The sequence below is a fragment of the Narcine bancroftii genome, chromosome 6 (genome assembly GCF_036971445.1).
Source record: "Narcine bancroftii isolate sNarBan1 chromosome 6, sNarBan1.hap1, whole genome shotgun sequence".
NCBI classification, from domain to species: Eukaryota; Metazoa; Chordata; class Chondrichthyes; order Torpediniformes; family Narcinidae; genus Narcine; species Narcine bancroftii.
The window spans coordinates 4,691,638-4,823,296 of NC_091474.1; the positions used below are offsets into that span (position 1 = coordinate 4,691,638).

The window sequence follows — 131,659 nt, forward strand, 5'->3', positions numbered from 1 at the left end:
GAAGAACAAGTCTGCACACTTTCCATCACACATCTGTAAAAGTTTGCCGAGGTTTCTGATGTCATGCCGAACCTCCACAAACTCCTGAGGAAGTAGAGGCACTGACATGCTTTCTACATGATGATATTCATGTGTTGAGTCCGGGAAAGTTCCTCTGAAATAGTATCTCCCAGGAATTTAAATTTGCTCGCCTCTGACCCCCCAATGATCACTGAATCGTACATCTCCGGTTTTCTCCTCCTGAAGTCCACAATGAGCTCCTTGGTTTTGGTGACATTGAGTTCAAGTTTTTTTTGTTGGTACACCATTCAGTCTAGTTTTCAATCTCCTTCCTGCATGCTGACTCATCACCCCTTTTATACAACCCACTACCATAGTATCATCTGCAAATTTGAGATGGTATTAGAGTCACACTGAGCCACACGGTCATAAATGTAAAGTGAGTAGAGCAGGGGGCTAAGAACACAGCTCTGTGGTGCTCCAGCACAGATGGAGACTGAGGAGGAGAAGTTCTTACCAATCCTCACTGATTGTGGTGTACGTAAAGAAATCCAGGATCCAGTTACACAATGGGGTATTGAGATCCAAGTTTTAGAGTTTGCTGATAACTTTTGAGGAGATGATGGTGTTGAATGCCAAACTATAGCCAAAAAAGAGCATCCTGATTCTGTCCAGGTGTTCCAGAGCTTTGTGTAGAGCGAGTGAGATGACATCTGCAATAGGCAAATTGGAACCGATTCATGTCGCCACTAGATAGGAGTTGACATGCTTCAACACCATGCATTCCACAATATACATGTAGCAGTTTTCATTTATGTCATGGAAGTCCAAAATGGAACATGTTTTGAGCCTATTATCTCATTCCATCTTTCTGATAATTATTTTAAACAATTTGGCTCATTAATGCATGTACAAAAGAAATTCAGTACATGCCTTGAAACTTTCTCACTGACTGGCAATGCATGCTCTCTGATGAAGTGGCTCTTTGATTGGGGTTGACGTAATTTTATAAGACTGCTGTACTTTCCTGGGTCTTCAGGGAGCATTGGTCTGAGTGTCCACTTCATAGTGGAGACAAATAGACAAGATTCTGAATGAATTCAGAAACTTCACTGGCAAAATCTGCAAATAAACTTCTGTTACAGGTTATATTATGTTACATATAAATATGTCTTTAAAAGAAATAGATTGTGGGGATCACTTCACAAACAGAGTAACCCTTCACAAGAGGCATCTCATTTAAAATGCAAGAGCTTTGCTGAATCTAGATATTCAGGCTCAAGACAATGGAACCGCTTTGGAAAGAATTTCAAAAGCAATGCAAATGAAAAGTCCAGACTCAAGTGCTGGTAAAAATCTTTCAAGAATTGGGTTTGGAGCCTTGGGAGGAGGTTTCATTTTCACAAGGAGAGAGAGAGAGAGGGAGAGAGGGAGAGAGGGAGAGAGGGAGAGAGGGAGAGAGGGAGAGAGGAAGAAGTCAGTTCTGCACTAGCTTTTGAGGTTGCAACATGGCAAGTTGGCAGCTTGTTGAAAATCCCATTTTGAAGGTGGGTTGTGAGTTCAGTCTGTTCAAAACCCTTGTAGTCCTTACAAGAGGAAATGGTTGGCTAGAGTGTTTCTCCTGAAATAAGGGAAACAAGAGGAACTCAGTGGTGACCTGAAAGAAAAGGTTATCATTTGGAAAACCCATGATGGGGCAAGTTTCTTCGGTAAGATACTGAAGTGACTGATCGGAGAGAATCAGTTTGTGTGTGTTTCCAACGAGCAATGAATCTCTCTCTGAAACCAACAAGAACCTTCCTGAGTGGTAACCATTTACCTTTAAGCACCAGAGCCTGGTGAAAATTCATAAATGTTAAATTCTATGCACAGTATAAGAATTGCTTGATACCGGTGAACTTGGAGAAGTGAATGATTGGACCGTGAAACAAAGAACTTTCCTGAACACATACACATTACGTACATGTGCACTTAGAATTAGAAGGGGGTTAAATTAGGTTAAGTTAAGTTAAAGTTTGATCTTGTTTTTATGTTTAAAGAAAATTAAAAGCAACTTTTGTTTACTTGGTGAATTTCTATTGCTGCTGGGTTTTGGAGTTCACTGGGCTTGTAACAATTCTAAAGATATAAGAATTACAGTGAGACACCCAATGCAATGAAACTTCAAGTATCTGCCATGCACAGGTCTTTGGTGGTACTAACATAACTCGAATGCCATCTGCAAACTTGCCGATGTGCCCACGGTTATCGGCAGAATCATAGATGACAATGACAGAGTGTACAGGAGGGAGATACTATAAATCAGATAGTTGAGTGGTTCCACTACAACACTCGAAGTTAGAAAAACCAATGAACTGGTTGTAGACTTCAGGAAGGGGAAATCAGGAGTACATCAACCAGTACATCAAGCGGTCAGCAGTGGAAATGGTTAAGAGCTTCAAGTTCCTGGGTGTCAAAAATTCTGAAGATTTGCCCTGGGGCCTCCCTGTTGATGCAATCACAAAGAAGGCTTCACCAGTGGCTATACTTCGTGAGGAGTTTGAGGAGATTCAGTATGTTACCAAAGTCTTGCAAATTTCTACAGGAGTTCCATGGAGAGCTTAGAAGGAATGAAGGAAACGGATCCCCATTAATGAAAGGGAGCATGGGATCCAGGACTCCAGTGTGTGGAAAGAGAGCGCTGTAAACATCACCTGGTAAGCCGGATGCGCAAGCATTCTCTGAACGGACTGAAAATGAATTATTGGATATTGCTGCGCAACGTCCATTGCTGCAAAAGCAGAATTGCAGTTCAGTGTATAATTTCTTTCAGAGGATATGGTCCAAACTTTAGCAGAAATTCAAGTGAAATTCTGAATTAAAGCACAATAACGCAACTTTTATTGAGCAAATTGGTTCTCTATTCATCTGGATGTTACAGGTGATGGATGAAGAGTTGGGCTGTCTGTTTCAGGAGGCTGGTACGGTTCGCATGGCCATTAGCACAATGCTATTGCAGTGCCACCGACCAGGTTTTGAATCTGTCACTGTCCATAAGGAGTTTGTACGTTCTCCTTATGCCTGCATGAGTTTCCTCCCACACTTCAAAATATACTGGGGTTGTAGATCAATTGGGTGTAATTGGGCAGAAGGGCTGGTTACTGTGCAGTATGTCTAAAATTATAAATATTTATAAGAGCTGCAAGTTCTTGGGAATCTGAAAAATAGGAAGAGTGAAGATAAAGGGCCATGCTTAAACACTCTGAAGAGTGCAGGTGAGAGGATGCATGAGGTCAGGTGAAATATGGGCAAGTTCATTCCTATCGGCACTATTGTACATTGGCTCTGTGGCAGGGCCAGCTATCCCAAGGAATGCAGCGCTCCTGCAGACTACTGATTTTCAGCACCCATTTGTGACCTGCAACATTGCATTTTTGCTGATGAGGGTGTCTGGTGCCACCTTCTGCAAGTGCATGGTCATGTAATGTCCTTGAAACAATGCATATCTGGCAAAGTGTGTCAGTTGTAAGATGTGTTTGGAAACAATGCCTAAAGGGTGATAGGAGATGGAAGATTATGGTTGAGGAAAAAGCTGGAGAAGCAGCAGATCAAACAGTGCGCTTTAGATATATATCAGAGATACATAACCAACGTTTTGGGCTTGAGCCCTTCAACAAGGTGGAGCAAAAAGCAGGCAACCATCTTGGTAAAATGGTGGGGGGAGGGAATGGGGAAGAGCGCCAGCCCAAAGGCAGGAGGTCATAGGTGGATATGGGTGGGAGGGCAGAAAAGTGGGAAGTGATGGTGGGGGGGGGGGGGGGGGTGTGGAATAGCTCTGAATGATGAGGGACGGGATTGGGGAGTTGGAGGAAAGGAGAGCAAGAGACAGGAGATTAGAGATTCATGTTTTCATTTATTTAGCAACAAGCAACTTTAATCTTTGCAAGATGCAAACTTAAATTTACTATTCTGTCTGTTTTTTTTTCTATTTTGTTGTTGCAATTGGCTCTTACAAGACAGAAATACATCCTGATGGTGGATTTCAAAAACATTGAGAAACTGAATTGTGGTTGAGTAATGAGAACATGCCTATAACTGTATGTAATTTGGTTCTTTTAATATTGTTTTGTTGTTGGTGATATCAGAGGAACATACAAACTGAAAGGTCATTCCACAAGAGCTTTATGTGGAATTATGTAATTGAGGAAAACATTGAAAACATGAGGAAAACATTGGCAATGCTGGGATAGTATCACCAGAAATGGTGAAATTATGGATTGATCAATGGGATGCAATCAGGGCGTCTCAGGTGGACACTATTATTTATTCTTTGACAGCCCTAACAACCAGAATTACCATTTTCCATAACCTTTTAAGCTCAGTTGGAGGAGCTGGGTGGTTAAGGCTTGGAGAAAGTTATGAAGGATGAGGTCAGGGAAACATTCATCCACACAGAAGAAGAGAAATAATGTTGGCACTTCACATTAGCGTGTAAGTAAATGATAAAACTTTGGAAAACTATAATTAAAGACAAAATTTAATGTCACCTTGGAAAATATGCATCACACCAACTCTCATCTTCACCAATCTCCTGCAGAAGTCGTGGAAAATTAATGGTAATACTTATGTCAGATGCAAATTATTTAGTATTCTCGATTCATTTCACCACTTTTCTTGCAGAAAGAAGAATTTAATTATCACTGTTCTTCTATCTTGCAATAACAACAGTGATGTTTATATAGGATATTTGAGGTAGCAGAACATCTCTCGATCTTGAACAGGATGTAATCAAATGAAAATTAGTGCCAAGACAAGTGATAAAAGCAACAGTCACTGTCTCTGACCATGGACTCTGCAGTATGTTTCTCTGTTCAACCACCCCACTACTTGGTGTCAGACCACATTGTTAACATTGCACCAGATCTATATGCCATTTGACTTTGCATAGTATATAATCCACTCTACAAATGCCAGAAAGTTAATATTCAGTCGTGGTGTGAAATGCCCATATACAGCTTTTTTGTGCCATCGAAACATTCAATTCTCTATGGAGCTCATGGCTTCAGCAGAGCAGGTACCTGCCGCTCAGGTTCATCTCTGAAGATTGAAGTGCCTCTGGTCCTGAGATTTGTCTATTGAAGCCAATGGAAACCTTACAGTGGATTACTCCATCCATACCTGAGCAGGCATGATTTGGACCAATGGAACACAAGGCAATATGCAGGTTACCAATTGAGTGAGGCAGTGGTGAGAAGGGCCTAAAAACATTATTCTTATGGTTTTCCCACACTTCCTGCTACCAGTGAGCTGTATTACACTGTCGCATAGGTCATTAGTTCAACTTTAAGTTTATTATCATCTGATTGTAGATGAGCAACCCAATGAAACAGCGTTCTCCAGCCCTCAGTGTAAAAGCACACACGCACATCCAGACAAACAATGCACATGCAGATACATGTATTTCTGCTATATATGTATGTAAATATATAAAATATATAAATAATGTTTAATAAATTGTCGAGTCTCAGAGGGTTTGCATGAACAGTTTATTTCAGTCTTTCAGCATTCTCACTACCCGGAGGAAGATGTTTCTCAGCCAGGTGGTGCTAGCTCTAATATTCTCTGTATCTCTTTCCCAACAGGAGTAGCTGAAAGATGCTGAGTGCAGGGTGGAAGGGATCCTCCACAATTTTGTGAGCCCTCTTCAATCAACGATCCTGGTAGATTACTTCAGTGCGGGGGAGGGAGATTCTAGTTATCCTCTCTACCGCTCTTATGGTCCTGTGGATTGACCTCCGATCCAGTGCTCCAGTCTGTGATGCAGCTGGCCAGGGCGCTCTTGATAGAGCTCCTGTAGAAATTTGATAGGATGGTGGCCAGTAGCCTTGCCTGCCTTAGTCTTTTCAGGACGTGCAGTCACTGTTGCACCTTCCTGGCAAGTAAGATGATGTTGTGTGACCAGGATAGGTCACTTCTTTAAGTGGACTCCAAGGAACGACGCACTCCACTCTTTCCGCTACTGATGTTTAGTGGAGAGTGGTCATCCCTGGCCCTCCTGAAGTCCACAATGATCTCCTTCATCTTGTCCACTTTGAGACTCCGGTTGTTATTCCCACAGCATTTCACGAGATTTTTCACCTCTTCCCTGTCATGTGACTTATCATTGCTGACTGTTATTGAGTTATCTGCAAACTTGATGGCTCTGTTAGAGCTGGATCTAGCAATGCAGTCATTGGTCAGTAGCATGAACAGGACTGGAATGAGCTCACGGCCCTGAGGTGCACCACTGCTCAGCATAACGGTACTTGATGTTCTGCTGCCTATCCGGACGGGCTGTGGTCTTCTGTTAGGATGTACAGAATCCAATTACTGAGAGGAATGACAGCGAGGGCAGCTTCTCCACCAGCCTCTGGGGAATTATCATATTGAACACTGAGCTGAAGTCGATGAACAGCAGCCTGGCATATGAGGCGTATTTCTCCAGGTGGGTCAGGATGGAGTGGAGGGACAAGGCTGTAGCATTATCAGTGGAATGGTTCCGTCTGTAGGCAAATTGAAATGGGACCAGTATCCCCGGAAGGTGCACTTCAATACATTTCCATCACCAGACCCTCAAAGCATTTCATAATAGTGAAGTCAGTGCCACTGGGTGGGCGTCAATGGGACCTGGTACTACTGCCCTCTTTGGTACCCAGATGATGGTGGCTGTCTTGAAGCCCATGGACTGCTGTAGTGACATGTTGAAAATATCCACAAGGACCTCTGTCAGTTGGTCTGCACAGTCCATCAGTATTCATCAAGGTACATTGTCTGGTTCAATTGTCTTATGTGGGTTCACCTTGGATAGGGTTCTCCTCACCTCAGCTGCACCTGTACAGGGGACCCGTTCATTCAGCATCACCCTGTTCTTCTCATCAAACTGTGAGCAATTAGAATAATGAACAGCCAAGGTTAGGATGTTTAAAATTGTGATGACATTCATTGCATCGGTTGATAGGTACACTGGCATACTAGAGATGGCAAATTCTGGCTGGGCATTAATACTTTTCTTTCTTCTTAACCATATTTTTTTAAACCTTGGTTGTAATTAACATATCACGCCCTATGATGGCTCAGTGAAACAAAAGCTGTCAAGAATATAAGGAATAAATAGATGCCATGTGTAAGACAATGAATTGGATAAAGAAAGCACATTGAATAGGAGGATAATGTTACATTTCCAAAACATTTTATAGGCACAAAATGTAAAATACTGCTGTGCTATTGTCAGTTTGGGTCATAGGTGAGAGCAGATTGAGGTGTTACTGATAGATGTCAAGGGCCCTTGATGCTAGATAATTACAGACAAAAAGATTATGGTCCTTGATTAGACATAAACTTCTTGTCTGTAATCTAGCATCAAGATTAGAGGATTCAAAGATTAAACCAATCTCTATGGAAACAGATGGAATTGTTGAGGCATTCAAATAGCTTTAAATGGAAATGAATAACAGGTAAGTCAAGCCTTCAAGAGTAAACCCCAGTCTCACTGAATCGGTTTCTTCAACAGATTGAAACTACCAATTTCTCTATATATTAGATCAACGCTACAGCTTCTCCTTTTAAATATGCCCATTATGATGGCTTTTTACATTTAATGTGTTTGTCTTCTCAATTGGTGTTTGATGTTATACTTTTACTTCACAATCACTAGTTATCTTGATCACCAAATGTTCTACATTCACTGATATCCTGGTAATTCAGTGGAGAGGGTCATTATTATGATGCACCATCAATAATTCACAAAAGGCTGAAACAATCAGGCTTTTAATGGCTAAAGACTGGACACTATCAAACAACTATCCACCTCCTTGACTGATCAGAAAAAAAGTAAAGGCTGGCCTGCAGGGGGCTATGGGTAGGATCAGTCATGGGAGCCATGTCCAGTCGAGAGCAGCCTTTGTGGTTACACAATAGACAAAGAGGCACTTTGCGTGGAGAACCTTGTTTTAAGAGTGCTGCAAATGCTGGTTTGGACATCTGAAGTTGAAAGGCTTTTTGATATTATAAGTCCTATTCTGCCCCTCATATGTGGTCCAAAACAGCTGGCATGTTCATGGGAAGATGGTTTTAGGGATTATTTTGTGCAATATTGAGCTAGGGCTTTTCTCTTTGGAGTGAAGAAGGATGAGAGGTGACTTAATAGAGGTCAACAAGATTCTGAAGTATAGATCAGGTGGACTGCCAGTGCCTTTTTTTTAATCAGGGTGGGAATAGCAAACACCAGAGGACATCTGTACAAATTAAAGTAGGAAAGTTTAAGGGAAACATCAGGGGTAAGTTTTTTTTATACAGAGTTGAAGGTGTCTGGATTACCAGGGGTGGTGGTGGAGGTTGGAACATTGGGGACATTTAAGAGACTCTTAGACAGGCACATGGATGAAAGAAAAATAGAGGGTTTTGGGTTTTTTTTGGTAGGAATATGTAGGTCAGCACAACATTGCGGGCCAAAGGGCCAGAGTTCTATGTTCTAACATTAGAAAAGGCCTGTAATGAATTGGATCTAGAACCTGATTTAGTAAAAGGTTTCCTCTCCAGCTGATTGTGAAAGTCAGACTGGGAAATTCCTGCATCTGTTTCATTGTGGATCCAACTATATCCAATAAATATTTTGCATCATTGTGTTTGATGGTGGATAGTCCAGTTTAAATGTAATCCATATGGCAGACTTGAAGTTTGTTGAAAGTTTTGGAAAGTGCTGTTGAGAAATGTGGACTATGTTGGTTCACATTTAGTCTCCATCAGCAGACTTCCATTTGAAGTGTAGGAGCAAAAAAGGAATATAATCAGACCCAACCAATAAATGTGACCACTGGTTGCCTCCTGATTTAGTGTAAACCTTAAAATCATTAATATAAAACATTAACTATTTCTATCTCCACAGATATTATCTGACTTGTTGAATGCATTAAGTGCTTCTGTTTTAAAGAGCCATTTTCACTTTGCATTTTGTTGGTAAAAATCAATTTGAAATAGAAGCTGAATTTCTTTTGATTAAAAAAAAAACTGAGACTTTTTGCAAGTACATAATAATATTTGGGAATCACGGGCTGGAATTTAAATAGAGATTTTCAGATTCTGATAGTGGGAGGAAAGAAGCGTGGTTGCTGGAGACTAGCTCATGGCGATTAGGTGTCGGAGCTGGGAATCAAGAGGGAGCTGAAAGCAAGGAGGGTTCTCACAGGGCCTTGGGTGCGATTGTATTGGAGGTTGGGAACTGGAGCTCAGGTGTCTAATGGTTTGAACAGGAGTCTGTGTGGCTGCCAGAGGCAAAGCCACAGACAATCAGCGTCTCCGAGACTCCGAAGTGACCCTTTTCCTTTCGCTCTTCTTTCTCTTGTTAGAGGTGCCATGGCAATGCCCATGACAACTGTTTATTTGCCTTAAGGCAGGCAAAAGTTGGGGTTTTTTTGTATTTTTACATGACAATAAAAGGAAACATGAATCTTGAATTCTTTTTGTCCCAATGATGTTGCTCGACCTGTTGAGTTCTTCCAGCATCTGCAGTCTCGTGTGTGTCTCTGAAATTACTCTCTTTTACATAAGAACAGGAGACCTATTGAGCCTGTTCTGCCACTCAATGGCCAGTCTGGCCGTGGACTGCTCTCCACCTACCTGCCCTTTCTCCCTATAACCCTTAATTATTGCAGACGATGAGCTGAATAGGCTACTTATTTTCCTATATCTTATGGTTCTAATTCTCCTATTGTACAAAATATATCCAAATGTGCCTCAAATGTATGGATTGAGTCAGCTTCTTTAGATAGAGAATTCCACAGATTCATTACTCTCAGGGAAAAACAGTTCTCCTCATCTCCATCCTGAATCTTGAGGTTGTGTCCCAGAGATCTATTGTCAGAGGAAATAACTTTCCTGTCTCTATCTTAGCTATTTCTTTTGCAATTGTGTCAAGGTCCTCACCTCCCATCACATCCCTATTACCCGTCTTTGTCACATTAGGTATGTTTTCCATCGTGAAGACAGACACAAAGTAGTCGATCAAGGCCTCTAACATTATTGCGCCACCCAATATTAATTCCCGGGAGTCTGGTGGAGGGGTAGGTGTTCCTGAACTTAGTGTTGTGAATCTTATGGTACATATTCCTAATGGCAAAAGTGAGAACAGAGTGTGTTCTTGTGCTGTGGATCCTTGATGATTGCTGATGGTCTTCGACGGCAGCATTCCCTGTAGATTTTCTCAATGGTGGGGAAGGTTTTGCCTGTGATGCCCTGGGCTATGTCCACTAGCTTTTGCAGTTCTTTCGACTCAGATGTATTGGTGTCCCCATACCAAGCACTGATGAGGTCAGTCAGCACACTTTCCATTACACATCTGTAGAAGTTTGACAAGGTTTTGTATGTCATAGCAAACCTCCACAAATTCCTGAGAAAGTAGAGGCGCTGACATGAAGAGGCAAATTATTCCTTTGCAGTTTTTACCTGACATCCTTGCCTCCGATTATGTAGCTTGGGCTTTGGCAGATGGTCCATCAAACATTCATCCATTAAAAAATCCTACAATGAGAAGACATTTACAATAAATGTCTCCAGAGCCGATGAGAAGTACTGAAGTGTTACGGCAAACAGACTTTTAGAAATGACACAATTATTATCCCTGCAGCGGGAGTAGGTGGATCAGAAGATTGATGAATTCTTTTCACTGGAAGAATTTTCTTCCAACTGTTACTTTAATTATGACAATCCTGTTGATTAGTACAAAATTAGTTTTGTTTTTTAAAAAAAACTTTTCTGAATGAAAACAGACCCATTCCGCACACAGCAGTGCACTCCCGATTGGTCCCATTATCTAACTCGATTCTCCCCCAACCCGCCAATCATCCTATCCCTCTCCCACTGATTTCCACAATTTAGCACACATTTCTGATTTCTCTTCTGAGCAACAAGACAATTTCTAACCAACCCATTACACTTGCCCTCCCACAGAGCCTCAATCCTACAATCAGACTGATCCTGATCAAATTCCGAACAACTGAGATTCTCTCTCCCTGGCCAAGACTCAATAGCCCAGGTGTCTTATTTTCTTATTGCACAAAGTAAAGTGTGCAATGACAGTTCGTGGTACCAAGTGTCTTGGGCATTAGATTCCATTTGGCTGCTAATGGCTGATGGCCGCAGCATGCATGAGTTTCTACTTTCTTGTTAATATGTATTTGCGTAATTTTAAATTCTAATGTTGTGTCTATGACGTGCAGAACCAAAATGCAGCTGTACACAGTGGAGACTCGTCGGTGTTGATGATATAATTAATAGTCACTGAAAGGAACACATGTTTCCCTTTAATCTAAAAGCAGATTAAATATTACCTCAATGCTATTTGTAACCTGCCAATTTAATTTGTGAAGCTGGGATGGGCAGTTCAGCACCTGCATCACATCTGCAGCCAAATTTGTCAGCACTTCCCAAACAGCTGTTCATCAAATAAAGTGAAGCAAATGAATAAACCAGCTGCATCCTAAAAACTGGGGCATTTAATTCTAGCTGAAGGGACAACATGTTATCAACTTAGGCAGATTAGGAGGAATGGCAGAATATGCAGAAACTTGAACTAAATTCAGGTAAGACTGTTATTATAAAAATAGCAGTTTAAGACTTAAGCAGTTAAAAAAGTCGTGGCTAAAAATATTTTGTCAAAAATGTCCTCCACTGCATAACAAACTGTTTGCATGAATATATAAAACAAGGTAATACAAACTAAAACTGAAGTAATTAGTAGAACATATAACAGTGCCACACAACCTTCAACCCACAATGTCTACATTGACCATGATGCCAACTTAAACTCCACATCTGCCTGCATGTGGTCTACGTCCATCCATGTTAATGTACGTGTCTACATGTCTCTGAAACCTTCCTCCTGTACTCTCTCCCCCTGGTAGCACATTGCAGACACCTACCACTATCTTGGTTAAAAATAAGCTCGTTTCCTAAATCTCCTTTTTATACTTTGCCCCTCTCATTTTTATCCAATGCTCTTTTGACATTTCTGCTTTAAGAAAGAGATTCTGACCATCTCATAATTTAAATGTACTTCTGTTCACCCCCTTAATCTCCGATGCTTCAGAGAAAACAATGCAAATTTGTCCAAACTTGCCTTCCAACTAATATCCTTTAATTCAGTCAATGTTTTTCTGCACCCTTTCTAAGATTAGAATTACACACAATATGTGGCCTAAGAAAATTTTTAAGCAGCTACAATATGCTGCCTTGTCTTTTGTACTCAATACCCTGACTGATGAAGGCAAGAGAGCAGTATGCCTTTTGTTTTAACCACCTTATTTTCTTGAGTTTTTATTTTCAGGGAGTTATAACCTTGCATCCCAAGATACATTAGTATATGAATGCCCTTCAGGGTCCTGCCATTTACTGCCTACTTTCCTCTTACAGTTGATCTCCAAAAATACACCATCTCACACTTGTCCAGGTGAAACACCATTTGCCACTTCTCTGACCATTTTTCCAACTTGACCAACCTCCTCACTATTGTAAGGTAAAACATCATGAGATGGGAATGTGTAAGGAGTTACCCTGTACAGGGCTGTAACAAGATGTGAATGCATCCTTGTACTTACAAGATAAGAGAGACATTGATGGATTGAGAGGCAGGAAGCTAGCAGGGAAAGGATAGCAACAGTTTTAGTCATTGGACAAGTAATGATATGATGATGTTCTAAGAATGTATCCAAGGGTATAAAAAATCACCATTTTGCTGATAACGGCAGAATGCATTCTCCGACTAACATGGTTAGTTGCAAGTGTTACAATCCGGTAATAAAGAACAAAGAACCCTGATTTCGACTCAGCCTGGTGTTTGTCTCACTCATTCATGAACAAAGCAGACCTAACACTATTCACAACCATTTTTTTAAATTATTTCATTTAAAATTTCTGACCATACATGCAGTCAATTACAAAATTAAAAATAAAAGTACAAAGGTAAATCCAGTGTTTGCTCCATGATAGTTAGACCCCAACTCCCCAACCCCCACCCACCCAAGAAAGACCCCAAAGAAAAGAAAAAGATTGGAAAGAAAAGCAAGAAAAAGAAAAGAAAGGAAGTAGAAAAGTAAGATGGAGTGCTGAAAGGAGCCGCACACTCCACAGATCAAATTCATATTCAATTAGTTTTCTTTGGAGAAGATCAATGCAGGTTTCGAGGATTAGGATGAATATAATTAAAGATTTACACCAGAGATTTGTAAATATTGACCAAACTTGTAAAAATTTCATAATTATTTCTTAACTTATAGGTAACTTTCTAGAGGAGAAAACAACTATGTATTTCTGCATTCCAAAGTGCCATACCCAGATGTGAATCAGACTTAACAGTAACCATTGTATATTTACCAGTAACGGCTATACATTTACCAGCTATTGCCAATACAAATTTAACAAATTCTGTTCGATATTTGGATAGTTTCAGTTTAGATTTTATCCCTGTAATATTACCCAGTGAAAATAATTCTGGGTTTTGTGAAAATTTAATTCCTGTGATCTGCTCCAGGAAATTTCCTAGATCGACACAAAAAGGCCTTACTTTAGAACATAACCAAGATGACTGTTTTAAAAAAAAAAAAAAGTTCTTACCCCCTCACCACATCTAAAACATCAGTCTGATAGGTCTGAATGTAATTTGTTTAATTTCTATGGTGTGAGATATAACTGATGCAAAAATTATATTGTACTAATCTACATCTTACATTTATCATGTTAGTCATACTGTCCCGACATAGTTCAGACCAGGTTTGCTCGTCGCTTCTTACATTTAAGTCTGATTCCCATCTCTGTCTGTATTTATGAACCTCCTATTTGGGGGTTCCCATTTGAAGTATGAGATACATTGCTGAAGTAAATTTATTTGTACTTCCCTTTTGAATCAAAGTCTCCACATTACTACATTTTGGTAAAAACATCGTTGGGCCAATTTATGTATTTGAAAATAGCAGAAGATTGTGGTGTTAGGACTTTCGTACTTTTTTTTTAATGTTAAAATGACATTAATTTTCCATGCTCAACAATCTTCAATATATCTGATTCCTTTACGAGACCAGATTTAAAAAATGTAGTTACCCATAACCATGCCAATTTTAGTGACGTCTTCAAAGTTACCTCACCCAGCAACGTTCATTAGCTGGACTGCAACAGTTCAAGGTGTTAGCTTTCCACCATCTTCTCAACAAAAATGAGGATAAGGTCATAAATGCGTGGAACAAATACGGTGATTTCAATTGGAAATAACTATTTTTGCAGTTATTAGTTGCACAAAATTAGTGATGAAACTATCTCATTGTGGCAGAATTTTAAAATCAAAATATTGCAGCGGATGAAGAGAATGTAAAATGAAAACAGAAATGCTGGAGATACTCAGGATATCAGTCGCCATGTGTGGAGAGAGAAGCAAGAGTTAGAATTTTCACTCATGGAAGTCAGAAATAGATTTAGGCATGGAAAGATGGCACGCACAATTCGTGGTTGTAGACCATTAGAGAAGATTATTATAATCTCCAGATAAATATCATGGTTTTTGGAAAGTATGGACCACATATTTACAAAATTTTGCTTTGCATGTATGATTTGACTCTCTGAAGATCTTGGTAATTTCCAATAGATTTTACTGTATAAATGTTTCATTTTCTTGGCATTCAAAGGTTTTTTTTTAGGGTTGGGGAAATGGGATGATATATAGCAGATCTATGTTTTTTTTAATAATTTACAATTGAATGTGTAATGTAATTATTATCATGGTTAAAACATTTATAAAGTAATCAAAAAAAGTTAGATTTTCAATTTATTTACATTTACAATCCCCTCTCAATCTGCTAATTCTAATTGTCTTGATCCATCGTATTGATTTGTCTAGGAAAGGTCAATTTCTCTTATTGATGAGCTCTGATGAATGATCATCAACCAAAAGCACTTTTTTTTTCCTCCATGGATGTTGCTGGATTTGCTTAGTTTTTTCAGTGATCAATGTTTTGATTTTCAAGGGAGCAGGAGAGCATTTCTTATTTTAACTTGCAGTGTCTTTCATGTAGGATGGTCCAGCATTTGAACCAGATCTTTTGCCACTTGAAGGTAACAAGAATGAAGCTACATTTCGCCAATGTGAGTGTAAATCGGTGTGATAACTGAATGCCACCAGAGATCCAACCAAAAGGCTGAAATACAAGATATTTTCTGGGAGGTAAATACAGTTTAAAAAAAAAACCCTTGTAACCACCCCTTCTTGGGATTGGTGGATGCGGATAAGTATATTTTCTGGTTGCTTGAGACTTATTCTTACAATACCTAACTGCATTCAGAATAAACAATTTAAAAGACAAAAGTACTATGATGTTCTTGCCATCACAATTAGATCTTAAGTAAGCTGCACTGCTGTTTAATATGTAAACTATGTATATTCCCTCCATACATTTTCCCTGTCAGTGGCATCCTTCCAAATGTTGGCCCTGATGGAGCCACAGGGGAAAGTGCCGAGAGTGCGATAGGTGGGGAAGGGTAAGTGCACGAGGGAATCACGGAGGGACCAGTCCCTGCAGAAGGCCGAGAAGGGAGGAGTGGGGAAAAACATGTCTGGTGGACGGCTCCTGTAGTAAGTGCCAGAAATTTCAGCGGATGATATGTTGGATGCAGAGGCTGGTGGGGTGGTAGGTGAGGATGAGGGAGATTCTATGTTTGTTGCATCTGGGTGCGGGGGACGGGGGGGCCAGGGCAGATGAGCGAGAAATGGAGGAGATGCGGGTGAGGGCTAAGTCGATGGTGGTGGAAGGGAAGCCACATTGTGGAAGTAGGGACATATTTCAGAAGCTGTGGACTGGATAACCTCATCTTGGGAACATCTTGTAGAGCATCAGAGGGCTGTTGTATCACAGTATGCATTGATTAATTTTGCAGTGAAGACAGGGGATTATCAATCTTGTAAAATTTTATTTCACATATTTAGTGTCACTCCATCATGAACTGCATTTTTTATTTTTGTGAAAACATTACTGTAATTAACAAAGGATTCTTGTCACTCAATTCTAGAAGCCTTGCAGTAAAGAAACTTAGTCAACATTGAACTTTTAACAATTTACATGTAGATGAAATTCTGTCCATTATACTGAACAGCAGGGTGTGTAATTATGAACTCGCACCCATTACGGTCCAGCACTGTCTTTTGGACACAATCCTGCTGAGGAAATCATGAGCCAGATTATGGATTCCTATAGTGAAGAAGGAATGAAACTAAATGAATTGTATCAGAAATTTCTTGTGTAATTCCTAAGAATTATTTAGAGGATCGCATTGCAAAATAGGACTGTCTGAAAACAATGCACTTAATTTAGAAATGAAATGTAGAAAAACCTAAAGGAATCAAAGTAATGCAAAATGTATAAATCAAATGCAGTCATACTCTATCATTTTATAGAGAGAAGCCTTGTTTAAAAACAAATACATATTTTACAACCTGTGCCAAGTGTATTTAACATTACAAAGCATTTTAAATTGCTTTGAGATTGATCATTGGAACATTTATTGTAACTAATATTCAGTTATCAGTTTTCCTATTAATCTTGGAAAAAACCCTTTCTATATTCAAAAAGGGTCATTTTGGGTGCTTTAAACATGATAAACTCAAGGAGGCATTATGTATCAAAAAACAAAACACACTCAGCAATAGATCATCTGTTCCTTGCATTTGGGGTTGATTTCATTCTTTTTTTTTCTAACCTTTTCTCTTCATCTAATGTTATAGATTATTTTCAAGATAGGAAGTTCAAGCAGAGCTGAGATGGGTAAAAATATTTCAATGTGTACAGACTGAAAACGTGTTTTCCAGGGAGGGTGAAGATCTATGTGAAGTGGTATGTTTTGTTGTTCACATAGTGAATTGGTGCTTTTGTCTTTAGGATCATGACGTCACGCCATGCTGAGTTAACTAGCGCATTATTCTCTACACGTCTAATTGTAAACTCGTATGAACTATCGGGCAGCAAATTTCCAATCTCAATACTGCTTGATTCCACTGAAATCACTCCAAACTGATTCTTTTCAGCGCAATAACTGGGCTCCTGAAGTTTATAGTGAAGTTCATAAAGATCATGATGTTCCTCTTCCCCAAGGACCAACCACCTTAACTCCACAGAATCGTGATAAGCCATTGATTCTTTTCGATCAAATAGTACAGGCATCTTGGTTCTCAGAACCAACCTGAGTTGCGGTATTTTGTTTGATTTTGCATCACTCATTAAATGGTGCTTCTCATAAAGTTTGCCAGGTACAAGAATTGATATGAGATTCATTAATGTATTGAAGAGCTGCCCAAGTCTAGCACAAATAGTGTTCCAATGTAAAAGGAACATTGTCACATCTGATATGTTAGCAATGACTTTCATCTCTTCCCATCCATATTTCAACTCACTGAGGTATTCCTTGAGGAGTAAAAGCTGGATTTTGACCTGAGTAATTCCTATTTTCTTCATTCGCAGGAATTTGCACGGATCAATCAACTGACAGAGTACATTGGGCTGAAGTACATTCTGGTCTCCAGGAGCCAAGTGTTTTGGTAATACATCTATGTAATAAGAACATTTTTTTAAAAGTTCCAGTCTTGTTTCATAGTGTTTCAAGATATCTGTGCTTAAATTGTTTCCAAGGAACTGCAGAATTAGATTTTTTCTGTCAACATACTTTCTCCAGGCATCATCAAAGATTCCACATTCATTTATTCTCACCGGCTCCTTCCTTGGGGTGGATCGATCACTTTGCAAAGCCATCACCCTTCTCTTCTACATTATTGAATAGTCAGAAAAATCAACATTAGTACCCAAAATACAACCAAGATCACATTTATTTTAATAAAAGCAGTTCCAATTAATATTTAGTCTTCTACATCCCAGTGATTAATGGTGATTTATTGTGTATTTGTATGGGATCCTACAAATTACTTCCCAATTATCACATTCCCTGAAAACCACAAAGATCAGTAAATCTCAATAATTTGCCCTGGAATTGCAGTATCTGGTTTTTATAAGAATTCAAGAATTTTAGGGGGGCCAGGCAGAGGACCTAATCAGATGTGGGTTAGAAAACCTCTCCGTGAAGAGTGTTTAAAATGATGATTCAAAACCATCAAATGAAAGATTTTACATGCCACAAGTTTTTTTTTTAATATGACAGGTAAGAAAAATAAGACCCAAAACAATGAAAAATGAAGAAGCCCAAAAGTCACCAAGGTGGTTGACAGTCAGTCCACGAGGGAGACATGATGTTGGGGACAGATAATTTACTTTAAAAAAGGAATACATGGCTGAGGTCGGTGATCTAGAGAAAGAAATAACACAGCTAGAAAAAGAATACCAAAGAACGGGAGAGAAAAATTATATGCAAGCATATAAAATAGAAAAAAAACTTTTAAAATCAAAACAGAAATATTATAAATTGGAAGATGGAGCCACATAAAATTCTATACTGGAAATTAAAGGCGAAGGAGTCATCAAGAAGGATTAATGGAATCTAAACAGCCTGATAATTAACATGTAATCAGAAAGAAATTAATGACACTTTTAAACAATATTATACAAACTGAATAAATTAGAATTGCCAGGGGATGCTAGTGAGATAGATCAATTTCTCTGAGTTTGAATTGCCAAAATTGGAAAATAGAGATTAGATGGAATTGGATGGCCCTTTTACTAGAAAAGGGGTTTAAAAAGTCTTGAATACATTATAAGCAAATAAATCACTGTGGGAAGATGGTTTCCCATCTGAGTTTTACAGACAATTTAAAAACATTTTGATGTGTTATGGACATGCTAAACCAGGTGGCAGAAACCCAGACCCTCCCAGAATCCTACTCAGCAGTTATTATCACGGTGCTACCGAAAACGAACAGAGATCCACTAAAACCATCCTCATGTAGGCCTATTTTCCTTGTTAAATGCAGGTTACAAGATTTTGGCTAAAGCTCTAGCTAATAGAAAAAGGTAATATTTAACATATCTTTCTTTTCTTTCTTTGGCTTGGCTTCGCGGACGAAGATTTATGGAGGGGGTAAAAAGTCCACGTCAGCTGCAGGCTCGTTTGTGGCTGACCAGTCCGATGCGGGACAGGCAGACACGATTGCAGCGGTTGCAAGGGAAAATTGGTTGGTTGGGGTTGGGTGTTGGGTTTTTCCTCCTTTGCCTTTTGTCAGTGAGGTGGGCTCTGCGGTCTTCTTCAAAGGAGGCTGCTGCCCGCCAAACTGTGAGGCGCCAAGATGCACGGTTTGAGGCGTTATCAGCCCACTGGCGGTGGTCAATGTGGCAGGCACCAAGAGATTTCTTTAGGCAGTCCTTGTACCTTTTCTTTGGTGCACCTCTGTCAAGGTGGCCAGTGGAGAGCTCGCCATATAATACGATCTTGGGAAGGCGATGGTCCTCCATACTGGAGAGGTGACCCATCCAGCGCAGCTGGATCTTCAGCAGCGTGGACTCGATGCTGTCGACCTCTGCCCTCTCGAGTACCTCGACGTTAGGGGTGTGAGCGCTCCAATGGATGTTGAGGATGGAGCGGAGACAACGCTGGTGGAAGCGTTCTAGGAGCCGTAGGTGGTGCCGGTAGAGGACCCATGATTCGGAGCCTAACAGGAGTGTGGATATGACAACAGCTCTGTATACGCTTATCTTTAACATATAACCACTTAACATAAAACATAAACATAACAATTTACAGCACGGAAACAGGCCATTAGGCCCTTCTAGTCCGCACCGAACCAAACACCCCTCTCTAGTCCCACCTCCCTGCACAATGCCCATAACCCTCCATCTTCTTCTCATCCATATACCTGTCCAACCTTTTCTTAAATAATACAATTGACTCCGCCGCCACTATTTCTCCCGGAAGCTCATTCCACATGTCTACCACTCTCTGAGTAAAGAAGTTCCCCCTCATGTTACCTCTAAACCTCTGCCCCTTAATTCTTAACTCGTGTCCTCTTGTTTTAATCTTTCCTCCTCTTAACGGAAATAGTCTATCCACATCCACTCTGTCTATCCCTTTCATAATCTTAAATACTTCTATCAAATCCCCTCTCAACCTTCTACGCTCCAAAGAATAAAGACCTAATCTGTCCAATCTCTCCCTATACTCTAGATGCTTAAACCCAGGTAACATTCTGGTAAACCTTCTCTGCACTCTCTCCACTCTGTTTATATCCTTCCTATAATTAGGCGACCAGAACTGCACACAGAACTCCAAATTAGGCCGCACCAACGTCTTATACAGTCTCAACATCACCTCCCAACTCCTATATTCCATGCAATGATTGATAAAGGCCAGCATACTAAAAGCCTTCTTCACCACCCTATTCACACGAGTTTCTACCTTCAGGGAACGATGTACCGTTACTCCTAAATCTTTCTGCTCTTCTGTATTCATCAATGCTCTCCCATTTACCATGTATGTCCTGTTCTGATTCTTCTTACCAAAATGAAGCACCTCACACTTATCAGCATTAAATTCCATCTGCCATTTTTCAGCCCACTTTTCTAAGCAGCCCAAATCCCTCTGCAATCCTTGAAAACCTTCTTCATTATCCACTATTCCACCTATCTTAGTATCGTCTGCATATTTACTAATCCAATTTACCACCCCATCATCTAGATCATTAATGTATATAACGAACAACAATGGGCCCAATACAGATCCTTGAGGCACACCACTGGTCACCGGCCTCCAACCTGACAGACAATTATCCACTACCACTCTCTGGCCTCTCCCTTTCAGCTAATGTTCAATCCATTTGACTATCTCAAAATTTATACCTAAAGACTGCACCTTCTTAACTAACCTTCCATGTGGTACCTTATCGAAGGCCTTACTGAAGTCCATATAGACAACATCCACTGCGCTACCCTCATCCACATTCCTAGTCACCTCTTCAAAAAATTGAATCAGATTGGTCAAACATGACCTTCCTCCCACAAATCCATGTTGAGTGCTCCTGATCAGACCCTGTCTATCCAGATGTTTATAAGTACTATCTCTAAGAATTTTCTCCATTAATTTACCTACCACAGACGTCAAACTTACAGGCCGATAGTTGCCAGGCTTCCTCCTTGAACCCTTTTTAAATAACGGAACCACATGCGCAATGCGCCAATCCTCCGGCACTATCCCCATATCTAATGACATTTGGAAAATTACCGCCAGAGCCTCTGCTATTTCCTCCTTCACTTCTCTCAATGTCCTGGGGAAGATCCTGTCTGGTCCCGGAGACTTATCCACCTTTATATTCTTCAAAAGCCCTAAAACTACATCTTTTGTAATCTCTATATTCCCCATATTTACCCAATTTGCTTTTTTTATCTCACATCTCCCAATATCCTTCTCCTTAGTGAATACTGAAGAAAAGAAACTGTTCAATATCTCCCCCATTTCTCTAGGCTCCACACACAGTTTTCCGCTCTGATTCTCTAAGAGACCAATTTTGTCTCTAGCTTTCCTTTTACCATTAACATATTTGTAGAACTCTTTTGGATTAGTTTTCACCCTGCTTGCCATAGTTTCCTCGTACCTTCTTTTAGCTTTCTCTTAAGATTCCTCTTACATTCAATGTATCTTTCAAACATCCCCTTAACTCCATGCTTCTTATATCTAATGTATGCCTCCCTTTTTCTTCGAACCAAGTTTCCAATATTCCTTGAAAACAACGGCTCTCTCAAACCTTTTGCCCCTCCTTTTAACCTGACAGGAACATAAAGTTTTTGCACTCTCAAAATCTGATCTTTAAAAGACTTCCATCTCTCTACTACACCCTGCCCATAAAACAAATTATCCCAATCCACACCCTGCAAGTCCTTTCGCATCTCCTCAAATCTAGCTTTTCCCCAATCAAAAACCTCAACCCTTGGCCCTGACTTCTCTCTTTCCATAATGACATTGAAGCTGATGGCATTATGATCACTGGACCCGAAGTGCTCGCCAACACTAACCTCCGTCACTTTACCCATCCCATTTGCCAACAGTAGATCTAACACTGCTCCTTCTCTGGTTGGCACCTCTACATATTGTAAAAAACTATCTTGCACACATTTCACAAACTCTAACCCATCCAGTCCTTTCACAGAATGTGTTTAACAATATATATGTGGAAAATTAAAATCTCCCATAATTACAACCCTGTGCTTATCACAAATATCTACTATCTCCCTACAGATTTGCTCCTCTAGGTCTCGGTCCCCTCCGGGTGGTCTAAAATACACCCCTATAAGTGTAACCTCTCCTTTCCTACTCCTCAGTTCCACCCAAATAGCCTCCGTGGATGTGCCCTCTAATCTATCCTTCCTAGGCACCGCTGTAATATTTTCCCTGACAAGCAATGCAACCCCACCTCCTCTTGCCCCTCCGACTCTATCACACCTAAAACAACGAAACCCAGGGATATTCAGCTGCCAATCACATCCCTCCTGCAACCATGTCTCACTAATCGCTACCACATCATACTTCCAAGTATCAATCCACACCTTCAGCTCATCCACCTTTCTTACAGCACAGAACAGGCCAGTTCGGCCCTACTAATCCATGCCGTAACAAATCCCCACCCTCCTAGTCCCACTGACCAGCACCCGGTCCATACCCCTCCAGTCCTCTCCTATCCATGTAACTATCCAGTCTTTCCTTAAATGTAACCAATGATCCCGCCTCGACCACGACTGTCGGAAGCTCATTCCACATCCCTACCACCCTTTGCGTAAAGAAATTTCCCCTCATGTTCCCCTTATAATTTTCCCCCTTCAATCTTGAACCATGCCCTCTAGTTTGAATCTCCCCCACTCTTAATTGAAAAAGCCTATCCACGTTTACTCTGTCTGTCCCTTTTAAAATCTTAAACACCTCTATCAAGTCCCCCCTCAATCTTCTACGCTCCAGAGAAAAAAGCCCCAGTCTGCACAACCTTTCCCTGTAACTCAAACCTTGAAATCCTGTCAACATTCTCATGAACCTTCTCTGCACTCTCTCTATTTTGTTTATATCTTTCCTATAATTTGGTGACCAAAACTGTACACAGTACTCCAAATTTGGCCTCACCAATGCCTTGTACAATTTCATCATAACCTCCCAACTCTTGAATTCAATACTCCGATTTATGAAGGCCAACATTCCAAATGCCTTCTTCACCACACCATCTACCTGAGTATCAGCCTTGAGGGTACTATTTACCATCACTCCTAAATCCCTTTGTTGCTCTGCACATCTCAATAGCCTACCATTTAATGCATATGACCTATTTAGATTTGCCTTTCCAAAATGTAACACCTCACACTTATCTGTATTAAATTCCATCAGCCATTTCTCAGCCCACACCTCCAGCCTTCCTAAATCACCTTTTAATCTACGGTAATCTTCCTCACTGTCCACAACACCACCAATCTTTGTATCATCTGCAAACTTGCTTATCCAATTCTCCACCCCTACTTCCAGATCGTTAATATATATAATAAACAATAGTGGACCCAGGACCGATCCCTGAGGAACTCCACTAGTCACCGGTCTCCAATTGGACAAACAATTTTCTACCACTACTCTCTGACTCCTCCCACCCAACCATTGCTGAATCCATTTCACTACCTCCTTATTTATACCTAATGCTTCCACCTTTTTTCCTAACCTCCTGTGGGGAACTTTGTCAAAAGCTTTACTAAAGTCTAAATAGACAACATCCACAGCTTTCCCTTCATCAACCTTTTTTTGTAACCCCCTCGAAAAACTCAGAGGTTTGTCAAGCATGATCTACCCCTGACAAAACCATGCTGATTACTCCCTAGCAATCCCTGTACCGCCAAATATTTGTAAATACCATCCCTCAGAACACTTTCCATCAACTTGCCCACCACAGACGTCAGACTCACAGGCCAATAACTCCCAGCTTTACATTTAGACCCTTTCTTAAACAACGGAACCACATGCGCCACCCTCCAATCCTTTGGCATTACCCTCGTGGCCAGTGACATCCTAAATATCTCTGTTAATGGCCCCACTATCTGTCCACTAGCCTCCCTGAGTGTCCTTGGGAATATTTTGTCCTGTCCCGGAGATTTATCCACCTTTAACTTTTTCAACACGGCCATCTCTACCTCCTCAGTTATCCTTGTATGCTTCATGACCTCCCCACTATTTTTCTTTACCTCAACTGATTCAATATTTTTTTTCCTAGTGAATACCGAGGCAAAGAAATCATTCAAAATTTCCCCCATTTCCTCTGACTTCTCACTCAGCCTACCCTCACTATCTACAAGGAGTCCAATTTTATCCCTCATTAATCTTTTACTTTTAATGTACTTATAAAAACCCTTTGGATTTATTTTTACTCTGTCTGCCAAAGCCTCTTCGTGCCTTTTTTTTGGCCTTTCTAATTTCTTACTTAAGATTCCTTCTACACTCCTTGTCCTCCTTCAAATTGTCAGCTCTCTGTTCTTTATACCTCTTGTACACCTCCCTTTTTCTCCTAACCAAATTTCCAATATTCCTCGAAAACCAAGCCTCCCTATGACTTCCAGCCTTTCCTTTGATCCTCATTGGGACATAACTACTCTGTACCCTCAAAATTTCTTTTTTGAATATCCTCCATTTTTCATTTACACCCTCACCTGAAAATATCCTGTCCCACTCAATACTCCCCATATCCCTTCTTATTCCTTCGAAATTTTCTCTTCTCCAATCCAGAACCTCAACTTTAGGCCCCTCCTTGCTCTTCCCTAAAACTACCTTAAAGCTAACAGAATTATGATCACTAGACCCAATTGGATCTCCAACATTAATGTCTAATACCTGACCTAGCTTGTTCCCTAACAGGAGATCCAGTATTACACTGTCCCGAGTCAGTTCTTCTACTAATTGATTCAGAAAACAATCTTGAACACATTTAACGAACTCTAGCCCATCCAGCCCTCTAACTGTATGGGTATCCCAATTTACCTAAATAGATAAATCCTGATCAGGTTTGTTAAAAAAGACACTCTGTGGATAATTTGGGCAGATTATTCAGTATAATTCATCTGGTTAAATCTAGAGATAACCCGAGTATAGCTGTACCTTTGGGTGCAGAAAAAGCATTTGATCAGTTGGAGTGGCCACTTCTACTTAAAGCATTAGAAAAGTTTAGAATGGGCTGAATATTTATTGATTTGATAAAAACCCTCTATCATAAACCACGGGCAAAATTTATAACTAATGTTCAGATATCGTTGATGTTTCCTTTGAGTAGATCCAGCAGACAGTGGTGCTCACTGTCTCCAGGTCTTTTTGTTTTAGTGATTAAACCATTAGCAGCAGCTATAAGGAGGGATCTAGACACAAAGAGATTCAGAGTTGACTAGGAAGAGTAAAATCTCTTTGAAGATGATGTGTTGCTGTATTTATCAGATCCTGATGAATCTTTGGCCAAACCACAGACCACACTTGAGAAATATGCAAGAGTTTCTGGTTATAAAATTAATATGGAAAAAATCAAAATTATGCCACTAACAAATTTTGATTACGAAAGATACCAAAAAGGAAGTTGGTTTAAATAGAAACTGGAAGGAATTAAATATTTAGGAATAAGGCTAGAAAATAACAAACATTTTGAACAGACAATTGTCTCCCTTTGCTTGGAAAGATAGAAGAGGTTTACAAAGATGAAAGAACCTGCCTATTACTTTAGCCGGGAGAGTTAACTGTGTGAAAATGGAAGTGATGCCAAGTCTGCGATTACTACTTCCCGTCATTGCCCTATTCCTTTACCTCAGAATTTTTTTAAGAAACTCAATGAACATATAGGAGCTGGGAGGTGATGTTGAGACTGTTCAAGACATTGGTGAGGCCACGTTTGAAACATTGTGTGCAGTTCTGGTCTCCAAATTATAGGAAGGTTATCAATAAGGTAGAGAGGGTACCGAGAAGATCTACTAAAATGTTGCCTGGATTGCAGTATCTAGAATACAGAGAAAGATTGAGTAAACTGGGTCTTCATTCATTGGAGCGTAGAAGGTTGAGGGGGGATTTGATAGAGGTATTTAAAATTATAGACAGAGTAGATGTGAATAGGCTCTTCCCCTTGAAGGTAGGAGAGATTGGAATGAGGGCTCATAAGTTGACAGTTAGGTGGCAAAACTTTAGAAGTAACATGAGAGGAAGCTTCTTCACTCAGAGAGTGGTGGCTGAGTGGAATGACCTTCCAGAAGAGGTGGTTGCAGCAGGGTCAATTTTGTCATTTAAGAGAAGGTTGGATGAGTGCATGGATGTGAGAGGGTTGGAGGGTTATGGGCAGGGAGCAGGTCGGTGGGACTAGTGGAGTTCACTTAAATCGATGTGGGCTAGACGGGCCGAGATGGCCTGTTCTGTTCTGTAATTGTTATATGGTTATATAAGACAGTTTCTTTGGAATAATAAAGTGCCTATGATTGCCATGGAGAAACTGGTGTGGGAATATAAATTGGGGGGGATTGAGATTACCAGATTTTTTTAAAATAATATCTCGCAGCCCCAGCCAGGTTCCTTTCATCCTTTGAAGAAGAAAGCTTCCCCCTCATGGATCCAAATGGGATTGCATACAGTGAGGGAGGGGGTGGCAAAGGATTTTATTTACAAATGGAATGTCAAATTAATAACAAAAAAGATAACCCCATTGAAATGCATATGATTAAAATTTGATATGAAATTAATGAATGTATAAGAAAAAAAGTGGGGATATCACCAAAGGCACCACTGTGCCAGAATGAACTATTGCCCATGAATTTGGGTAATAGAATTCTGAACATTTGGTATGAGAAAGGAATTCGACATATTGAAGGTTGTTACATCATTTGAACAATTAAAACAGAAATATGATTTGTCGAATGGAATCCTTTCACTGTTTCCTTCAATTAAAGTCCTTCTTGTGAGAAAGTTGTGGTCTCACAATGGCCCCGCCCTCAAGTGACGAGGTGGAAGGGTTGCTTCAGCAGGGAAATGCACCTAAATTTATAAGTAGGATGTATTTTGTTCTCCAAGGCAAAAGTGATAAGCTGGGCCTACAAAGTTCGAGAGAAAGGTGAGAGTCAGATCTAGGTGTTGATCTGACTGTTGTTTGGACAGTATGCCATTATTGATCAATACAAGTTATAGATCGGTTCAATACAGTTTTCTACATCAATTATATCTCATGCCACAAAAGTTACCTGAATCGAAATCTGAAATGTGCTTTAGATGTGTTGCTCTACCTGGTCATGTGCAAAGGTAAGACCATTCTGGTTTGATATTGCTGAAACAACAACAGGCATGACCTTTCCATGCGACCCAGAGCTGTACCTTCTGGGTAACCTTGTGGACGTGAGCTACAAACTGACTAAATTTCAAATTTGCTTTGTTAAAATAGCTGTGTACCCATGGAAAAAATTACTTACAACTTAAAGAATAAATATGATGCATTCATTAAGATATGGCAACTGTACTTGGATCATGTTGGGGTCCAATTATGAATTTGACCCTTCAATGCAAGAAATGACGTGATATCCCCGAAAAAGAATTTTGAAAAATGAGAGCTCTGATGGTATGTGAAGTTATATTTTTGTATTTGTGGGAGGGAGGGAGGAGGGAAGAAGTGGGGGGGGGGGGGATGTTTTGTAAACATTTAATATCTATAAAGGTTTAAAGATAGTGTGAATATATTTTTGTAAAATAGACAATAGAAGCTGGAGTAGGCCCTTCGGCCCGTCGAGCCAGCACCGCCATTTTACAGATCATGGCTGATCACTACCATCAGTAATGAAAAATAAAATAGTTTTAAAAAAAAGTTTTGAGAATTTTTTTCCTCTTCTCCATTACTAATACAGAAAGAATAAATCACCTCAAGTTTGTACATTTGATATTAATTCCAAAAGTCTGCACTGTGCTCAAGACAGAAAATGATGTGTCTGAGTAGACACAACATGGAGAATTACAGTGGCAGACAAGATCAGGGTCACTCATACGGATCGAGTGCAGGTCCTCTGCAATCAATCTGCAAGCCAAGCTCTCTTGTTTAGCCGCAGTTGCACTTGCCAAAAAGATTCAAAAACTATTAAAATCTACAGTTATTTTTTAAAATAGTAAAAAAAATAATTAAAAGCAATTAAAAATTCTGATTGAACTAAAAATATATTTTCATCAACCACTGATCCTCTGCAGTAAAACCAATTGAAAAGCAGCTTCTGTGACAGTCTTAACCTACTGCAGGTTGTTTGTGTAAATTCGTTATTGCAACAGGGAGGAAACTGTTGCAACTTTGAACCATTGTTTCAGCATTGCAATGCATTATTTTTAAATGCCAATAGCACGTTAATTCAGAAGCCTGCTGACATTCAAATTAGGAAAATGTCAGCAAACGCACATGCAAATCTGCAAAATCATCCTCATTGAATTAATAAATGCATAGAGAAGAACTTATTTTTGATGGCATAAAAATAGAAAGCACGTTAGGGACTATCTATGGAGAGCGAAAGCGATTTAACATTTTAACTCATTTACCATTGATTTTGGTATTGTTTGAGAGTCAGGCATTGACCAAGACACCAAAAGAAGCACTTGCACTTTAAATTTTTATTTTAGACATACAGCCGGTAACAGGCCATTACAGCCCAAGAGTCCGTGGCACCCAATTAGCCTACACCTCTGGTACATTTCGAAGAGTGGGAAAAAACTGGAGTCCCTGGGGGAAAACCCATGCAGAACGTACAAACTCCTTACAGACAGCATGGGATTCAAACCCCAGTCCCGATTGCTGGCGCTGTGAGGGCTTTACCCTAATCGCTACACCAACCGTGCTTCCCAATATTTGAATCTTTGGCTTCTTAGTTGCAATAAGTCCATTGAGTTTGATTTCTTATTTAAAAAGTGACATATTCGATAATGCAGCCATGTTTCTTACTCAACTTGGGTATTAGCCTATGTTATTCACTACATTAGGACACAAACTCACAACATTTAACTCCGAACTGAAAATGCTATCAGCTGAGACAAATTGGAAATGGGGAAGGAACAAATGCAGCTTGTTGAAGGAGTAGGGAAAGAAAATAAAAGAGATACTGAAGTAAAAGGCAAGAATGATAAAGTAGCTTAGAATAAGGGAAATAAAACACAAATTATGGCTCTTAAGGCAAGGTGTTACATCCAAAAAGAAAATCAGAGTTTTTGGAAGATCTAGTGTCAAAAAGGGTAAGTTGACTTTAGATTTAGTGGAAACACAATTTAAAAATTGCTTGTATTTCCATAGCTGATTCCATGTCATCAAGATATCCCAAAGACAACCATAGTCAATGCAATAATTTGGGTAATAGAATCTTGGCTACCTGGTACCAACATGGTATCAGGTGCATTGAAGATTGTTATGATCAATAGAGACAGTTTATGTATTTTGAAGAACTTAAAAATGAATATAATTTACCTAACAACATATTCTTTTGCAGTCTCCAATGGTCTTTTTTTTTTGTGGTAAAAGTGGGGACCATTAATGGTCCTACCAATGTGCTCAGACATGGAAATTCTAATTTGAAAGGGGAATGAAACCAAATTTATCGCTAATATATATTCTCTGAGCATCAAAGCCCAGAATCTGGACTACATAGATAGATCGAGGGAGAGATGGGAATGGGATTTGGGCATTGTAATCGATCCACAATGCTGGTCAAATCTATGTGTAGATTAGGGGGTCTCTAAAGTGGTTGATATCAGCTGCCATGGGGACAATGGGACTGAGGGGAGGAGGGTCAATTTTAAATAGCATCTCTCATGGACCCCCCCCTCCAGCCCAGCACAGCAGTTGCCACCCCCACCCCCATGAGGCTTTCCTGCCATGAACCTTTGTGCACTGCTGTCATGCTTCCCCCTCATGACCACGCACCAGCCAGCCACGCGTGGCCTGTGGACCCTGGGATGCTGCATTTAACAGGTAAGTGTCCTCCCTTCCCCTTAATTTGTAGCCCCTACAGACCCAAATGGAGGACAAATTAACATACGGCTGGAGATGGCACCAGTCTGTCTGGCCTAAAACTGGACGTCTGCAACACCCCCCCCCCTGTCCAGGCCTGCCCCACCTCCACCCTGCGCCAGGATTCCATGACTGGGGGTCAATGAGGAACCACATAGATCCTGAAGGGGTCAATGGTTTAAAAAGTTTTGAAACCACTAGTGTAGATCGTGCAACTACATTTATATAGACAGATTCATTATAATTTTCTGCACCAATTATATTTCACGCCTCAAAAGATACATAAAAATAAACCAGAATTTTCTGATCGGTGTTTTAGGTGTGGTATAGATGTTGGTACCTTTTTGCATTCTGCCTGGGTTTGCACAAAATTAAGACCCCTTTTGGATCGAATTGGGGGAAATGTTGACAAAAGTTTTGGGGGTGAACCTCCCTCTAGACATGGAATTGTTTCTTCTGGGGAATTTGGCAGTTATAAAAGTTAACCGCTAGAAGTAAATCTAAAGTTATTAAAATTGTGTTGTCAATAGCCAGAAAATATCATGGTAACATGGAAATCCGATTCCCCACTTCACATTGATTATGGCAACATTGAAGTGCAAAGTTTTATTCCCCTTGAGAAGATTACTTACAGTCTTAGGAATAGATAACATTTGTCGAAATTTGGCAACCTTGTTTAGATGACTGAAATGCCCAGAATGTATAATTTGATATTTGTTGATTAGTATACTCCTTAGTAGAAACTTAGAACTTTTAAATGACTCTCAGATGTCAAACCTTGCTCGTGTTTCTTTTTCTTTTCTACTTTCTTTCTTTTACTTTTTTTCTTTTTTTTTTTGCAGTATTTTTAAAAATAAAACCACTGTTGATTCCATTTACAGGCTGTTTAAACCCTGTACGGAGTCGACAGCAGTCAGGCAGGCGACTGGAACCCACAGGAGCACTGTGACTTTGCTTCCCCTCTCCCCAGGTCCGCACAGCTGCAGAGCTCCCATTACCAGCAGCTTCGGCAGCACCAGCACTTTTCATAACTTTATTGATTGAATCACCTGAAGTAACTCGCTTTCACCCTCATAATAATGCCATGGACCTCAATTTTCTTCAGGCTGACTTCCAGGCCAAACATTTTGGCAGTTTCCGCAAAACAGGACGTCAAGCGCTGAAGAGCTGGCTCTGAATGGGCAACTAAAGCGGCATCGTCTGCAAAAAGTAGTTCACGGACAAGTTGCTCTTGTGTCTTGGTCCTCCATCAGCCAGCTCCCCACCATGACTACCAGCCCCCCCACATCTCCATCGGTAACACATAACTCAAAACGGTCAACCAGTTTACCTATCTCAGCTGCACTATTTCATCGGATGCAAGAATCGACAATGAGATAAACAACAGACTCGCCAAGGCAAATAGCGCCTTTGGAAGACTACACAAAAGAGTCTGGAAAAACAACCAACTGAAAAACCTCACAAAGATTAGCGTATACAGAGCCGTTGTCATACCCACACTCCTGTTCGACTCCGAATCATGGGTCCTCTACCAGCATCACCTATGGCTCCTAGAACGCTTCCACCAGCGTTGTCTCCGCTCCATCCTCAACATTCATTGGAGCGATTTCATCCCTAACATCGAAGTACTCGAGATGGCAGAGGCCGACAGCATCGAATCCACGCTGCTGAAGATCCAACTGTGCTGGGTAGGTCACGTCTCCAGAATGGAGGACCATCGCCTTCCCAAGATTGTGTTATATGGCCACTGGCCACCGTGACAGAGGTGCACCAAAGAAGAGGTACAAAGACTGCCTAAAGAAATCTCTTGGTGCCTGCCACATTGACCACCGCCAGTGGGCTGATATCGCCTCAAACCGTGCATCTTGGCGCCTCACAGTTCGGCGGGCAGCAACCTCCTTTGAAGAAGACTGCAGAGCCCACCTCACTGACAAAAGACAAAGGAGGAAAAACCCAACACCCAACCCCAACCCACCAATTTTCCCTTTCAACCGCTGCAACCGTGTCTTCCTGTCCCGCATCGGACTTGTCAGCCACAAAGGAGCCCGCAGCTGATGTGGACATTACCCCTCCATAAATCTTCGTCCGCGAAGCCAAGCCAAAGAAAGAATGCCATGGAGAGCAGACAGAATTTTGGTTTCATTGAAAGACAGGACTTCCTAAAGTAACAATTCCTTCACACAACATTGGACAGTCAGACTAAATGTTGTGAGCTCAAGCTCCAAGAATAGGATTTGTACCCATAACTTCTGGCCCAAAGTCAAGACTAGTAATCAGTATTACACCTCACAGATGAGGAATTGCAAAGCAGTAGCATATCGATTTCAGAATTTGCACAAGTTCCCTTCAATGGCAATATCCATCAAAACATAATTCATTTAACTTACTTCAAACCACTTTTGTGTGATTTCCACCCATTTGAAAACCTGCTCTATATTTTGAGCTTTTTATATGAAGTACTGCCCTGGTAACCATTGTGAATCAAACAATAAGTATTCCAATCTCTGTGAGGTAGCATACACAAGGGCAGCAACCTAGATGTTCAACGAGCAAATCTGCACTCCAAGACATAGGAAGAGGTAAACGTATTTAATAGAAATTAAATACTTGTTTTTGCTCTCTTTGCAGTATTTTTATTTCCCTTCCTTTGAGTCCACCTCATCTTTTTGGCTATCATTTTACCCAACTCTCTCTCTCTCCATTTCTCGTGTTTGCCCCTCAACTTTGTTGTGTTGGGGTCAATGTGGGCTGGTGCACACTTCGGATATTTGTGCTCTTCCGTGAGATCGCAGTTTCAGTATGATGGCCGAGGAATCACTGTTTCTCATTGTTCTCTGTTGTAAATATCGCTCTGATAGAGCGTCAGCACTTGAAATATTAACTCAACCTCTCTCTTTGCAGAATATTTTCCACATTCTTTGCTTCTGCATCTTATGGATTTTTTAAAAATTTTGGATTGCAGAACCTCAGTTAATCAACTGTCATTTGTCATGCAAACAGCTGTGCAGAAGAAAATAGTTGTGGCACCAGATGCATTTCCCTCAAATATTTTCTCCTGGGATTATGAGAAATTAACAGTTCTGACTTTCTTTCCTAATGTACTGATAACATCTTCATTGAGGTTAACTATAATTACGAATGTACAAACTACCCCATGTCCATAGTGAATAACTGCATTTAAATGTGTAGCAGGATAATTATAGAGGTGACCCAGTATGGGGCTCGAGAAAACGGTGGAAAAGTGTGCATTCAAAAGCTCACTTGATGAGTGAATACTGAGTGAGCCAAACTAGATTTCCATCTCATTAAATGTTAAGATTTTCTTGGAAGTTTGTCTACTATTTAGCTGTTATGTCCATGATTATGTCAATTCAAATCTGAAATTAGAAATCACAGTCTTTGACCATCTAATATCTGTGGTACACAAAAAGAATGAGATAAAACTTATTTCTAATTACCTTAAGGTAGAGAAAGAATACAAATTCTTTTTAAATTAAAGATGTGAGCTGACTTAGCATTATCTAGAGTTAAGGGACAGTCTTCTCTGTGACTTTTCCCTGAATCTGTCTTCCTTATTTAGGGTCAACAAACCATCAGCAATGTTTATTATAATTCACGTTGCACTAGCACAGGCTTTTTAGAATTCCATGCAAACCTGAGATATGACCACAATGGGATCAAGGAGTGTAGTCGTTAGCACAAGGCTATTACGGTGCCAGCGACCTAGGTTCGAATTCAACAATGTGTAAGGAGTTTGTATGTTTTCCCCATGCCTGCATGAGTTTCCTCTGGATGCTCAGGTTACCTCCCACGTTTCGAAATCATGTGGGGTTAATGGGCTATTGGTCACATGAGTGTATTTGGGCAGTGCAAGCTTGTGGGCCAGAAGGGCCTGTTACCATGCTGTATCTCTAAATTAAATCAAATCAATGTACCAGATGTAACTACGTGCTTCCTAATTTCTCCAGTATATCGTTACTGCCAATGTGAAGCTGGCTGAACTAGAATCACAAACCTTGTTCTTTTCCCCTTTTCTGATCAGGCATGTAACATTTGCGATCTTCTAATGGTAAATGAGTGGACTGACTACAAGTTGTACATTGATACCATTCTGTATCTAAGAAAGAATTGGATGCTTGGAGTTATTCAATGTTTTTCATCTAGAATAATTACGTCAAAATGAACCAATTTCAGCCTCCTAAAATCTATTCTAAATTTGATTCTTCATAATGAATTTTAATGTTGTTTTTAAATTTAAGCATACAGCACATTTGTAGGCCATGTTGGCCCACAAGTCTGTGTGGCCCATTTTACACCCAATTAAGCTACGCTTTGAATGGTGGGTGTGATAGTACAGATTCTATCACCAATGTGTATATGTACAGATTGTAGTGTAGGATGACTGTGATTGGCTGAGAGTGTAGCCACACCTACTGGCAGGTCTTAAAGGATTGCTCCTAGCCAGACCAGATCATTCTGGACTGGTTGACCTACTTGTGATATGCTCCCGTCTTTTAGTTAATAAAAGCCTTGGTTTGGATCAACAAATCTTTGGTTCTTTCGACACACACTACAATGGGAAGAAACTGGAGCTCCTGGGGAAATCCCACGCAGACACGGCGAGAACGTACCAACTCCTTACTGACAGTGTGGGATTTGAACCCCGGTTCTGATTACTGGCACTGTAAAGGCGTTACAGTAACCACTAGGCCAATTGTGCCCCCCCCCCCCACCCTTTCATTTATTATAGATTTAGGGAGGTCAAATTTCTAGTTAAGCTTATGACAACATATTACTTCAACCTCTGAGGTTAGATCTTTACTTTCAACTCTAATCATTCCCACCAATCCTTTGACAAACATTTTGCTGTGAACATGTTGATAAAATCTTTTGATTTTTTTTATAATATATATATTTGGATATACTTTCATATAAGCCACATAATATTGCATTGGCTTAATATTTGCAAAGTACTTTTAAGGAGGAAGGGTTAATGCAACATGATTGCAATGCCAGCAAAACGGATTTGAATCCTACGCTGTCTGAAAAGAGTTTTTACGTTCTCCCCATGATCACATGGGTTTCCAGTGGGTGCTCTGGTTTCCTCCCTCAATGCAGTGATGTACAGAGTTACTAGGCTTATTGGTCACAGGGTGGATTTGGCAGGCACTGGCTTGTATGGTAGAAGGGCCTGTCACCGTGCTGTATCTCTCAATTAAAAACAAAATATATACATGCCTTTCAATGTTTAACTCTTAATATTTTCAAAATCGCACTTTCAGAAGTTAAATTTTTGAAGAAATGATATCAAAATCTCATCTAACAATATAAAAACATAATTAATTAACAATATGGAGCTGCGTATTTAACAATAATTAACTGTTTTAGCTCAGTGCCACCAATGTGACTGATTTTATTTTTACATGTGGCATAGTTAAAAGATGCTGGTCACATCTTATATCAATCGAAGATTCTAGAAGTTTGTATTCCTAAGCATCCATCTCTACTCAGTTTACTGGCACTGAGGCCAGAGAACATGAACCAACAGAGGTGGATGAAGCAGAATAGTTTTTGTCTGTTGCTTTCTTGTTAATAGAATAGCAAGTAATCAATTTTTGTGCCTCAGATGTCAGCCTGTCAGATTTATTAGGCGGGCTGCTTTGTTTTCAGTCAAATCCTGCTGTCAAGATTTTTGAGGTTTGAAAATGTTCACATGATTGCAATACAATTTGGATGGAGTTTTCACAAAATGAAGAAAACTTATTCTTTAGAGCTTTTAATGTTTATAGAGACTTGATGCTCCACATTACGATATTTTCCAAGTACCAGTTATGTTCTACAGTGCCTGGTTGTTCACTCAATGTTATATGTTAGTTTAAAAAGAACATGCCAGTTATTTGCTTATTTAAAGATGCACATTAAAACTTGAAAAATATTTAGTGCCAAACAAGACAAAGGTCCAATATTCATTGCTCTGTTAATATGTTAATTAGGTTTTGGGCAGATTATCAGAATATTTTTTTCAGTTTCTCTGGATTTCCAAATCTCCTTCTATACCCGCTTTGAGAAGGAGAACCCAACAATACCAACTAGAATTCCACAAAGGCTGAGGAACCTGTGACATCGGTCTCTGAGGGGGACATCAGAACTTCATTCACAAAGCGTCAGGCCCTGATGGCGGACCTGGCAGGGTACTGAAAATCTGTGCCAACCAACTAGCTGGAGTGCTCACAGACATTTTTAATCTCTCATTGCTGCAGCTGGAAGTTCCCATCTGCTTCAAAAGGGTATCAATCATCCCCATGTCCAAGAAAAGTAGAGGGGGCTGACTCAACAACTACGCCCCCAGTTGCACTAACATCTATTGTGATTGTACTACCAATCAACCACAGTTGGACAGAGAATCAGGATTAATAGGCTTTAATCACCTTGAAGTGTCAGAACAGCTTTCATGTTGCTGGCCCGATTCCAAGGCAGGTACTGAGGGAGGAGTTTTGGCGTAACAGCCTTTATGGGGCTATCTGGGAGGGAGGAGTCACAGGTTCAGGGGGCAGGCCAGCCCATACAATACATACATACATACGTATATATACATAGTGGCAACACCACAGTGATAAAATGCTTTGAGGTAGGTAAAATTAACATATAACAAAGCAAAGAACTGTACCCACTGAAAATCACCTATCCTCACAATCACTCCACAGCAGACACAATATCACTGGCTCACTACGCAGCAATGGATCACTGGCTCACTACGCAGCAATGGATCACTGGCTCACTACGCAGCAATGGATCACTGGCTCACTGCTCAGCAATGGATCACTGGCTCACTGCTCAGCAATGGATCACTGGCTCACTGCTCAGCAATGGATCACTGGCTCACTACTCAGCAATTGATCACTAGACAACAACAATTCATACATACGGCTGCTCTTCATTGACTACAGCTCAACCTTCAACACCATTATTCCCTCAGTGCTGGTCCACAAGCTCCAAACCCTGGGCTTCTGCACCCCCCTCTGCAACTGGATCCTTGACATCCTCAATGGAAGACCACAGTCAATACAAATTGGAAACAACATCTCCTCTTCTCTGACAATCAACACACCTCAAAGATACGTGCTTAGTCCTTTGCTCTACTCACTATAGAGGCCAGGCACAATTCCAATGCTATCTACAAATTTTCCGAAGATACCACAGTTGTCGGCAGAATCACAAATGGCAATGAGGAACCATACAGGAGGGAGATAGATCAGCTCGTTGAATGGTGTAACAATAATAACCTTGCCCTCAATGTTAGTATAGCCAAGAAGATGATTGTGGACTTCAGGAAGAAATCAGGAGAATTTGAACCTGTCCTCATCGAGGGCTCAGAAGTGGAGAGGTCAAGAACTAAAATTCCTGGGTGACAACTTCTCCGGAGGATCTGTCCTGGAGCCTCCATGTTGATGCAATCATAAAGAAGGCCCGCCAGTATCATTCGTAACCTCGTGTTTATTGTATTTCTCATAGTTCCGGAGCATAGCTTTTCCCATGTTTCATTCTTTATCTTTATGTTTAGATTTTGTTCCCATTTTTGTTTGGGTTTACAGCTTGTTTCCTCATTCTCTTTTGCAGTTTGATGTACATGTTTTTATAAATCTTTTAATTATCATTGTGTCTGTAATCACATATTCAAAATTGCTTCCTTCTGGTAATCTCAGCCTGCTTCCCAATTTGTCCTTCAAGTAGGTTTTCAGTTGGTGGTATGCAAACATTGTACCGTAAGTTATACCATATTTGTACTTCATTTGTTCAAAAGATAATTTATTTCCCGAAAAACAATTTTCTATTCTTTTGATCCCTTTTCTCTCCCATTCTCTAAAGGAAAGGTTATCTATTGTGAAAGGGGTTAGTTGATTTTGCGTCAATATTAATTTTGGTAGTTGATCATTTGTTTTATTCCTTTCTACATGAATCTTCTTCCAAATGTTGAGCAGATGGTGCAGTACTGGTGAATTCCGATGTTGCACCAGCTTTTCATCCCACTTGTATAGTATATGTTCAGGTACCTTCTCCCCTATTTTATCTAGCTCTAATCTGGTCCAATCTGGATTTTCCCTTGTTTGATAAAAATCTGATAGGTATCTTAATTGTGCTGCTCTATAATAATAATTGGTTACACAGGCTATACACCACGCCCCAAAAGTTAAATAAATGGGATCCAACAGTATCAGACAGATGTTTTTGCTGTAAGAAGGAAACGGGAACAACAGTTCATGCAATTTGGGCATGTGAGAAAGTGGAAAAGTTTTGGGAAGATCTAAATCAGGTATTAAATAAAATCACAAAAAGCAACAGACCAAAAAATCCAGAGATCTTTCTTCTAAGTAATATAAGAAGTAAAGAACTTGGACTCGATTTGAATGGAACACAAAAAAGATTTATTATGATAGCCTTAGCTGTAGCAAAAAAATGTATTATGTCAACCTGGAAATTAGAAGATGGCCTGAGAGTACAGCAATGGTACCTAGAAATGAGTAAATGTATTCCATTGGAAAAAATAACATATAATTTAAGAAATAACGTCACAGTATTCAAACAAATTTGGGAACCGTACATGGAACATAACAGGGAAGTCCTACCGCGGACCTCCACCCCCTAAAATGACAGAAGGAGAAGAATATGAAATGAACTGGCCCAGTATGTAAAAGTAGATGACACAAATTTCTTGTTTATTTTCATTGTGGGATGACATTATTTAATGGGTTTAATGTATCATATGTGTTGAACGTTGAGTGGGTGGGGAGGGGGTGAAGGAGGGAGGGAAGGGAGGGGGAAAAGGGGAGAAAATGACACTGTGTATATTCAAGAGGGAAATATTTGTGTGTATTTTGGTCAGTATGGTTCATAGTGTGAAAAATTTTAAAAATTTTTAAGAAGGCCCGCCAGTGACTATACATCATGAGCCATCCAGGCCATGCCCTCTTCACTCTGCTACCATCGGGAAAAAAGACACAGGAGCCTGAAGATGAGCACCCAGCGGCATAAGGATGGCTTCTTCCCCCGCTGCTATCAGATTCCTGAATGATCAATGAACCACAGACACTGCCTCACTTTGACTTTTTCTTGCACTATTTTTATTTATTTTATAAGGAAGTTTATATAAATGTTTGCACTGTGACGTTGTTGCAAAACAACAAATTTTGTGATTCCTTTCCTTCCATGAGGCACAAAAGAAGACCGATCTTTATAATTCTCCGCAGCACCTCAAAATAGTTCTTTTCTAAAGAATGACTTGAAAGAAGTAATTTCAAAAGAGTTATAAAATAACTGATCGGCTTGTGAGATTTTGGTGACAATCTGAGACAAATGTGTTGGCAGGATACAAGAAGATGCTAGTCTTCTTCAAATGGCACCTTTTAACATTCATCAGAACAAACGTCAGGGCTTCGACATGGGCAGGAAGCAGCTTCTCCTTCTCCACGTCAGCCTAACTAATTTGATTAAAGCTTGATTGCGGCTCAAAATCACAACTTTCTGAGTGAAGTAATACCAAGGAGATGTTCTATTTATTCATCATCTTCCATATCTTCAGGCACGTTAACAGCCAAATGATTTCCCTTGAAATGTCATCGCTTTTGCAATGTGGAAGATGTGGCACCCTCTCTGTGCACGACAAACTGGTCGTGGCCAATAGGTTACCTCTGACCTAATGTGAAGTCTAAATGTTCAACAGTATCCATTGAGATAACCCACACATGAGATATGTTGGTTGAATGTGATAACATAAGCTGCTAACTCAATTCATTTACCCCAGACAATGAATATGCATTCCAGTAAATGACTTTTTTTTCTTAAAGTGCATTTCTGGTACGTTGATGGGGGAGAAACAACCTTCCTTAATTACCTCTACGTGGATGACTGCACTCTGCCAGTGACTTGAACGCCAAGTCACAGTTTCTTCGAAATAAAGAGGCAAATGTTTGGATTCAGCAAGCATAGCAAATACATGGAGACATAAAACTATACAGCAAAAAACTAGCCATTCAGCCCAATTCATTCCTGATGATCAAGTACTAGTAAATCCTAATCTCATTTGCCTTGTATTTGATCCATAGTCCTCAAAACACTTCCCATCCAACTACCTGTCCTGATCTCTTTTAAATGTTTTGATTTACTTGCCTCCATCAATTCCTCTGGAAACTCGTTCCTTATCCCTCCACCCTGTGTGGAAAGTCATTCCTTATCCCTCCACCCTGTGTGGAAACTCGTTCCTTATCCCTCCACCCTGTGTAGAAACTCATTCCTTATCCCTCCACCCTGTGTGGAAACTTGTTCCTTATCCCTACCACCCTGTGTGGAAACTCATTTCTTATCCCTCCACCCTCTGTGGAAAGTCATTCCTTATCCCTCCACCCTGTGTGGAAACTCATTCCTTATCCCTCCACCCTGTGTGGAAACTTGTTCCTTATCCCTACCACCCTGTGTAGAAACTCATTCCTTATCCCTCCACCCTCTGTGGAAAGTCATTCCTTATCCCTCCACCCTGTGTGGAAACTCGTTCCTTATCCCTCCACCCTGTGTGGAAACTCGTTCCTTATCCCTACCACCCTGTGTGGAAAGTCATTCCTTATCCCTCCACCCTGTGTGGAAACTCGTTCCTTATCCCTACCACCCTGTGTGGAAAGTCATTCCTTATCCCTCCACCCTGTGTGGAAAGTCATTCCTTATCCCTCCATCCTGTGTGGAAAAATTTGGACTTCAGATCCCCTTTAAATCCTTCCTCTTCATGTTCATGCTATTCGCTCTTAGTTTTCAACATAAAAAGACTGGCTACACTGGACAACAAAGATTTTGCTTCCTGAACACTTTTGGATGTATTTTGTGGATTTTAGACTGCTGATCACAAAAATCACCTTAAAATTTTCTTATCAAGGTTTTTAAAATATAATCTATTTTGTTATTTCCTGTCAAAACCATGAAGTTAAACATATCAATAAAAATTCATTTTATGCATTCACATTTGGACTTCTTAGCCGTTGATCTTGGAGCAGTCAAATGACAAACATGGTGAAAGGATTCCCCAGCACACTGTGACATGGAAAAGTGGTATCAGGGCAACTGGAATCCAGCAATGCTGGTTGACTATTTACAGGGAGCTGAGCACATCTACAGTGAACACTGCCATTGGAGGGCAGCAGCTATCATCAAAGACCCACACTACCCAGCACATGCTCTGTTCTCGCTGCTGCCATCAGAAAAGAGGTGTAGGTGCCACAAGACTCACCACCACCAGGTTCAGGAACAGCTACTACCTCTTTACCATCAGAATGACAAGGTCAATCATTTAAGGTCTTGATGGCTTTAATTAACAACTGGAATCCTTTCCATTAAAGCTATCAGGGGAAAGCCACCTGATATGATTATTAAAGTCAATATCATGAAATTTAATTATTTTATGTACTTTGTTGCAGAGCGAAAGCAATACTAATGCACAACATTTGCAGGAAGTCTGGAAAACATTTGGAGTTAATAGAGCTTCACCCTGTGTGAACTTGTGTACTTTATTGATTTTTTTTGTTCTCTCTGTATTGCACATTCATTACCTGTTAACAGTCCTTTTCATTGTTTATATGTTTACAATGTGAACAGTTTACTTTTTGCACTACCAATTAGTAGTAATTTTGCTGCACCTACAGGAAAAAGGAATCTCAGGTTTGCATGTGATGTCATCTATGTAGTCTGACAATAAATATAAATCTGACTATTGTTGGACACTGACATGAGAGGCATTAGATGCTGAGTACAAATGAAAATCAGTGGCAAATATCTTTAGGTCAGTTGAACTAGCACAATATATCAGTATCATCATGCAATCAAACATGCTAAATTTAATAAAAGTTAATTTAATGTTTCTCCAAATTCCAACATGATGCATTAAATGGAAAATTATCTGTTTTCAGCTTGAAGATGTCCATTATGATCTCCAATTTTATTTCAGAAACCTGTCCAGTGTTATCAATGCCCCTCACAATTTTATGTCTCCATAAGCCTCCTTTGCTCGAATAAATACAGTCTAGGCCTGTCCAATCTTTGCTTATCACTTAAGTCCAGCTGCTAGGTTTATTTTAGTGCTAAACAAAGCAAAGCATTTCATCAATGTTATTTTTCCTGTGGTGAACAACAGAAAAAAGTCATCCACTGCAATTGTAATCTCCAGTAAGGAGTCATTGCAATTTTTGACCAAATGATGGCAGCAATGAAGCTCTATTAACTCCAAATGTTTTCCACACTTCCTGCAAATGTTGTGCATTGGTATTGCTTTCATTCTGCAACAAAGTCAATAAAATAATTAAATTTCATGATATTGACTTTAATGGTCAATGGTCATATCAGGTGACTTTCCCTTGATAGCACTAATGGAAAGGATTCCAGTTGTTAATTGAAGCCATCTAGAGCTTTTGTTAGTTTCTGTAGTTAGTTATCCCACGCTCTGCCACAAATATGGTTAGATTCTAAATTAGCAGAGCATTTATTTCTAACTAACTGTGGGCTCTTGGGACCACAGGTTAATCAACTTTCATTTATAAAAGCAAAATGAAACTTGCAGATGCTGGGATTGAGAAATAAATCAAGAAAATCAGATGAAATGTTAACTCTATCTCTCCAATAAATGCTAATTTGCTGAGTGCTTCCCACATACATTGAACACGGAACAATGCAGTGCAGGAACAGGCTCTTCGATTCACCGACCATGATGACAAACTAAACTAATCCCACCTGCCTACACGTCATTCTGTTTAGTCATATCCCTTCAGTCCCTGGAGAAACTACAGATGCTGAAATCTATAAGCAAACAATGAGAAGGTAGAGGGGCTCAGGTCAGGTAGCATCCATAGTCCAAGATTTGTGCTCTTGATAAAGGGTTCTGACCCAAAACACCATTGATGCTACCCTATGTCATCGATGCTCTGTGATTAGAAGGGGATTGCTTTAGATGGTATATGGGTGGGAAGAAAAAGTTTGAAAACCACTGTTTTAATCGTACCTTATTGACTTGTTATGTGCACGATTTCATAACTCCAAAGGAAATGAGCCAATGACAATTTTTCTAAAGCAAAATATTTCAGTATCAATTGATTCTCAACCTTCCCTTCTCACCCTCACACCACCTTAAGCAATCCCTTACTAATCACAGAGCACCGATGGCATAGAGAATACTTAAAGTGGTATGTGAGTGGAAAGAAAAAGGTTGAGAACCACTGCGCTACAGCAACCTACCGCACTGTGATGCAGCTGACCAGAGCGCTCTCAGTAGAGCTCCTGTAGAAAGTTGACAGGTTGGTGGGCTGCTGCCTTGCCTGCCTCTGTCTACTCAAGAAGTTCAGACACTGTTTCACCTTCCTGACAAGTGAGGAGATGTGTGTCCACTTCTTACGCGGCCTCCGCGGAATTTGGTGTTCTCTACTTTCTCACTAGTGAACTATTAATATGCAGTGGAGACTGGTCCTCCTGAAGTCCAAAATCATATCCTTTGATTTGTCTACGTTTAGATTCCAGTTGTTATTCTCACACCATAACATAAGATTTTCCATCTCTTCTCTGTAGTGCGACTCATCATCATTTCATCATCTTTACAGACTATTTTGTAGCTATCAATATAGTTCACTGGGAAGACAGAAATATCTGTTGTCCCTCTCTGAAAAATGGCACTTATTTTCTAATTAATGAAACTATTCAGATGAAAAAAAGTAATCTTTCTCAATTTATTCTGTTAAATGGTTAAAAAAAATCTATAATTACAGTTTTTCCCAATCAGTCTTTTCTATTTGATTACATTTATTGCCACTTATTACAGGTCCTCTTCTACTTACGATGGGGCTACATTCTGACAAACCCATCATAAGTGGAAAAAAATCGTAAGTCAAAAAGTATTCTATGGTACCTGGTTTGGTGGCACTACTGTCGATTGATAACTGGAGTTAAGTTGTACTGTGTTAAGAAAGCACACTGGGCCCAAAGAATGTTGAAGGCACTGCGGCATCAACACTAGTTGATAGTTTAACAGGTGTAATCTTTGCTCACCATGTGATCGCTACAGAGACTGTGCGCGTGGATGCTGCAGCTCGCTGCCAATGTCCAGCTTTGCCAGAGAGTATGGTACCACATATCACATGCGCAGGAACAGATCAAAATACCGAATTCAAAGTACGTATTCTACTAAAAGTATATTGCTTTCTTACCATCATATCTTAAGTCGAGGAGCATCTGTAAAGAAAAAACATGATCAATTTAAAGAAGCATATTCAAGAGTAATTATCTTTGTGAAAAACAATTATAATATAATATTCAAGGCATTTTAAATATATATTGCAGAAAAAACATGAAATATTTTGAGCATGGCACTCATGTAAATAATGTAATGACAAAAATATTTCAGAAGGTTTGTAATTATTGCTCAGAGATATTTTTAACTTTAAAAAACAAAGCGCTGGAAATGTAATGCAGGATGAAGAAAAAATCAACTTGCTGGTGTTTAAGATTTCCACAAAATATTGTTCTGATAGAAAGAAAGATTTGGATTACAAAGACTAGATGCAGGTAACCAAAGGGAAAGTAGATAGCAGGCACAAAGCTCTGCAGATGGTGGTAGCTGGAGCAAAAATCAAGTCCCTGGAAGGATTCAGCAAGCCAGGCAGCATCTGTGGAAATCAATTTTTTGTATTGAGACCCTGCAGTAGGACTGAGAGTGAGGTACCCAGTAAAAGAGGTGAGGGGGTGGGGTTGAGGCTGGAGCAGGCAAGTGATAGGTGGATGCAAAGGAGAAGGGGTTTGACACCCCATCAATAATCACAAAAGATCGAAGATGTGAAACTGATGGGCTTTTATTAACTAGACTGGAAGAGCCGTCAACCTCATTGACAGATCAAGGCAGAGTGGAATGGGGAGCACGCAAAAGGCTATGGGTAGGGTCAGTCTCGAGAGGTATGTTCATCCGGCAGCAGCATAGCAGTGGTTTACCACATGGTTGATGAAAGTGAGAGAGAAAATGAGAGGGAGAGAGAGTAAAAGGTGGGAGGAATGGAGAAAGAGAGGAGAGAGAAATTGTTTGTTCCTTCTTTGATACATATGAGGAAGAAATGCTGACATTTCTGAGAAGATTCTGCCCTTCTTTCTGAATTTGCTCTGTACTGAGCAGATAATAAAGCTGTATTTAACTGAGGAACTGCGCACCAAATCAATGGCGTTTCATCCAGGTCTTTGACTCCAAAACCTGGTGCTTTTGCTGGCCTTTTCACACAGTGAAATGTAAATGTGGAACAAATCAGCTATGGCTTATAGAAACATTTCACTGGCAACTCATTTTAGAGGAGGTAGATTTGAGGAAAGAACAGAAATAAAATGAAGATTAGCATGTTTCTGTGAATGGGCTTAAGAGGAAGGGTTCAATATAGTGACAGCTGGTGTTTGTCAGCCTTTTGAAATGGTGGTACTCAAAAATAACTTTTTAACACTACCCTGCAGATTGTCAATGAATGTTATATCAATACATACTGTGGATATATTTAAAAAAATTTTTTAGAATTTTCATTTGCAAAGGAGATTCAGATTGAGATTTATTGTCAGAGTATACACATGACATCACATACAAACCCGAGATTTATTCATTCCTGCGGGCGCGGCAGAATTACCACTAATTGGCAGTGCAAAAAAATACACTGTACACAGCGTGAACATATAAGCAAACAACGAAATATAAACAGATAACAAATGTTAACAAACTGCAATACAGAGAACAAAAAGAAAATCAAAAAAGTGCACAAGTAAGAATCCTTAAATGAGTCCCTGATTGTGTTTGTGGTTGAGGAGTCTACTGGTGGAGGGGTAGCAACTGTTCCTCAACCTGGTGGTGCGAGTCTTGTGGCACCTAGACCTCTTTCCTGATGGCAGCAGTGAGAACAGGGGTGGTGTGGGTCTTTGATGATTGCTGCTGCTCTCCAACAGCAGTGTTCTCAGTAAATGTATTCAATAGTAAGGAAGGTTTTGCCTGTGATATCCTGGGCTGGTCCACTACTTATTGGAAGGCTTTACACTTAGGGCTATTGGTGTTCCAATACCACACCGTGATGTAGCTGACAACACAGTTTCCTCCACACCTCTGTAGAAATTTGCCAGGGTTTCTAATGTCACACCAAATGTCTGCAAACTCCTGAGGAAGTAGAGGCACTAGCATTATGTACAAGAAATGCATCGCAGACTTAGATAATATGAATAGACAATGCTTGTTTCATCTCAACTCTGACAGCATTACAAGAGTAAACCTACACTTAGAGTTTCCTCTTAGTGTTTGGTGAATGTGGACAGGTGGTGGGGCCGAAGAACACAATAGTCTTACTTTGAAAGCTATCATTAGGAAATTGAGTTAATGTACTTCAATTACGAAATACTGAAATTTAAATCTGCCTGTAGGATGTGAATTTTGGCAGTACACCATGGCGTGAATTGTCTCCACATTTCCAGAAGCTGATGATGTCAACTCAGGATACCATCTGCTCAGGTGAATTTGGTTTGTTTTTCCAAACTGGAGAAAAATTGGGCTCTCAAATGTTGTGAGTGCATTCAAAAAACATGGCAAATGTTTTACACTTAAGATGGAAAAGTAGGGGACGTTCACACAATTCCTGGAGCCTGCACGACTATTCATGACCAAGTCACGACAAATCCTTCACCTGATCCCCATATCAATTGTTTTAGGATCAATGGAGACAATGTATCTACGTGAGTTTAAACTGTGTATTGTCGCAGACCAGCAGCAATAGAAATTCACCAGAAAACTGATATTGTTTTTCTTTTATAACAATAAATATATTAATAATTACTAATAGTGTGTGTGTGTGTGTGTGTGTGTGTGTGAGAGAGAGAGAGAGAGAGAGAGAGAGAGAGATACCCAAACCATTACAGCTTAGGCACAATTCTTGGAAGTTATTCTCAGAGTTCAGTCTGAGTTCTGTGTTGAAACTCAGACTTTTAAACTGATGCCCAGAAGTCATAATGAATGAAGTGGGAGAGACTGAGTGAGTGGACCTGCTGAAAACTCATGAATCCTTGTCGAGTTCCATCCTTTCAGATGAATGGTTGTCACAACTCCTCTTTTTCTTGCATAGGGGAAACAAAACGAGTGACTTCCACGATGCTTCCAAAACCCAAGCAAGGGTCAGTTGAAATTACCATTATTTTGGTCATGATCCGATGCAGCAATTCTTCTACTTTCAAAGCCCAGATATGAGTCGTGACCTTTCCTTTGGTCACGGTGATTCAATGATTCCCCTGGCAGGAGAATCAGCTGAATTATCCACTTCACACAGAGTCATTCCACCTCCGTGTTCATCAGATGGCTGGTGGTCACTAGTGAAAACCTGTTTCTTTAAGTGTCCCACTCACATGACTCTCACCACCTGTTTTCCTGGATAAACAACCATTGTTCTTTCTCTTACTCCAGAGTATCAACTTTGTTTATAGTTTGGACTTGATGGTGCCAACCAGTCTCTTCACAACTGTGTGTGATTACAGCCAGTATTCACCCTTAAAGTGACAGTCAAGCTAAAGTGGGAGCTCGTATCGGAAATTTGATCAGAGATGTATTTTCTTCTTAGAGTAGAAAATATTAGTGATGGTGAGAAGGAAAGGGGTAAGAAATAGAAAACCACGTGGTCAAAGATTTTCCTGAGAGAAGCAGGGACAATGTGAAAAACAAGTTTGTAAAGGCCTGTGAATTAGAAATGAGGAGGGCCATGCAGATAGTGAGGACAGATGGAAGTTTTCAATTGTCATGGATGCAGAATCACAAAAAATGTGTGTTCTGAGGATGATGAGAAAATATTTTGGATGATCATTGTCGATGGTCAGCTTAATGGCACAGTATTGAGATGCTTATGTTCACTCAAGTAATTAATTCACTCACTATTTAATCTGCTTCAAGTAAGTAAGTTGAAATGGTTAAAAAGGAGGATTTCATTCAAATCCACTAATGTTGCATGAATGCAGCAGAAACGCGAGTGGAGTTAAGGTGCTTATGTATCTTGACTGAAACAGAGCAACAAATCTCAGCCCCACGTACCTGTCGGGGAACTCTGGTCTGGAGAATCAGAAGGGTCCTGGACACGATTCTGATGGAGAAGTCCCACGAGCTCATTAATCGCTTGCACTTAAATTGTCAAAAATGAATGAGCTACTTTTCTAATCTACAAATAAAAGTCAGCTATTTTTGAAACTGGGCATCCTCCTTAATGATCAATACAAAGATGAATCTCTGTGTTGCCAGAGGAGTTGGACTCAATTGTCTCTGCAAGGCCATCTTGTTTTCCTATGCTACTGTTTTCCTCATGCCTGGTAGTTACATATTTCAATGCCTGGTGAATCTATGAATCAAAATCTTAGGATTTGCTTATTTCCAAATTAACGCCTGCTTAATGATAGGTCTGTGAGCAAACAACTCCATTGTAGCCAAAGAAAAGCATTTAACACTTTTGTTGCTAACACCTTATTCCACTCTCTAGCCAATTGCTCAATAATTTACCAAGTGAGACATCAAGAGATACGTGGCACTAAGTGATGGGAATCAGGAGAAGGGATGGGATTGCATCAGAAAGTTTCCAAGCCCAGGCTAACTCATTGTTTTTTTTTAACTTTTTTATTTTTCACACTATGAACCAAACTAACCAAAGTACACATCAAACATTTCCCTCTTGATTATACACAGTGTCATTTTCTCCCCTTTTCCCCCCTCCCTTCCCTCTCTCCTTCACCCCCCCCTCCCCACCCACTCAAAGTTCAACCTATATGATACATTAAACTCATTAAACAATGTCATCACACAATGAAACTAAACAAGAAATTTGTGTCATCTACTTTTACATACTGGGTCAGTTCATTTCATCTTCTTCTGTCATTTTAGGCGGTGGAGGTCCGCGGTAGGACTTCTCTGTTGTGTTCCATGTACGGTTCCCAAATTTGTTCGAATACTGTGATGTTATTTCTTAAATTATATGTTTAAACAGGCTAACTCATTGTTGATGGGAGAACATTGACATTTAGATGGAGTGTATTCTCCTTAACTAATATCAATCTCAATCGTGTAACTTTTAAATTGGCAAATATTTATGAATTCCAAAATTGACCTTTAGTGTGAATGTTTTAAAATTATTCTCTCATATTTTTATTTGCTATGCTAGAATAATTTATTGATTAAGATTGACTCTGTTAAATCTTTTCTCTTTTAAACAGTTTGATTTGATCACCTGTCAAACTTATTAGAATGAATACAAGCCAATTTAATGGAACCTATCTTCATAATCTTCTTGTGACCCAGAAGAATTTGTGCGATAAACCACAGGAATAAAATGCTTGAAAGAAGAAATTTTCCTCACCGCAATTGAAGTCATATGATAAAGATTCAAGTTCAAGTTCAGTTTTGTTGTTACAGGGGTCAGGATGCAGTGATGGGAATTGTTTTGCAAGCAGTCCAGCTAGACATATCAAACATAGTACACCAAGAAAGACAGTACAGAAATGCAGGACTTCAGGGAGAGTAGATGGAACAGAGCAAAGACAGCGTGAGAAGTGACTGAGTAATTTCCAGTTGCCATAAATTGTGCTACAATCTGGAGGCATTTTATCACTTGAAGTGCCAAATAAAGAGAATCAAGTAATCCGTTTTCCCAACTCCTGAACAATTCCATCACTGCCAGAAGGTTCCTTTTTGGGTGGCCCTGCGACACAGCTAGGAGTACTGCATGGCCCAAGGCCCATGTTCAATGTTGAATTCTCGAATAGAGTTTGGACATTCTCCCTGTTCCTGCTTGAGTTTCTTTTCCAGGTGTTCTGGTCCCAAAGACATGGATAGATAGGTTAATTAACCCCTTATAAATCACCTCCTAGTCGAAGTAGGTGGTAGAATTTGAGGCGAAGAAATGTTTTGCGAAAATAATTAGAGGGAAGAATGAGATGGCAAAAACTGTGGAGTAATATGGCAGACTTTGATTACGAGGGGAAATGGAAAAATTGTGTAAATGAACCAAGCTCGTCAAATATAATTATGGAAACTGAGAACAGTGATAATTTAGCTGGCCCCAGGGGATTCATCTCTAGAAATAAAAGCAGATAGAGGCCCAGTTTTAATTGCAAGGAATGGAAAAAACACAAGGAAGCCCTAACCCTATAAAAATAACACCTTACCACTTGCACATTCTCAATAAGAAGCAACACTGCCCATGTACTTCAGTTGGCCAGGAAGGTTGCATGACTCCACCTTTGGAGTCACATCCTGGCATTATTTTGCAACAGAGATCCTGCCTCATTCGGAGTGCACTTCAAAAATGCAAAACTTGACGTCTTCAAATAATTTCTAGTAATTGTTGAAGAGCCTCTCACTGTGGACACCCATTTCATTTCATGGTTCACTGGGCAAGTGTCCTTGAACATTAATTCATTCAAACTTCCTTCAAAGTGTTGGGAATTTCTTATTGTTCATTGCTATGTAAACTGGCAAGGCAGCACTCAATTTTCCAATCCACTCTATCAGATTCCTGAATAACCAAAGAAACTGCCTTATTATTTTGTGCACTATTATTTTATTTTTGACAGTATTGTTGGAAGATGGTTGTAATATGAATGTTTTCACTCTGATCCTGCCATGAATTTCATGAACTGTTCATGACAATAAATCCTGATTCTGATTCCAAAGTGATTATGAAAACTTTTGTCAAATAGCAGAGAAGGGAGGCCTAGAAACCAAAACCAGTTGATAATTACAGAATAATTTTCTTGAGCTTCATGCAAAATAAGTTGAGTGACACTTGCAAATTGATAGAAAAATGAGCTTAGCTCTGAATCCATTTGGAACGAAACCAAGGCAACCATCCAAAGCAATCATTGTTATCATCCTTGAACATTGTATTGGAGACAATACAAATATTCAACAATATAGAAGTCTACCATAATTTTATATGATATAATCTAACAATGATACATGTAAAGAATAAGAACAAGCAGTTGGAGTTAGTTATATTTCTACCTCTGTAGATGTGTTTCTACAGCTGCCAAGGTGAAGGCCATTGTTGTTGATCACTATAATATTTCTCTGTTGTGCATCCGACTCTCCAAGGACAAACCTACTTTCCCCTATTCCTCTTTCTGCTTCAATACCTCAATTAACCAAGTTTAAGAGGCATTCCTCCCAGCAGAATTTATGCAGGCTAAATTTCACATGAACAATCTGCGAAGGGAAGTGTGGAGAAGATGCTTTTATCACTTGGGCTTGGATCAAAGTCCAGATTTTTCATAAGAAAGGATGTGTTCAAATGATCTGTGGAGCAGTCAGGGTTAAATCTCATCCTCTACTACTGATGCTAAATTTGTGACAAAATAATGTTTGCTTGTTGTATTCAATTCAAAATCTCAGTTCCAATACGAATGGAAAGTAATTTTGAAGATCATCTTAATGCAAGCAACCAAGAATTGATTTCTGTCCCAGTCCTTATAAGAAATGTCAAAGGAATATGCCTAAAAATTGGATTATCTAGCACTATATTGAACCAAAAAAAAATGAACAGAATGGAAAATTGGGAGGATTTGCAATTCCTTGATACTTGAGTTTCACAGTTTCCTTTTTGGCTCGTCTCTGCATCTGACATGCTAACAGGACCTATGCTGGAAATTGTGAATTCCAAATACAGTAAAACCCTCGTATCTGACACCTATGGGAATTGGTAGATGCCAGGTAAGGTGCACCAAGGTGAATTTTCCATATCTTTTGCCAATTTATTTTCCTCAATTTTTTTTGCCAGTTGCTTGAATTCTGGATAACAGGGAATTTACTGTAGCTCTAATTTTGATTGATTTTATATTAAATATGGTGCTACACAGTTAATTTTCAGGTATACTTCTTTTAAGACAAAGGAAGAACAACCAACAAATTATCCTAATTTGGATGCACTCAATGCACTACCAGACTCTCTGAGATCAATTCCATCTTCTCCACAAGAATTCAGTGCTTTTACCAGCTCCTGTTTTTAGTTCTCAACTAAATGCCATAACTGGTGTATGAAAAAGATTGCTTGGCCTTAATGATACACCTACAGCCCAATATATCACATGAAGTTATAAAAAAATGCCACTGCACATGACCCTGCTCTAAGCAACAAGGATGGTGTTGTGATAGCATTTGAGGAAATAGTGAGGCTGAATAGGTAGGAGCCTAATGGAGAACAGGGTTTTCTCTCTGGAAAAATGGAGATGAGGAAGAATAGAAATGCAGATATGTTATCAGTCTTGAAACCGAAGAGCAGTTGTAGCCATTCACCCTGTATAAGGAAAGAGTAAAAATGTTCCTGAGAGCAATCGCTAATGTTAACGATCAGGGAAGTACGTGGAGCAGGACGTGTCCATATGCTAAAAATAACTAATATTATTAGTGATGGGAGAGCCAGAGATATATGAGACCATGCACCGTGAAAACAATATAAAAGCTTGAAGGGACATTTTCATCTGGAGGCTACAGAAAACAAAGAGAATTACACGTTCAATCAAAGACCTGAGGAAATAATTGCTGAGTAAGTGGTCAGGCTAAATTTCCTGGCATAAAGGAGTTAGTTCAAGGTCTTGTAAATCAGACATTGAGAGATCATTGTGAGGGCTGGCAAATGAGACTATTCCCACAAAACATTTTGCCACACGTGATTTAACATTCAAAGGAGCAAATAAAGGAGCCACTTGTATAGGTGCCGGTATCCGGCACCTAGAGGATTGGGTAAGTGAATTTCCCGTTTGCTTGAGATTATGTATTGTGTGATTGGTGAACTAACCACTAGGGAGTGCCACTTTTAAACATTTGTGTTTTTTAACTATTTATTTTCTGCAATCTTTTTTGCCAGTTGCTTGAGGCTGCTGGTTGCTGGGATTTCTGGATAACAGGCAGTTTTTCTGATTACATGAAAGTGATTTACAAGCAGGGGAAAAGAAATCAAAGAGACAATAATGGAAGTGTCGTGCCCATGTTCACCTGTGGTCCCCCTACAAGTGAGTTCACCAGAAGGTTATGTGAGTGTTAGAGATGGAAAGGCTGCAGATTACAATGGTGCAGAAGGCAGGAGACCTTCCCTTAAATGCCAGATGGTTTTATTCCGACCATTGTCACACGAACAAATCCTTGAAGAAAGTAAATATCGCCGAAGGCAGTGGACCCTTTTAAACCTGGGCACAGACAATCAGGAGATGGATCAAGGAAATTGAATGGCTTTCATTGCACATGCAAAAAATGATGATAAGGATGTAAAGTTAATGATGAATTTGTTGATAGATCAAGCAAAGGTAAGCCTGTGTTTTTATAGTGAGGCAAATTGAGATGGAGGTAGCAAATTAGGAACTGAAAATACTTCAACTATTTTCTCTGGAAAAAGAGCAACATGTTGCTAGGCAGCTGTGCAGTGGGACTTATTGAGTTATTGGGATGGAGAAGGGGGCTAAGTGCTGTGTTCCTTGTGAGGCTATGGCCATGTTCCAGAAATCACAGCATATATTGGCTCAGGTCATCATGTGCAGAATGAGAAATGTCCTCTGATGTTAAAATCAAAACAACTAATTTTTGGAATAAATGTTTGCTTTTTTTAACCATTACTGTTTAATAATCAGGTTTCACGAATTAGCAGATCTATATGATATCCAAGTTGGAAGAGACATTGAGCCAGTGTTTTTCCCAGGAATTTCTGATATACAATGGGACTCGACTCTGTTCTACTCTCAATTCATTTATAGCCCCAATTCACAACAAGCCCCACATGCAACCTTCTCCTTGCTTTTGGAATAGACCTACACTACACTACACAAGGTAGCTGAAGGGTTTCTAATAGTGTCATCGATTTAGATGTATTAACACAGAATTTGTTAAAGTTACATCAGTTTTAGCTGGATTGGTTTTGCCCTAATTGGTAAGATTATCAAAAATTAGGCATTGTCCTGATCTCCAATTTCAGGTGTAAATGCAGAAATAACTATTGTAATTTATTCAATACTATCGAGAAATCAAAAGATCAACTTGTGTTTGGTGGTGAAATTTAAACACTTACTGTATTGATTTCACTCTGTAAAAAATGGAGTGGAGAGTGGGTGTTTCACAGTGATGCTGTGTTATTTAAGTGATTAACTTTGACTTTTGGAATAATCTAATGTGGCATTTCAATGCATTGTTGTTGCACATACTTTTTTTTATAATTTTTTTATTTTTCACACTGTGAACCATATCAACCAAAATATATACAAACGTTTCTCATTAAATATACACAGTGGTATTTTCTCCCTTTTTCCCCCCTTACCTTCCCTTTCCCCTTCCCACCCCTCTCCAAAACCAATAAATATTCAACATACACAATACAATAAAACCATTAAACAATGAAAAATAAACAAGAAAAATATGTCATCTACTTTTAAATACTGGATCAAGTCGTTTTGTCTTCTTATCATTTTGGGGGTTGGTGGTCCGAGGAAAGCCCTCTCTATTATGTTCCATGTCTGGTTCCCAAATTAGTTCAAATAATGTGACTTTATTTTTTAAATTATATGTTATTTTTTCCAATGGAATACATTTATTCATTTCTATGTACCATTGCTGTATTCTCATGCTCTCTTCCGATTTCCAAGTTGACATTATACATTTTTTTGCTACAGCTAAGGCTATCATAATAAATCTTTTTTGCACTTTATCCAATTTGAGGCCTAATTCCTTACTTCTTATATTACTTAGAAGAAAGATCTCTGGATTTTTTGGTATGTTGCTTTTTGTGATTTTATTTAATACCTGATTTAGATCTTCCCAAAACTTTTCCACTTTCTCACATGCCCAAATTGCATGAACTGTTGTTCCCATTTCCTTCTTACAGCGAAAGCATCTATCTGATAATGTTGGATCCCATTTTTTTTTACTTTTTGGGCGGATATATAACCTGTGTAACCAATAATACTGTATCATGCGTAACCTTGTGTTTATTATATTCTTCATAGTTCCAGAACATAACTTTTCCCATGCTTCATTTTTTATCTTTATGTTTAAATCCCTTTCCCACTTTTGTTTGGCTTTATAGCTTATTTCATCATTTTCCTTATCTTGCAGCTTAATGTACATGTTCGTTATAAATCTTTTAATTATCATTGTGTTTGTAATCACATATTCAAAGCTGCTTCCTTCTGGTAATCTCAATCTGTTTCCAAATTTATCCTTTAAATAAGCTTTCAATTGATGATATGCAAACATTGTACCATGAGTTATTCCATATTTGTACTTCAACTGTTCAAATGTTAATAAATTATTTCCCAAAAAACAATTTTCTATTCTTTTAATTCCTTTTCTCTCCCATTCACTAAAGGAAAGGTAATCTATCATAAAAGGGATTAACGGATTTTGCATCAATAGTAATTTTGGTATTTGGTAATTCGTTTTTTTTCCTTTCTAAGTGAATCATCTTCCATATATTGAGTAAATGATGCAGTACTGGTGAGCTTTTATATTGCACCAGCTTTTCATCCCACTTATAAACTATATGTTCCGGTACCTTCTCCCCTATTTTATCTAGTTCTATCTTAGTCCAGTCTGGTTTTTCCCTTGTCTGCTAAAAATCTGATAAATACCTTAATTGTATGGCTCTATAATAACTTCTAAAGTTTTGGTAATTGCAAACCACCTTAGTTATACCTCTCTGTTAATTTATCTAACGCTATCCTCGGTTTCCCCCCTTTCCACAAGAATTTCCTTATTATTTTCTTTAGTTCATTAAAGAATTTCTCTGTTAAGGGAATTGGTAACGATTGAAATAAGTATTGTATCCTTGGGAAGACATTCATTTTCATGCAATTTACCCTCCCTATCAACGTTAGTGGTAATTTTTTCCAATGTTCTAAGTCTTCCTGCAATTTCTTTATTAGTGGCTGATAATTTAATTTGTACAGGTGGCTAAAGTTATTATCTAACCTAATACCTAGGTATTGGATTGCTTGTGTTTGCCATTTAAATGGTGATTCTTTTTAAAATTCTGTATATTCCGCATTACTCATTGGCATCACTTCACTTTTATTTGCATTGATCTTGTACCCCGATATTTCTCCATACTCCTTCAATTTCTTATGTAATTCTTTTATTGATATTTCTGGTTCTGTTAAGTATACTATGATGTCATCTGCAAATAAACTGATTTTATACTCCTCCTTTATTTTTATCCTTTTTATTTTATTTTCTGCTCTTATCAGTTCTGCCAATGGTTCTACTGCTAAAGCAAAAAAGAAGTGAGGGGGATAATTGGCCATCCCTGCCTAGTTGACCTACTTAATTTAAATTGGTTCAATACATATCCATTTATTGTTACCTTCGCCAATGGTCCATTATATAGTGTTTTAATCCAATTAATATATTTTTCTGGTGGATTGAATCTCTGTAATACTTTGAATAAATAATTCAGTTCTACTCTGTCAAAGGCTTTTTCTGCGTCTAAAGCAACACCCACTGTTGGCTTCTTATTTCCTTGAACTGCATGAATTAGATTAATCAATTTACAGACATTATCCGCTGTTCGTCTTTTCTTAATAAATCGAGTTTGATCTTGTTTTACTATTTTTGGTACACAATCGGCCAATCTGTTTGCTAATAATTTTGCTATTATAATCTGAATTGAGTAGAGATATTGGTCTATATGACGCTGGTGTTAGTGGATCCTTCCCCGTCTTTGGTATTACTGTAATTATTGCTGTCTTACATGAATCTGGCAAAGGAGGAAAAACCCAACACCCAACCCCAACCAACCAATTTTCCCCTGCAACCGCTGCAACCGTGTCTGCCTGTCCCGCATCGGACTTGTCAGCCACAAACGAGCCTGCAGCTGACGTGGACTTTTTACCCCCTCCATAAATCTTCGTCTGCGAAGCCAAGCCAAAGAAGACATGAATCTGGCAAGTTTTGTTTTTCTTCTCTCTGGTTCATTACTTCCAGGAGAGGAGGAATAAATAACTCTTTAAATGTTTTATAGAATTCTATTGGGAATCCATCCTCTCCAGGCATTTTATTGTTCGGCAGCTTTTTTAATATATCCTGCACTTCATCTATTTCAAATGGTTTTATCAATTTGTTTTGTTCTTCTTCTTGCAATTTCGGCAGTTCAATTTTAGCTAAAAACTCTTCTATTTTATCATCTTTCCCCTCATTCTCAGTTTGGTATAATTGTTCATAAAATTCCTTAAAGTTCTCATTAATCTCCATTGGATTATATGTAATTTGTTTGTCCTTTTTCCTTGATGCCAATACAGTTCTTTTAGCTTTTTCTCAGTTGCCAGGCTAATATTTTATGTGTTTTTTCTCCTAGTTCGTAGTACTTTTGCTTTATTTTCATTATGTTCTTCTCCACCTTATACATTTGGAATGTTTCGTATTTTATTTTTTTGTCCGCCAATTCTCTCATTTTTGTTATATCATCCCTTTTTACTAGTTCCTTTCCAACTGCTCTATTTCCTGATTGTAGTCCTTTGTAGTCCTAAAGGTGGGCACAATTACAACGTTTAACACACTTTGTCTAGTCTATGCATTTGCATGATATGGGCCAAACATAAGCATGAGAGACTAGCTCAGGTCCACATCTTAGTTAGCACAGACAAGTTGGGCTGATGAATGGGTCTGTTTTCATACTGCATAGCTTTATGACTATGAATCGTACGGTCAGCAATTTATTCAATAACAATTTTTACTTGGAAACAGTTGCACGTTAAAAACACCAGTCACTTACATGGAAATGTATGGAACAATTTAAATGCTGTATTATAGATCCATCAATATCTAACTGAATCTTGTCAGAAGAACATGTCAAATTACAACAAAATAAAGAAAGTGAGAAAATAATAGAATAGGAGGTGAAAAAAGAAAAGCAGGGGAAATAATAGAGAGCATTCACTTGACAGTTCCACCATGATTAGATCTCCAAATGACTATGCATCTTAAATGTCCTTTTTGTTTACTACTCTGCAATCATGTTTTAGAGGAGCTGAAAACTATTCAAAACATAATCATGCAATATCATCTCTCTCTCTGCTGTAGACAAATTAAATTAATTTTCCTCCAAAGTCTTGCTCACAAAATCCCAATCTCGGTTTTGCATTTTTATAAAGTGTGCACCCACTTCTGGCCTCTTCAGTGAATCCTGGAACTTTCCAGGAAATTCGGGTTAATTGCAGTATTCAGCAAGTTCCAGTCCAAATGTAAAAAAATTGGGAATCAGCGTGCTGTCCTCCAGCACCTCCAATCACTGCCATCACGAGGAGGGATGGGAGTGCAAGTGGGGCGCAGGGAGTGCAGATCACACTGGGTGATACCATCAGAGGGGGTGACATCAAAATGCCTGTCTATAAAATTGTTGTGCAGTGTTTCAGCAGAAATGTATTATTTTTAATAAAAACAATCCCTTTGTTAGTTATAACAACAAAAATATTTTTCATAAGCTCTGCTTAAACATATCAGTATACCTACAAGGCTAAAACTTGAAGCTAATTTACTTTTGAACCTTCTAAAATGCACAATGGGGAGCAATGGCATAGGGTCTCCATGAGGTATCATTCAAAGCTATTTTCCCTACAGCAAAAGATTACTTGATCATTCAAGTTGCCAGCTCCAATGGAAACCACACCTAAGAGGTTTTGATACTCCCAGAGATACAGTTCTATTCATTCTTATGGAATGCAGTCTAGATTTCTTCAAATCTTCAATGTTTTTTAATACTTCTTTCCATAAATACAAAATACACCATACTAAACTTGGATGAAGGAAACATTGAAATCAGTTATCATTCTCCACAAATACAAGCTCAGATTTCTTTTCACCAGATTAAATAAATTAAAGCTCTTCATTCTCTAAGATACCAAATTTAAAGTGGCTAATATAGTCCTGGGAGCAAACATCAATCACTGAAGAAATTATATTTTTGGCATTAAATAAACAATCTTAATGCATTCTAAACCTTTAGAGTTTTCTCATGTGTTTTGGAAACTTAATCTTCATTTTATACTTCCAAAGCATATACAGTTTTGTTATAAATATAACTATTTATACAAGCTCCCAGATCAATGGATTGAGTTAGATTCATGATGGAAATGGGTAATGATGTAAATGTAATGCTTGCAAGTTGGTTCACGTCCAAGTAAGCTGGCAAACCACTGACACATATCAGAAATAATGAGCAATTTTGAAATAAAGGAGAGAAACGTACATGCTGTTAGCTCTAAATTAACCAATATGCATGTGTAGCAGGCTTGAAACCCTGCTGTAAATGGATATACCTAATAAATACACTATAGCGAGAAGATGAAAGTTATTTTGTTTAGGCGAGTTTAGCAGATAAAAGCAGCTCTGTTTGAAATCTCAAGTTGCCTCTGTTTGCCCAGCACTAATTTGTACCTACTCTCTTCTTGCATGGTATGTTGCTTTTCATTGAAATTAAAACCTGATTAAAGAAGACAGTGCACTTTATAGATCAGATATTGATCTTCTGACGTTTGATCTGGTGGAAGTTTCAAGTGGCTGATGGGTGTGCAATTATTTTGGTCTTACACAATGCAACTTCTATTAAGCATGAACCATCAGAGGAAGTATGGCCTTAATTAGACACTAATCAGCAATTTTAGGTGCTGAGGGATTGTTACCAAGGCACTCAATTCTTCAACAAGAAGGATTCCCTGAGTCCTGGTAACTGCACTTTCCAATTTCTTTAATAAATTCATCATCTCAAAAAAAATCTTCAGAGTGCTTCTCTGCAATTATTTCTATTCCTAGTAAACTTAAGGACAGGAGCAATAACCAATGCATCTTGCATCAGTGGTCGGGAAACCATTGGAAACAAAATTGTAAGGTACAGGATTGATTAGAATTTCTCAACATAGTGTTGCAAGCTTCTGTTTTTTTTTGTAGTAGAGTTACTTTGGGGATTGGAGCAGAGAAAGACACTCACAGATAACAGCATTTTGAACAGACTAATTCAAAACTGCAAACAGCATTATTATTTTTTCAATTGAAAGACTAAAACAATGGATGTTTACTCAAGAAGACATCTCTTCAAAGAGAAGGCCATCTGCTTATGACTTGGACTTATGGGAAATTGAAACTGAAACCAATATTGATCAAGTAAGTTATGTGATTGGTTCATTTGAAAAAAGCAACATTTAGTTCATCAGAAAGTTATCTGGTAAAACAGAATTGGAGTGACTTCAAGTGAGATGGTCACTTCTGCTGTTTCTCCTTGTCAGGAGAGCAGTGATCTATTGTGGCCATAGTAATGGTTATTTTTGATTGACCCATGTCTGGGTAAAGGAAACAGGGTCAATCCTGTATTTGGATCATGGCCATTCTAATGGAAGCATCGCATCATAGAAGTAACAAGTTTTGTAGCCCCTAGGCAAGGAAGAGGGGATTTGTGACAAATCATTCATACTAAGGAATATCTGGTTAGAAACAGGAGAGGAAACAACCACAATACGGAGGGTCAGAGACCATGATGGATAGAGAAACAGGATTGCCCTCGCTGAATATTAAAGCACCTGAACCTGTGATAGACTCTGACAACTTGGACATGAACAAGGGAGGTATAATCAACAATTTTGAAAATAGTATGATAACTGATGGTGGTGCACTGTCTAAATCTGAGGAGAAAATCCAGTGCTGCATTTATATATGGGCTTAAATCTTGACAAGTGTGAGGTGATGAATTTTGGCAAAGCAAGTAAGAGAAGGGTGCACACAGTAAATAATAGGGATTCGGGTTATATGCAGTTGTGGTTGCAAAGTATAAGAAGTATTTGATTGAACTGGAGGGAGTGTACAGGAGTCCCACCAGGATATTATCTGGATTCGTATATCTCATTTACAAGAGAAACAGGATAAAATAGGTTTGTTCCCGTGGAACCCAGAAGCTGAAGGGTGACCACATGGAGGTATAAAATAATTTGGAGGGGGATAAATAGGGTGGAAAGTAAAAATCTTTCTAATGGAAAGATGCCAAGGACAATAGGGCATAGTTTAAGGAGAGAGGATGGGATTTAAAGGGATCTGAGGGGAAAATGTTTTCACATAGATGGTGGTTGGTATATGGAGCGTACTACCTGAAGAAACGGTGGCAGCAGATATTCAAACAAAATTTAAGAAGCAGAGAGAGCTCCAACCCTAACGTTGTTAAATGGGATCACTTTACAAAGGGCAGCATGGACATAGTGGGCCTACTTCCCTGCTGACTCTGTGCTTCTGTCCTTGACTCAATGACGTACTATTGCCTGGAGGTCGTAGAAATCTGGGCATCAAAGTCTGAGAACTGCATCACCACTAGTTACTCCATATGCTTTTGGAGTTTTCATGTCATTCACGCACACTGTCCAGTCGACCTGGTGACTAAATGGGAACTCTCAATTTGCAAATAAATTTGAAAAGTCAATCTCAGTGCTCTGGAAAGCAATGCCAAATCTCCTGATTCCACTGCTAAAGAGATTTAAAACCAATTAATTATATTTTGTCCAGAAGACAGCAGTGAATTTGTGCACAGTAAAGCAATAATGGACAGCACTGAGATTAATCGCCAGATGATCTGTTTTTCTTCACTGTGTGTAATAGAATCTATAATGTTGTTCACACAGCCTGACTCATCTTGATTTCATGCTTCATCCAAAGGGGACATTTATGTAACAGTAATGCAACACCAGTGTGAGCCCTAGAGTTTAATACTGATAAGTGTGAGGTTTTTCATTTTGGGAAGAATAATCAAAACAGGACGTATGCAGTGAAGGGAAAGGGCACTGAGGAATGCAGAGGAACAGAGAGATCTTGGAATAACAGTTCCTTGATCTTTGAAAGTGAACTCTCATGTGGATAGAGTGGTAAAGAAGGCTTTTGGTATGCTGGCCTTTATAAATCAAAGCATAGAATATAGGAGTTGGGAAGTGATGTTGAGACTGTTCAAGGCTTTGGAGAGGCCAAATTTGGAATACTGTGTGCAGTTCTGGTCCCCAAACTATAGGAAGGATATCAATAAGGTAGAGGGGGTGCAGAGAAGATTTACTAAAATGTTGCCTAGATTGCAGTATCTAGAATACAAAGAAAGATTGATTAGACTGGGTCTTTATTCATTGGAGCATAGAAGGTTGAGGGGGGGGATTTGATAGAGGTATTTAAAATTATGAGGGGGATAGACAGAGTAGATGTGAATAGGCTCTTCCCCTTGAGGGTAGGTGAGATTGGAATGAGGGGTCATGAGTTAAGGGTTAGGAGGCAAATGTTTAGAAGTAACATGAGAGGGGGATTCTTCACTCAGAGAGTGGTGGCTGAGTGGAATGACCTTCCAGAAGAGGAGGTTGCAGCAAGGTCAATTTTGTCATTTAAGAAAAAGTTGGATAGGCGCACGGATGTGAGGGGATTGGAGGGTTATGAGCAAGGTGCAGGCAAGTGGGACTAGAGGAGATTGCATAAATCGATACGGACTAGCGTGGCCGAGATGGCCTGTTTCCATACTGTAATTGCTATGATTATATATGTTCAGAATAATTTGTCTGCTATAATATGAAAGTATACCTACAAGAATGTGTACTTGTTTTCTACATGTCCTCAATTGCAAATTCACAAAATCAGCTCAATAAGATGGAAAGCTTGCCACAAATTTGTGGGGATTTTCATGGTTTTCATTGGTTTTATAGAAGTAAAGGAATCCAAACCACACTGAGCATTGACACCCCTGTGCAGTACAGAAAAAACGGTATGTCACTGAACAACTGATCCCAAGGATGAAATATTAAACTGAAGTCCTGCTGGTCAAATGGCCCAGCATATGAAGAGTCAGGTGACTTTTTTGGATTCTATCCTTATAACCTATAGTGCAGGTTCTGTCATCATATATCAAATTGCAATGCCCATAAATCTAGCTGACTCAGAATATCTCATGTTAAGTCCACATATTTCAACACCATCCAGTGCATGTCAAGTACGCTGAATCAGATTTATGAGACATAATGTCATTAGAGATGGGTATAGTGCCGGAGGTTCAAGGACCGCCTAAAGAAATCTCTTGGTGCCTGCCACATTGACCACCGCCAGTGGGCTGATCTCGTCTCAAACCGTGCATCTTGGCGCTTCACAGTTCGGCGGGCAGCAACCTCCTTTGAAGAAGACCGCAGAGCCCACCTCACTGACAAAAGACAAAGGAGGAAAAACCCAACACCCAACCCCAACCCACCAATTTTCCCCTGCAACCGCTGCAACCGTGTCTGCCTGTCCCGCATCGGACTTGTCAGCCACAAACGAGCCTGCAGCTGACATGGACATTTACCCCTCCATAAATCTTTGTCCGCGAAGCCAAGCCAAAGAAGAAAAGAAAGAGTGCCGGAGGATTGGCGTGTTGCGCATGTGGTTCCTTTGTTTAAAAAGGGTTCGAGAAGCAAGCCTAGCAATTATCGGCCTGTAAGTTTGACATCTGTGGTAGGTAAATTGATGAAAAACGTTCTGAGAGATAGTATATATAAGGATATGGAGGGACAGGGTCTGATCAGGGTCACTCAACGCGGATTTGTGCGCGGAAGGTCGTGTTTGACCAATCTTGTTGAATTTTTTGAAGAGGAGATTAGGAATGTTGATGAAGGTAGAGCAGTGGATGTTGTCTATATGGACTTCAGTAAGGCCTTCGATAAGGTTCCACATGGGAGGTTAGTTAGGAAGGCTAAGTCGCTGGGTATTAATTTGGAGATAGTTAAATGGATTCAACAGTGGCTGGAAGGAAGGTGCCAGAGAGTAGTAGTAGATAATTATTTGTCAGGATGGAGGCCGGTGACAAGTGGTGTACCTCAGGGTTCGGTATTGGGACCCTGTTGCTGTTTGTCATATATATTAATGATCTGGAGGATGGGGCGGTAAATTGGATTAGTAAATATGCAGATGATACTAAAGTAGAGGGAATTGTGGATGATGAAGAGGGTTTTCAAAGATTGCAGAGGGATTTAAACTGCTTAGAGGAGTGGGCAGAAAGATGGCAGATGGAGTTTAATGCTGAAAAGTGTGAGGTGCTTCATTTTGGAAAGAATTATCAAAGCAAGACATATGTGGTAAATGGGAGGGCGTTGAAGGATGAAGTGGAGCAGAAAGATTGAGGAATAATGGTGTATTGTTCCCTGAAGGTGGGAGCGCATGTGCATAGGGTGGTGAAAAAGGCCTTTAGTATGCTTGCCTATATAAATCAGTGCATAGAATATAGGAGCTGGGAAGTAATGATGAAACTGTACAAGGCATTGGTGAGGCCAAATTTAAAGTACTGTGTGCAGTTCTGATCACCGATTTATAGGAAGGATATTAACAAGATAGAGAGAGTGCAGAGAAGATTTACAAAAATGTTGCCTGGGTTTTAGCATCTGGAATACAAGGAAAGATTGAGCAAATTAGGTCTTTATTCCTTGAAACGTAGAAGGCTGAGAGGGGATTTGATAGAGGTGTTTAAGATAATGAGAGGGATAGATAGAGTTGATGTGTAAAGGTTTTTCCCATTGAGAGTAGGAGAGATGGATACAAGAGGTTCATGGGTTGAGAGTTGATGGGCAAAGGTTTAGGAGTAACATGAGGGGGAACTTCTTTACTCAGAGAATGGTTACTGTGTGGAATGGGCTTCCGGGAAAGATGGTGGAGGCAGGGTCAATTTTGTCATTTAAGAAAGAGTTGGATAAGTATATGGATGGGAGGGGGATGGAGGGATATGGGCAGAGTGCTGATAAGTGGGATTAGAGGAGGGTACTTGGATCAGTGCGGCCTAGAAGGGCCAAATTGGCCTATTTGCATGCTGTAATGATTATCTGGTTATATCTGGTTATAATGAGGCATCATTCAAATTCAAATCATTTAGAATTCAAACCTACTCTCAACTTCAAGTTTGGATTTCAAAGTGATTGTGTTCAAACAATCTGGCAATTGAATCTTTTTCTGTGTGGTTTTAGTTGCAAAATTACAACCCACACATAAAAAGGCTGTAAATTGTGACAAATTATGAGAGCATCATCTGTTCACTCCACCACAGGGACACTGGTCAGGTGGACTATGATATCTATTAGGGTGCAATAATTGACCCTAGCATTACCTATTTGGAGTTCAAAGTTCCAGCTTACACTTCTCTAACCTCGAATGGCCGAATACACCTTCAGTTAGAGGAGTGGGTATTGCTGAAACACATGGAACTAAAGCCACAATGCAACATTAAATGTAATGGAATTGACATTTGGTGCGCTGAAGTCACATTCCCACTAACTGGGCAAATTTTATAAGAGCCCCACAAACTCATTCTAGGTGGGTACTGTTAGGTCTGCTTTGTTCGAGAATGAGTGAGTCAGACACCAGACTGAGTCGAAATCAAGGTTCTTTATTACCGGATTGTAACACTTGCAACTAACAGGGTTAGTTGGAGAAGGCGCATTCTCCCGATATCAGCAAGTGGTGTTTATTTTATACCTCAGGACACGCACTTAGTAAATTATCATACCATTACATTGTCCAATGAATAAGCTGTTGCTACCCTTCTCTGTTAGTCTGCTGCACATCATCTTGTTATTGCCACACTTATCTTGAGCTTACAAGGTCACACCTGCATCCTGTTACTCCTTAGTTCTGGGTGACTCCTTCTCCGGTCCCAACTCATGATGTTTTTACCTTACAGTACCTGAAGATAGCCTGTGTTAAGATATGCTGGACTACCTCACCACTATAAAAGCACTTTTCATTGGCTTTATTGAGCAAGAACATGAAATGGTAGAGAAGGAGAAAGAGAAGATGGGTGGAGTAGGCAAACAAAACCATTTCATTCTGGGTGGATATTAATGAATATCTTATCCAGGAGCATCACACTCTGACAAGTGAAACACACAAGAATAGATTTGGTGCGAATGTAACAAGTGCATGGATTCATGCACTACCAGACTGAGACTGCCCGTAAATTGGAGAAACAACACCTATCTGGGCCTCCTCCAACTGGATGAGATCAACACTGACTTCTCTGGTTTCCTTTAAACCCTTCCCCACTCCTTGCCCTCACCTCTGTCTCTCTTTCTTTCTTCTCCTTCTCTCTCCCTCTCTCTCTCCCCTTTTCCTTCTGACTCTTTTCAGAGTCAAAATCAATTTTCATCATGTCTGCTATACAATTTTTTCAGATCTGAACTCCTCCCCAGCCAGTCTTCAGTCTTTATTCTTAATCCTTCCTGTTCTTTCTTATTCCTTGAAGAAGGGCTCAGGCCTGAAACATCAGTAATATATCTTTACCTCCTATGGACACTGAATTCCTCCAGCCTTTCTTCATGTTTATACTGAAAGTCTTCAGACTTTCATGTTTCACTCCCCAGATAAACCAGGTGTTTACAGCAGAGCATGAATGGCATCATTAGCTACAAAGCAAAACTAGACAGAATAGCAAACAGCTCACCCTTCCTGGACAACCTCAATGCGTTCTATGTTTGCTTCGAGGCCAGAGAGATGGTGGAATAACACCGATCCTAGCTAAACCGATAGTCACCACAGCAGATGTCAGATGGGTCTTCTGGAGTGCAAACCAGTGGAAAGCATCTGAAACAGATGGAGCTGTGTTCACAGACCTCTTCAATCTCTCTCATCAGCAAGCTGCTTGATTGAGGTCATTATCATTCTGGTGCCGAAGCTGAATGCAGTCATGGGCCTATATGACTACCACCCGATGGCTCTAACATTGCCATCATGAACTGTTTAGAGAGGTTGGTCATGGCTCACATTAAATCCAGACCTCCAGCCAACCTTGGCCCACTCTAGTTTGCTGAAACATGTCCACAGCAGTGAATGTCTCTTTTTGGTTGTTCCACAGCGGCGGGTTAATTGGAGGTAATATCACTACAAGAGGCTTTTCCCCTTGTAGACACGTGTTCTCCTATTGAGAAATACTGACACAAACACATGAATATGTAGAATTATTATGCTACCCATGCTTAAAGTGGGAAGGAATTGAACTACCATTGGCTGTACAAGAGCTGGGAATTAAATAATTGATGACAAATCAATATGTGAGCAGAAAAAGTTATGGTGGAGGCTGAATAAGGGCTAAGAGGCATGATTATGCCATCTTCACCTTGTTATTCAAAGGAAATGATTAGATAAGAACAAGATGGGATAAAAGTTAGAACAGTATCAGAATCAGAATTTACTGTCACGAACAAGTCATGAAATTCAGTGTTTTGCGGCGGCGTCATAGAGCAAACATTCATATTAGAACCATCTTACAACATTACTATAAATAAAAATAATAATGGTGCACGAAAAGTCAGGCAGTGTCTTTGGTTCATTGTTCATTCAGGAATCTGATGACAGCGGGGAAGAAGCTGTCCTTGTGCCGCTGAGGGCTCATCTTTGGGCTCTTATACCTTTTCCCCGTTGGTAGCAGAGTGAAGAAGCCATGGCCTGGGTGGTGGGGGTCTTTGAGGATAGAGGCTGCTTTTTTAAGACACTGCCTCATGTAGTTGTCCTCAATGTAGTGAAGTCTGGTGCCTGTGATGTCGCAGGCCGAGTTAATAACCCTCTGGAGTTGATTTTTGTCCTCAGAGTTGGCACCTCCATACAAGGCAGAATGCTCTCTCTCCACAGTCCACCTTTAGGTGTTTTTGAGAATCTTCGGCGACATACCGAATCTCCTCAAACACCTCACAAATTATAGCCTCTGGCGAACCTTCTTCATGATGGCATCAATGTGAAGGCTCCAGGACAGGTCCTCGGAGGTCTTGACACCCTGGAATTTGAAGTTCTTGACCCTCTCCACTTCTGAGCCCTCGTATTCCCCTGACTTCCTCCTGAAGTCCACAATCATCTCCTTGGTTTTTATAACATTGAGTGCAAGATTGTTGTTGTGACACCACTCAATGAGCTGATCTATCTCCTTCCTGTACACTTCCTCATTGCCATTAGTGATTCTTGTGATAGATCATGGAATAATACAGCACAGGAAAAGGCTGTGTTGAGCACAAAGCCAAATTAAACCTTTTCTCTTCAGCCTGATCCATTGAAGAACACATGTCTACAAGGGGAAAAGCCTTGTAGTACTATTGTCTCCTATTAACTCGCCACTATGGAACAACCAGCAAGGGGCATTCACTGGTGTTTTTAACTTATTTGGGAATATTGTTCCTTGTTTAAAAATAAATTATCCATCTGATAAATAAGCCATCTATGAATGTGAGCTTATCTTTGAACTCCATCCTCGGTTCACTTGAAATGGTTTAATATTGGGTATCAGACTACCTTCATATGCAGTCCCTACCTGCTACTTTTCTTTGTCTGGTCTGAGCTTTGCAATCCCTTCTCTGTGCCCGTTTATCATATCTCTCAGTTACTCTGCTCCACACATCCTTGAACTGCATGTACCACTCTCCACACTCTGCTTACTTACACCTTTCAGTTCCTCCCTTCATCTTTATTTTTAGTGCTAACCCACCCTGAATTATCAAACAGTATTGGGAGTCACAGTTAGCTGTTACAGCGCTGGTGACTGAGATTCAAATCGTTTGTACCTTCTCTCCATGTCTGCGTGGGTTTCCTCTAGGTGCTCAAAATATACCAAGGGGTTAGGGTTAATTGGGTGGCATGGACTCGTGGGTCAAAAGCCCCTGTTACTGTGCGTCTAGATTTAGAAATTGTATTAATCTTTGATAAGCATTTAAATGGAAATATTATTTGTCATTATTGTTTGTTACATTTATATTCAAAACTATCAAGTAAAAACAGTATGTATGAAATTTCTAAAGATAATCTTTCTCTGTCTGGTAACACTGACTAATTCTGTCAAGCCTACCGAATCTGATAACTTACCGAACGTGAAACTTAGGGCTCTTCTGTTCTGTTCGCTGGTCACCAGATGGCCCTACTTGGCAGGCTTTTGAAAACAATTTCTCCCAAACGCATGGAAGCCAACTTTGTGAATGGAAATATAAGTGCACCCTGACTTCTCATAAGGGTAAGCCAGGAAAATGGTGTTGAGGTAGATGTTCGTTGACTGATAGGACTGGCTCAATGGGCTACAGGGACGTTTCCTAATCCAACTTCTTATATTTATTTATTGTTTCAATGTTTATTGTGTGACCTTGAGTATAAAACGACTACCCAAGTTGCCTGCATTACCTCCATTATCACAATTTGGAATAAATTCACGACTTGTGAAGCAACCAGACATTATGAAAAGTGTTACTTTTTTAATGCAATTTAAACACACGGCAGGTAACGGGTCCTTTTGGTGCACATACCCGTGCCACCCAAATATTCAAATTAACCTATAACCCCTGGACATTTTGAATGATGAGAGGAAACTGGAGCACCCAGAAGAAACACATGCAGACACAGGGAGAACATGCAAACTCCTTACAGACAGCACCGGATTCAAACCCACGTCGCTGGGGCTGTAACAGTGTTGCACTAACTGCTACACTAACCACATGCCCAATATAATTGCGTTTTTCTTTAATCTTATCCTTTACCTATCGTTGGTGTCTCCCTTCTTTACTTCTCAGTTCTTTCATCTGCAGATTGACCCACCACCTTCAATAATCATGGTTTATTAAAAAAATTATATTCCTGTCTCTTAGCAGGGTATTATTACAATTATTTGACCATATAGTTTTCTTCTCCAATTTCCAGTGATCATTTTTCCAAAAAAGGAAAAAAGTCTTGAAAGAAAAAAATGGGCTGACACTGTTGTATAATGTCAAAATAACCTCGTCTGCTAAGCACTATGTAGAACTTTGGAAGGTTGGAAGGACTGCATAAAGTGGGCACAGAGAAGATCTCCCTTTAGAACAGAGATGAGAAATTTCTTCAGTCATGGGGTGGTAAATCTGTGGAATTCATTGCCACAGACATCTGTGGAGGCCAATTCATTTGGGTATATTTTTATGTGAAGGTTAAGAATATGTTCTTGATTAGTAAGGGTGTCAAAGGTGATGGGGAGAAGGCAGGAGAATGGGGTTGAGTGAATATGAATGGCAGAGCAGACTCAATTGGTGGCCAATTCTGCTCCTATATTTTATGGTCATATAGTCATATGACCAAAATGTATCACGTAGTATTGACTGTTTCAGTGTATTAAAGATTTTTATTTGAAACATCAGTAGTTTACTTTTACCATCAATAGAACTGTTGCCATGACCACAGGTCCTGTAATGTATTAATTTGTGTAATTCAGTAAAGTATTGCAACAGATGCCAGTAAATTTTCATTGTCAATTGGTGTTCAGAAACAGAAATAAGTCTTTGAAGTCATGCTTACCAAGTTAATTTGAACAGTGTAGAAGAATCCAATTTATAAATCGAGCTTTTCTCAGTTATTCCATTTATATGTTTAATCCTGATATATTTTAGAACATTTTAATCTCTGTGTTAACTGTCATACATTTAAATCTCATTATTGAAGAATGATGAATTATTATTCAGCTTTAATCTCCATCTTATTACTGCAATGTTTCTCCCATCCACTCTTTTAAAATTGTTACTTTCATTTTCTTTTGTAAATCAAAATGAATCTATGGATCTTTATTACCAGGGCATAATGGTAGTTGGCAAATGAAATCATAATAAATATCTTACGGATGAGTGTCGCCATATGTAGAAATGCCTTCCTCTTTCAGAAGATTTAAAATAAGGTTGCTTTTCGTAATTGCCTGCAGAATTCTTTTCAACCTGCAAAGGTGGGAGTTTCGCCTTCGTCATCCAAAAACCTTGTATTCACATCATCTTTACGATAAGCAACCTTCATTTTCTGAAGGTGCTTTATCTTTTTATCCATTATATCTCCTGATTCTCTTTCACTTTATAATATTGGTTCCAGCAGATGTCTTGCACTTGTCAGTTTTGATTGATATGCACAGGAACAGCTCAGAAAAATCATAATTTTGCAATTGATCTGATAATTTTGAAAACAGAAATTACATGGAAATTGAATATGAATTCATATACAATATAATTTACACGGTAAAGTAAAATTGAGGTCAGGATTATGATTAACTCATCCTGAAATTTGTATAAGTTTTTTCTGAATGCTAATTCCTGTTTTGATGTACAGATCTTCTCATCTCTACCAGGGGAGCTCTGCTGTAAATTAATGGCTCACACAAAACTTGTTTTCATGCTGCAGTTTGTTTTACTGGCAATCAAGGAGTGTTTAACAGCATTGCACTTGGTAGATGTTCTTTACAGCTCCATTTGTAGCCAACTCTAATGATCATTTATGATGAAAGCATACTCTGTGCCACATGCTTTTGCTGAACCGTAGAGTTCCACGCACCTGAAACACACTAATTAAAGTAACAGTGCTAAATATTAAAATCTGCAGATGCTGCAGTACACAAACGTGCAAGAGAAATTCAGAAAGAAAGTAAAAGGCATTTCGGTCTTGAGCCCTTCTTCTGACTCCCTTTTTACTTTCTGTGAATGTTGCATAACCTGCTGAGTTTCTCCTGTACTTTTGTGTACTGCAAGTGAGTAACAATGACATCAATTATTGTGTCAATGCTAACCTAAGGCATGTCTTGCTGCAATAATTTGCAACCTATAATCATGGACAGCTCATGGATGGACATCGATCTCTAGCCCACTTGGAACCTGGAACTGCCTTCCCGGAATTGAGCCTTGAGCTGTAATGGAACATTTCTAACACACAAATAGATTTGCATATAGTTAAGGTTTAAATGAGATCATTGTATATAAATTTAGTTAAGTTAGTTAAATTAGAGTAGGTGTTATATAATTGTTGATTAATAATTTAAAATATTATTTTAAATATAACACCATCTGGGCTAACTTTTATCGCTGCTGTCATGTACGTAACAGGACAAAGTGGCGACTCTCTGTTTGCCTTACGCTAGACAAGGTTAAAGAATGTCATGTATGATACATTCTAAATATCACCTGACAATAATGGAAGCTTTCCCTTTACAAGAAGAGGAATTGTGGGAGGACCATCCTGCAGTGAGAGGCATTAGCAGCTCAAGCAATCAGCTGGTGGGGAGGGGTGGGGGGGGAGGGGTGGGGGGGGGGGGTGGGTGGTAGATTGAGGGAGGGAGCCTTGAAGGAAATATTGTCTGTTTTGACGGGACACATTCTACCTGCCGCAGTGGAAGCTGAAATGTCAGCCATCACAGGATACCCTCTAGTTATAAGGAGAGATTCAAGATTCCTTTATTATCATGCCATAGCACAAAACATTTAATATTACATGAAATAGCAGGCAAAGGGTCAATTAATGTCACTCAGCGCCCCCTTACAGTAAGAGTCAGCGTTTCCATGGATTCACCTCCAGTGGACCTGCTACTTTCCTTTCAGATGCCAACTGGTCGTGGGTGCAAGTATTACTGTATCCCCTCTTCTTCAGTGGGCTCCATTTCCCTCACACTCAGAAATCAGAAGCCACATCAGAAAATTTGATGATTAAAATTTTGCAGCTATTCTACAATTCAATAGCAATATGACATATATTACAATACACTATGACCATGTCCTCCGTTGGAATGGCCACCCATGTTTTCAAAGATGTAAACAAGCCAATTTCAGGTCAATACTGCCAATGCACAGAGAATCTGAATTTCTTGAGATGTCATTCAGCTTCTCAACAGGCACCTATTCTTCTATACCTACAAAGGGAAGGAGTCAGGAGCCAGACAGTGAGAGCAGGGTCAACCAGGAAAGTTCATGCTATTTACATATGACAGATATGTACAATAGTGGTTTCACCACGCACACTGGCTACTACAAAGGATAAGAGTCCCAATAATATTCATGATAGTATTACAGATAACACCTCAGAACCAGAATGGCCTGCCAGTGCAAAGCAAGACAAATTAAATTCCTATCAATTGTCACTCATCAATCATCCGCCAATCCTCAGAAATTTGATAGAAGACACTGCCTTGGGGCATTGACATTCCAATAACCAACTTTTTAATGCACACGTCACTTTAAAACTTCTTAACTTGATCCAAACTTGAAACCCAGATGAGGAAGATATTGGAATTATTTTCCGTTTTCTTCCCCAATACATTTTGCATTTAATTACTCTTTCCTTTTTCTTTGTTCTTTCTTCTTTGTTCTCTCTTCACCTTCTCCCTTTCCCTGAATTTAAAACATGGTAACCTCTAAACATCCCCAGTTCCACTGAGAGTTCATCAACCTGAAATTTAAACTCTCTCTCCATAGATACAGTCAAATCTTATGGCTATTCCCAATATTTTGTGTTTATTTTATACCCAGAAATTTGTGTTCATTATAAGGTGTGGTAAATATTCCTCATAAAGAAAACAAAAATCATACTCTTGATATTCTTTTTTTTCTTCTTTGGCTTGGCTTCGCGGATGAAGATTTATGGAGGGGTAAAGTCCACGTCAGCTGCAGGCTCGTTGGTGGCTGACAAGTCCGATGCGGGACAGGCAGACACGGTTGCAGCGGTTGCTAGGGAAAATTGGTGGGTTGGGGTTGGGTGTTGGGTTTTTCCTCCTTTGTCTTTTGGTCTTTGCCCTCAGACAGCTCCAAGAAAAGTGCAGAGAACAAAACAAAGGACTCTACATCACCTTTGTTGACCTCACCATGAGTAGGAAAGGGCTTTGGCAAATACTAGAGCGCCTCGGATGCCCCCCCAAAGTTCCTCAACATGGTTATCCAACTGCACGAAAGGGTCAGATACAGCAATGAGCTCTCTGAACCCTTCTCCATTAACTCTTGATATTACAACTATTGCAAATGTCAATTTAAGAATATCCCATATTTGATGGCATATAAGACCCATGTTTTTCTTTCCAACATTTGCTCTATAATATTCCCCGGGTCTTATATGCGAAATTAGGGTGATAGTGGGGAGGAATGGTGACAGTGAACATTGTTCCTGCGTGGCTTAGTGTCAGGGAGGCATGGATTCCCCGCTGTCCTCCCGGTATTGCCGCCTGGCCCCGGTATCAGGGAGGGAGGGATCCCCCACGGTCCACTCAGTATTGCCATGATGGCCACTGAGCAGGTTGCTGGCTACTCTCCCAGCTTCAAGAAGCCCGCGGAGGTGCTGCAGCCATCCAGGAAGCTTCCCGGGCCACTTTCCCTCGGGTGGCCTGTGCTTTCCGGAGCCGCTGCCACCGTCGCTTCCCCTGGTGAGAAGGCCAACCACGGCGGCCCCCGCCAGCAGCACAAGAGGTGCAGGAGGAACCTGTTCATCAACATCGCCAACACTCGCGGGTTGCCGGTGGGATCCCTGAGTCCTGGGGTTAGGTGACCTGCCAAGGAAAAGCCGCACGGCCAAGCGAGTGAGAACTGAATTGAAAACATTCCTGCTTTACTCATAAATACACAAAAAAGTTCTTAATATTCCCTGCTGAAATGGGATGGGTGGAGGGTCTTGTATGCCATTGTGGTGATCTTGACACGAGTAGCTTGTCCCTTTGCTATAGTGGAGGTTTGACTGGAGATTACATTGTAGGTCCCAAAGCAATTCTTTATTTTCAATCCATGCATTAACATTGTTCCAAAAGAAGTAAGGATTAATTGTTCACAATGAGAGACTTTTTTATTGCCCAACCATGCAATGAATGTGAATAGGTTCAGTGTCTTTTTAAATCTACAGTATTTGTTCATGTTTGGAATGATCCTCGTCGAGGGGTTGGGAGTGGAAAGATAAAGAACTTCAAATTTCTATTACAGGGCCTTCATGTCGATGCAATCGTGAAGAATGTTCGCCAGCGGCTATACTCTGTTAGGAGTTTGAGGAGTTTTGGTATGTCACCAAAGAATCATGCAAATTTCTACATGCTTATCATAGAAGGCGTTCTGATTGGTTGCATCACTGTCTGGTTTGGAGCTGCCAATGCACTGGGCAGGAAAAGGTGACAGAGAGTTGTTAAATTATCCCGCACCATCATAGACATTGGGCTTCACTCCATAAGGCCATCTCCAAGAGGTGGTGTCTCCAGAAATCAGCCTGTATAATCAAGGACCCTCATCACCCAGGCCATGCCCCCTACTGACTGCTACCATCAGGAAGGAGGGACAGGTCTGAAGACAAACACCCAATGGTACAAAAAGGGCCTCTGAATAGACAATGAGAGCCACGGACACCATCTCCATTTTTCTCTTCTTTTCCACTGTTTATTTTAAAAATATAATTGCTAGTATTTTTTGCACCTGTCTTCTTTGGCTTGGCTTCGCGGACGAAGATTTATGGAGGGGGTAAAAGTCCACGTCAGCTGCAGGCTCGTTTGTGGCTGACAAGTCCGATGCGGGACAGGCTTCCACAAAACAACAAACTCATGTTCATGGCAATAAATTCTGATTCTGAATAATTTTATGAAAAGGAGTCACCTCTCTGCTCTACTTCAGAGGTATTCTAGTTTTTCAATCAGCTTTCAGAAAATAAATCTCAATATATTCTAGCTGATGTGACAAGCCTGCTATCATGGCCAAAACCCTTTTCAAGTCACACAAATGGGTGACTGCAGATGGTGGAATCTGAGGCCACACACACACACACACACACACACACACACAGACTTCTGGAGGATATCTGTGGGTCAAGGAGCATCACTGGGAGAAAAAGAATGGTTAATGGTTCGAGCCAAAAACCCTTTGTTGAGACTGGGGATATTTTATTATCCCTGAGTTTTCATGAAGGGCTTCAGCTTGAATCCTCGCTATTCTTTATCTCCACTGAATCTGCTCGACCTATGTCCATCCAGCAGTGTGTGTGTTTCGTCTCATTAAGGTAAACTCATTTCATTTGCTTCATCATCCACTGTCAGTTTTAAATTTAAGTTGCCATTTTTCTTCAATAAATTTTAAGCATATGTATCTCTTCTTTGTCAACAGATTTGGTGCTCTTGAATTGGGCTTTGGTCATTCTTTTGTTTAAAAAGGTCCTTCCTCTCAATCAAATTGAACATAAGACTTTCCTTTTGCCCACCTTCATGTTTACCTGAAATTTTGGTGACAAACAGCTTTGCTGTGTTATATTCCCAAAAGACCTCTAGAAATGTGTGTGTGTGTGTGTGTGTGTGTGTGTGTGTGTGTGTGTGTGTGTGTGTGTGTGTGTGTGTGTGTGTGTGTGTGTGTGTGTATGTAGATCAGAACAGCTTTGTTATCTATTTCTAATATGATTATTTTACTGCTTTCAATTTTGTGGAACATCATAAATATCCACTGATATTTCAATGATAAAATCATGAATTGTTTTTCTACTTCCCTTGAGTCATTTTGGGAGGCTTGTTAATTGGCCACATCACTTATCAAATGCCTTAAACATACAAACGTACAAGAAAGTAAATATGCTAATATGTAGATTTCATGTAAAGTGAAAATACAGAGATTTACTCGATCTGTGAGCTGCCTCTCTTGATATATTTCAATCTCAAAATGTTTTCAGAATTCTAGGCTTGTCTTGTTATGATGGTATTTGTTTGCCAATTTCAACTCCACCTTCTCCAGGTACAGAAGGGGGTTGCCCGTAGCGGAATGTTTCATGCATTTAGATGAAAGAACAGTTTAACTGAATGACAATAAACGTGACACAATGAATTAACTTGTTCAGTATATGCCACTCTGAATTAAATTTTACATTCCAGTTTCTATTAAAATAAACATGCCATGTTGAATTAAACTGTTCGCTATGAATTAAATCAAGCACAAAGTAATGAACAACAATGATTTTCATTTATATGGTGGCTGAATACGTGTATGTGGGTGTGTTATATATTAATATATGTGTGTACAGATATTTTATATGTTTTATATCCATGGGTGATGTGTACATGTGCATATATCTGTATGTGCGTGTGTACACATATATATGATTCATAGAGAGCATCCGACCAGATCATAAATGAGCTTCAGCAATGTTTTTTCCATCATTCATCTCTTCTCCGTCTTGTGTCAGTTACAGTGATTGGGTTTTACATTTCTCGATTTTTTTTAAGAATGCTGGTTTTCTCCAGAGTATGGGGTGGTGGTGGAGGCTGGTACAATAGGAACATTTAAAAGAATGAGGCCTGTCGATGCAAGAAAAACAGAGGGTTACGGGTGTGAGGCCGAGGAGGTTTACATTGTTGAGTAGGTTTAAAATTAGAGGTCAGCACAACTGCATGGGCCAAAGGGCTCCTGCTGTTCTCGAATGTTCTCTGTTTACTTATATGGCGAGCTCTCCACTGGCCATCGTGTCAGAGGTGCACCAAAGAAGAGGTACAAGGACTGCCTAAAGAAAGCTCTTGGTGCCTGCCCCATTGACCACCGCCAGTGGGCTGATCCCACCTCAAACCGTGCATCTTGGCGCCTCACAGTTCGGCAGGCAGCAACCTCCTTTGAAGAAGACCACAGAGCCCACCTCACTGACAAAAGACAAAGGAGGAAAAACCCAACACCCAACCCCAACCCACCAATTTTCCCCTGCAACCGCTGCCTGTCCCGCATCGGACTTGTCAGCCACAAACGAGCCTGCAGCTGACGTGGACATTTACCCCATCCATAAATCTTCGTCCGCGAAGCCAAGCCAAAGAAATAGATGTAAACAACACACCAGCATGAAGCAACTGTTTCACTGAAACAGACCTCCCACTGTCTTGGTGGGTACTTTCAGTACGCAACAAATATGCCTCAAAATGTAATGAGAAATGTGAGATAATCTGGCTCCCATTACTTTGTCATGCAGCTGCCAACCCCCCACCCCCAGAAAGTGGACGTAGAAGTGGAAGAACACCATCACTGAGTGAATTAGATATAGAGCCTTGTCCGCATCAGTTATTGACTGAAACTGAAGGGTCCAAATTGAGAAAAACTACCACACCCTAATTCTGTTTTCCATTCTTCATTCAGACAGGCAATAGGAAGAATTCTTGCACATCTGCACTTGAACAGGAACAATTCTGAAGAGTATTTTAAAACTTGGAGTTAAAACACAATTCTCGAAGTTCTGATGCTGCCAGCGCTGCTTTTATTAACATGGAAAATATTTCTGGTGAGCGTAAGGAGCAATGAAACTGTCTATTACCAGAGTGAATAGTGCATTTCTGATAAGATAAAGCCACTGCTGAATGAGGCAATTATTTGTGGTGTTAACTCTGACATCTTTACATTCCCGAATGGCTTCCAATTTAAAAACATCCTGACCAAAGCTGTGTCATCTTAAGATTTATTTTCACTTAGCTTCCTTTTGTTGATAACAGAGGGGAAATTCAGCCTGTATAACAATGTCAAGATAGCATAGTCATTTTACTTGGTTAAATATATTGACTGTTATTGCTTTGTCATCTGTGATAAATGATTCTAATTTTCAAACGACTGCATAGATAAAATATACGCACATGTATAAATTCAATGATCAGAGTTCAGGAGAAACTTTCCGGAAACTGATCACCCAAAGGTAATGCAGTCATGAATCTTCCCAAGCTATCTTCAGGATGTGTATAAAATACTGAAATACAATGTGTGTGGGGACTGGTTTTTCTTTTTCTGTGGAAAATCAAGTGGAGACGTAAAGGTTTAATTATCTTTACAATCTTCTGAGTCATTTTGCTGCATCAAAGTATCAAAATCATCCAGCTATAGGTGGCTGGCACGGTTAGTGTAGTGGTTAGCGCCACGCTGTTTACAGTGCCAGTGATCGAGACAGGATTTGAATCCTATGCTGTCTGTAAGAAGTTTGTATGTTCTCTCGTGCCTGCAGGGGTTTCCTCCAGGTGCTCCAGTTTCCTCCCACCAGGGGTTGTAGGTTAATTGAGATATCTGGGTGGCATGGGCTCGTGGGCCGAAAGGGCCTGTTACTCTGCTATACAGGTACTCCCTGACTTACGACCATAATTCAGACCAAAGGATTGGTCATATCTCGGAATGGACGTATGTCAGAATTGTGTAATTACCTTATTGGTCGGTGTCCCAGCGTCCATAGGCTCTATTCCTGTGCACATGCACAAGTCTTTGGTTGACACACGTGCAGTGGGTTCACGTATCAGAGTTCAGTTGCCACATGCACAAGAGTTAAATGCCCTAACAAATTGAATTTGCACCCCTAACTCACACACATGCACCAACCGAAGAATTGAGCGTGCGTGCAGGAATCAAGATGGCTGCGCCCAGAATACAAACCCCGGGTGCTGACTTACATGGTACATGCGCACATTTTGGCTCCTACATGCCCTGCATCCCTGCTATAGTTTGTCAAATACAACATAAACCTCATAAATGTTAAATTTTTTTAACAAATTTTCAGTCGTATGAGCAGATGGATGCAAATTGCATAGGTCACAAGTCAGGGATGTATGTTTAAATTTTTAAAATTTAAAATGGAGAAAGGAGTCAGCATATTTAAGTATACTGAGGTTGCATTAATCGCACTTTTTTCCTACCTCTGGAATCTATAATTCTAAAAAAAAATCAAAAAATGGAAATTTGAATTAAATAAAAATATTTTCTGGAGGGTGTATTATATTTTTGTAGGTGTTGTCATTGTACGATTGATTCAGAAGCTATATGGTGAGGAACAAGTCAGTGTTTTGACCTGGTTGTGCCATATCATTAAAGCACACATTATATTATTCAGCAAGTACATGGAAGATCTGAACCTGACAATGTAATTAATGAACAATCTTCTGATAAACCATAAGACAGAACAGCCTGGATGCTCAAAACATTTTGTTATGTTTGGAACCATTTGTCCTTTTTTATCGCCCCAAGAATCCTCAATGCTTTGGCCTCGATTTGGATGAAGCACAAAAAAGATTTATTGTGATAGCCTTAGCTGTAGCAAAAAAATGTATAATGTCAACCTGGAAATCAGAAGAGAGCCTGAGAGTACAGCAATGGTACATAGAAATGAATAAATGTATTCCATTGGGAAAAAATAACATATAATTTAAGAAATAACATCACAGTATTCGAACAAATTTGGGAACCATACATGGAACACAACAGAGAGGTCCTACCGCGGACCTCCACCCATCTAAAATGACAGAAGGAGAAGACGAAATGAACTGACCCAGTGTGTAAAAGTAGATGACACAATTTTCTTGTTTATTTTCATTGTGTGATGACATTGTTTAATGGGATTAATGTATCGTATAGGTTGAACGTTGAGTGGGTGGGGAGTGGGGTGGGAAGGAGGGAGGGAAGGGAGGGGGGAAAAGGGGAGAAAATGACACTGTGTATATTCAAGAGGGATATGTTTGTGTGTATTTTGGTTAATATGGTTCATAGTGTGAAAAATAAAAAAATTTTAAAAAAGAATCCACAATGCAAAAAACAGTCACACGGTCCATTTCAATTTGCTCCAAACCTTATCAATGTAACCTGATTACTATTTGCTCTTCTTTCCTTAATCCATCTTCTAGGTCAATAAGAAAAATATGGAGACCCATTGTCATTTCAGTGAATATTTACCTACCTCTGGAATGCTGTTCCACCAATCAACCCCGTGGAATACAAGATTTCTGCATTTGTTTTAAATAATTATGATGGTTTTTCCTGAATCATTCAGTGAAATCCTGCATAGCTCAAGTTATTTGCAGCTACAAGAACCATCACAAGCTATCTACTTGATTGTTATTGATTACCTTCTTAACATTTAAGCCCCTCTGAGCAGGAAAAAGTATTTTACACCATTTATTCCCATTACTCTATGACCTGAGGTAATTTTCTTGTCTTAAAGAGATGATTCTTGATTAATGAAGTCCAGCATCCCATATGCCTTCTTAATTACCCTATCAAACTGCATGGCAACCTGTAGAGATCTGTGAATTTGGAACCCAAGGTCCCTCTGTTCTTCCATACTGCCATGAATCCTGCCATTAATTTTTCAAGATTGACCTTCCAAAATGCATTACATCATACTTATCCGGAGTGAACTCCATCAGCCACTTTTCTGCCCAATTTTCCATCCTGTCTATTTCCTGTGGTAACCTATGACAACTTTCTACACTATCCCCAACACTTCCAATCTTTGTGTCATCTGCACACTTACTAACCCATTGCTCTACTTTTTTTGGCCAGGTCATTTATAAAATTCACAAAAAAGCAGGGGTCCCAGAACAGATCCCTGGAGAACACCACTAGTCACTGACCTCCAGGTAGATTATGTACCATCTATTACAACCCACTGCTTTCTGCAGGCAAACCAATTGTGAAACAACACTGTCAAGGTTCCATGAATCCAAAATCTCGTGACTTTCTGACTGAGTCTACAAAGGAGGAACTTGTCAAATGCCTTACTAAAATCCATATGCACCACATCTACTGCCCTACTTTCATAAATTTATTATTTGTTGTTTCCTCAAAGAAAATTAATTAGTCTCGTGAGGCATGACCTACCCCTCACAAAGCCATGCTGACTATCTTTGAGAAGACTATACTTCTTTAAATGCTTGTAAATCCTATCCCTAAGAATCTGCTCCAATAGTTTGCCCACCACTGATATTATCATTCCCAGGATTCATCCTATTAACTTTTTTTAAACAAGGGGACCGCATTGGTCTTTCTCCAACCCTCTAGTACCTCCACTGTGGTCATGGAGGATGCAAATATCATACCTAAAGCCACAGTAATCTCTTCCATCACTTCTTGTAGTAACCTAACCTGAGATGTATCTTGTCCAGTCCTGGGGATTTATCAATCCTAATGTTGTTAAGAAGATCCAAAACTTCTTTCTTTACCTTAACATGCTCCAGCACAAACTTGTTCTATATTGACTTCACATTAACCAAGGTCCCTCTCTCTCATGAACACTGAAGTAAAGTATTAAATTAGGACCTCCCCTACCTCCTCTCCCTCCAGGCACATGTTGCCTACTTTATCCTTAAGCAGCCCTACCTTCACTCTCGTCATAATTCTGTTATTCACATCTGCATAGAATGCCCCAGGGTTTTCCTTGATCTAACTTTCCAAAGTCTTGTCCTGTCCCCTTCCATCTCTCCTAAGTCTCCCCTTCCATCTCTCTTAAGTTCCTTCCTGGCTATCATATAATCCTTATGAGTTTTTCCTTACTTTTTCTTCCTTAACCTTCTGTATACTTACTTCCTTTCTCTTAACTTGGTGTCTCACCTCGTTTGTCAACCACAGTTCCCATATCCAACCATCTTTTCCCGATCTCAGTAGGACAACCCTATCCAGAACCCCGTGCAAGTGGTCCCTAAACATCCTCCAGTTCTGTGCTTTTCCCTGAGAACATCAGTTCCCAATTTACTCCCCTCAGTTCATACCTCATCCCATTATAATTAGTCCTTCCTCAATTAAACACTTCACCATTTTGTTTACTCCTACCCTTGTCCGTTGCTATGCTAAAGGTCAGGGAGTTGTGGCCACTTTCACCAAAATGCTAACCTGACCAGGTTCACTACCCAGTAATAGATCCAATATGGCTTTTACTCTAGTTGTTTGGTCCACATACTGTGTCAGGAATCCTTCCTGGACACACCTGACAAATTCAGCCCGATCTATCTCTTTTGCAGTAAGGAGATGCCAGTCAGTATTTTGGGAGTTGATGTCTCCCATAACAACAATCCTGTTATTTCTGATCATTCCAAAGTCTGCTTACTTGTCTGTTCTTCAGTGTCCTGAGGGCTATTTGGGTTCCTATAGACTATCACCCACACTGACTCAGTAGACAATTCATCCACAATATACTCCCTTTCTGTAGCTGTGGTATGCTCCTTGATTAATAATCCTTCTCCCCACACCCCCTTTTTTACCCATCCTATCCCTTTTTAAAATATCTAAACCCTGGCACCTGAATTAGCCAATCTTGTCCTTGTATTAGCAAAGCCTATGTTACAGCCACAACATCGTCATTTCATGTACTGATCATGCTCTAAATTAGGGGTCTCCAAAGTAGCCGATATCAAACCCAGAGATCAATTGGACTACCCAAGGGTCAAAAGGGGTTCGATAAATATTAGGCGATCAATTGAACATTTGAGTCGAAAGAATTGTAGAGCCTGAGGTCCCCACTCCCAAGGCGACTTCTTTGATGCAGGCGGCACTACACTCGATGTTCAGTAGTCATCACCAATGCTGAAGACTCAAACTCAGCCCCATTTTGCATCTTCCTGACCAGAAGGAATCATTTTTGTTACCGTTATTGCAATCACTTGCTTGCTTAATTTACAGATTTGTTACTTGCCGATTGGGGTGTTGTAACTAAGTTTGGGTTGTTGCTGGGCACCATGCACATGGTATGCAGTTTCCCTCACTAATACTCACTAAAGAGTCTGAAGAAACACACAAAGATCAGCATGTACAGAGCCGTTGTCATACCCACGCTCCTGTTCGGCTCCGAATCATGGGTCCTCTACCGGCATCACCTATGTTTCCTAGAATGCTTCCATCTGCGCTGTCTCCGCTCCATCCTCAACATTCATTGGAATGACTTCATCACCAACATCGAAGTACTCGAGCTGGCAGAGTCCGCAAGCGTCGAATCCATGCTGCTGAAGACCCAACTGCGCTGGGTGGGTCACGTCTCCAGAATGGAGGACCATCGCCTTCCCAAGATCGTGTTATATGGCAAGCTCTCCACTGGCCATCGATACAGAGGTGCACCAAAGAAGAAGTACAAGGAGTGCTTAAAGAAATCTCTTGGTGCCTGCCACATTGACCACCGCCAGTGGGCTGATCTCGCCTCCAATCGTGCATCTTGGCGCCTCACAGTTCGGCGGGCAGCAACCTCCTTTGAAGAAGACCGCAGAGCCCTCCTCACTGACAAAAGACAAAGGAGGAAAAACCCAACACCCAACCCCAACCCACCAATTTTCCCTTGCAACCGCTGCAACCGTGACTGCCTGTCCCACATCGGACTTGTCAGTCACCAACGAGCCTGCAGCAGACGTGGAGATACCCCTCCATAAATCTTCGTCCGCGAAGCCAAGCCAAAGAAGAAAGAAGAAGAAAAGAAAGACATATGGAAACTGCACATCTACTTAATTATCATTTATTTGTTGATTTATTTATCTGGTTATTTATTTATTTGTACATACCTGGAGGTCTATGAAGGATCAAGGATTCCATGAGGGTGTCAATGGTCTAAAAAGTTTGGGGACCCCTGCTCTAACTTCATCTCTCTTATTCCTAATACTTCTTGCACTGAACCCTTCAACTAAAGCCAACTCATGGTTTCCACACTACCTGTCCTTCCTCACATACTCACAACACATTGCATCAATCTTTCCACCTTCTGCTCTATTCTCTGCCCCTCATTCTGGTTCCCAAACCCTGCCAAACTAGTTTAAACCCCCTAGACAAGCACCAGCAAACCTTCCCAAAGGATATTAGTCGCCCACATGTTCAGCTGCAAACAATCCCGCCGGTATATGCCCCGCCTTCCCCGGAAGAGAGCCCAATAATCCAGAAACGTGAAGCACCAGACCTTTAGCCACGCATTAAATGCATTATCCTCCCATTTCTAACCTCAACAGCACGTGGCACAGGTAGCAATCTTGACCTCACAACCCTGGAGGTCCTGTCCTTCAACTTACCCTTCCTACCCAAGTCATGGGACCACATCTGGTTGTTTACTCTCCCTCTTGAGAATACTGTGAACTCATCATGAGGCATCCCAGACCCTGGCAAGAGGATGGAGATTAACTGTTAATGATAACACAGAGAGGTGTGTCGAGTCAAGGAGAGGGAAATAACCAAGTCTATAAAACAGAGAAGTTGGATGAGAAAAGATTGACAAGACAGATTTAGATCATCATACAAGGGGCCTCTTGTTGCAATATAAGGAAACCTCTCTCTACTGCTACTTTCATGCATAGCTCATGTATATATATTTTCTATGAGCCTTCACTGAGTAACAATTCATACACTCTGATTTTCATCGCCTCATTCAGGGAGAATTGAAATATAGTAATCAGGGAATTGCCACTGGAAATATTGCACAAAAAATAAGATGTGGTCAGACATTTACATAAACCTAGCAAATGTTTTAAAACAGGATCCCAGAGAGTGTTTCAGCAGAAACAATTTAATTATTTCTATCTTTAATGGAAAAAAACAGCTGAATTGGTTTTACAGACAAGGGAGCATACTGTTCAATCTAAAATATGAAACTGTATGTTGTGATCTTCAATTTTCTCTATTCAATGCATGAAGCACAAAGGTTTTTAAATTCTATAGCAAGGACACACAATTTAATACATAAAGAAGAGCGCAGATCATCAGTACAAAGTGACTCATGTTCCTGACAAAACAGTCTGCAAACCAATCAATGGTGCTTTTGAATTTAATTATTTCTTGTTTTGTTTGCAGTGATGTGTGAAAATTGGACATAACAACTGGAACTTAAAAGTCCCTTGCCTTTAAGAAAGTAATCTGCTATCTCACCTTTATACTTATTTGTCTATTCTGAGAACTCGGTCATCATCTGAGGTTCATTTCATAATGGAAGGAAACATTTGAGTCACGCAAACTTTCATTCGCCAATGTGAGAAAAATAATTTATTTATTGGTCGACTGTGAATATATATTGCCTGCTAGAAATATTACTATCCTTTACAACGATACAATTGGGAATTTGAGCCTAGTAATCATCCGGACCATTAATAGTGTTGCAATTATACACAGTGAAATAATAAACTGAAGGGTTGTTTCCTGTCACTTTCCCCAAATGTGAAATATTGTTTCATCTCCAATACTTAACACAAAAATGTAATGTTCCTGACTTTTAAGTTTTTAAAAAATAATGGAAAGACGATTAGAAATGAGGAATTACCTTATTTTAAAAAATAAATTGTTTTTAAATCTAAATTGCTTAAATTATATCCTCAAATCTACTGTCTCAATTTAGACATCCAGCACAGTAACAGGCCCTTCCAGCCCACAAGACCAGGCTACCCAAATTTCCCGATGAACCTACAACCCCCCCCCCCCCCCCTAGGTTTTGAAGGATGGGAGGAAACCAAGGCACGCGGGGACACAGATACAGGGAGAACGTACACACTCCTATCAGATGGACACAGATACAGGTAGAATGTACACACTCCTTACAGACGGCCCCAGATTTGAACCCTGATCACTGGTGATGTAACAGCGTTGTACCAACCGCTATGCTAACCATACTACACAATTATTCTCATTGCCAGTTACACATTCAGAGGAGCCATGGTGGGAAAAGGAAACTGCAGACAAATGTAAATTTAAAGGAAAAAGCAAACTGAGAAGTGAGCATCCTATCAAAGTGTTTTAACCCATCTGCAGAAGGAGCAATAGAGCACATCCCTATTTGAATCCTTGCGAATTTCAATCCAGTTGCTGAAAATGCATTGTAAGAGATTTCCATTCCAAATTAAAGGTGAATGTGTTGGTTTAGTCGATTCAATTGCAGTTTAGCAAAAATATCAGTGGTCCAAATTTATTCCTGCTTGATCCATGACAGAAATGGAAGTGTGGGTTAGTTGTCTCTTTCAGATTTATTGTCGGAGTACATACACGACATCGCATACAACCCTAAGATTCCTTTTTCCTGCGGGTGCGGCAGAATTACCACTAATTGGTAGTGCAAAAAATACACTGTACACAATGCACCCATATCAACAAATAAAGAACTGTAAACATATAACAAATGTAAATAAACTGACTGCAATATAGAGGGAATAAAAAAGAAAATCAATAAAATGCACAAGAGTTCTTAAAACAAGAGTTCTTAAATCAGAGACCCTGATTAAGTTTATCGTTGAGAAGTCTAATTGTGGAGGGGGAGCAGCTGTTCCTGAACCTGGTGGTGCGAGTCTTGTGGCACCTAGACCTCTTTCCTGATGGCAGCAGCAAGAACAGATCATGTGCTGGGTGGGGAAGGTCTTTGATGATTGCTGCAGCTCTCCAACACCAGCGTTCCCTGTTGATGTGGTCATTAGTGGGAAGGGTTTTGTCTGCGATGTCCTGAGCTGCATCCACTACCTTTTGGAGAGTTTTACACTCAGGGGTATTGGAGTTCCATTCCAGACCGTGATGCAGCCAGTCAGCACACTTTCCACCACATCTCTGTACAAATTTGCAAGGGTTTCCGATATCATACCAAACCTCTGCAAACTCCTGAGGAAGTAGAGACGCTGACGTGCTTTCTTTACGATGCCATTGGTGTGTTGGTCCAGGAAAGATCCTTTGAGATATTTATTCCCAAAAACTTAAATTTGTTCACCCTCTCGAACTCCAATCCCCACAATAATCACTGGATTTATACCTCTGGTTTCCTTTCCTCAAGTGTACAATCAGCCCCTTAGTTTTGGTGACATTGAGAGCAAGGTTGTTGTTGTTGCACCATTCAGCCAAGTTTTCAATCTCCATCCTGTATGTGGACTCATCCCCTTCCTTTATACAACCCACTACCATGGTATCGCCAGCAAATCTGTAGATGGTGTTATTGTCTTACAAAGCCACACAGTCCTAGGTGTAAAGTGAGTTGAGACGGGGTGGATGAATGAGATGTTAAATTCAAGACAGGCTTTCAGTAGATTTATTTTTTTTCTCCAATGCTCATTGTAAGAATTTATCAATATGGCTTTTTAAAATCTGACAGGATATTCACACTTGCAAGGCAGAGAAACAACTAACACTGACGAAGAGCTTCACAAAATCCCCAAGAAAACTGACTGAACCATAGGTATAATGCCTTTAAACCTATGAGAACGTTTTTTTATTCACTTGTGACATCAAGTGGATGCAGGAAACAACAGCTGTTCTTATAAAATGTTCCATTGGCCCACTCCCACAATGCTTCATCTAAACCTTTCCACATACACCTCCAACACATTATCCCACACATGGCCTTGACTGGTGAAGTCAATATTTATCTAACTCTCCATTTTAATCAGAAATGAGGAATCAATCACCTTTTCCTCCATTTAGAGTCACTGGAAATGAAACATCCCATGAAAATATGGCAGCACTGCTAGAGCTTTACATTTAAACATACAGCACGGTAACAGGTCATTTCAGCCCACGAGTCAGTGCCACCCAATTTTGACCCAATTAACCTACATCCCCAGTACATTTTTTTGCACAGTGGAAGCCAGAGCTCCCGGGGAAAACCCACGCAGACAAGGGGAGAACGTACCAAATCCTTACAGACAGCACGGGATTCAAACCCCAGTCCCAATTTCTGACGCTGTAAAGGCATTGTGCTAACCGCTAGGCCCATTGTGCCACCAACTGCAGCATTGCCAATGGTGTGAACCCTAGGAGAGCGGAGACACAGTCCTGCTGCAAAGGATTCAACCACCCAATTCTAATGCAGATTACTCCATTAAGGCGTTAAACCCCCTGTTAAAGGAGCTGATGGCGATTTTGAATTAAAATTCCACGACCGGGGAGGTCTGTGCCAAAGATGGTAGCACCTGTGCTCGGCAACGGTCACGAGGGTTTGCTGACTCCGGGGGAGCAGTGGACCAGAAATGGGGGAAGCACCCTCCACTGAGGAGAAGCAGAGAAGATGACCCTACAGGACAGAGGACACAGCAGCGGACCAGCAAAAGGCTCAGCGACTGAATGACCCACAGAGGCTGCGGGCAACTTGCGGATGGGAGATCTGCCTCGGTTGTGGGCTGCTAGAGACTGCTCCATGGGAACCAGGTTTCAAGAGAGTGCTGAGGGGAATCAGGGATCCTGAAGGGCCTCGGGTGCTGAAGAATGGGAGGTTTGGACCTGGAGCTTGGATTGTCGATGTATCTGTTCAACTGCAGAGTCTGCAGGAGCATTGGAGGGAAATCCATGGACACACATACTTATCTTTCCCTCATCCTGCTGGGGCACAGAGCGACTCTAATGGAAATCCTTTGTCTGCCTTACGGCAGGCAGAAGGCAATTTTATGTAACGTTACTATTGCACGACATTAAAGAAATCTTGAATCTTGAGTCGTCAATGACATGAGATTTCCTTTCCTAAAGAACATAATGAACCAAACTGGATTTTACAACCAAGCATTGGTTTCATTATTAATAGTCCTACCTCTTTTCTCTCAATCCATTTAATTATTTGATCTTAAATGATCAGTTGCCTTGAATTCCCAGCTCAAAGCCAGTAACTGAACTCTTTCTGATTATATCCATTTATTATACAAATAACTTACAGAATAGCAAATTCATAAGCTATTCATGTCCATGGCATTTCTCATCCTGAACACTGATCTTCTTCAAATCTTTATTGAATATGTTAATAACTGTACATAATCACTCCATCACAGTCTGGTACAGCGACACCAATAACCCTGAGCATAAAGCCCTGAATAAGGTAGTGGATGCAACCCAGGTCATCACGGGTAAAACCCTCCCCACCATCGAGAACACCTACTGGGAACGCTGCCTTCAGAGAGCAGCAGCAGTCATTAAAAGCCCTCACCACCTAGCACACACTCTGTTCTCACTGCTGCCATCAGGAAAGAGGTCTCGGTGCCACAAGACTTGCACCACCAGGTTGAGGAACAGCTGCTCCCCCACCACCATCAGACCCCTCAACGACAAACTCAATCAGGGACTCATTTAAGGACTCTTGTGCACTTTAGTGATTTTATTTTTTTTAATTCCTTCTGTATTGCAGTTAATTTATTTACATTCGTTATCTGTTTACAGTTCTTTATTTGTTGACGTGTACATTGTGTACAGTTTTTTTTTGCACTACTAATTAGTGGTAATTCTGCTGCGCCCGCAGGAAAAAGGAATCTCAAGGTTGTATGTGATGTCATGTATGTACTCTGACAATCAGAAATATTATGTATATTTGTCTGTCTACATGTGTGTTATGTCTGGTTGTGTGTCTGCGTGTTTTGCACCAAGGACCACAGAACGTTGTTTCATTGGGTTGTACTTAAACAATCAGATGATAATAATGTCAATTTTTCCTTAGCTCTCTACCCCCCATCCCTCCTCCTCCTGCTTGTTACAGAGCCCTCCCTCCCTTATCCATCAATTTCCTCCTGCCTTTGGGACCCTGCTCCACCCCACCCCCGACCATTTGGTTCAGACACCTGCTGACATTTTTCCATACCGTGATGAAGGACTCAAGCCTGAAAAATTGCTTATGTATCTTTATCTTTGCTACATAAACTACACCTTTTGATCTGCTGAGTTTCTCCAGCCTTGTGTTTTGACTTTCCAACCTAGGCTTCTACCAGCTAGAACAAGAGTGGCAAAAACATGGGAACACCATCACCCAAAAGTTGTTTTCGCCATCACTGGATCAAAACCTCGGAATTCTCTCATTAATAGCACTGTGTTTATATACCCATCCCTCCAGGACTACCTGCCTGTGAGGGAGGTATCTTATCAAGAGGCCAATCAGGAAAATGACACTGTGTCTATTCAAGAGGGAAATGTTTGTGTGTATTTTGGTCAGTATGGTTCATAGTGTGAAAAATTTTTTTAAATATTTTAAAAAAGAGGCCAATCAGGGATGGACAATTAAATATGGATTCACCTTACAAGACTCGCAAGTAATAAAAAATTTAACTCCCAGGGCAGGGATGAAATGTAGTCAGAATCAAAGGCAGTTCTAAGAACAGAAACCTTTTTTTTTAATTTGTCTTTTCGCAGACAGGTGCAATATGCAGGATTTTGTTATGAAATGTCAAAATGTATCCACACTGCATCCTATTATATTTTATTGATTAGACTGAATACCACCAAATTTCTCTGAAATAATTCCCTGAAAGCAGTGACGTATGGAGGGAAAATGGCACCTATGGCAAACACTGAAATTGCACCCCCCCATTAAAACTTACATATATGTGCACAATTTAGAGCAAGCATGGGGAAAATCACACCAGCAATGAAACTCACGCATACAATTCATAGAAGAACATGGCAAAATCGCAGCGGGGATGAAATACCCACACACGCACACGTGCTGTGAACTTGGTACATACAACAGTCCAAGAAAACCAATACAATACCTGCCACCCCTTGACTCAGTGCAGGCACGCCTCTATGCTGCTAGGGACACCAATTAATGGTCCCAACCCTTTAACAATTTCTCCAGGGCCATTCCACAGTTCTAAGCCTGGAGTGAAGCAGATGACAAGATGGCAAAGAGGGCAATTCAAGCGCACGTGGCGCCCTTTAGAGTGCTGAAGGTCTGGGCTGGGGTGTTGTGCCAACCCAGGTCAATAGCGCGGTGCCAACAAGGACAAGCCAACTACAACAGCCAATGGCCCATGGCCAAGTACAGGCAGGCTAGGGAGTCCAGACCAGGTAATTTACAGGGTGCCCATCAAGGTTAACCTGATTACAAAAGCTAATGGCCCAAGGCCAAATACATAGGGTTTTAAAATGGCCAAAGGCAAAATGTGCACTACTCCCACATCAAGCTTGAGTTTTGACACTGACTTTATGAACAACCCAGTTCAACTCAAATCTGTCTGAAAACCTCTAACTCAGGCATTTAAAAGTGCTTTTGTATCATTAAGATACGCAACAATTTGATTACAAGAACTTCACAGGCTTTTGGCTTTTCCCAACTCAATTCTCGTTGACCATATACCATGGTTGTCTTCTATTCATTTGTAATGGCCAAGTTTTGTCACTGAGCCACTGTATGGAGACCTGACCAACAAAATGATTGTACTTACATCATTGCGTAAAACTACAGTGAAACCCCAATTTTGCGTGCCTTGATTTAAAGCAAATTTAGACAATCCGTGACGAGCCATTGGACTCATCGCATTATATCCACACGCAGAGGGCCTATTTGCATGCAGTTTACGCTCCAATACTTCAAACACAAGTACTGGATCATTGGGTCAGGTAAGTGTGTCCTCAAATTGCAGAGACTTGAAACACAACGACGCAGAAATGTGGGGTTGAGTTCACCCGTCTCCCACTTGTTACTCTGACTGAGTACAGGTAAGAGTTACAAGTGCTCTCTCCACGAATGTTGTTCTTGCTACTTCGAAACACGTTTCAACATGATGCTGAGTAAAGTTGTGAGCGTTCAGCGTCACACACTTTACTTGTTTCCTGCTGGCAAAATTGCCATTTCTGGTTTACTAAAAATTAGTTTGTGATTTAATTTCAACTGTAACAAGAATGATTTATTTGAAACCCTAATTTAGCCCAACCCCGCTTTTTTCACAGTGAGATCTTATGGACCCCAACGATCGCATTATAAACGAGGCCACACTGTATGTTATTTGATAGTCACCTTGGTGCACGCCAAAAGGCCGAAAGGTTCGTCATATATCTTTATCCCTGCTATGTAAAGTACACTCTTTGACCTGCTGAGTTTTTCCAGCGTTGTGTTTATACTATGTTATTTAAAGCTATTTTCTTTCTTTGGCTTGGCTTCGCGGACGAAGATTTATGGAGGGGAAAAAGTCCACGTCAGCTGCAGGCTCGTTTGTGGCTGACAAGTCCGATGCGGGACAGGCAGACACGGTTGCAGCGGCTGCAGGGGGAAAATGGTTGGTTGGGGTTGGGTGTTGGGTTTTTCCTCCTTTGCCTTTTGTCAGTGAGGTGGGCTCTGCGGTCTTCTTCAAAGGAGGTTGCTGCCCGCCAAACTGTGAGGCGCCAAGATGCACGGTTTGAGGCGATATCAGCCCACTGGCGGTGGTCAATGTGGCAGGCACCAATAGATTTCTTTAGGCAGTCCTTGTACCTTTTCTTTGGTGCACCTCTGTCACGGTGGCCAGTGGAGAGCTCGCCATATAACACGATCTTGGGAAGGCGATGGTCCTCCATTCTGGAGACGTGACCCACCCAGCGCAGCTGGATCTTCAGCAGCATGGACTCGATGCTGTCGACCTCTGCCATCTCGAGTACTTCGACGTTAGGGATGAAAGCGCTCCAATGGATGTTGAGGATGGAGCGGAGACAACGCTGGTGGAAGCGTTCTAGGAGCCGTAGGTGATGCCGGCAGAGGACCCATGATTCGGAGCCGAACAGGAGTGTGGGTATGACAACGGCTCTGTATACGCTTATCTTTGTGAGGTTTTTCAGTTGGTTGTTTTTCCAGACTCTTTTGTGTAGTCTTCCAAAGGCGCTATTTGCCTTGGCAAATCTGTTGTCTATCTCATTGTCAATCCTTGCATCTGATGATATGGTGCAGCCGAGATAGGTAAACTGGTTGACCGTTTTGAGTTTTGTGTGCCCGATGGAGATGTGGGGGGGCTGGTAGTCATGGTGGGGAACTGGCTGATGGAGGACCTCAGTTTTCTTCAGGCTGACTTCCAGGCCAAACACTTTGGCAGTTTCCGCAAAGCAGGACGTCAAGCGCTGAAGAGCTGGCTCTGAATGGGCAACTAAAGCGGCATCGTCTGCAAAGAGTAGTTCACGGACAAGTTTCTCTTGTGTCTTGGTGTGAGCTTGCAGGCGCCTCAGATTGAAGAGACTGCCATCCGTGCGGTACCGGATGTAAATAGCGTCTTCATTGTTGGGGTCTTTCATGGCTTGGTTCAGCATCATGCTGAAGAAGATTGAAAAGAGGGTTGGTGCGAGAACACAGCCTTGCTTCACGCCATTGTTAATGGAGAAGGGTTCAGAGAGCTCATTGCTGTATCTGACCCGACCTTGTTGGTTTTCGTGCAGTTGGATAATCATGTTGAGGAACTTTGGGGGACATCCGATGCGCTCTAGTATTTGCCAAAGCCCTTTCCTGCTCACGGTGTCGAAGGCTTTGGTGAGGTCAACAAAGGTGATGTAGAGTCCTTTGTTTTGTTCTCTGCACTTTAGGTTTACGCTTCAAGTCTTGTAGCTGAACAAACTGACAGACTTTTTTAGGGTTATTCTTCACCCCCCCATACATATTCTTCTCTTTTCATGGCAAAACCTGCAGTCAGTGATGAATTTTGCTCCGAATCACTGGGAGAGGTCATATAAATCAGTGTTGACTGATTAATTTCATAGCCTACCTGACCAGAGTATCTGGTAAAACACTATACTTGTCCAAAAAATTTTTAAATATGTCATAAATTAAGTTAATATGAATTGAACATTGCCACATCACCCTTAACATACAAATTTAATTAACTAAAGTCATGCAAATTCTGTTCACAACAGGTCCAACCTGCCCTTTGCTTTAATATTTCACTTTTGAGTAGCAGCAATAAATCAAGTCCTGCAGGCAGTAGCTTTGCAGTTTAACCCTGAGCACTGCCTTTTTGAGACAGTCTGCCATTAATCTAATAGCCTTTTAAGATTAGTCACACATTCAGCTGCTCTCTTGCCAAGCTAAAGAACATTTTATTTTATAAAGTAGATGAACTTGACGACAATTAGATTTACAAATATCTACAAATAAATGTGCTCACAAAACACACATAGATCTGCACAATCTCACATAGATGGAGGAAGGTTTTTTGAGCTGGCCGGGGAAACTAAAACGAGAGGACACAGTCTCAAGATTCGGGGGAGTAGATTTAGGACAGAGATGAGGAAAAATAGTTTTTCCCCAGAGAGTAGTGAATGTTTGGAATTCTCTAACCAGGGAAATGGTTGAGGCTGCCTCATTAAACATATTTAAAATTCGGTTAGATACATTTTTACATGATAGAGGAATTAGGGGATATGGGGAGAAGGCAGGTAGGTGGAGTTAGGTCATAAATTAGATCAGCCATGATCGTATTGAATGACGGAGCAGGCTCGATGGGCCATTTTTGGCCTACTCCTGTTCCTATGTTACTATGTTCCACACAGCTCTTTGTTTTGCTTGTTGATCTATTCATAGCTAGAATTAGCTTTACAATGAGACAACTTCCATCAGAAAGCAAAACATGTCATTAAAGAGCTTCTGTTCCCCATACCTCCAAGTTCTTTTGTCAGATGGAGATTCTTTGTTGGGCTCAGGAGTTTGATATTGGGTGGGCAAGGCGAGGATAGTGTTGCCCCACTCCCGCCACTTCGTGGCACCCAGTGCCAGACCTTAGATACATAGGCCTGAAAGTGACATCACAGGTAGATGGGGTCAAACAGAGAGCTTCCCACAGGCAGTGAGAACGCTGAACGACCACAGGAACTGTGCACACTAACCATCAGAGGCTCTCATTTGCACAATATTTATTTATTTACTTTTATAGATAAAATACTTGGCCTGCATATGTATTATTTATCTGTATGTGTGTTATGTTTGGTTGTGTGTCTGCGTCTTTGGCACCAAGGACTGGAAAACATTATTTTGTCAGGTTGTACTTGGAGAATCAGAAGCCAATAAACTTGATTTGACTTGACTTTTGATACATTGGCCTTCATAAATCAAAGTATTGAGTATAGGAGTTGGGATGTTAGGTCAAGTTATATAACGTATCGGTGGGGCCAAATTTGGAGTATTACGTGCAGTTTTTGTCACCTAACTACAGGAAAGATATCAAAAAAATTGAAAGAGAGCAGAAAAGATATGCTCGGACATTGCTGGGATTTGAGGAACTGAGTTACAGGGAAAGGTAAGACAGGATAGGACTTTATTCTCTAGAGCACACATGTCAAACTCTGGCCCGCGGGCCAAATGATATAATTATATTTGGCCCGCAAGATCATTTCAAAAATGTATTAGAGGTGGCCCGCCCTGCAGCGAGAGCCGATGCTGTTTTTTGGTCATGTCACCCCCACCATCCTCCCCCTTCATTGCACATCCTTCCCCATTGTAACACGAGAAATTGTAACACGAGAAGTCTGTCGATGTCATCAGCCGGCAAGCCAGTTGGAAGGTTCCACGCACAACCAGTCACTTCTCCCACCTGTCGAGCGGTGCGGCGGATGGGCGAGCGCCTGTGATTTCCTGTCGGCGCGACGGGCATGGCAGGCTGCGCACGGCCCCCGGGCTGCGCGAGCCCCGCGCGACTGGCACCGGATGGCCCTTCCACAGCGCGAGCACACTTCTCCCGGTCGCCACGGCCTTCAGCGCTTGCACCCGCGCAGACCCCAGGGACGGCTGGTTCGGCCCTGCACGTGAAGAGAGAGATGGTGGCTGTCCGCAAAGGCTGATCGGCAGCGCGCTGGGCCTGAGTGGGTGGGTAAGCAGGGGTGGGCAGAGGGTGTAGGTGAGGAGTAATGGGCAGGGGAAGTTATGGTGGTGCGAGGAGCAGTTAGAGGGAGGGATGAGTAGAAGGAGGGGTGGATAGGGAAGAGGTAAAAGGGGAGGGGCAGTGCGAGTAGGGGAGGGGTGATTAGAGGGTGAGAGATGAGTAGAGGGAGGAACAGGTTGAGGGGAGAGGCAGTAGAGGGGCGTGTATAGGATGGGGTGGGTAGAGGCAGAGCGAGTGGAGTGAGCGGTGAGTAGAGGTTGGGTAAAAAATTGGTCAGGTAGAGGGATGGTGGGTCGAGGGTGAATAGAGGCCTAGAGCCTGAGGAGTGAGCAGGAAATGCTGAGTCCTGATGCAGGCCAAAATGGACACAGCCTGTGAATGCTGACTACATCTCCACAGGGACCAAATATGTTTCCCTCAGGTCAAGCAAAGGGTGAACTTGAGCTACCTACTCCTGACCTGTAACATTATCCTCCTAAAGTTATATCCTAAAGTTTAACATTACATATGTTGAAAGAAGAGAAAACATGCAGATGTTGTTGAAAATTTTCAATAAATATTTAGTTCGGCCCTCGACTTCGTCCAAGTTTTTAATTTTGGCCCTCCGTGAATTTGAGTTTGATACCCCTGCTCTAGAGCATAGAATGAGGGGAGATTTAATCAAGGTTTAGAAAACTATGAGGGGGATAGAGTAGGCTTTTTCAACTAAGATTTGGTGAGATACCAATCAGAGGACATGGGTTAAGGGGAGAAGTTTATTGGGAACATTAGGGGGAATTTATTCACAGAGTGTGCTGGAATTATGGAATGAGCTCCCAGATGAAGTGGTGGATGCAAGCTCAATTTTAACGTGTAATAAAAATTTGGAAAGGTTCAAGGATGGGAGGGTATGGAGGGATGTGGATTGGGAGCAGGTCAGTGGGACTAGGCAAAATAATAATTTGGCACAGACTAGAAGAGCTGAAGGGCCAGTTTTCTGTGCTGTCGTGTTCTACGGTTCTATGAATGTCGGCGTATCTTTTATTCTGTCGCCTTTGTTAACAAAAAACACAAGCTGAGAATTTTTTCTTTCAATTTCTCCTCAAGGTCTCTCACGGCGAGGGAATAATGAATGTCTGAGAAGCAAGATCTGTGCGATTCTGATGATTGCTCTTCAGTGTGAAAAATTGTCCTCTTTGCCGATCTGATCTTTTGTTTGAATGGGAATATCAACCTTGACTCTTCAGAAACTAATCAATGTTATAAATCTCTTCTGAGGCATATTGCTGGACGTTGTTTTAGAACGCTTGCTTATATCATTAAATTGGCTGCAGAGTTTTGCATACTTGATACTTTAATAATTAAATTAGCCCAGTTTGGTTTTAGTCATCCTTAATATTATGTGGTTTTAATTGATTATTCTAGTTAAAGCAAATGCTAGTCAATTCAATTCAGTCTGTTTATTTTCATTTTTGCTATACCTACAGCTGTAGAAAACTGAATCTTTCACTGACTATGTTCGAATCATACACATCTTTTGGTAGTGGCAGAAAATGTCCAGAGCCTTTGGCTCACATGTACATCGCCTCAAGGAAATGATCAAGGTGCTTAGCAGATTGGCAGACAGTTCTTGACAACATTCCATCTCTGCTAAATGTAACAATAGTCTCCTTGCCCTCCATCATGAGACAGGAACAAAACAGAAGACAAACATCTGAGAGGGAGTGGCTGACATGATTACAGGCTCTTTGAATTTGTGCGCTGATGTTCTGATCAGGAAAGTGCCAACGGTCTCTATTATATAATCTTCCCATTTGAAGCCCTCAATTGCACTGAAGGTCTGCTCAAATGTAACAAGGAGAATACAAAAGATAAAATATTCAAGAGTGTTTTTAACCTACGATGCACAATTGTTCGCTTCAAATGTTGCAGAGCTCGTCGAAAGAATCAAAGACTTGTTGATCCAAACCAAGGCTTTTATTAGCAAAAGACAGGAGCTCTTCACAAGTGGCCGACCAGTCCGGAATAATCTGACCTGGCTAGGGACACCACCCTTTAAGGCCCAGACAATAGGCGTGGCTTAGCTCTCAACCAATCGCTGTAAGCACAGTCTAGATACAGTAACTATATACACTATGTACATTGGTGATAGATCTGTACTATCACAAATGTATACTGTCTCTATCCCAAATATAGCATTTCAATCCAAGCAAAAAGCATGTTGTGTACATTCAATTTATTTGAAATATTCTCCCAATTAGATAAGCAAGTTAAAGGTGAAGGTTGAAAATTAAGTATCTCCTGAGCATTTGCTGGATAATTGATCCAATAGTCAGTCATGATTTGGTTTATGTGCTGCAGTTTGACTGGCAGAAATCCAGTCCTGAAATCTATTGACAAAATGATGGTGGTTGATCACAGAGGAAGGTGTATTTCAAAGTTGATATAACTTTCAGTCTCAGTCTTTCCTTCATATTTCCTCTGCAGACTTTCAGTCCACTTAAATATTCGATTGATAGAGAAAAGGGAGACTCTAATTACAAGAGTTTCAACACCATAGGAATTCCATGGATCCAACTGCAATGTTAAAATCAGTTGATTAGATCAGACATGAGAGGCAGGGGTTTTGCTGTATCTACAATGACCATTAAAATAAAGAAATCTCCTCTAAATCAGTGGATTTCAAACTTTTTCTTTCCCCCTCATATACCACTTAAAGTAATCCCTATGCCATAAGTGCTCTGTGATTAGTAAGGGATTACTTAAGATGATATGTGAGTGGGAAGAAAAGGTTGAGAATCACTGCTCTAGACCCAATTGTTACTGAAATATTTTGCTTGAGAAAAATTGTCATTGGCCCATTTCCTTTGGAGTTATGAAACCGTGCACATAACGAATCAATAAGGTATGATTAAAACAGTGGTTTTCAACCTTTTTCTTTCCCCTCACGTACCACCTTGAGCAATTCCTTACTAATCACAGAGCACCTACGGCATAGGAAATACTTAAAGTGGTGTGTGAGGGGAAAGAAAAAGTTTGAAAACCACTGGTCTAAATAATGCAAACCCTGGGGCATGGTCAGTAATGGAGGATATTAGCAACTAGGAATGGCTTGACATTTAAAACAGAAGGTACCCCATCTGGAATTTTGAGGGTGAAATTAAATAATTTCCAATTTAAATTAATTTAATCAAAATTTTCTTTAAATATTACCAAAATAATATTGTGCAATAGATGTATATGCACTTATGTGCCAATCTAGATTAAGACTCTTGCCAACAAGCTAACAGTATCAGCTGTTTAAAACATAAAAAACATTTTTCTATATAGTAAGGAGCTTGCCACTTGACATTACTCGATATTAATGGACCATATATCAAATGAGCACCCAATAGCCTTTGATAAGGATCATTACTCTTCTTACAACAGGAAATGACTTTCTTTCTTCCTTTTTTTTAATCCTTCACAGCCACTGATATTTTAACTTTCTGGATGATCTCCTCATGAGATGCCTTGTCAGGTGCTTTTACTCAAAGAAACTGTTCATGGTTAAAATGCTTGCTGCAGAATAGTTTACATTTCTAACTCAAAGATGTTGTGCAAGGTTCAAGAGATTTATTGTTGAATAAGACCATAAGACCATAAAACATACGAGCAGAAATAGGCTATTCAGCCCATCGAGTCTGCCCCGCCATTTAATCATTTCCCCACTCAGCCCCATTTCCACACTCAGCCCCATTTCCCCACTCAGCCCCATTTCCCCACTCAGCCCCACTGCCTGACCTTCTCCCCAATAACATTTGATGCCCTGGCTAATCAAGAACCTATCAATCTCTGGCTTAAATGCACCCAATGACCTGACCTCCACAACTGTCTGTGGCAACAAATTCCACAGATTTACCACCCTCTGGCGAAAAAAAATCCTACACGTTTCTGTTCCAAGAGGATGCCCTTCAGTCCTGAACTTGTGCCCTCTTATCTTAGACTCTCCCACCATGGGAAACAAACTTTCTACATCTACTCTGTTCATGCCTTTCAACTTTCAAAATTTTTCAATGGGATCTTCCCCCATTCTCCTAAATTCCAACAAATACAGGCCATGTGCTGTCAAATGCCCCTCATATGACAACCCATTTATTCACGGAATCATTCTAGTGAACCTCTTTCGTTTCCCCCTCTAATGTCAACACATCTTTTCTTAAAGATGCCCCAAAACTATTCACAATACTCCAAGTGAGATCTTACCAGTGCCTCACAAATCCTCAACATCACATCCCTGCTCTTATTTTCTATTCCTCTTGAAATGAAGGCCAGGATGGCATTTGCCTCCTTCAATATCATCTCGACATGCAAGTTTACCTTCAAGCTGTCCTGCACGGCATTAGCTGCTCCTCCACCTACCTTCGTGTCAGCTTTCTGAGCACCTTCTTCCTCCACTTGCATCCCTTCCCTCATACCTTCGACATCCAGCATAGGCTAATATGTTCCACAGTGAAGACTGATGCAAAATGCTCATTTAATTCCGCTGCCATCTCCTTGTCTCCCATTGTGCCATCCAAAACATACTGTAGGTAAATGGGGCAGCACAAGCTCATGGACAGAAATGGCCTGTTGCTGTCCTGCAAGTCTAAATAAAATAAATTATTACGTCTCTAGCATCATTTTCTAGTGGTCCTGTAACTACTCTCACCTCTCTTTTACTCTTTTTGTATCCTCTTTCATATTATTTGCTCGCCTACTTTCCTCCTTTTGCAAGTTTTTAAAAATTTCCCAATCCTCTGTCTTCCCACTATTTGCTGCCTCTTTACATACCCTCTATTTTGCTTCAGCCACAGTTGCGACACTTTTCTATTTAGTTTTTCTATCTTTGCACTTCCTTTGGACGTTATAAAGAGAAACAATGATAACATGATTAAAGGCTTAGCTATACAATCCACTTGATCAAGGCTAACTATGCCCCAAAATCTGCAAGACATTGCATAGAGATGGGGTTGTTACTTGAAATCTAATGAAGACAATGACATAAAAAAAACCATCATATATAAAAAAAACCAGAAGGCAGTAAGTTATTAGTTAGGAGTCACAGAAGCTACAGAAATAAAGACAAAGGCTATTTCCTCACTTTGGTTCTTCCCAGGCAATGTTTCACTGCCTGCTAATTAGTGTGTTTCTCTCGTTTGTAGGAATTGTACTTGTGCTTTGAAAATCCTTTGACAAATTATGATTTGTGTTAAAATATACTCTTCAGAATAAACAGTGCTTAATTTAAAACAAAATAACCATTTAAACAGTTTCATTAGCTAGAAGCATCTGCTCCTTGGTTAAGAGGAGCAGATCAACATTCAAAATAGTGATTATTGGCATCCAACCGTCTTCTCAAAAGGGACGTGTGTAGCTATTTGATTTAGCTTTTGAAATATAGGTTGAGACAGTATAATCTCCTGAAAGTAAAGATATTCATAGACTAGATAGGACTTCAGAATCTGAATCAGAATTTATTGTAATGAATAAGTCATGAAATTCGGTGTTTTGTGCCAGCCTCATAGTTACAACGTTCGTATTATAACCATCTTACGACATTTCTATAAAAAAAACTAAAAATAGTGCACGAAAAGTAAGGCAGTGTCTATTCAGGAATCTGATGGCAGCAGGGAAGAAGCTGTCCTTGTGCCATTGAGGGCTCGCCTTTGGGCACGAATGCGCTGGAGAAACTCAGCAGCTGCAGACTTTCTTGTTTGACAGTACAAGCTTCAGAATTGCAACTCCGCTTGCATAGACAGCCAACACTGACAACATGCAGGCATGTTGACGTGTCCTCCCACTTCTTTTACAGGACAATGGGAATGGATAATAACTGGAAAAGCTGATTTGCTCCCATTGTTGGGCCCCGTGGAGGTGACAGCAGTGGACAGTGAGAAAGGGACATGCATGGGGCTGAAGTGATCAATGCTGGATTCTTTGGATAATCTTCACTTGCTGCTCAATTCCTAATTCACCACCTGGAACTGGCATAAACATCCATTCCTCCCTTTACCTCTTCTCAACACTTGTTCATTTTTTTCAGTTACTCAAGAAAACCAATTTGGTGAAAGTCTTGTGGTAGATGTAGTGGTTGCAGCTTCTGGTGCAATAAACACATCCTTCATCAAAGGCCTGAGTCCCACTCAAAGCTCAAGCCATCCTTTTTACGGACACCACTGGTCAGACCCATGTATAACCATATAACCATTTACAGAGCGGAAACAGGCCATGTTGGCCTTTCGAGTCTGCACCGGTGCACTGATTTTGTGCGCCCTCTTCAGGCATTGGTCCCGGTAGATCTTCATTCAATAACGATGGGCATGTGTGAACTTTGAGGTCGGCTCACGAGCTTGGGACCAGCACAGCCTCAGAACTTTGGTGGGCGCTGCCCGAGGCTCGAGAACTGGAGTCACTTCTGGGGGGGGGGGAGTGGGGTGTTAAACAACGTCTAATTGCTGGGAGATGAGGGTGGGGTGGGAGTGAATGACATCCACTTGTACGTTCCGATATGGTAAGACACACTTCCCAGGATGCTGCACTCCCACGGGGCGTGACACGCTTCCCAGGGTGCCGCACGCCCATGGGGCAAACCCCCTCCTGCTGCACGTGCGTCCTCACCATTTACCCGAAACTGACTAAGCCTGATCAGAAGGTGTTGATCTTGTCTAGCCTCCTCCCTGCCCACCTGCGGACGCGGGGCATCGACTTTCAGGGCTCTGCAGAACCTTCGGGGAAAAGAAGGTGGCCAAGCTGGCCTTTGACCTTGGACGCCACCAGCACAAAATTCCATGGCGAGAAGCGGGGCTCGAACAAGGGCAGCAGCTGGCACTGAAAGCCTGCCAGGAGAATGGAATGGTGCGGTTGTTGAGCGGATCGAGGGAACCTCCACGTTAACTATTCTGCCCACTCCTTTTCCCAATCCTTCACCACCTCCCTATCCTGCCACTCACCCTCCTCGTTGCCCGATCTCCCAGATTTCCTTCTCCCATTCTGTTACAGCACCTATGACCTCGGTTTGAATCCTGTGCTGTCTGTAAGGAGTTTGTACCTTCTCCCCGTGTCTGCGTGGGCTTCCTCCAGGGTCTCTGGTTTCCTCCCACTGTTCAAAAGGTACAGGCGGCGTGGGCCGAAAGGGTCTAAATTAAAATTCTCTCACCACATACTCCATCTAAACCCCTCCATCACCTGCTTCCCTCCCTGATTCTATCCTGTTCCGTTCCCAAACCCGTTCACTCTCTAGCCCCTTTTCCACTGGCATCCCAGTTAATTGGCCATGCAGTGTCCTGGGATAGGAAGCCCCTTGTGCCATTTCCACTGGGCCACCCTTAAATAAGTCACCAATTGTCTTTCCACTGAACACAGCTCATCCCCGGGGATCGGAGAGTTCTGCCTTCAACTGGAAATGGATGATATTCTGCTGTCCCTTTTCCACTGGCTTAATTGGCACGCTGGCATCAGCAAACGCCAGGGATATGAGTGGGGGTAGAGGCCGTCAATCCCCAGCATGAAATAATGTCATTTGATGCCAGCCTTCGGACAGTACATTCCCAGTTAATTCCTGGGACAGGGTGCTAGTGGAAAAGGGGCTATAGCCTCCCTTCTTCATCCACACCCCATCCCCCTGACCTTGCTCCTGGAGGTAGATAACTCTGTCCAAGAGGATGAGGCTTTCTATGGCTGGAGCTAGGGTCAGGCTGAGGCAGAAGTAGGCCAGCACCTTGCCCTCCTGTTCCAGCATGGCCTGCACCTGTCCTGTGACCCATTGAGCTCCTGCGTCCAGACCCAGTCTCTGTAATCCTGCCCGGGCATAGTCTGAATGGAGTAATTTCTACTTTTATGGGCCCAGAGGTCCCCAAAACCCAGCAACAATAGATATTCATCAAGACAAATGGTTACTCAAACAAAAGTTGCTTTTAATTATCTTTAAACATGAAAACAAGATCAGACTTTAACTTATTACTATTAACTTAATCCACTTCTAATTCAAAGCGGACATATATGTAATGTGTGTGTAAGTTCAGAAAAATTCTTTGATTCACAGTCCCATCTCACTTCTCACTCCTCCAAGTTCATTGCTATCAGGCAATTCTTATACCGTGCACAGAATTTAACACTCAGGAAGGTTCTTGTCGACTTTCAAAGAGAGATTTGTACGGATTCCTTCCAATCAACCACTTCAGAGCCTTGCTGAAGAAACTTGCCTCAACAGGGCTTTCCAGAGGATAACCTTTTTCTAAGAACCATCCACCAATGTTACTTCCCGACTTCTCAAAACATGTCCGACAATTTTCCACTCATGCTGTAGTCATGGCACTCAAATGTGGTACAGACCAACACGGAGTCGACTGATATATTTGGAATGGAACCTATTATGTGAAAATATTGCTTAATAAGAATGTTAATTAAACAGAAAGATGATGCACTATTTTTCCTTTACCTGCTAGCGTCTTGCTCAAATTCCTACAGCTGGCTCTTTTCCAGCTACTGTGGATGCAATTTCCCTCCCTGAACAATGCTGGTATCTCAGTCAAGCCCAGATTCTCTGCAAAAATATCTCATTCAACTTTTATTGGCCTCCACCATTCTTTTGGCTCTGATTGTAATGTTTATTTCATCATTAAACATTCTCAACTTCACTTCATCACTAAAGCATTGAGGATTTCCTCCTTAAACACTACATTAGCTTCATTCCTTTAATTCCTTGGGTTGCTCTCTAAAGACTAGATCCAAGTTTGTGTGATCTGATCATGTATTTCATGATGCCAAATTATGATTGATAATCCTCTATGATGTGCCTTAATATCTTTTTCAGGAAAACTGCAACTCAAATAAAATTCTTGCTGTTGCTACTTACCTCTCTGGATTCCGTCTAATTGTTCATTCTGTAGTCCTTAACGTTGGGTAAAATGGATAAGAACCCAAGTGGTCAGAATCAAAATTCATTGCCATGAACAAGTCACGAAATTCAGTGTCTTGTGGTAGCCTCACAGGGAAAACATTCATATAAACCACCTTTCAACAATATTTTTTTTTTAAATATTGCACGAAAAGGAAGGCAGTGTCTTTGGTTCATTGATCATTCCGGAATCTGATGCCAGCAGTAAAGAAGCTGCCCTTGTGCCGCTGAGTGCTCGTCTTTAGGCTCCTAACCTTTTCCCCGATGGTAGCAGAGTGAAGAGGGCATGGCCTGGGCGGTGGAGTCATCGGCAGATTTGTAGATTGTAAAAGTAGCTGCCAAATTGGCAGATTAACTACATGTCTGAAATAGCTAAAGAGAGTCATCAACAGTGGAGCTCCACCTGAATTCCATGACTCCTCATTCTCAGGGATAAGTTGAATTACTTCCCTCAGATCTTGTGATTTCTCCAACTTCATGAACTTGCAAACATATGTCATGTTCATCACCAACCATTAAAGTTTGTGACATTTCTCAAACATTTAATTTTTTTTTTAATTAAATTTAGACCTACAGCACGGTAACAGGCCATTTCGGCTCACGAGCCCATGCCGCCCAATTACACCCAATTAACCTACAACACCCAGTATGTTTTGAACAGTGGGAGAACACCAGAATCCCCGGGAAAAACACACGCAGACACGGGGAGAGCGTACAAACTCCTTACCGACAGCACAGGATTCAAACTCCAGTCCTGCTCGTTGGCGCTGTAACCACGTTATGCTAACGGCTACACTAACTGTGCCTCCCTGGTTGTTGGTAGTTTAATCTTTCTGGAACTACATGTTAATACTTTCATATAGAACTTCACTCTGTGAAATTTATCAACTTGTTTCGTGTAAAATAAACACAGAACTACATTGATTGTGTTGGGGAGCAATAGCAGCAGAGGCTTTAAACCCATTAGTGTTTACCACAGCTCAGTTTGAGCATGGAAATAAATATCTTTGATTCAGCTTCTTATTTTGAGATTTCTTTCCTCTGGTCCTTTCTTTTAAACAGATAGTTTCTTTCATGGTGTTAATAATTTCCACATTTTATGGTCTTTGTTTTCAATCTATAATTTGGGTTATAACTTTTTAGCCCCAGGACAGCTTGTTTTGATTAAAATGTATCATGTTTCAAAACTTGAGACTCTTAAGTAAAAGCAGATTTATATTATATAAAGCTGTTTCTGATTAAGGCATGAATTTAATGGCCTTGATTACTAGTTGCCTAAGACTGACATGCAAATTAATAACAATCACATCCTAAAGAGTATAATCCTCACCAATAACATTAAACTCCCTTCAAATGTGAGCAAATAGTTATTTTCGATTTAATTAAGAATTCGTAAATGGAGCAGTGATAATTAGAATAGTTGGTAGTGAATTGAAGGGAAAGTTTCATCCATTGTATTTCTCTTAAACACTTGAGATTCCTTCAAAAGTGTAATAAAATTAAACCTCTCACTCAGGGCATGAATATAGTGAAATGGTATTGATCATTCTTAAGGGGAAATAGTAGATTAAGTTAAAGCAGGTAAAGAAGCTTTTGTAGCTTTGTGATTCCCAGAATATACAGAATTGAATGTCCTTGGGCACTTCCCCAATTTCAATAGAGGTTCTATGGAAACCCAGATATTGGGGTGAAATCACATTTATAAAATATTTGTTGGGGCTTTGCTGGAGCTCTTGCCAGTGTCAAAGATTGAGAAGGAAAATGAGAAAAGATGTAGGAATTTTCCCTCTGTGTACTTAATAAAGTTGTATTCCAAACGAGGGAAGGATGCGATTTTGTCTGCAAATTTTCAATAAAACATGCACCTCTCCACTCACCTTCCTGGCATCACTGACACAACCAACGATTCCACCCACCACTCACCCCATCTACCCAACTGGACACCCACCACCCCCCCCCCCCCCACCCCAGGTTCCTGTACTTCATTTCATGTTCCACATTAGAAAGTACAGACTAAATACCACTGGTAAAGTTCATCTGCCTGTTTTTAGACTTAACAGAACATTGTCCTCAATTTTGTAACATGTTTGACATCTAAGATAATGCATTTGTCTTCTAAAACAATTATTCTCAAACCCTAGGATTCTGTTCAAAGTTTACAGGCCCCCTTTCCTGTGAAGCCGTCAAGGTTTGGTTGCTTCAGTACTTTTCTCCTACTGATTACAGGCACAATTCCAATGTTATCTACAAATTTACCGATTACACCCCATTTGTCAGTGAAATCACAAATAACGATCAAAAAGCGTGCAGGAGGGAGATAAATCAGCTCATTGAGTGGTGTCACTAGTGTTAGCAAATCCAAGAAGATCTGAAGGAAGAAAAACACAACCCAGTCCTCATTGAGGGCTCAGTAGTGGAAAGGGTCAAGAACTTCAAATTCCTGGGTTTCAACATCTCTGAGGATCTGTCCTGGAGCCCCCATGTCGATACAATCACAAAGAAGGCTCACCAGCATCTATACTTTGTGAAATGTTTAAAGAGATTCAGTATGTCACCGAAGACTCTTGAAAACGTCTACAGGTACCCTGTGAGACCATTTTGGCTGGTGTATCACTGTCTGGTATGGAGGTGCCAATGCTCAGGACAAGAAAAAAATTCCAGAGGGTTGTTAACTCAGCCAGCAACATCACAGAAACCAGACCACTCCTTCAAGATCATCTACAAGAGGTGGTGTCTTAAGAAAGCTGCCTCTATCCTCAAAGACCCCCACCACCCAGGCCATGCCCTCTTCACTCTGCTTTCATCAGGGAAAAGGGTACAGGAGCATAAAGACGAGCACTCAGCTTCTTCTCCACCGCCATCAGATTCCTGAATAATCAATGAACCAAAGACACTGCCTTAATTTTCATGCACTTTTTAAAAATTTATTGTTGAAAGGTGGTTTATATGAATGTGATGCTGGCACAAATTTTGTGACTTGTTCATGTCAATAAATTCTGATTCTGAACAACATTAAAAATATGTATGCTGTATAAATTGGTATTATTTAAATATGCTCTAGCCCCCAGGGTTCCTGTTGAGAATGGCTGTTCTAAAATATGTTGATGCACCATCGATTACTCGAAAGACTGTTGTTTTATTCACTTAAGGACAACGGCACATCCATACTGTTCAACTGTTCTGCACTGAGGATGGATCTGTGGAACAATCACCTTGATACAGGAGCCTGTGGGGAGGGACCACAGGTACAATCAGCCAATTGGTGTGCCTGACCAGACAACTATACACAGTGGTTTACCACATATGTGTTGTTCGAAATTTGTGACATACCTATCCAGATTGCAATTAATTCAGACTTGTTGTGAATTAGCCAACTTCAGTTATTGAGTATCTTGATGTGAACAGGCGCATGCGTTAACATTTCATTCTTGTGCTTCCAGCTGGTATTGGGAGGATAGATTACAAAAATGGAAATTAATCTTAACAATTGTTAAACTGAGTCAGTGAATTTTTTTTAGATAGATTTATAATTTTTATCATTTGCCTGCAACATAAATACATCAGTACTCTGTTCTATCCACTTAGCAACACTAATGTATTCTTCTTTCTTTTCGTCTTTGGCTTGGCTTCGCGGACGAAGATTTATGGAGGGGTAAAAGTCCACGTCAGCTGCAGGCTCGTTTGTGACTGACAAGTCCGATGCGGGACAGGCAGACACGGTTGCAAGGGAAAATTGGTGGGTTGGGGTTGGGTTTTTCCTCCTTTGTCTTTTGTCAGTGAGGTGGGCTCTGCGGTCTTCTTCAAAGGAGGCGCCAAGATGCACAGTTGGAGGCGATATCAGCCCACTGGCAGTGGTACAAGGTACAAGGACTGCTTAAAGAAATCTCTTGGTGCCTGCCACATTGACCACCTCCAGTGGGCTGATCTCAACTAATGTATTAGCATTGACACTAACTACCTAGGATTAGTGGAGACAGGGATAAATTCACTATAATCACTTGTTTACGGATCCACTGCTGAATTACCCTTCAATGTAAAAAAAAGTTTTAAAAAGAATATTAATCTGTTCTAAATCTTATGCTTTCTCCCAATATCACTACAAGGATACTTATTTTACTTTATATGGACGAATACATTTTTAGATTAAAATTTTACAACATATGGGTTTTAACATCCATTGAAAACCCATGTAAACATGTTAACTGCATGCACCTATCCAGACCAAGACACACAATCACTGACGTAGGCCATTTAACAACAAATCTGGATGTCACTCTAGAATTCATTGCAATATGGACAGGTATGTCATGAATTTTGAACATCACATATTTTAGAATAGTCTTTCTCAACAGGGTATCTGGGGGCCAGAGCCTATTTGTTTTCTTTTCACTTCACACAACATAAATATTTTTTAATGTTGTCAGAATCAAAATTTATCGTAATGAATGTTACAAAATTTTTAGCTTTATGGTAGCATCACAGTCCATTCATATAAACCACCTTTCAACCATAATTTTTTTTTTAAATAGTGCACGAAAGGTAAGGCAGTGTCTTTGGTTCATTGATCATTCAGGAATCTGATTGCAGTGGGAAAGAAGCTGTCCTTGTGCTGCTGAGTTCTCGTCTTGAGGTTCCTGTTCCTTTGTCCCGATGGTAGCAGAATGAAGAGGACATGGCCTGGCGGGTAGTGCTCCTTGAGAATAGAGGCTGCTTTCTTAAGACACCACCTCTTGTAGTTGACATTGAAGGAGTGAAGTTTGTTGCCTATGAATTTGCAGGCTGAGTTAACAACCCTCTGGAATTCTTTTTCTGGTCTTGAGCATTTGCACCTCCGTACCAGACAGTGATGTGCCAGCCAGAATGCTCTCCACTGCACACCTATAGATGTTTTCGGTGACATACAAAATCTCCTCAAACACATCGCAAATGCCTTCTTTGTGATCGCATCAACATGGAAGCTCTGGGCCAATTTCCTTGGAGACGTTGACACCTAGGAATTTGAAGTTCTTGACCCTCTCCACTATTGAGCCCTCAATGAGGACTGAATCGCGTTCCCCTGACTTCCTCCCGAAGTCCACAATCATTTCCTTGGTTTTGATAACGTTAAGCGCAAGGTGCTTGTTGTTACACCATTCAATGAGCTGATCTATCTCCCTCTTATATGTTTCTTCGTTGCAGTTTGTGATTCTGCCGACAACTGTGGTGTCATTGGCAAATTTGTAGATGGCATTAAAATTGTGCCAGGCTACACGGTCATGGGTGTATAACGAGTAGAGCACTGGGCTAAGCACACATCCTTGGGGAGCGCCTGTGTTTATAATCAGTGAGAAGGAGATGTTGGTTCCAATTCATACTGACTGTGGTCTTCCGATGAGAAAGTCAAGGATCCAGTTGCAGAATGGGGTACAGAGGCCTAGAGTTTGTAGCTTCTTGACCAGCATTGAGGGAATAATGAGCTGTTGTCTATGAAGAACAACTGTATGTATGAGTTGCTGTTTTCAAGGTTTTCCAGAGCTGAGTGGAGAGCTAGTGATATTGCATCTGCCGTGGAGCGATTGTGATGATAGGCGAATTGCAATGTGTCCAGATCTTTACTTAGGTACGTGTAAATTCTGTCAAAGTTCAACCTCTCAATGCATTTCACAGTAGATGTTAGTGCTACTGGGCAGTGGTCATTGAGGCAGCTCACTCTACTCTTCTTGGGCACTGGGATGATTGATTCCAGTGGGAACCACTGACTGAAGCAATGAGAAGTTGAAAATGTCTGTGAACACTCCGGCTAGTTGTTTGGCACAGATTTTCAGTACCCTACCAGGTACGCCACCAGAGCCTGATGTCTTGTGAGGGTTCATCCTCTTGATTGATGTTCTGATGTCATCATCAAAGACAGAAATCCCAGAAAATAAGGAGGTTAAAAAAATACAGAAGATTTAAATTGGTGCGCCTCGCCGCTAGTTTGTGAATCACGCAACACACAATCTCAAGCAGCTGGAAAACTCACTTATCTGGCATCTACTAATCCCAATAAGTGCCAGGTACCAGAGGTTTTACTGTATATGGAAAGACCAACATTAACATTGTTCCACACTGTTACTGATTATTTCATTTGCTTAGCATTTCATTAGGCTTCAAGTAACCAGGACCATAATTATTAATGGTTTCAAGATCAGATGACAAAATTGGTTTACTTTTCCTATTAGTTGCACTATTTCTATAAATTAAAGCCAATCTTGGTTAAAATTTTCAGTAGCTTCAAATGAGATAAAGATTTGACTTCTAAACATTCATTTTATTTAAACAAAATATTTGAGAAACATTTTTTTAAAGTGTAGATACCAAAAATCTGAAATAAAAACTGAAAACTAAGCAGTTCAGGTAGGAGAAAACCTGTAAAAATTGCTCCACGACTAAAATGATGGAACAAGGGAAAAGGAGTGGCTTGGAAGAGAGGGCTAGTCTGGAAACTGGAGCACTTCTTTGTGCAGATACTGAGAGTTCCCAGCATTTTCAGCTGGGAGTAATATGAAGAAAGTGGGAAAGATTTGTGATTTGTACCCCTGAGCTATAGGATATTATGGCCTAACAGCATTTTATAGAATGAGCAGAGCTGAGCAGAGGCTGTCAATGAACCAGAGAATAACTAAAACAGGCTGCAAAGTGCCTGAGAGAGAAATGGGATCAGGGCATTGGGGAGAAGGGATATTTCTACCTTTTACTCTTGTTTTATGGAAATTCTGAAATCTGCCCAGAAATTGAATCTATTTGTACTAAATTTTATGTACAAATCATGCACTAAAACAGTTGAGCCCAGAGCTAAACTGCTCTGGTTATTTGAACCTCTTGATGGCTGGTCATCAATGATTGCTGCCTTTATATACCATGCCTCATTAACCATCTCACACCCTGCAGAGGTGTGGAACTTCTCATATCATAGGTTCAAATCCAGAGTAATCCTATATCTCTCTTTTCCCCCTACACTTCCCCTCAACTCCGGCATAGTCTTTTAATCAGCCATTCTGCTGCTAACATGAGGAGGATTCCTTTAAGATCTGGCACTTTCCCCAATAATCTGTGCAGGATAATAAGGCAGGAAACTTCCATTACAAAACAGCTCATGTTGTTTTTCACGAATATTTGGTCAATACCATAATTTTTTTTGGGGGGGGTTGGATCCAATTGTTATTTGCCTTCTACCCAGTGTATGTTTACCTTGCTCAAAAAGTGAAACCTATTTTCTGGGCACGACTTTCTAAAATGGCCTGCAGATTACAACATCATATGATAAGACTTCCTTCAATTCAAATCCGTCCTGCACAGTTACACTGATATTTAAAAGACTTCCATCTCTCTACTACATCCTGCCCATGAAACAAATTGTCCCAATGCACACCCTGCAAGTCCTTTCGCATCTCCTCAAATCTAGCTTTTCCCCAATCAAAAACCTCAATCCTTGGCCCTGATTTCTCTCTTTCCATAATGACATTGAAGCTGATGGCATCCATAAAACTTACATTAATGGTTAAAACTTTACAAAACTGTAAAACATAATAATAGTAGCAATGAACAATATATATTAAGACTGATAACAAACAATTCATTTTCCAAGGAAAACATTTAAAATAGCCCAGTAGCAATCTCCACTTACCCTGAGCAAAGTAACAAGCAATGTAAGGGACAGGAAGCGGGGGGGGGCTTCAGAGATGCACAAGAGGTGTGCACTGTCAAACTCATTCCCACCACAAACATTATTAAATTTATAGTAAATACAACGAACTCATTGAGATAAAATTCACAAATACAGATTTGAGAATAGAAATGATTAAAGCACATTTTTAATTCTGTTACACCAGTAACATCCATCTGCAGCTGGGAGTGGATACCAATGAAGAAGGAATCCTTTCAAGGTCTGATTTTAAACATCTTACTTCAGATTCTAAAACTGTAGGAGAACTGAGGTCACCTGACAGCATGAAACAACTGTTTGTGTGGGATTCCCATCCACCAGCCGCTTCTGGAATGGCTGGTTTGCCCATTATGTTAAATAGCTAATAACCCAGTTTGACCATTAACATTATTTATATTGTTAGGTTGCTTTCACCATGTTTCTCTCTGAGGTTTTAAATCTAAAATCACACTGCAAAGTGATGATTTTTCTGCAATGCCTGGATAGTATATAAACTACAATTTTCATTGTATCACACTACACATGACAATAAACTAAAATGATCTAACCTGGTAGGTCATAACTATACACAAGAATAGCTGTTCAGCTATCCAAATTGTTCCACTCACTGTAGCTATGATATTACCAGCAATCTAAATGATGGTCCAGGCATGTCTTAAGCACACTAAACACAGGAAGCCTACCCCTGCTAACTCCTTTTCAAACTGTGTCTCTCTGCAGTGCCTAATCACCATTACTTCCTGGCACAAAATTTAGATTCTGATCTGGTCTGCATAGACCTTCCCACTGCCTTAATTTCAAACATGGATGGAAGGATACGAGATGAAGGCAGAACAAATATTCCCCATAGGAAAGCAGGGCTTGACCAAGTTTAACATCAAAGTACGTTTTCAGAAGTAAACTCAGTGGGAGTGAGAGAGCTGAAACAAGCTGCTACTTCAATAAGCATTTCTAATAAGAATGTGTAATATCAAAGCTCTTCAGAGCATAGCCAACAATTCTTTGTCTCCATCTTTCCAATCAGCAGGTGTTCAGTGCTAACCTCGCGGAGCATAAAAATAAATTCAATGCTGTCAATTTAAAGGTTTCACTGCATGGAATATTAGGTCAAAGCCTCTTCTGCCAAATTGGAGATATACTAATTTAACCAGTGCAAAAATTGATGGACTTGTAGGGACAGCTTTGATAAATGAGGAAAAATTATTTTTAAAATAGACGAGATCTATACTGTTGTGTTGGTTCAAAATAAATGGGCACAAAAATGTAATCACAGAACACAAATACTTTTGGTGCTATGACATTTTAACAAAACTTCATGTCCCAGATAGAAACATGATCTTGCCCATCTCTGGGTTATGTCAACCTAATATTTCATGTCACCTCTGCACTATTGATATGACGGTATCATTAGCCAATTGGAGCTTTGCATGGGAACTGAACAAAATATGGCTTGGGGCACTCTTGAATGCTTACAGCTGGAACAAGTCTTCACCCCACAACATTAGATTATGAAGCCTAAATCTTCTCTCCCCCCTCCCTGTTTCTCTCCTGGAGCCACCAAACCAATGGTCACCAGAGGCTCAGCAATGATCCTAACCTCCAACCCCAACAACATTGATCACCATCCTTTTATTCATCTATTCCTCACCACTGATCCATTATTTCCTCCCTGAACCTTGGCCCCAACTTCTTGCCCAGTTTGATTCTGAATTCTCCCCACCTCTCCCCCATAGATCCAAGACATTGGTCATTCTTCCACGTAACCTGACCACAGCATTTAGTTACAATCTTCCTTTGCAAACCCACTCCCCCACACTCCACCAACACCGCCTGACCTCCACCACGGGGTCCATATAGGTGTCAAATGTCCTTCCCTCATCCTCAAAACCTCTGAACTCAGTTTTAGATTCAGCTGAAATACTTTCAGGTATGAAAATGTCAATAACCCTTTCAGTTGTACTCAAGGCATTGTGAGAGCAATGTGCAGGCAAAATCTCATAACTGTAGTCACTAACATAATATCAGGCAAATCTATCCATTTTCCCTGTATATACACCTTTATTTTAAAGCCATTTATTTTAATTGGGTCACAGCGAAAAAGAGGTACATCACTGAAACAAGTCCTTTAACCCACTGAGTCCATAGTGATCATCCACTACCCATTTCATCCATTTACATTTATCTGATAATAAATCCATAATATTTTTATTCCCCCCACATTCCCAACAGTTCCTCTAGATGCCAATCAATGCTGGGGCGACTCTCCCAAAGTGTCTCCCTATCCCTGCCTAATAAGAGTCTTTATTGTTATTAGGATAACAGTATTATAAAGTACATTAGAAAAGCTTTATCTGTAAATTTAGGAGATGGTGGGACGGTTATTGCAGCCGTTAGCACAACACTGTTACAGCACCAACCCTTGGGTTAAAATTTAAATTTTGTCAATTATAGGAATTTCCTGATTAATGTGAACTTTACATAATTAATAGATTTTTCTTCAACTTGCTTTACATTTTGAACTGTCTTTTGTCTTTTAAACTGTTTAGTCTTTTTTTTAAATATTTTATTTATGATTTTCACAGACTCGCAAAGCTTAACCAATCACTCAATTTTCTCAACATTCCTGCATAGAGTCTGTATTTATCCCCTCCCCTTCCTACCCCTCCCCCATACAATTTAACATACCATCAAGTAACTCCTAGTAATACACACATGAATGGGGCTTCGATCCCTACAAACCCTAAACAGGGAAGAAAAAAAACACGTTGCCTGCATCATATCCTGTTTCATTAGTTACACTCCTTTCCTACTGTGGACTAATTATTACAGTATCTCTATTTCTAGAAAGGGGGCTCAAGTCCATCTGGGTCCCAATATATCTCAAATAAGGTTGCCATTCTCCAATGAATGTGTCATGTTTCTTCCTTAGGTTATTTGTGATTTTTCTCCAGGGGAATGCAACTTCAAACATACAAGCCATGAAGTGCAGTATGTTATTGAAAATTCACTTGTGAATTTAGCTGGGAGTTGGTTGGACTTCCACAAAACTGCTAAACACTTCCTGGCTACCGCTAAGGTGACCTTCACAAATGAGATTTGGTGTTTGGTCAGTCTAAACTGTACACCTCCAATATCTCCCAGGAGGTACAACTCCAGATCCCGTGGAAAATCTATTTCTGTAATTTTTTTTCAGAATATCCCCCAGGTCTTCCCAGAAGGGTCTCACCTTTGTACACAGCCTGGTGGAGTGGATGAAAGTAAACTGCTTATTCTTGATGCAGGTGTATTAATTAGACATTGTAAGAGCGAGTCTCAGGCAAACAGAGAATTTGCATATCCAGCATCTGCAATCCCCGTGGGGGCTGGATGCCAGGGATTTGTATATCCGCTTGGGCTGTGAAGACTTTTAAATTTTACAGCTGGGTTTTACAGGATTCAGGAAATCTGAAGTTTTGATGAAGGATGAGAGGTGATTTAATAGAGGTACATAAGATTTTACCCAGGGCAACAATAACAAATACCAAAGATCGTCTGGTTAAGGTGAGTAGAGGAAAGTTTAGTGGAGGTATCGGAGTACGTTATTTTTTGCGCACAGAGAGTGGTGGGTGCCTTCACTCTCCACAGGGGTGGTGGTTGACATACAATAGGATCATTCCAAAGGCTCTTAGACACATGAATGAAAGAAAAATAAACCGTTACGAGTGTGAGGCAAGAAGTAGATTGCTGATTAGTAGGATTACGTTGGTGGGTACAACATCATGGACTGAAGGGCCCTTTATTATGCTGTAATGTTCTATGCCATTAATGGGAGTGTAGAAACAACATTCATGCCATAACCTAGCAAGCACGGACTTGTGGGCCAAAATGGCCTGTTACCGTACTGTATGCATGAACAAATAAATAAATAATTTGGAAGGAAAAATGCATTCAGTTCGCACTTTGTTCATTTGGAGGAGGGCTTAGTGAGCTCATCACAGGCAGAGACCTTGGGCAATTTGCCAGCTGAATAATTGGAGCAGTCTGCTTCTTCAGCTCTCATACAGGTGCACTGTCCTCTTTTGTTTTCTTCAGATAATTTATCTTTGTCTGGTAACATCTGTAGTTTGATCATGTGCTGTTTTGAGTCAGGTATCTTCCTCTACATTTTGAATTTATATAAGTCCTTGTGGATTTCATTTCAATTTCCCTTGTGTTTATAACGATATGGATTAATAGAAGGGAGTGGGGGGAAATGTATTGTTTCTCTGCCTTGTAAATCACAAGTGTAAACTAATCAACTACAATGGTAATGGAGTGCTTGTTGGACAATTCCCAGCTCAGTTAAAAAAAAATCAAAGTTGAAAACAATGCAGATAAAAAATTCAATTAACCGGACAGGAATTAAGATCATTGATCCATTGCTCTGGTTCCATGTAAAATTTCTGAGCTTACAGACCAACTGAACTGTTTGTGTGGAGACTTATTTGCTTATTTGACAGATCCATTTTGAATGAGGTAGAACTTTAAAATTTGAGCATGAAAAGAAATAACTGTTTACATGAAAATCAAAATAAGTTGAGCTTTTAATTTAGAAAAAAGCATTTAAATTGTAGCTTCTGGAAGCTTGAGCAACAGTGAGAAACTAGGAAGACTCAGCAAGGTCAGGCAGCAAAATGGTCAATCAAGAGATTGAGTTGGGACTGATTCGCCTCAGCACGATGGCACAGACCTTCCAGCCTTGACAGCTTTAGAGACCTTAGTTCAATACTGACCTCGGCTGTATTTGTCCAGAAAATAAAAAGCACCAAAAATGCAATATTAATCCTATCATTTGCAAGACTCATTAAATTAAATGAAAATAAATCAGCCAGGACCCTTGAAGAACATGTTGCTCATTCCTTGGAATATTTTTCTATTTAATCCACCCATGTGTTCCAAGAATCTCTCTCAAACTCATTGGACAAAAATCAAATAATTTTTCCAAGCAAATATTTTAAATGTCAATACACTTTCCCTATTTTGATCTTATCACACTCAATTATATTTTTAACAATTACTGTGCAATAAAGGTCAGTGATTATAGTGATTAATACATTTGTGCAATAGTCTTCTCAGTTTTTCCATTGAGAGTGTTATTGCTCCACAGAGAAAATGAGTTAAGAGCAGTTAGAATACTGGGTAGAGGAATTGGATCAGATGTAATGCTTCTGTATCAGGTCAGCATACCCATATAAGTATAATTACTTTCCTGAAGAAAGTACTGGCTACTGTTTATTTTCTGAAAATTGATTTATATCCTTGTAGCAAAGAAGAATGAGGGAAGATTTGATAAGAGGTTTACAAAATTATGAGGGGTATAGACAGAGTAAATGTGAGTAGGTTCTTTCCACAGATTAGGAGAGATAAATACAAGAGGACATGGCTTTAGGGTGAAAGGCAAAAGGTTCAGGGGGAACATTAGGGGGAATTTCTTCACTCAGAGAGTGGTGGGAGTGTAGAATGAGTTTCCATCTAATCTGGTAAACGTGGGCTCACTCTTAAATTTTAAAAATAAATTGGATAGATACTTGGATGGGAGGGGTCTGGAGGGTTATGGAAGGGGAGCAGGTCACTGGGACTAGCAGGACAGACTAGGAAGGCCAAATGGACTGTTTTCTGTACTGTAGTGTTCTGTGATTCTATGCTGTCTAAAGAGGATAACTGAACCACAATCATTTTTGATCCTAAAAGTGGGCTGTAATTTAAATGAATCATGAACGAAATAAGAGATCTTGGAGCAAAAAAAGGGTTAAAACTCTAGAAATTCCAAAATAATTATTGATAATATATGATTAAGCATAAATCCATGGACCCCGCATTTTCCACAAAACACAGAATATAAATCTGTTAAACTCCTCCTCCATTCTGATTAGGACTAGGTGCAGTGCTTTACAAATGGGGCAAAAAAAAGTTATTGTGCTTCTTACATTATAATGATTTTTATTGGAATGTCCTGGCTTCCTTAGGTAAAATATTCTAATACTCTCAAACAAAACATGTTTGCGATGATAAAGCAATTCCATTTTCAAAAGTTAAAGTATTCTGAGCTGCCATGAAGGAGGTCTTGATGTTGCAAGACAGACTTTCAGACACTTGGCCTGAATCTCGATTGTGAGCATAGAGAGAAGCAGCTGTAATGTTATGACCAAGTAAATGTGGTTGCTTAGCAACCTTCAAATGGCTGAACATTTAACTTTTTTTTAAAAAGGAAACTATTCTAAATTTTGTAAAATGGTATTACAATGTTGAATGAATAAGACAGTTAAACATAAAAAGCTGTAGAAACTCAGCATTCTTCCTATTCCTTGACAAAGGGCTCAGGCCCAAAACGTTAGTCACATTTCTTTACCTTTTCTACATGAAGAACGCTGTGTTACTTTGAGTTTCTCCAGCACTTTTGTTTTACACAGCTCGGTTTTACAGGATGACTAAAATGCTTTTGGATTTTTTTCCCATTTCAGCATTTTAGTCATCGTCTTACTCTAAAACGTCTGTTTTTTGGGAATTTGAGCAACTGTCAAAAAAAATTGCGGAGAATAAATAGGTAAAAAAATATCAAAGTTTAAAATTGGCGCACCTCACTGTTAGTTCACCAATCATGAAACACACCATCTAAAGCACACATGTCAAACTCAGGCCCGCGGGCCAAATTTGGCCCGTGATATTATATTTGGCCCGCAAGATCATATCAAATATGTATTAGAGCTGGCCCGCTGGCCGCCGCGCCAGTACAGCGCATGCACAGCTAATACTACAAATCCCAGAATGCTTTGCAAATGCATCAGCGCCGGCCCGTCAGCCCGCTAATCGCCCCCACCTCCTCTCTTTACTTTCATTAACATCTGCGACCTGTCGCCCAACTCACATGTAATAAACCCCTTACGAAAAATGGCCAAACGAAAGACAGAAAACAGGACCTTTCAAGACAGGTGGGAGGCAGACTATATGTTCATCATTTTAAAAGACAAACCGGTTTGTCATTGAAGCAAGTTGTTATTTTTTTGACTTGTTGGCTTGTGAAAAAAAATACATTTAAAAGGAGCTTAAAGGCTAGAGAGAAATATTATTTATTGAATATTTTATTTCTCATTTGTTAATGCTTCTTCTGGAAAGAGTTTAACCAAAACTATTATTAAACATTTATTTTAATAAGAAAAAGTCTAACATTACATATGTTGAAAGAAGAGAAAACATGCAGATGTTGTTGAAAATTTTCAATGAATATTTAGTTTGGCCCACAACTTAGTCCAAGTTTTTAATTTTGGCCCTCTGTGAATTTGAGTTTGACACCCCTGCTCTAGAGCAACTGGAAATTCATTTATCCAGCATCTACCAATCCCCATAGGTGTCAGATACAAGGAGTTTTACTGTATTTAAATGCTGCATTATTACATAGTGCCTTATCAGTTTACTTCATGCATCCAAAAATATTTTACATTCCAACTATTCTGGACATTTCTGGGGTGAATAAGTCTTATAACCAGCTCAAATTGACACTGATGAATGCACAGTTTATCATTTTTCTTTGCATTGTTTGAACCAAAAATAGATTGGAGCAGAGTGAAACTCCCCATTTTTCAAAAATACATATACACGCATACATATATATTAAATACATACAAATATATACACACACTGTACATATACAAACTAGCTCTGAAGATGTATTCTTATTGTCTTTTTCTGCATCTATATCAGCCTTCACCACCATCAGATAATGACATTCTTCAATTGTCAAATCACAATTGTAATTATTGAAAATTTGTCAATAGATTCCCCACAAAGTGAAGGCATAAGTAGTTTGATTTTTTTTAATGTTGGCACTGCCGGAACTGCTGCAGACCCAGGGAGAGCAGGGAGCGGAGACACAGCACTCCTCTGCAGGCTCCTACTGCTCAGTCCAATACTCATTACTCCAGATTTAAGCGACCTGTTAATGGAGATGACAGTATTTGATTTCAAATCCTGCAACCGTTGGGTCAGGGCCCTCAATGGTGGTGCCTGTGCTGGGCAGCGACCATGAGGGGTTGCAGGCTCAGGGGAAGCAGTGGACTGGTGCAAGGCATTAGAAACAGGGAGAATGTACCCCCCACCCATTCCACTGAGATAGAAAAGCATAGGAGATGACAGAACAGTGACCAAGGCAAAAGATCAGCGAGGGACACTACAGCTAAAGGACCGATACAGGCTGCAGTCCGTTGCCGACTTGCAATCGACGGACTCCCACAGGCTGCAGGAGACTGGCGAATGGGAACCAAATGTGGGAACTGGCATTTGCTGAGGGCAAGGAGGACACTGAAGGCTTCCTGATCGAATAGGAGATTTGGATCTGGAGCTTGGGTTGCCAATGGATCAAACAAAGATCTGTCAAGCTGCAGAGGCTGCAGGAGTGCTGAAGACGAATCCATGGACACTCAGCATCTCTGAAGGGATTCTCTATCTCATACTGTAAGGAGCGCCGGGCAGTGCTAGTGAAAACTTTTTGTGTGTCTTATGGCAGGCAAAAGGAAATTTTGTGTGATATTACATTTTCTTTTTTAAAAAATATTTTTATTGAGTTTAACATAAACCATAAATACAAAATTGACAATTACATAGTAATTTATTTGTATACAAGCAACACACAGAAAAAAAATTAAAAAGATATATAAAACTGCATCAATAATTATTTGTAATACCTCAAACTATTGATAGAAAAGATGTATGAAGCTAAACCAAACCCATTTATTGAAATAATTTGATAAATTAATAAAGAAAAAAAGAAAAAAATTAAAAACTACAAACTAAACTTAATCTAACCGCTCCCTCTAACCAAGGTTACCTTTTATACGGTTAATTTTACAAATGAATAATGTGAAATCATTGGTGAACCTCAGGGAACAGGCAATGAACCACTGGAACATACAGTGGTGGCGACTCACTTACCAGCAAGCGAACCAGCTCCCAAAATGGTGGACTTGCTGTGACATCACTTCCTGTCCATGTGACAGAAGCAATGATGTATATAACCCCAGAATGCAAGCCTGGAGGTGTTATTCTGGCACGAGACTCCAAAGTGTGACAACATGTACACCAACTTCTATAATAGCTCAGTATAGAATACTTAGCTAGAAAATCATTTTAATTCTTGCAATCATAAAAATTCTAAAAATGGGCCCCACAATTTCATAAATTGGAACTTTCTATTGTCAATATTATATCTAATTTTCTCTAAACTTAAATAGGACTTTATATCATATAGCTACTGTGTATGAGTAGGTGATGAATCATCTTTCCATTTCAATAAAATTGGTCATCTGCCTATCAATGTGGTAAAAGCTAAGATGAGAGGTAAACCTATTGTAAGTCGAAAAAGAATAATCCACTTACCATATTTTACAATTAAATTTTGAATATCTTTATTTCACACTGGAAAAAAAACCATTAACTTTCACAGCTGAAAGCATAATGGCCATGAAGAATGTTTGAAGCATTGAACTAAAATTAATTGCTGGATGATGGGGATGGTAAAGGGGCAGGGTCCTCAATTTCACTGTCATTTCGACTTATCGCAAGGGCTCAGAATTCAAAATTGAAAGTACGGATTCAAAACATCATAACTTTGATTATAACTACAATAGTAAGTAGGAGAGCACCTGTAGAAAGAATGAGAAGACTCTCTCGTAACAATGGACTGGTATTTCTAGGCTCAGTCTAGAAGCCCAATGAATAAAGGTTCATCACAGCCCAACCCATTTTGACACTCATTAGGAGAAAGTGCAATCATTATTATCATGCTCTGAGATTGCAGTCAAGGATGTAGATGGTTTTTGAAAAGGTGACAAAGATGTCTTCACTGAACCTGATATATTATATGCTGTTCCTTGAGGAACTAGGTAGAATGTTGGCTCCCAGGGTAAATGTTTGGTCCCTGATGAGGCCTCTCTGAAATTTATGGCCACCCCTCAACTCTTTCCCCTGCTGCCCTATTTTTCAGGTTTCCATCCCTCTGACACCCTAGTTTAAACCTTCTCCAGTAGTGCTAACAAACCTCCCCACAAGGATATTAGCCCCCCCTCCCCCACCCCTCCAGTTCAGGTGTAACTGATCCCTCTTGTACAGGTCCCACCTTATCTGGAAGAGAGCCCAGTGATCCAAATATCTGAATCCCTCTCTCATGCACCAGCTCCCAAACCCCACATTAAACAGCACTGTTTTCCTGCTCCTTGCTTCACTAGCTCACGACAGGAGTAATAATTGTGAGATTTACTTTTTAAACTTACTACCTAGCTCCCTGACATTGGTACGAATAAGGACCACCACTACTGGGTGCTATCCCTCCCATCTCAGACCATCTTGTACCCACTCAGAATCATCCTGGGCCCTGGCACCAGGGAGACAACATACTATTCCGGAGTCTTACTGCTGCAAAAACACCTATCTGTGCCATGACTATGAAATCTACTGCCACTATTGTTCTTCCTGGCCGTCCTTCCCTGCTGAGTCTCAGAGATAGGTGTGGTGCTAATGACCTGGTTGCTGTTCTGATAGGTCACACACCACCACCACCTCTCCATAACCAACATTAGCCAAAGCAGTATACTTGCTACTGAGGTGAATAGTCACAGGGGAGCTCTGCACTGTTTATCTTCGCCTTTTACTCTTTGTAGTGGTCACCCATCTGCCTGCAGCTTGTACCTTAGTTATGACTACATCACTAAACTGCCCTCCATGACCTTCTCTGCCTCTCAGATGATCCTGAGTACATCCAAATTCAGCTCCAATTCCTTTGTTTTTGTATATTTTATTTAAATTTTCAAACATGTATCAATATCCAAATACAGATAATAAAAATCATATATTTGAATCAATTATCCATGCTACAAACCATACCCCGAGACCCCACCAACCTCTTCCCTCCCCCTCCCCCAAATAATATTCACCAAAAGAAAAAAAAAGAGATTGAAACAAAGATACAGAAAAGTTAGAAAAAGGAAAAAATATAAACCTGGTCACCAAAATATCATCACCATTTATTTATCCCAAGGAGTTAGGAAGATTTCATGAGAGGATCAGAGAAAGTTCTTTATAAATTCATACCTACTTTATGTAAATATGGGTGCAAATTTTTCAGATAAATCTATTTATTCCTTAGATTATATGTAATTTTCTCAAGAGATATATAACTATGCATTTCTGCATGAAATCTATCCATTCCCAAGTTGGAATTCAATTTCCAAGTCACTGCTATACATTTTCTTGCAACTGTTAACACAATTTTCATAAATCCTTTTGGGAAAAAAATACAATTTCAATTTTGGTCTTACTGCCAAAAAAATTGCCCAATTAAAAAAAAAAGCATTAGCTCCCAAAACTGGTCTAGAAAATTTCCTAATTCTATCCAATATGGTCTCAATTTTGAACATGACCATGTAAAATGCAAAAGAAAGTACCAGTCTCTTGTCTACACCCAAAACATTTATCTGATAAGTCTATTTAATTTTTGTGAAGGTACAAATGATGCAAAAAATGATATTGAACCAATCTGTATCTAACATAATTCCTACCAATTTTTCTCCACAATATTTGTGTTCAAATCCAATTCCCATCTCTGTCTAGATCTATGTATTCCTTGCTTCAAAGTTCATTTTTGCAATAATATACACATAGCAGATGTAAATTTCTTAGTAAATCTATTACAAATCAAAGTTTAATTTCACTTCTTTCGGGCAATAACATTGCTGGACCCAGTTTACATCACAAACATGCTTTTAACTGATAATCACAAAATATTGTATTATTCTGTATGCCATATTTATTTTTTAATTGATCAAATTAATTAAATTTCATCACTCGTAACAATCTTCTATATTTCTAATTCCTTTAGAGAAACAGATACTAAAAAGTCTATTATTCATAGTAAATGGTATGTCCATTTTGAATCAAAGGCATTTTAATTAACCCTTAATTCCTTATTCCCATTTCATTGTTTACTTGGTTCCATTAATCAAATGCTTCAACAGTGGCATACCCCTATCCTTATATATTAATCTCGGATCCCATTTATATACAAAATCTTTGATATCTTCTCTATCTTATCCACCTCTATCTTGATCCATGTTGGTTTCTCTCCTTCATAAAAAGAGAAAATCTCATTTTAAAGGAAGATAATGGAACACCCTCCGGCCACATTGACCCAGTGAGAGTGAAGACCCAACAATCCTCAACACCACCATCCAGGGCAAATTATTTTGCTTGACTGAAACTCCATTCCCTAATCCAAACACTTGTTCCAAATGTTCCACACCAGCTACAAATGGATACCGTCCACAGATGTATTCCAATTATAGCAGGTAGCTCCAACACCAATGAACTCCAAGGATAACACTGCCTGCTAACATTTCCCTCCAAAGTCAGACTCCTTTCCTGATTTGGAACTATATTTCCCCTCCTTAAATCAAAGCCAGGCACTTCCAGCTGCAGCACTTCTTCCTGAACAAATGAGAATAATCTTGCTTCTAGAAATCTTGTGATTGAGAATTTAAAACCAGACTCTAGAAAGAAAAATCCAATAATCTTCATTGTTTTATTATTCAACCTTTTAATTTGAGAGCAGATTACTAGTACTTATCCACTCCCAATGATCAGTCTCTCTCGAGTACTTCTTGTCAGAGTTTAGTCTCTAGTTAATCACGAATAATTATTCATGTTTTCAACAAGGTAATGAAGTAAATGCAGCTTTTCCCTTGCTTATTAAACCAGGTAGACTGGAGAATCACCAATTTCACTCAATTTGATTGAAAACTACTCAAATATCTATTTTAGCCACCGAAGTATACATGACATAATCCATAGTGTAATGCTCTCCAAGTACTGAAAATCTTTTCCTTTGCTTGATTTATCACCTGGGTGGAATACTGTATGAAGGAAAAATAAACTATCCTAATCGGAGTTTCTTCTGTGTCAGATGGAGACAATGCATGCCAGGATACACATTGGTTGTTAAAAGTTATTTCAAGAGCTTCTTTACACAAAGAAGGGAAGGTGACCACACCAGCGGATCAGCGAGGGGCTCAGCAGCTGAAGGACCCACACAAGCAGCGGGCTGTTGGCAAAGCAGTCACTCAGACTGGGGGCTGCTGGATACTAGCTCATTGGAACAAGGTATTGGAGTCTGGATTCAAGAGGGTGCTGAGGGCAAAGGGCCTCAGGAACTGAAAGCTTTTTTTTAATACTTTATTAAAATTTTCAATTACAATACAAATCCCCCCCTCCCCCCGTACTGCTTTCCCCCCCCCCCCGATAGACCCAAAAGTAGGAAAAAAAAATGGAGATTAAAACCATTAAGAGGACAAGAAAATATCAGGGAGATGGAGTGAGAGATTAATAATGAGAGAATCAGTAAAATATTTCTGGGTTTATTCCAATGTTTATGAAGCAATGCCATTAACATTTTAGTTATCTTTTTCTTTACATGCATGGTTTAAATTTTATTAACACCTTGTGTTCAACTTTTTAATACCAGCCTATTCGAAGAACCTGTGTTTAAAAAAAATTGGCCTATACCTTCTTTAAACTACTGCATCAGCATCTTAAATAAGTGCCCTCAAGTACAACGCATATTACCCAGGGTAAAAGATTCTGTATCTATCCTCTCCAAGCCACTGGTCTCTACCCCAGTTTCTGACACTCCAGGGAAAACAACATTTGTCCAAACTCCTGTAGCTCATATCCACCGATTTAAGCAGGGCATTCTGGTAAATATTTTCCGTACCCTTTCCGAAACTCCACATTCTTACTCCAATGGGGCAGACCTAATTTCATAAGGTACTCCAAGTGTAGTCCAACCAGTTTTAGAGTTACATTTTTCCTGATAATTTGCATACACCATATACGTTCCTGGCATTTTTCCCCATTTAACGACATTGTTTCAAAATAGATAAAACAAATTTCTATTTTATTAATTTCTGCATCAGCCCTTTCCATTTATTCCCTTCAAGCACAGAGGATACTTTAAATTTCAAAGCTCTCATTTCTTTTTTCTAATCATGATAGCTTCCATTAAGGCCCAATTTGTTTTTCATAGGGAGCAGGTATTGTTGATGTGTGCCTCTGTGGGTTTATGGTAAATAATGGTTTTAAAAAGGGAAAAGCCAAAAAATGCAAAAACCAAAAAAAAATTCCACTTACGGAAAAAAGGCTGTAATGGATGTCATTTTCAATCGAGGATAATTAGTGTTCAAGGGGATTTGTGTGGCTAGAACAAATATTTCTTCAAGACCAATAAGGGCCCATGGAGGCTTCTCAAGTAGAACCAAGTATCTGTTACCTCCTCCAACCGAAAGGTCTGGCTAAAATATAGCAGGAATGGATAGAAGGTACCGGCAATATAGGTGGAGGGATTGAACATATATGGTTGACTTTCAAAATACTAGACATACCAGAGAAACTTCAGAGTTCTCTGAAGAGAGAAAAAGGAGGAAATAAAAGACTTGCATTCAATTAACTCATTATGAGCCCCATCTGAAGAGAATAGGCTCATTCTAATTTTACTGTTTCCATTTGTGAATGATGTGTTTTACCTTCTAGTATAACACAATTTGCATACTAGCAATCTTATAAATTGGAAATAGAATCAGTCAGAAATTATAATTTTAATAATGGTAGATTTTTGAAATCATGTTAAAATACTTCTTGCCAAATTAGATTTAATTGTCATTTGTCAAATTTTAGAACTTTAAAGACAGAAGGACAAAAAAAAATGCATTTTCCCCAGATAGAGTAGCATTTCCAAACCAAAAGATATTCTGAAAATCAAGTAAATACCCTTAGGAAAGAAAGCTTCCATGTGGCTGGTCCAAAGGTCATCTCAGCTACAAGCCAAAATAAAGACTGGGTATCAGATGCCTGAGAACATTGTTTCAAGCAGCATCTATTTGCTTCCCCAATCTCCAACAATATTGTGATGCCTTAAATTTAGATCTTAAGCATTGGTAGAAATGCAAATCAAAACAGATCAGCTCATGGCATTTTGAAACCCTTTATTGCCAAATAACAAATGTCAAAATTTCTTCCCAAGACAGTATTTGTGGATTCGAATGACTTCTGTCCAAACTACAAATCACATTAAATACAAAAGCAAACACTCAATATTGGCCCACAACGTACAAGTTCAATGCAGATGGACCAGCGTAAAAGAGATTGTTACATTACAGTGTTTCAAATTAGAATACAAAAAAATTGCATAGAGAAGTATTAAGATTCCTAGAGACAATGTATTTGCAAAAAAAAAAACCATACAGAGAACAAGCAGTTTTATATCATCTAGCAAGACTTGAGGAATTAAGGGCTACGGGGAATCAGTTTTACGAAGGAGACGTTTGTCCATGGGTTACACATTGAAGGAAAGGATAGCACTGATTCTTTATAAATTGTCTTTTTTTTTTCCCATTAGTTACTGCAACTTTGTGATAAATTGCATTCTATCATTCTCAGAATTTGAATTAAATGACCTGCCCGCCCATACCACCCCTCTATCAAATACCGTTTCAACAGGGTCGTTCAAATTCTGCTGGAGAATAATCCCTGTGCAATCTTGTACATGATTTCAAACACATTTCTCTCATTAGCCTTTTTAACATCCAATCCTGGATATGAGGTAGAAAAACTAAGATGCTCTGGAAGCAAATCCTTCTGTAAACATTAAAATGCTTCAGTAAACATGTCCCAAAAGCTCAGTCACAACCAACACTGTCCCTGAACAAAATGTTCGCAATATTTCACCCCTCTCCATTATTTCCAAAGTCAAATTCCCAACTAACTTTGAAAAAGAGTAGACAGCAATCTTAACACCAAACTATGAAGTCTTCATTCATTCATTAAGGTCTTCAGTTTGAATTTAATCTCCAAATACAAGTGCCACTTTCCTTCAATACCAAAGCCACATTTTCCATGGCAAGACATCATTAAAAGCATGTGCTAAACCTGTAGGAAGGACATTCAATTTGGATGGCAAAGGGTAAAGCAAGACCTTTTTAACGTTTGATGGTCAATCACCTGTAATTAGAGCAAGTTGGGCAAAATGGTCACAATGTTCCAATTAGTAAGAGCATCATTTATTTCAATATACAGTACATTCCAATTACCCAAAATGTTTGGGGGAGTGGACCTATCAAGGTTAAGTGGATTTTCCAGATATTCTGGAATTTTCTCTAAAGCAGCCCAGTAGCATCAGAGAATACTTGTACCGGCTGTCGCTAATCCCCGATACTTCCTCATGGCTGTCACCAATCCCGACCGGGAGCCCGAGGTCTCATTTCATGTGTAAATGGTGGGAGATTGCACAGGGATTGTTCTTCAGCAGAATTTGAACGACCCTGTTGAAACGGTATTTGATAGAGGGGTGGCATGGGCGGGCAGGTCATTCAATTCAAATTCTGAGAATGATACAATGCAATTTATCACAAAGTTGTAGTAACTAATGGCAAAAAAAAAAGACAATTTATAAAGAATCAGTGCTATCCTTTCCTTCAATGTGTAACCCATGGACAAACGTCTCCTTCGTAAAACTGATTCCCCGTAGCCCTACTTGAGCATGGTGGGTACATTTTTTCAAGTTTTTAAATTCGGAATTTCAGTTGATCGGTTTTCAGTTGATCTGAAATATAATGTACATTTTTCACATTTTTTTTTTCTAATTCAATCTCTGAAAGATACCATAGTTTTAAATTTAGCTTACTTTCTGAATTTTCAAATGGTCACATTGAACCTGTAAACACAAGGTCATTCAAAACTATTTTAACTCACCTTTAAAAATGTTTAGAGTATTCTTGGCTTTAGAAAACTGCTTCAAAAACTGACTGGTTTTGCCAATCTTTTGTTAAATATTATGTTTGTTAATCCTTGAACCACACAAGAGTTTAGTATAATATTTTGAACCTTAAGGAATTAAGGGAGAACATAGAAATGTTTCAATTAATCTTTCCAGTTCAAATACCAAATGTGCATCACACAAGCATAAATTTCTGCTCCAAGAGGAAGGGAAAGACTACAACGTCAATCATAATTTCAACAGGTCAACAAATAAAAATTATTAATTTCTCTTGCAAAAAAAAAAGGCAAAAGTGTTTGGAGTTTGGAAGTCTAACACAAAATTATGTCCTTTCATTCTCCTTCAACTGGATTAGATAATGTAGAAATTAAATAGGGGACATTCTGAAGTATTAAGATTTTAGCACCAAGAAAGAAGCTACTGTATAGCTAGCTAATAGAATTGAACCCCAAACTCAGGAGAAAACCTCATGGACATCCAATATATAAAGAACCTTGAAATTTCTCTGATCCATCAAGGATCATAAGCAGTGTTGTTAAAATAGTTTTTTTTAAATTCCAGAAACAATTGCAAAACCTCATGTTCGCAAGATTCTCTTTCCAACCCCCCCCCCCTCCCCCAATACAATCACAAAAAGAACTGTCAATACAGTCCTTTGGCTGCAGATTTAAGAAAAGCCAAGAGCAAACCACAGAAATATAGAATATAAACAGCTACTCTCAGAAAGGCAAATAGTTACCAATTACTTGTGGACAAGAAGCTTTAAAACTGACCTTGAAAATATTTACTCAGTTCAATAAACTGAAAGAAAAAAAAAGCTATCTGCTGAGTTTATAAATGTGGTAACAGTGTACAAACTTGTTTTTTTTTTAATGGTCTCCAAGTCATTTAAGGACATCCCACCCACCTGGAGTGCACACTCAAAAGCTTGAAAACTTCAAATGCTTTCACAATATCAAATGCATATAATTAAACTCAATGCAAATAAAAGTTCAGCCTTTCAAAGTGATTTCGATATGGCAAATTTTGAAGATAACTATTTTTGATATTAAAGAGGGATATCAAGTTAGAATACGATCACCAAACTTCAGCAGTGGATCAGAATGCTTTGGAGATCCAGCCTCCATACTATGAGTTCAAGCTCATGACAAATGGAAAAGAAAATACTAACTCCTAGTTAACACAAGAATACTTTATTTGTATCAAAGAATGTTCAAGGGTCAAACTACTTTGGTATAGAGTCTCAGCATCCACAACTTCAGATCATTTATTGCACGGTGATTGACAATAGTACCAAAAACTGAGACTCCATACCCGAAGCAGAGGCTAGCACACCTAAATCACAGCACTCCATTTCCTGGAAATTCTGGTTGGAAATTACCAAGGCCAAAAACAGAGGGGAAAAAATCCAAAATCTGCACTTCACTCGATTGAGATTAAACAGCAGTGGCATGGAAGAATTCACATGCCTCAAGAAAATCACTGACTGCTATTTTTGATATGAACCATCGAAAGACCAGTAACACTGGTCTTTAAAACTGTGGTCACATAATGAGGCTCATTTCACATTTCTTCATCTTCAACTTATTTCAGAGGTTCCCAACAATAACCTCATTTAACCCAGTTTCCATTTCTTCTGGGGTAGAGGGGAGAAGAAGAGAGAGAGATGTGAGGAGTTTATCTTGTTTCTCAACAGCTATATTTATTCAATTCTATATTCAATGGAGCTACTGAATTTATGGTGAAGCCAACCTCTGCTCAGTTTTCAGCTTACCAAAGACTCTTCAACCCAGGCTAACAGAGCTGGCTCCCAATACATAAACAGAAAAATAAATAAATTCTCCAATTTCCTCAGATTCAAATCAACATCTCAATGAATCTAAAATAATTTAAGGCACTCTCGTCACTCATGCTGATCATTTTAAAATCATACTCTAGGACAAGTGCAGCTGCTCCAATTCTTTGTCAATTACGTAGCTTTACAAAATAAAGATACAAACACAAAGATCATTCAACTTTTAAGAATTCAATCCACCCAATTAAATGTTCAAGGGCACGATTTAATTAGATAAAGTGAAAGTACAATCAAAATAGTGTAAATACAAGTCTAATTGCATGTCCAACATCTTTCTCAAGCTCCCAAAATATCTTCCCACCATATTAAACATCCTCTGCCCCCCAAAACAATCCTAGCAATTTAATCGCATAGCTTTCCCGGTCTTGACATCAGCCGGTCCTGAAGCTCTAAAACGTAGCAAGT

The 131,659-nt window shown here is 40.0% G+C and overlaps 2 protein-coding genes and 2 long non-coding RNA genes across 6 annotated transcripts in view; 2 read left to right on the forward strand and 2 right to left on the reverse strand.

The window, feature by feature from the left end:
• Window positions 1-15,712: 15,712 nt before the first annotated feature.
• Window positions 15,713-112,554, reverse strand: LOC138735620 (fibronectin type III domain-containing protein 11-like). 2 transcript variants are annotated; one of them, XM_069883690.1, is made up of 3 exons: window positions 112,533-112,554; window positions 44,209-44,233; window positions 15,713-17,807 (listed from the first exon to the last, which is right to left on the reverse strand). In XM_069883690.1, the coding sequence occupies exons 2-3, from the start codon at window positions 44,212-44,214 to the stop codon at window positions 16,872-16,874; spliced, it is 942 nt and encodes a 313-aa protein (XP_069739791.1). In that variant the 5' UTR covers window positions 44,215-44,233; window positions 112,533-112,554; the 3' UTR covers window positions 15,713-16,871. The 2 variants fall into 2 exon arrangements, with proteins under 2 accessions (XP_069739791.1, XP_069739792.1); XM_069883691.1 differs by lacking the exons at window positions 44,209-44,233; window positions 112,533-112,554 and adding an exon at window positions 32,371-32,440 and having other exon boundaries at window positions 15,714-17,807.
• On the forward strand, window positions 32,498-49,382 carry LOC138735622 (uncharacterized). 2 transcript variants are annotated; one of them, XR_011339826.1, is made up of 4 exons: window positions 32,498-32,562; window positions 44,067-44,173; window positions 46,436-46,523; window positions 49,250-49,382. It is a non-coding gene; the product is annotated as an uncharacterized lncRNA (long non-coding RNA). The 2 variants fall into 2 exon arrangements; XR_011339827.1 differs by lacking the exons at window positions 44,067-44,173; window positions 46,436-46,523 and having other exon boundaries at window positions 32,499-32,562.
• On the forward strand, window positions 71,619-78,082 carry LOC138737407 (uncharacterized). Its single transcript, XR_011340888.1, has 3 exons — window positions 71,619-71,681; window positions 74,723-74,795; window positions 77,879-78,082. It is a non-coding gene; the product is annotated as an uncharacterized lncRNA (long non-coding RNA).
• An 18,022-nt stretch (window positions 112,555-130,576) lies between the features above and the next one.
• Window positions 130,577-131,659, reverse strand: part of LOC138737224 (uncharacterized) — a 28,976-nt gene continuing 27,893 nt past the window's right edge. Inside the window, exon 5 of the mRNA XM_069887911.1 lies at window positions 130,577-131,659. This exon is cut by the window's right edge and continues 91 nt beyond it. The gene's annotated coding sequence lies outside the window, so the exon portion shown is untranslated.